The 144,179-nt window shown below is 40.5% G+C and overlaps 1 protein-coding gene and 1 non-coding gene across 2 annotated transcripts; both read left to right on the top strand.

Annotated features, from left to right (window-relative positions):
- Positions 1–39,264: 39,264 nt before the first annotated feature.
- mpped2a (metallophosphoesterase domain containing 2a) lies at positions 39,265–90,487 on the top strand. The gene is made up of 7 exons (XM_048969693.1): positions 39,265–39,556; positions 41,777–42,015; positions 49,462–49,643; positions 56,382–56,607; positions 85,548–85,663; positions 86,938–87,051; positions 89,190–90,487. The coding sequence occupies exons 2-7, from the start codon at positions 41,888–41,890 to the stop codon at positions 89,306–89,308; spliced, it is 885 nt and encodes a 294-aa protein (XP_048825650.1). The 5' UTR covers positions 39,265–39,556; positions 41,777–41,887; the 3' UTR covers positions 89,309–90,487.
- Positions 58,812–58,981, top strand: LOC125704330 (U1 spliceosomal RNA). The gene has a single exon (XR_007381096.1). It is a non-coding gene; the product is annotated as a U1 spliceosomal RNA (small nuclear RNA).
- Positions 90,488–144,179: the final 53,692 nt, after the last annotated feature.

Genomic DNA, 144,179 nt, shown 5'->3' on the forward strand with positions numbered 1-144,179 from the left:
CATGTCCCACTGGGAGGAGGCCCCGGGGAAGACCCAGGACACGCTGGAGAGACTATGTCTCTCGGCTGGCCTGGGAACGCCTCGGGGTCCCCCCAGAGGAGCTAGACGAAGTGGCCGGGGAGAGGGAAGTCTGGGTCTCCCTGCTGAGGCTGCTGCCCCCGCGACCCGACTCCGGATTAAGCGGGAGATAATGGATGGATGGATGGAGAATGCAGAGCAGGACATCTGAGACCATTCCTCTTAGCAGAATTTCTCCAGATCATCCAGCGTCCTCGGTCCACTCTTGTGCACTCTGCTTTTCAGCGAAGTTTTCAGTGGGTTTCAGGTCAGGGGAATTGGGACTTCGGCATCTTACTCAGCTGACTTCCTCTGCCGGCCCGTTGAGGTTGGGCTCCCCCTTTGAGTCTGGTTCTTCCCAAGGTTTCTTCCTTTTCCTTGCCACTGTCATCTCTAGCTTGCTCACTGGGGGCTTTGGGTGAGGATGCTGTAAAGCGTTTTCAGACAATGTAATGTTGTGAAAACATGCTATAAAAATTTTATTGAATTGAATACTTTAAGGTCACTTGTCATCCTACAATTCATGAGAAACTGTTGAATAAGTGAACGGTCATCTCTGATATTAGAATGTTGCTTCTGCCCTTTACCTGGCTGGTTTCCAGTGTCTCCTGCTTCACTTTGTTGTTGTGTACTGCTGTCTATGAAGCTGGAAGAAATCTACTGTTCAGAGTATATATATATATGATGTTACTTTGTTTCTGTGAAAACAAGAAATGAAGAACTATGATTGTATTTAAGAGCAAACTGATACTTGGACATTTTATTTAGCAATAAATAAAATCCTATTCAAGAACTGCAGGTTCTGAGAGACACTGGTTCTGCTCAGTCTTTTGTTTTGAAGAGTGTACTATTCCTCTCAGAGGCTACCTACGCGGGCAGTGATGTTTTAATTCAGGGTATTGAACTGACTGTAATCCGTGTGCCTCTACATCATGTGCACCTGGAAACTGGAGGGTTCTCAGGCCGGGTAAAGGTGGCAGTGTGTACCACATTACCTCTCTGTGGGATCTCCTTTATTTTGGGAAATGAAATATAGGAAAATATGGGAAATATAGCTGGTGATTTCCCTGCCCTAAGTTGTGTTTGTAGTTTATTCAATTTGTCACCTTTTTCATGTTCTGAAACGGCTTAAGGGAATTTTAAGCAAAAATAGAGCATTCAAATAAATAAATAAATAACATATTATATAGTTATGATTTTATATGAAAAAATATTATGATAAAATATTTTGTCATGCCATCTAGCCGTACCCCTAACAATCCCACTTAAAAAAAATCTAAACTATCTCTCATTTAGAACCAGATGACTGGCTGTAAAAGTCTCTCCAAGGCAGTAAAAAACGGCTTGATATTAACATGGCATTATTTGGTTCTTGAATTGTGTTTATAAACTTCAGTCATAGCATATAGATATTATGGACATTGTTATACTTCCTGCTATCTTTTGAGAATATCTTATTTGTTATTCTGTTCCACAGATGTTCACCACCATGCAGTGGCCAAGATATCAGATATAAGAAAAAATAACACAATAATAAGTGAAATAAGATATCTGACTGTTCTTCATGTCTTCTTTTCTTCACATGTTCCGCACCTTGTTTTAATAAACAAGATAGACTGTTGAATAAGATAGGACTTCTTTTTGGTACTTTATTTATTTCCTTTTCTTGTTATGAACCTCCAGGTCATGTTTAAAGTTTGATGGCTGAAGGCTAAATATGTAATGAGTTTGACAGCTTGGTTTTGAGATTCTGTATTTAATAGCTATTTCACAGATGAAAAATAATTTTGTAGGTTTCAAAACAGAATTAAAGAATTTTCTTGATTTATTACCCATTCGTCTGTGATAATATATAGCAGCAATATGATAATATATCATGGGCTGGCCCCCCATTCTGGGTTGTTCCCTGTCTCGTGCCCATTGCTTCCGGGATAGGCTCCGGACCCCCCGCAACCCAGTAGGATAAGCGGTTTGGAAAATGGATGGATGGATGATAATATATTCCTTTTAATTATCATGACATTAAATGGATGGACTCGAGAGCAGGCATGTGGCAAACAAAAAGGGGTTTTATTGGGGTTGAGTCAGAAATGGAAATAAACAGGAACTGCAAGGGGTCAAAACAGGAAGACAAGTATCGTGAATGGCACAAGTGAGAAAAGGACTGACTTCAATGACTGGCAGGGGCTGAAGAGACAAATAGATACTTAAATAGAAAGACTATCGAGGGCCAACAAGCAGTGGGCATGGCTCATCATAGCCACGTCAGGGAGGAGACAGGAGGGTCAGGCAGACATAATGGGTACCCCCCCCCCCCAAGCATGCTCAAAGGGAGCAATAAGGCATACAAGCCAGGGCAAAATGGAAGCAGAACATGGTAGCGGAACAGGGACCAGAGTGTGACTGGAGGATACAGGGCATGTAGGGGGAGCCTCCGGGACCCTGGGGAGCTGAGTGCCAACCCTAGGACCTGGACCCAGTGGGCCAGTGGGGGTGGAGCAAGAGGGTGTTGAGGGAACTTCAGGGCAGGAACTGGAGGGCACAAAGGGAATTACAGGGCAGGTGGAGGAGGTCACTGAGGGAACTACAGGGCCAGAGCAGGAGGTCATTACAGGTCCTCTCAGGTTTAGCAGGAGTGGCTGGCATGGATAGCATGCTTCCATCTCCCTGCCCTCACCAGGAGACAGAGATTCAGCCAGCCCTCCTGGGAACCCAGCCGACACTGCAAACCGCATTGGAACTTAGGATCTGGTTGATATAAACATCAGGCTGGTGGAAATGGGGAAGTTGGACATTGGCCTGGCAGTGATCTGCAGGGGATGAGGCGATCACTGGCGGGGAGCTAGGAGGCTGCAATGAAGCTACCGAGGTAACAACAGAAGACAAGGTGGCTACCAGCAGGACACCAGAAGATGAGGCAGGCACCAGAGGGACACCAGGAGAGGGGCATGATGCAGTCACGGTACCTGGAGGTAAGCAGGGTGAAGCTGGGACACTTGCCGTGACCACTGGAGTTCCCTACAGGATGGCAGGTGTGAGATAGCAGCCCGCACTGCTCAGAGTGGGGCCTTGGTTGGAGGTATGGTCTCATCTGGGATGAACATACATGGAACCAGGTCATTCGGGGTGAGCTTGGGCAGCACAGTTGCTGTGAGACTGGGCGCAGGTAGCCGGGGACTCAGGATGGCAGCCTGCAGCACAGCTAAAGCGGCCCTCGCTGGGCCAGGAGTCTGGAGTTGCTGAATACATACTGTAAAAAGACAAAGGACAAGGAAAATGGTTCTTAAGTCACGCTGTTCACCAGTTAAATTTTTTTTGTTTGAGTATTATTTAGCAATAAATAATAAAATGATGAGCGTGAGACAGATTAGTACAAAGGAGAGGTGGCTAACAGCAGTGTAGAGCTTAGTATTAAGAGACAGAAAAGGTAACAAGTTTCAGTGCCAGGTGACTACAGTATTCCATAATGCATTTCGTCTTTCTGAGGGAGCATGTCGTATAAATGTCCTGGATTACTGGGAGCTGTGTGCCAAAGCTCTTTTGAGCTATTTTTGACACCATCGTAGGGCTTTCTTGTCCTGTGGGAGTAGTTGCCATACCAGGATGTAATACAACTCCATGGTACACCTGTAGAAGCTGGTGAGGACCTTAGTGGACATCCAAGCTTTCTCAGGTGTCTGAAGAAGTGAAACAGGGTGGTGGCAGCATCTTTCTCAGCAGCAGGCACAGTGAAAATGGTCAAAACTGAGGGACACATGAATGCAGCCAAACACAGGAACATCCATGAAGAAAACCAGAGTGCACATAAACTTAGACTGAAGCGACATTTCACCTTTCAACATGACAAAGACCCAAAGCATACTGTCAAAACAGCATTACACTGGCATCGTGAGACGTTTTTGAATGTCCTTGGATGGCCCAACCAGAGCCTGGACTTATATCCCATCAAACAGCTGTGGAGAAACCTGAAGATGGCAGTTCACATACATGTGCCATCCAATCTGACAGTGCTGGAGAGGATCTGCCATGACGAAAGGGATGAAATCCAGATGTGCAAAGCTGGTACAGACGTATCCAAGAAGACTTGCAGCTGTCATTGCTGCCAAATGGGCTTCTATGAAGCATTAAATGAGGAGTCTTAATGCTTTGGTGACTAAGGGATTTCAGTTTTTGATTTTTAATACATTTTCAAAAAACTCTACAAACATTTGACTCTCATTTTGTGTTCCTGAGAGGAGACTGATGGGTAAAAATGACAATTACATCCATTCAGAACTGAATCCACAACACAATAAAATGTGCAAAAATGAAAGACGCACAAAATCTTTCTGTATCCACTGTTATTATGCGGAATTTCTGCTGCAGTCCATGTATGTGTTATATGCAGAGTAATGTTCTATACTGAAATCAAATTCCACCCGCCTCGGTCAGGTGAAAAATAAACAAACAAATGAAACAAAGCAGCAATTTTTTTACAATCCCTGGTGTAAGCAGGATAAACCGCGTTGAAGTGTCCGGTTATACGAAACAACATCTTGGAGTAATTGGTAGCATTACTCTGAGTTGTCGTTGGGTATTTTCATATAACCGTACACCTCGTACACCTACTGTGAACAGTGTGAACAGAAAAGCACAAGAAGCAACCCATCAAAAATGGAGTTTTTGTCTCTCTGCTGCTTCCATATGCTTCACGCTCAGATGTAATCCGATAAAAGGTCCATTGCATTAGTTATGTTTTTTCCCCTTTACTTGCCTTTTCTGAAATCACAAGTCAATGCAAGTGAATGTTCACTTCTAACAACATCCATTCTGGTCATTATTAGTATTACAAGTTTCCACTACATGGCAATCGGCTCATTCACTACTTATAAGAGCTTTTAAAGTATCTGCTTGGGAAGTCTTTGTAATAGATAAAAGTAAAATCATTCCACTCACCTGCAGCTGCAAGTTCAGCAGGTTTCACACCAGCATGCCCCCCCACTTCCCACCAAGTGGTTCAAAGGTTATCTGATCATTGGTATTAGTGATATTAGACAACAGTATAGAGGTGAATATTGGTAAAAAAAATGCCCATATCAATGGACCACTTATAATATGATTTTTAATGAAATGAGATTGCTATATTAACTATGCGTAACAGAAAGGAGTTTGTGGGGGGTGGAGGGTGGGGGGGGATACATACCCTAAAATAAAATTCTGCAGGTTTCCCTGTATGTCAGCACACATGTTTATATTGAAACTGTCTTACAAAATAGGTTTTGTTTATTCTCCATCCTATTCAGTGTAACAGAGGTCCAGAGCCTCTGGCCACAAGACCCATAGTTACAACTCAGGATGGGGCACCAACCCATCGCGGGGCACCAACCCATCGCGGGGCATCAACCCATCGCGGGGCACCAACCCATCGCGGGGCACCAACCCATCGCAGGGCACCAACCCATCGCAGGGCACCAACCCATCGCAGGGCACCAACCCATCGCACACTCACTCACCGTTAGGTAACTCCAACTAGCCTCAGTATATTTTTGAACTGTGTGTAGATAACTGGAGTACTTGGAAGAAACCCTATGACAACACATGGAAAACATGCAAATTCCACACATGGAGCCACAACAGAGACTCAACCTTATTCCCAGAAGTATGAGGCAGCTGTTCTAACCACTATGCCATATCTGCTTTTACTCATCCTTTTTATCCAAAATATTTTGATTTTAAAAGGAGGAGAATTATTTTTTTTGGGTGGTTTCTCCAAGCTTATTACTTCAGTTCTAATTACAGTCAATGCCACTTCGATATGAGGCCCTCAGGCAGAGTCCTGTCTTTGCCGTCTCACAATACAGGTTACAGAAGCCCACTGGCCACCACTGAAACAATGAGCCACATCATGATCTTTGAAATGAGTCTTTATTGACTCAACTCTGCTGGCTTATGAGTTGACTCATTACTGTTTCTCATGTCATTTGAAGGTTGTACCCTTCAGTGGTTTCTTGGAGGGAATATTAAAAAATAAAGCTGGCCTAGTTCTAATTTCTAAATCCTATAATTACATAGAGGCTGGATTAAACTTTGTTTAAATGAGTTTACAGGAAAAAACATGTGATTGTTATCTTAAGACTTCCTATATTGTGAAACCTGTGATATGGGGATAACATTCAAACATTCCACTCATGAAATAGAGGTGGGATTCATACCCCTATTGCTGAAAGACAACAGCACTAAGTACTGAGGCATTATGCTCCTATTATGCTGAAATATTTTGGCATTTCTCACTCTTTAAAATCTTATGAAATATTATTTTGAAATGACTGTGAAATGTGCATGGGTAACAACAGAAAGGCATAATAATCCAGGCATAATGAATCCAGAAAGGCATAATAATCCTGTTTTCCTGTAACATTGATTCATCTGAAACAATAGGTAACAGCCCCAGAAAGCTGTTGGTCTCATGAACAGACTTGGATGGGTGAGAACCCCCCTACACACAAACGAGAATTCTAGGACTCGGGGGAGAGGGACAATGGAAACGGATACTTGTCTACCTCTTTTATGTGCATAGATGTGGTGGCGCATGGATGGTGTGGTTAAAAAAATACACACCATCTTGAGCAGGTGCCTCTACTCCATCCTACATCCTATCAACCTTATGGAGCCCAATGTCTCTAGTCCACCAAAGCTGAACCTGAATACAGCGACATCTCACAGAACTGCGTGGCAGCACTAGACGACAGAAACAGGCAGTTACTTTGTAAGTGAGGCACTCCATAGGCCTATTGTCCCTGACACAGACATCTGTCAGGAGGCAGGGTATCGAAAGAATGATGGAGTGCACCTCCACCTCCCAAAGCCCCAGAATGAATCTGATGTGTCCGAATGCCCTAAACCCCCCTGCTTGTGGGGGTGGTTAGGGTGGAGTGTCCCCTTAATCCATGAAGAAAGATGTGCATTCTGGGATACCTCTTTACTCATTCATGAACTAGAATCATCACAAACATCCAAACAGTGGATGAGCCTAAGGTTTCTCTCTCTGCTGTTAGATAAACACCGTAAACTAACTATAGTGTGTAATAGTAATGTAATGTAATGTCACTGTAGCTTTTAGGTGTAAAGGATAATTTGCTGATGCTGTCATTGTTTTAATTCTAGCCTACTTATTAGTTTTCATTGTCACTGTTTCTTTTTTTGAGGTTCTCCCCATCAAAAAGAACAAGCAAGCTATCTATCCTGGTCTCAGGTTCTTCAGTTTTGCTAGAGAACATGATTACTGATCAGTGCAAGTACTTTCCTTAACCTCCTTAAGCATAGCCAAGAGAAAAATCATAAAGCGGCAGGGACATTTATGGTTATATTTTAAAAGCAGAAAACAAACTGATGCGTTGTAAAGCTATCAGAAATTTCAGGAATTTTTCTATATTAACTATCAGGAAAATAGGCTTAGAACCTACTACATATTTCAGTTATCCTTATAATTTTTCTGTACTTTTTAGATTCTATTTGTGAATCAATACTGTACAGCACTTTGGTCAGTGTGTGCTGTTTTAAATCTGCTTTATAAATAAACTTGTCTTGCATTGTCTAAAGCAATTATAGTGCCAATTCTTTTGTAGTATGATTTACACTAACACTTATTCTTCTATAAATTTTGTTCTGTTTTCTCATTCTATAACTTATATATAATACCCCCCACAAAGATTTGACCCCACCATACCCTTTGAAATATTATAACTCAACCATCAAATTTATCATCAGTATAACTGTTATTCTTTGCTGTTATTCTTTGTAATCTTTATCCGATAAAGATTTACAAACATTTTTGCGCAACAATATCTTTCTAGAATATGGCATAACTGTATTGTATCAAATTTGTTTTGACTATGTGTGCTTGAACCATAGTTAATGACAGTTATGATTAGTAATATTAGTCATTGTGATCTCTGCTTTAAAAAGTTTTGTAGACAAGCTAACCGGTTCACAAAAATAAACATAAATACATTTTTTGTAGGTGTCACCCACATGAGAGTTGCAGCCAATCAATAGCTAAGTCATGCATTGCAGGTTGTTTCCGGCTTGCTAAGTAAAACCGAAACATGGTGAGTGGTGGCAGCAATAACATCGGTGACAGACATGGTGAGTGGTGGCAGGAATAACATCGGTCTGTCACAACAGCAGTTTCCAATGACATGCACAAACATACGCTGAAACTTTATTTATCGTAGTGATAAGCAACAATTCTTTTTTTTTGCCATAATTTTTATTGTGATTGTGATGGCTGCACCAGGATCTCAACACATTCAGCTCATCGCGGCTCACCAAAATAACAGCTAAACAACATTTCAGTCATTTTAGGTGACAAATTGCACTGTAACAAATATGTCATATGTTTTTACTGCTTTCATGTTCTTAAATCTACTTGTGGTATGGTGCCGTAGTTCTGTAATTAACTCTTGAAGAAAATGTAAAAAAGTTTGGTTCAGAACAGCCCATCTCTCCTTGTGCATGTAAAACTTTCTGAGTGTAATCAAACCTTGTACCAAGAAACTTCTATTTCTGTCCAATGTTGCTGAAAAACATAATAAAATGTCAGAATCATTCAACACTAGTAAAACCGGTCTTACTGTATATTGGTAACGATATTCCTTCCTGAATGGTAATACTGTATGCATAGCGACACATACAAAGAGGGGCGGCATGGTGGTGCAGTGGTTAGCACTGTTGCCTCACACCTCTGGGACCTGAGTTCGAGTCTCCGCCTGGGTCACACGTGTGTGGAGTTTGCATGTTCTCCCCATGTTGTCGTGGGGTTTCCTCCGGGTACTCCGGTGTCCCCCCACAGTCCAAAAACATGGACTGCCATGTTTGCCCATAGGTGTGCATGTGTGAGTGAATGGTGTGTGAATGTGCCCTGCGATGGGCTGGACCCCCCCCCCACTAGACTATGGGAGACTATAGGGCTTTCTGTGCTGCTGCTCCACGCCTATGGAATGCCCTCCATGAGGGCACCACAACCCACTGACTGTTTTAAAAAGCATCTAAAGACATTTCTTTTTAACAAAACCTTTGGTTCCTCCACTTAGAGGTTTTAAAATTGTTTACTTTTAAGCTGTTTATTTTGTCTCTTTTATTTTAACTTGTAGCCCTTTGAGATCTTGGGATGTAAAGGGCATTATAAATAAAATGTATTATTATTATTAATATTATTATTATTACCCCCATCCTGGGTTGTTCCCTGCCTCGTGCCCATTGCTTCCGGGATAGGCTCCGGACCCCCCGCAACCCAGTAGGATAAGCGGTTTGGAAAATGGATGGATGGCTGGACACATACAGAGAAGCAACATGGCACATCGATGTGGCATAATCTCACAACTTCATGGAAACTGCCATCGAGAAACTGCTGCTGCTCTGAAACTGCAGCTCTGCAGTCAGTCCCTTCTTGGTGGCGGTAATACAGCGGAGCTGCACTGCGTGTGGGAGCATTTTGGTTTCCCGATAATTTATGACAGCGGTGGTAAAAGAGCTGTTGATAAAACTGCGACTATCTGTAGACATTGTTTTACGTGCCTTGTGTATGTTTGCAGCAACACATTGAATATGAGTGACCAAAATCACGAATGCCAGTGTGACAGTGGCCAAAAGAGGAGAACTGGTTATCGCAAAGAACAGCTCACACTTGCAGCCGATTTATCACGTACTTGTGTACTGCGTATATAGGAAATCTAATAATTATGTAGTTATGACTGCAGCTTAGTGTATTTTGACTTGCATGCCAAACAGACTGTTAGTGGATATGTCCGAGTCAGGAAAGGGTGGTGGGTATTTGTGAGAGTTTGAAGCACTGGGGGTCTGTGACTTTCAGCCCTCAGCCTCAGCCTGCTTTGTAGACGGTGTATTTTTCACCCTGCTGCCTTTTTATCCCCCCACCACTACCAGGCACACTAGGTTCTGTCTGTGATCTGCATGCAGTAGCAGAGCTGTGCCCCCTCAGCTGATAATTGTGTATGACAGGATTTAATTACCTTCCACAGGACCTTTTGCCTGTTTGATTGGATACCCTCATGCCCCCTCCACCACCCACATCCCTGATCAAACAAGACGCTACTAGACCAGCCAATCACCAGTCAGCCTGGATTAGTGACTTTGCTGAGCAGGAGCTGATTGATGGTGTCATAACTTTCAGTTATGCCAATGAACCAATGTTTCCCTCTGACAGGGAAAGAGCTGACAAGCATGCAGGATAAGAGAGGAGATGGACAAAGATACAAGGACAGGGAACAAGAAAACAAAGACTATGACTCCTGGTTTCTTACACTATTTCAATTAGGTTAAAAGCTTAATGTTTAATTACAAAGTATTATACATGTAACATATAAATAGTACACCTTTTTTGAAGCTGGGAATCTATTCATGTTAGAAGTTGGTACAATGTACTGTGTATAACAAGTCTGATGTATTCATTTCAGCGTGTGACCTGTCTAATGCAATAGAACTCAGTAATTGCAGTAAGTCAGAGACAATATGTAGCAGTTTATTGGGAGCTTAGTTAAATATATCATCACAGGCCTAAGGGCCTTTATGTGAACCACAGCCATTGTATAATGGCCACACAGTGGCTTTCTGTTTTTTTTAATACAAATCTCATTAAGATACACTCTTGAGTATAATTATGCTTTCAATGCTGCAATACACAGCAGGGTGTGGTATGATTGGTTAGGAGTTAGAAAGCAATAAGCCCAACTCAAGTTAAGCCTGTCTTACTCACTTTCTGTCTCTTCCTCTCATTAATTTCTCCTCTGTCATCTTGTCTCCATGTTTTCTTTAAAAAATAATCTGATATCTGTGTGTGTGTACATGAAAATTCTTTGTTCGCAAATACATTGTTTGTCCAAAAGTATGTGAATACCCCTATTAATTAGAGGAATTGCCTAATTAACCCACATCCATTGCTGACACAGGTGTGTAACTAGATTTGGTGCTGTCGGGAATGAATATAATAGTGTGTCACAACGTCAATGCCGTGATACCAGGGATGGCATCACATGGTGTTTACTCTATTTTATAGTGATGTATGACTGATTCTAAAAATAATAATTAAAAGCAAAAATGTATTGTTACATCTTACATGTTTATCGCTTTGAATAAAATAAGTCAAAGAACATAGTAGACGTCAAATTAACATTTATCTATAAATGATGTAATTATGAAATACAGTAATAAATAAAAAACACACACATAATAATATTAATAAATAATTAACTTCACCCACTTCACAATTTAAACCAGTACAATCTTCAAAGTTCAAGTTCAAAAGTTTTCTTGTTTTATGTACAAATTTCAGTGTACAGAGTACAATGAAATTCTTATTTGTATGCTTCTTCAAAAACAAGACAATTAGCAATTAATAGAGCAGTGCAACATTATGTTAGTTATTGTAAAGTGAACAACAGACAATAAGCAGTTAAAAAGTAACGTTCACTATGAGTGTCAATGAATGAGCGTAAGAGTGCAGGTGTGAAGTGTTTTTAAATAGTCTGTAGCATGTGTGTTGTGTGTTAGCAATGTGTTTTCACACATCCACTACAAAAACATTTACACACATACCTGCGCCACACACACACACACACACACACACACACACACACATGTAGGGTATACCTATCCTTATGGGGCCCGCTCATTCACTTCTATGGGAAAAATGCTAACTATGACAACCTTAACCCCAACCCTGCCATAATCATAACCATAAGTAACCAAGCAAAATACAAGAGTTTTTGCATTTTTAGTTTTTTCATAGCAGTCACTTATTTTTATAAAATAGAGTTTTCTCTTATGGGGACCGGTATCCTGGTCCACATAAGGGAAAACTATATTTTATAAAAATAGAAAAAAACAGATATTTATCACGTTATGGGGACATTGTGTCCCCATAAGGGTAGCTATACCAGCTCACACACACACACACACACACACACACACACACAGGCTTATAATTATATATCTGTGGGGACTCTCCATTAATTTCTATGGGGAAAACTCCAATGCCAACATAACGACCTTAACCCCTACCCAGCCCTAACACTAACTATAAGTAACCAAACAAAATATGAGACTTTTTATATTTAAAATTTTTTCAAATGCATTCACAGATCTTTGTGGGGACCTTTGGGGGGTTTTGCAGGAACGCATTAGTCGCGTTGTAACAGGACTAACTATATAGGTGTTCATAATACTAGCTGAGGTCATCGCCTTTATGCATTTATTACACCAATTCCTCACTACTGTTCATTTGTAGGCCCTCTTAGCAAATAGAGCAGGGGGAGCAGGGCCTGCAGGCAGTGGTGGCTTTGGGCATCGGCGACATGGGCAACCGCTCAACCAGGGGCAACCAGGGGTGGCATGTGGCGCTCTCAGAAGAAAAAAAAGTAATGTTTTATTTCCGCAGTCAGTTTTACTATCGCTCATTTGTGTGTCAACTCAGTGAAATCATATCACTGCATGTGCACCTGTAACTTCATACAATATCAATGCAATTAGTAAAACCAGTCACACTAAGAAATGTTACCAATGTTGCAAACATTTATATCTAAGTGAATATATAGATTTATGGGCAGAATTGGGTCTGGGTGTGAATTTGTTAATAACATAAATCCTGTCTGCACATCACCAAGGTGAAGTGGTTTAGTCTTGACCCTTGATTGACAGTGTTGGGGGAGGGATAATTCACTGATTCTCGAGTGTCAAATTAGTACGAAATGGATAAGAAAAGTCATCAGGTGGCCGGTTTAGGAAAAAAAGAAAAGAAGAGGTGGAGAAATGTGAGAGAAAAAGTACGCAGCTATGTTATCTCTTTAAAAGATTAATATAACATTGAAATGAAATAGGCTTTTGTGATTCCTCTTATGTTTGTTGTTAGCCTATGTTGCTTGCTATGGTCTTATACATAGGGAGACAATATTATGTTGTCCATCCAACTAGCGGCTAGCATTAGATATAATTTCACATACGTAGTTTTATAATGATAATTTGTGAATTCTACACCAAAATTATTACGGCCTAACTCATTATTGTTTTGGTGAAAAGTCACATCATATAGATTTTCTGCTATTGTACTGACTGTGTCCTTAACTCAGTAAGCAAAGGATGCCACGTTAGCAGTGGGAGAAGAAAAACCCGTATGCAGTTCAGGAGTAAGTAAACCCCTCATTGGGGTGCTTATTACAGGGAACATGGAGGATTGCACACGTAGACAGGAAACAATGACCAAACAGGGAGCACTGGACTGAGAGATGCTAATATGCACGACTAACTAACGACGGCATAAACGCTGGGCAGCTCTGGCTGGTTAGCAAGAGGGCAGGAACAAGAGGTAAAAGGAATAAGCTTCAGGCGCGGCTGATTGGAAGCCACCCAAGGGAAACGCAGGGAGCAGGCAAGCAGGGAGCAGGGAGCAGGGAGCAGGCAAGCAGGGAGCAGGCAAGCAGGCAAGCAGCAGGCTGGATGTGACAATGCTGTAGAATAAGTATACATGTCTATATTATGTTGATTTTTTTGTATTTTTTGTGTTGTATTGAATCTTGTGCATTCTTTGCACATGACCGCTCCCAACAGGGGTTATTTTATGTATAGAATTAGCTGGAAGCCATATGGTTAATCTCTGTCATATTCTGAAAGTTTGATACATTTGTGTTTGCTAAATGTCATGTATATTAAATTGTGCAACAAAGGTATGTTGAGTGTGAAATTCAGATATTGTATGTTAATACAAATTCAGGGGCACTTCTGAAATATTTTGGAGCACCTTCTGGCTCTTTCTCAGCTGGACAGGCCTCTTCAATGCAGATCTCATCAGAAATGTTCTCCGAGCCACAGGATGAGGATTTGTGTTTGGGTGTCTGTTTTAGTTTAATATATAGTATGTAGAATAAGTTTATTATTATATTTGTGGATTTGTGGGATATATAATGTGTGCTATTTATTTATATTTGATTTCCTAATTTATTTGTATAGTGGTACCTTGGAACACAAACTTAATTCGTTCCAGAAGGCTGGTCAAGTTGTGATTTGATCAAGGTTCAAGTCGCATTTTCCCATAAGAAATAATGTAAATGAATTTAATCCATTCCAGACCCACAAATGACTGCCTAATTAATCTTATCTGCCTACCTGACTAAGGATAAAAAGCATTGACAATTAATATAAAACTAATACACACATGAAAAATCACACATACAAAGCAATAAACATCAAATGAATGACAATCCCACACTCCGAAGAGAGAAAAGACACGTGCACCATCGTCAAGTCTCACTATAATTTCCTTTTTAAGTTCTACTGTTACTCTCAACACTTTTCCCTTTGGTTGGTTGGTTTACTGCTCACTTTCTTAGGGGGCATGATTACTGTATCACTGAAAATACTGTAGATAAAGCAGAAACAAATCATACCGAACACAGGAACACAGCTTTTGCATGTCGAACTCGGTCAAGACTGAGAGCAATTCATAGGCATGAGCATCCCAATAGGTCCCTTTGCCTTGGTAGATGCATCTCAGTCTGATAAGTTTAACAGATTTGTTTTGTTTTGTTGTTCTGAGTTTTCAGTCGAGTTGCAGCTAGATTTTTCTTGACTGAACCATTTGAGGTCCACATTGCTAGAGTTGAATGTGTCTCAATCTATACAAATTTCACCAGAAATGGTTGTTTCTAGATTTAAGTCGAGATGCTACTAAAAAAAATTCAACTGACCCGTTTGATGTCCAAGCTCGTCGAGTTAAGAGACGTTTGAGTTCCAAGGTCCCACTGTAGCTGTACTCTATTTTTTCTAGTATTGTGAATTTATTTTTGTTATATTTGCTCATGTGAATGTCTTAATAAAAATTATGATTAGTTCAGTTGTCACGATCGGTACGGCAGCGAGCAGCGATCGTGCGGGTAAGGAGCAGGCAGGCAAGCGGGATACGGGGAAAACGGGGGTTTATTTGGGGAAACCAGAGCAGGACGGGAAACAGGCATTGACTCTCACAAACATCAATGACGGACAAGGGAAACCGGGGAGACCAGGACTTAAATACACAGGACTAATCAAAGTAACTAGACAAAGCTGGAGACGATCCAGCTAAATACACGTGGGTAATCAGGGGGCGTGGCACACACGAGGAGCGGACGAGCCGGGCATGACATCAGTAATGTGCCTTTTTTTTTGGAGGGGATCGTATGGGGCCGTGTTCATCCAGGGCACCATACAAGATAGAACTGTTACTGCAATAGTTATAGCAGCAGGGATTTGAGGTGTTACCACCGTAAAGACGGAACCTTGGGCAGGGTTGACAGTTTGGAGAGAAATTGGTCGAGGGGCCTGGATTGGCTGGCATAGGGGACACTAAACTTGCTCGTGTGAACATTACAGGGACAGAAATACAAGGCTACAGAAGCGCAGAAATGAAAAAAGCTATACAAATAAACAAAGCAAGAAATCCACAGCATCATGCCTGTTTTGCCCCAAACAGGGTTGTCTGTCCTCTATGCTGCATGGAATTTTTCTCAATCTGTCGTACAAAAACAGTACAATGAAGTGTCTTTTAAATGCTAGGCCCATAAATATACTTACAAGCCAAGACCTGCATTTACCTTCAAGTAAAGATCATGAGGCTTTTTCTGCTGTGGTGCAGGCCTGTTCTCTTCCACTGATTGCCGCACTCCTATGGTAGCAAACTTGCAAAGACGGGACATCCATTCTCCATCATTCATTGCGCGACGTTTTTGGGAATGTATGGCATCTGCCATTACGAAAAAGTAGTATTACCAGGAACTGTGCCATTTTTACAAGAAAGCCAAGGCTATCTTTGTTCTACTTAATTCTTTAATTTGAGGAAGGCACACATAAAAAAAAATCGATTAACTATCATTTATTAGGCAAGGTCAGTTTATTTTTATCACACAATTTCATATACAAGGTCATTCAAAGTACTTCCCAGAAATATTTAAAAAAGAGCACGGATGAGTGATTAAAAAGTAACAAATTAAAGCATAAATAAAATTTAAATTCTATCCATCCATTTTCTGGAACTGCTTTTCCTATTCAGGGTCGCGGAAACGTACAGAGAAATTCCCAGAGGCTACGGGTACAAGGCAGGGACACTCACACACTATGAACACCGATGGGCAATTTGCCTCCAGTTAGCCTCAGCATGTTTTTGGACTATGGGGGGGAAACTGGAGCACCTGAAGGAAACCCCACAGAGACACAGGGAGAACATGCAAACTCCATACACATGGAAACCTGACAGAGAGTTGAACCTGGGTCCCAAATGTGTGAGCTGACTGCTAACTACTGGACCAACGTGCTGCCCAAAAATTAAATCTGATATGTAAAAATGAGGATAAAATGAATGAAGATAAATAAAGGAAAGGCATTGCTCAGTTGAAGAATTCTTTTTTCCTGTATCCAACTGTCACGATCTGCCGAGCCGGGACCAGGGAAGCAGGGACAGGACTCAAGCGATCAGGGAACACGAGGTTTAATGGAGGCCAGGCAGAATCACACAATGACGTTAATGACTGGACTGAAAGAGGACTGAAACGCGGACTAAATACAATGAACTAATGACAGCAACAGGAAACAGCTGGTGGACATGGGGAATCCACATGGGGTAGATGAGGGGGCGTGGCCACACGGGAGGATCGCAGCAGCGGGGCAGGACACCAACATTCTACTAGATTGGAGAATTTATTTGTTATGTACTCAGTTGTGCAAGTCCAGCACATGGTGACATGTACTGTAAGCCTGATCCACTCCTGAAACTGTCAAAAAAGAGAACAAAAGATCATTTACTAACGGTAAATATTAAATTAAACTATTAGAAACCTAAAGATGAATACTATAAACTAAGGGATCAACTGTCCCACCAAGCACTTATGTCAAAAAACATTTCAAAAGTTATACTTGTTTCAATTACTCATACTCTCCCCTCATCAGGACGGTCATGCCCACCGCACTTAACCTGATAAAATGTTTTTAAACATTTAATTTTACTGCAAGTAAACCACAACAGACAATCAACTGGAATAATTAGATGTAATTCAATTGTTTTACTCCACAACCGATTACCTACAACAGAGGCAACATAATGTGACTGACATCAAGCTAATTTAAAAATTTAAGGAAAACTGATTTGTTATAGTAATAAGTGTGTGGCAATGACCCATATTGTGTTTAAAAACAAATCCATATACTTTAGCTTTTTTCCCTCTTCACTCAAAACAATTCGATAAACAAGCATATATGCCTACTCAGTAGATATGGTGTAAATGTTAGTATTATTTACAGTAGTATTATTGGACTGAAAGTTTAAAACGCATTGCTGATAAAATAGTAATGCAATCAACTGCATAGTCCAAACAAGCTTATATGCTTCAATGTAGGCTGCAATGTATTATTCAAAACTAATTTCTGGTCACTAGTGATGGTGAGATGAAGCCTTGTGTTGAAAAGGGATTCATTACCCAAAGGTAAGCTTCCAATGAACGCTTGGGACACCTCTTGGTCTGAAAAAAAACAAGAACAAGAGCACAAGGTGTCAGCAGTTGCTGTGTTAGTCACCAACTAGAACAGGGGTCTCCAACTCCAGTCCTGGAGAGCTACTATCCAGTAGGTTTTCTATCATACCTGGCTTCTGATCAGCCACACCTGCTCTCAGGCAAATACCAGGAACAGGTGTGGCTCATCAGAAGCCAGGTAGGATAGGAAACCTACTGGATAGTAGCTCTCCAGGACCGGAGTTGGAGACCCCTGATCTAGAACATGTATGTATTGTGAATGTCATACACAGTAGTAAGTAAAATGATGATGAATGACCATTTTGACCTATGATAGTTAATTTGTCTGCTAATCAGGGCAGAGGGAAGTGAAAAGGTGCACAGAACAAGATGGAACCAATGCTTGTGAATGTGCTTGTGTTCACTGGGAGGAGAGGGGGCAGTTAGTATGAAGTTGGTGTTAGACAAATTTGGGGGCAAAGTTTATGGATTGTATTTTTTCTAGAAGTGGGGGGGGGGGCTAAGATGGTCCCTTCTTTTGCACGAAATTTTAACAGCTTTGGAAAAACCTTGTTCACAAGGAACAGATGATGCTGGTGTACAGAAGAATTTCTGGCCCAACAGATATAAGTGGAAGTACAGTACAGTAATTTGTGTATTTCCCAATACTGTAAAGGACCATCTGTTCAGGGAATGACTGATTTTTGTAGGTACTGTCAAACTATGGTGCATCTAAGTGGCACCATAGATTTCTACTTATGAAATGTAGACAAAAGCTCCTTTGTTAGTACATAAGTGTGCAGGCAATACAAAACAAAACAAAGATATACAATACAAACACAGCAGAGGAAGTTGCACATGATGATGATGGAAATACTGATGATGATGTTCATGGTGTTGTAAAGAAGGATGATGACCATGCCAACACTGATTCTGAGGCTCTTAAACATGGCAGCACACTCTGCTTTTAATCTTTTCATGGCCTCTGTAGCCCTTTGATAGCTTAAGAACCAAATGTCTTAAACCTTAGATCCTGGAACGTGGCCGGAGTTAAAATGTTCATTGTTTCAACATCTTATAAGATTCTCACCCAGCTAAAGACCTTTTGGTGTGCTTAAAGTTAGCATATCATCCTGCATGGTCAATCATTTTTAAAAGAGGTATGACCTTGAATCCAGACACTTTCTTCTCCTCTGACAGTTCAGTGGTTGCATCATTAAAACTTGACAACACTGTGATGCACTCCCTTGTATGGTTATAGTCATTTGCTGTTAGAAGTTGTATGTCTGTAATGATGCTAATGCAGCTCTTACCAGTTCTCTCAATGCATAAAGTCGCTGGAACACAGGGGGCCTGCTTTTCCAACCAGTGTCCACCTCTTGAATAAGCTTTAGAGTAGGGTGTCCCATTTGTTGCTGTACCTGCACAAACCTCTCCTAAGCACAATATGGAACAGTCAGTTATACTTAGAACAAAATAATGGCAGTAAGAACAACAAGGGTACTGTATGTGAAAAAGATAACAATTATAGAGTGGATACCTTTACTGTTGTACTTGATCGGACATACTGAACCGTGTTGTGCCAGGGGTCTGTTCCACTTCTTTCTTTACCACCAAATTTAAGCTATGTTGTATGCAAATTGCATGCATCAGTAGGAGATCCTGCACACATGCTACCATGTTTGCAGCAGCATCTGTGACTATGCAAGTCACCTTCTTCCTTATTCCCTATTTTTCCACAAGGGAGGTTTACACTGCTGTAGTGTTTTCAGCACTGTGGCTGCAGAAGAGTTTATGGACTCCCAACGGCATTGTCTTCAGTTTGTTGTCATCTATGAAATGACACTTCACTGCCAGGTATGCATCCATTTTAATGGAGGTCGACATGTTTGAAGTTAGGCTCACTGTAGTTACCCTTTGGAGCCTTTAACCTTCAGCTCCTTATATTCAAACTCCACATCACCTTTACGGACTTTAGAAGAGAAGACGAGTCTTTCACTATTTTAATTTTCTCATACACACCTCATACACACCTCATACACACCTACCTAGCAGGGAGAATATAGGTAGGGTGCAGTTTGTTAACAAAATCCCCGAACCCCTAATCCTCCACTATTTTAAATGGTTGTGAATCTTTCACAACTATGTTCAGTAGGACCTCATCCACATTTTGCTTTCTGCAATTAGGGATATCTTACACTTTGACGCTTACTCCATTGCAACACAGTGCTTTGAATACAATCAACACTCCACTCTCCTACACTGCAAAGTCACGCTTCTCCATTCGGACTTTTCAAAGTCTCAAAAGTGTTGTTACAATCCCCGAACTGAATGAATATGCATTCGTGAGCAAAGCTTCACACGTCATGGATGATGCCATCATCGCTAGACACAAGCACTGGCATGGGGCTTCACTGAACAGTAACATGCATACTCCACACACGCTTCAACGCCTTGGTACCAGACGTGCCACCTCTACTAGTCACTACCACTAAAAACCCACACATATACCCCATTAAGCATAGAATGGGTACCAAATAACAGTAACTACTAATAAGACAAGAATAACTAATAATAAAACTGAACATTCATAACAATACCTTGCACTGCGGTACTGCAGCAGTCGATCTAATTCTCTCTTCAAACACTTAAGTCAAAAATTTCTGTCTCAAAATTCATTATACACATCTGCGCCTAACACTCTGCCAGCCTCTTGATAAGCAGAGCAAGCAATGTGACAGAGTTTCTCTGCAGGAAACTGCAGGAAACATAACACATGACATGTGCCATTGTAGACCTTGTTCAGCTGCCCCTGACTCATTAGGCTCTCTGACAAGCTCCTAATGAAGAAAACTGAGACACTGGTCTATACACGGCATAAGCCATTATAATAATGAACACTTTTCTTCATTTCTACATTTGTGTGTTTATCTTATGTGTGTAATTACAGATGATCATTGATACTTTGAGGTTGACATGGACATATTCATATTTAAACCTTTACCCTCTTAATCCTCCCTTAACATTTATTTCCCTTAACTCTACTTCCTTTGATTCATTCTCTCATTTTCTCTTCGTTTGACACATTTCTATATCTATGTCACTCAGCTGTTTGGCATATTTGCCTTGATTTGTGAAATTCCATAAAGTCCTGACTATTAATGCTGATATTTCAGGCAATGGCACAATCACCATAGAAACCAGTTCAGGTGGTAGATATGCCACCAGACAGAAATGCTTTTTGTGGCACTTCATGTTAATGTTTAACAATTTTGGCCAGTGTAAAGGCTATCGTCAGCAGTATCATTATTTTATCCCCAATTTTGTAGGGGGACCTGTATTAATACCTAAAGAGCCACAATGTTACACCACTGTACTACCAACCCCAAGAGACTTTTTGATCAGTAAAATCATATTTCAAAAGATACGAGTAAATGAACAATCAAAATCAGATCAGAGGTCCTTACATAAAAGTGTCAGATCAAATCATTTTTTCTAGGAATGACTGTAAAGCTAAATAACAAATACATTCTATGGGCAAAAGTATTGGGACATCTACTGCAGGGGTCTCCAACTCCGGTCCTGGAGAGCTACTATCCAGTAGGTTTTCTATCATAGCTGGCCTCTGATGAGCCACATTAGTTCTCAGGTAAATACTAAGAACAGGTACCTCTCCAGGAATGGAGTTGGAGACCCCTGATCTACTGTATAGCGACTTTTAGAACATCCAAGTCTATAGGCATCAATATGGGTTTAGTCCCCCTTTTTCAGCGATAACAGCTGCCACTCTTCTGAGAAGACTTCCCACAAGATTTTAGTGTAGGAATTTTTGCCCATTTAGCCCAAAGGGCATTTGTGAGGTCAGCCACTGATGTTGAACATGAAGGCCTGGTTCACAATCTTCGTTCAAGTTCATCCCAAAAGTGTCTTATGGGGTTGAGGTAAAGGCACTGTGCAGGCCAGTTAAGTTCTTCAGTCAAGGGCATTCACCAAACTGTTGCCACAAAGCTGGAAGCATACCATTGTCCAAAATGTCTTGGCATGCTGAAGCATTAAGAGTTCCCTTCACTGGAACTAAGTGACCTAACCTAATCTCTGAAAAACAACCCCACACTATTATTCCTCTTCAAACGTTACCATTGGCACAATGAAGTCAGGCCGGCAATGTTCTCTTGGCAACCACCAAACCCAGACTCATCCATCAGATTGCCAGATAGAGAAATGTGATTCATCACTCCATAGAACAGTCTTCCTCTGCTCCAGAGTCCAAAGGCGGTGTGCTTTAACCCATTCCATCTAACGCTTGGCAATGTGTTTGGTAATGTGAGGCTTTCATGCAGCTGCTCAGCCATGGAAGCCCATTCCATGAAGCTTCCAGAGCACAGTTTTTGTGTGGAAGTTAATACCAGGGGAAGTTATTCAGCAAACAGAGCACTGGTGACTACACCCCTCAGTACTAGGCAGCCCTACTCTGTTACTTTTCATGGTCTGCCACTTCATGGCTGAGTTTCTGATGTTCCTAAACACTTCCACTTTGCAATAATACCACTTACAGTTGACTGTGGAATATCTAGCGGGGAAGAAATTTCATGAATTGACAAGTTGTAGAGGTGGCATCTTATGACAGTGACACACTTGATATCACTGAGCTCTAAAACCCATTCTTTCATAAATGTCTGTAAACCTGACTGCATGGCTAGGTGCTTGATTTTATACACCTGTGCTAGGTCTGAATGAAAAACCTGAATTCAATGATTACGAGGTGTGTCCCAATACTTTTGTCCATATAATGTTCTTGCAAATGATCTAGTCAGGTGTTTAAATTCAGCCCAAGTTTAATGACAACATGTGACAATGTAATTCTTAATACTAATCATCTTAACCTTTAAAAAGTATGGATCCCAAGTTGTAAACAATGAGTGACACATAGATGTTTAAAAGGGAGAAAAAACTTGAGTATTATTTTTATCTAGATTTGCAACATGTAATCTAGCCAAGTCAACCTCCTTTATAATGATGTGTGCTGTTGCATTGAGTGTGAGTCATGCACCCATGAGGTCACCAAAGCATGTACAGTAAGACTCCTGGCACATGGAGTATTGAACTGAGACCACGTAATGGATGACCTCATGACCTACATTGCGTGAGGCGACATGGAGCAGGTATAGTCAGTTGCTTGAACGATCATTTCCAACTCACACACCCTGACCTTTAGGCATAGTGGGGTCAGGCTGCATTCAGAGTGATTTACCTACCCATTCCTGGACTTTTGAGTACTTAGGCAGACTTTGCCTCAGATTCTAGCGAAGACGGAAGATTTGCATGCTGTGTAAATGGTACTAGTGAGTATTGAATTATGACCACACAGGAATTGTATCCTTTTGTTCATGTCTGATTGCAGCCTTGGAGCGAATGGTATATAGGTAATAGGAAATAGCAGGAACAAAAAAACACAAAGGGTTAATCATGCACTTCATGTGACAGTAATCAGTAAAAAAAAAATCAAACCCAGCCTGACCTTCCATCATCCCTTCCTCTTAACTCTGAAGCTTAAATAAAAAGTTCTAATAAATTACTGACAGTAGAAGGCATTTAAGGTAGTAATTTTCTTTTGTGATTATAACTAGATTTGCCGTTCTATGGGGAAAAGTCAAGTGCAAATTTGCCTTTTCCCGTTTTATAAAAGCACACAGAAACAAAATCAAAGTCTTCAAAGATTTTTTTTCTTGCAAATGGCAAAAGATGAGTCTTCTTGAAAGATATTATTACTCAGCCAATCAAAGAAATCTTCCACTTTTATATATTTTTACCAACTTGTTCCTCAGTTCCAAAACTTTTTTCCTGTGGACTGGGTGTGTGCAGCCTCAGTTTTGTGTCTGGCAGACATTATGCGCAATGGTGAGTGTCGACTGCGCATGTTCAAGGAAATTTACTACGCATTTCCAGTAGGAGGCAGCACTGACTTTCACAGTTTAGAGGTCTATGAAGAAGGAATAGAAGTAGAAGTAGTGTTGTTGTAGCAGATGTGGTGAGCAGCTATATGAGGAGGAGTGGAGGTACCCATACATCTATATATTCTAATCATCCAGACTTTATACTGCTCATTTTTTTTGCCAGTATTTCAAAATACTGCAGTATGCTGTATAACTTTAATACTGCTCAAGCAGAGTAACAACTTTAAAAATGTTAATAAGAGTCTTTCCATTTCACTGCTTGAATTTGCATTTGTTGAAATTGGGTGGACAGTAATGCAGTGCGTTTACTTGAGGACTATACATTAGCATGTTTTTTTGAGACTCTGTCCTTTACTTGGTTACCAATGTTTTGGGAAACTCATAATTTTACACCACTATATCTGAAAGAAAGAAATTGGATTTTTGACTCTACTACATTTCTATGATGTTCTCATTACTCATCACACACACACACACACACCCACACACACACACGCACACACACACACAAGCAGATCTGTACTCATATCTTTGTGGGGACTGTCCATGCACTTCTATGACCTCCCAACAATGACAAGCTTAAGCCCTACACAGCCCTAACCTTAACCATAAGTAACCAAACAAAATACATTCTTCTGGCGTTTTTAGTTTGACTGCAGTCGCAGAGTTTTATAAAATTGAATTTCCCCCACACACACACACTGTCGGAGCTATCTCAGGACACGACCATGCTGTTTTGTGGGGGTGGGGGGTGTTAAACGACAACGGCTGTTCATTTGCTGATTCAATTTTTATTCTACTGGTTCTACAAGCACGTCAGTGCATTCAGTAGGTTGTTTCAGAGTAATGAGGTTCAGGGCAGCAGATGAGGTAGATGTGGTACCCTCCCTGCTAGGTGTGTACCTGCCAGAGAGAAGAAGCGGAGGAGTTGTCCAAGGTTCGTCACAGTATGCATACAAGAGTCTGCACACAAGACCATTTGCAGACCATAATGGCGCACGGAAAAATTAAATATGAAATAGGCGAAACCCTCCAATGCCACAGGAGAAAGGCCTTATTTTGCGCCATGTGTGCTCACACAATGGAGGTGCAGAAGTAACACACTACTGTTTATTTGGCAAAAAACCCTAGAGGTCTTCCTGTACATGGCAAGGTCGCAGGGGAGCAAATAACAGTCAACTGTGGATCTTACAAAACCTTGACCCTGACAAACTCTACCATCACTTGCATCATCAGTTACCATGGCCTCTGTCACGTAATGTTCATCTTCTACTACCTTGGTCTTGGGCAGCACAGAAAACTGGCTTCATGTGAGGTTACGTCGTACATTTTGGAGTTTTCAATCAAAAACAATTTCCAACCACACAGGCCTTTTCACATTGTTTATTAAAGTATTTCCAAATACACTTAAATGAGCAAAAAATGAAATTAATGTAACTATTAACCTATATTGGGCATGGAACATTGATACAGTGACCAGTAAATTTGTTTCTTTTGCGCAAATATCCAGCAGTCACACTATTTAGCTGCATACAGGTTGGCAACAGAGAAAGCTTTAATAAAAGCAGATCCTACATATCTGCCATATTTCAATACTGATTACTTCTATGCAGGGTGACCAGTTAGATAATTGCCGTGTTCCAGTCAAGTCAGAAGTTGGAATTTCCAAGTTGAAAAAACCACAGTTCCAAGCTAAAGCTGTTCCATGAGCCATGGTACCAAACGTAAACGATCAATACGGCTGACTGCCGAAATCTAATTTTATAATTTAATACATTATTATTCAGTTTTTATTGTCAGAATTTTGGCTACTATCTCCTAGACTCATTTGGAACTAGATTGATCCCACTAATATTGTTGTTTTCGTAGTACTCAGAAGTGTCTGGTAGTCTATGCCAATTAGTTCTCTTGGGTAACTAATAAATGGTAGTTTTGGTCTGCCTTAAGGTGTGAGTTTTGGGTCAGAGCTTAAAGGTGTATCCGACAGGCGTTCAGATCACCCTGGACAACTCTATGATTTTTCCTTCAGACACCGCTCGTAACCTTGTGGCATGGACAGCCAACTATCCTTTTCCTCTCACACTGCTAAGCTTTCCGACTCTTGTCAATTTCACTTCTCTTCAACATCAGAAGGGTTCATCCTTTTCCTTCCACACAAGCCACTCAGGTACTTGTTCAATCTCTTGTCATGTGATGAGAAGATTTCTCCCAGCCCAATTACTACACTACACATTAAGGATTTCTCTTCCCTTTCACTGGCTCAATTCTCCAATCTATCAGCAGAAGACATCCTGCACGTCATCTCATCATGCAATCATACCACCTGCCCAATGGATCCAATCCCTTCCACAATGCTCCAGACAATCTCTCAAGACCTTCTCTCCTTCATCACTACTACCATTAATAGCTGCATAACATCTGTTCATGTACCAGCCACATTCAAAAAAGCCTGGGTTATTCCATCCTGAAGAAACCCACACTGAATCCCACAGACATCAGCATCTACCGTCCAGTATGACTTCTCTTTTTTATTTCAACAATCCTTGAATGCGCAAATTACAATCAGCTACCTAGAAGGACATTCATAACAAGTGACATGGAAGGGATCCACATCTACTCCACGTAGACTCTCCACTGGTGTCCCTCAGGGTTCAGTTCTTGGTCCTCTTCTGCTCTCCCTCTGTACTAGATCTTTTGATGAGGTCATATCCTCACATGGGTTCTTTTATCATTGCTATGCAGACGACACTCAACTTATCCTTTCCTTTCCTCCATCAGACACTCAAGTCTCCACTTGGATCTCTGCATGTCTGGTAGACATCTCATCATGGATGACAGCTCCTCAGCTGAAAGTCAAACACTGCAAAACTGATCTGCTATTTATCCCAGCTGACTCATCCCCACACCAGGCTCTTGTGATCACCCTGAACAACACTCTGATTTCTCCTTTGGACACCGCTTGTAACCTTGAGGTAACCATAGCTAATCACCTGTCCTTTTCTTCTCACATTGGGAATCTTTCCTGCTCATGTTAATTTCTCCTCTTCAACATGAGAAGCGTTCATCCATTTCCTTCGGCACATGCCCCTCAGGTACTTGTTCAATCTCTTGTCATCTCGAGACTGGACTACTGTCTCACTCTTAGCAGGTCTGCCTCTGAGTGCCATTCATCCTCTGCAACTGATCCAGAATATAGCTGCTTGACTCGTTTTCATATTTCCCAAGTTCCCCAACCTCACATCTCTCCACTGGCTTCCTGTAGCTGCCCGCATCAGATTCAAAACACTGATGCTTGCCTATAAAGCCAGAAATGGACCAGCATCTTACTAACTAAAAGAACTTATCTCACCCTACAATGCACCATGCTCTCTCTGATCCGCCAACACCGCTCGACTGGTCCCACCATCTCTCATGGTGTAAGGAAGTCATGCACCTAGACTCTTCTCTGTTTTGACACCTAAGTGGTCGAATGAACTTCCCCTAGATGTCTGAACAGCTGAGCCTTCCAACGACGACTAAAAACCTACCTCTTTTGGAATTACTTGGATCAGCACTTCAAGGATTATACTCTTATTATTTTTAAAAAAATGTATTACTTACCCACAGAGTTTTCTGGAGTGATAGTATTCTTTGCCGGGTTCTACTAACCAGTATAAGAATGTATTCACCACGAGACTTCTAAGCACTTACTGTACAGTATGTAAGTTGCTCTGGCTAAGGGTATCTGCCAAATGCCGTAAATGTAATTATTCTATAAATCACATATTCAGCTCTGTTTGTGCAGCGAAATTTCATTTCTTTAAGCTAGCTATTGACTACTAAAGCTACCCATATCACTAAATAATTAGCAAAATTTTCCTTATATTTTGACATCAATCTACATACATACTCCATTTTGTTTTACTTATAGTATGTATATTGTAATGTAAGACAGGACAAAATGAATTTATATGGCCTTCATTTGATTATTTTTCATTCGCAATGATTGCTCCTGTGGAGGATGCCATGTCGTCTACCTTCACAGCACTTGCTTTTCAGTTAAGTCAGGGTACACGAAATTGGCCCAAGTTTCCCAGTCAGGACTCTGACTTTGACAGCTGTTCCATCATCCTTTTTCAAGAAGGAGGTCAGACATTTTTGAGATCCAAGCAACACATGAGAGGTTGTGACTAGCAGAATTAAATCATAGATGAGCCACGTGATAAGTAGGGACTAATTAGGGCACTTTTAAGAGTCTTAGAGGGCTGGAAACTCCCGGGTGGTGAGGACAAAAGGCAAAAAAGGAGAATAATGTCTGCATTTTAAAATGTAAACGTGTGTGGATGTAGCTTGAGTGATGCAAGCACAGGATTTTGGCACATAGAGACTGCATTTATGGACCAGAAGGGTGAAAGGACTTACTTTGCTTTACTAAATTAGAAGCTCCAGTACTCTTCATTCATCTGCCCACCACTGATTGATAAATTTAAAACCTAAAAAGATATATCTGCATTGTACAAACAGGGACATCAGTAGAAAGAAACAACCTTTGTTTTTTGTGATTGGTGCCTTTGTTTTCTTCGGTTTTCTTTAATTACATTAATGAAAGGAGTTATTGCTCTCTCATTTTACATAAAAATGGGGTCGCCCATCTCCTAATCAAAGCGAAAAGTATTTGTATGAGTATGTAATTATTTCAAATTATTTTAGTTTACAGTCAGCTTGATCTGAGCATCTCACACCTCTGTCACCTGCTGTACAAGAAAGGATGCTGTGAAAGAAAGAGTGGATTCCACATCACATCTCTGAATGAAGACTGGGAGGCTCCCTGCCCACCCTGCACTATGCCTTTGATGCTCTCTGGAAGAGGTGATACTAACAACAAGAGAAAAGAAAAGATTATGTCCAAGACAGACAAGGTCAAGGGGAGTGGAAGCCAGCCAGGTCATGACAATGGAAGTTGAAAGGTTCCATATAGGTGATTCCACCTTACTTTCCAAATATTGTCCCTCTCTTATTACCTTAGAGCATTGCTTAGGGAAACCCTTCTCCTCCCCAGCTTTCAGGCCACCATCCCACCATGTCTAGGACCCACAGGAGAGTCAGCATGTGATCTATTCTGGCATGCATTACAAAGGTGCCCAGCTCCATGGCATATTAATACACAGGCTGGTCCCACAAAGTGCTCCCGTTAGTAGCCGCAAATAATGCCTCCATTTTTCTCATGGAAACAATCATTCCATCCCATGAATAGTGACTGAAACTAAAGCTGTTGCCTAGCTCAGAGAATGACTCAAAAGAGATCCCCAGTTTTTAATTAAATGCCTGTAAACGCCATTCCCTCTTCCTGTTCATGGGAAATAGAACTAGTGAATGCAAGTACAGATACTATAGTTCCTGGGCAGCTATGGGACTAGCTTAGTTCACAGCGGTTCACTGGAAACACCGGAAATAATAAATAGTGATAAATAGTTGGTGATTGCACTGCTGCTCCTCCAGAAATTCTCCAGAGACACGACAGACTGATTTCCAGTTTAATCGGAGCTTTGCAGTATTGGTAATAATATAATAACTGTCTATGCAACACAGAGTTTTGCTCATGCGTATCCTGGTATACTTTGGAAAATTGTGTAAAGTAGCTTTGGCAGTAACTCCATTACAACCAGGCCTCCTGCAAAATCATGAGTTTGTGAATAGCATGTACTATGACAATAATGCAGCTATTTAATTATAATCTTGTTGGGCTTATCTGGTGTTGCCGACTCTCTTTTTATTGGCAAAAGTGCCACTGTGTCTACTATTTTATATGTCTTCCCAGCACAATGATCTGCTTGCTGAACAGTAAAATGTAAATGAATGAATACCACAATAAATTGGACCCCTAGTGTTCTTCAGACACAGAGCTTCACAAGTGAGGCCCCAGTAAGAGCCAGCGGTGAGGCTGCTGTGATCACTAATGTTTAAGAAAGACTCTAAAGAGAAAAAAATCCCCCTCACTCCTCCCAGCCCCCACCCCAAGCTGATGTTGTCCATGCCTCCCCTTACCCACAGAGCAATAAAAAGCTCTTTGTTGTTCACTCCAGCATAAATCATTTACAGGCTTTACATAAATTTGGGTAATCTCTTTCAGGAGGTCGGACCACCAATCTCATTGGTGACCAGCCAGAGGATCTCTGTGGTTAAAAACAACTTCCAGATCCAAAATTAGAATGATAGGGGCTAAATGACTGCAGACATCTTTCATTTTTTGTTTTGACTAGTTTGCTGAAAGACTGTAAATGACTGATATTCCGTGGTGCTGTGCAAAATTCTGATGACAGAACACAAAACACAATCCAGAGATTTGCTTTGTTGTTATAACATTCAGTATAATGAAGAGGCCATCTACTGTATGCCTGTGGGAGAACAAAATGTATTTTCTATACCAGTGCAACATGACGCCATTTATATTTAAATAAGAAAAACTAGCAGAAAAAGAAAGAGAGACAAAATTGAACTAAGCTTTAACTCGCTGAAAGTCATTCGAATACAAAATTAATTGAATGTGAAGAGATTTTATTTTTTATTTGTGGTTATGTGTTGCTCATTCTTCGTTCAAAGTATTTTAATTTTAAAATAATTTTACAATGAAAAATGTGCAAATGCACATGTTTATGATAAAGATCCTTGTCTAGGTCTCTGGGGTGGGTGGTTGAGCTAGGAATGACACAAGGCTAGAGTGCACCCTAAATTCGGTTCACTGCAGGTCACAAACACACACATTCATACTCCATACTCCATAGCCTGCCTGTACGTCTTTGTGGTGCACCAAGAAACTCGTGTGATACACTTAAATTCCACACACCAAAGGGGTGTGAGGGAACAGTGCTAGCCGCTACATGCAAGCGTATATTTAATTTCCTAATTTATAGTGCAAAGAGGTGCTAGGTGTGACGCAACTGTCTTTGCTAGCATGAACCTGATGCAGTCATCACTTTCCCATCCAATGCCACGTATGTACTTATGCCCATCTGAGTGCCCATTGGCGTGTCGCTCTTAAAATGAGATAGAGTTGGCACATTATCTTGAGAGAGCCAAAAGCAACTGCACTATTGGCCAACCAAACAAAACTTGGAGCGTGCGGACATTGTTCGTTACACACAGATGTGTAGCAGTGCAAAAACATGCAAAACATTAAAAATAAAAAGATTACACTGTAAAAGATCATTAATATGTAGATCAAAATATTTTAAGAAAAAAGTCGTAATGGGTAGTCATAATATTCCTCAGAATTAGTTAATCGCATTGATGACAAATGAAGAGTAGCGATGTTATTTCATTATTCCTACATCCATTGAGGGTATAAAAAGCATGATTTTCATTGTGCCATCATCCCTTGATACATGATATTTTTTATTGTTTTTTATTGTCTTTAGAGAATTAGTTTGAAACATCAGAATTCCTTTCATTCGAGAATACTGTACTATAAAATAATGTACAGTGTACTTTATTGTTACTGAATTTAGTGTTGGTAATATCTTATTGTGCATAATTTACCAATTAAACTTTACCATATGTAGGTACATGAAATTCACATTATGCAATATATGAGGTCTGCAGATGGTTCACTGTAATCCACCATGGTAGCTATCTGCTACCATGTACCATGTATCTGTATTTTCCAGCGGATATGGGTGGAAAACTGTAATTATTATTATTAATTATAAAATTCAGTGAGCTTTGGTGGAATCTTGTTGTTGCCATAGAGATGGGTGTACATTATGGGGGGTTGTAACCGCCCCCCCGGCCCCCAATAATCAAAATCAACCAATAAAATCCACAGGACCCCCTTAAATGGGTGGAGAGCAGAACCCCCCAAATACTCAACCTAAAGTTATGCCCTTGGCCATAATTGATCTGGGACCATTTCCTTTGCAGAGAAGCATTCTTTTCTATTTCCTGGAAAACTTGCCAACAGCTATCTGCCAAGGTGCAAATGCACCTGGCTTTTACAGTGAATGAGAGATGATGCTCTGATTGGTTCATAGCATGCATGTTACGCCCCAAACACTAATTGCGAGAATAATAAGGCTGTACTCACACAAGCCGTATCGTGCCCATCTAGACCATTTGCCTTGCGCTGCAACAATTTTTCCTCTGTTAAAATAGTGTGTCACGCGCATTAGATCGTTAAAATAAGGCCTACAGACCCAAACTTTTCTGTTATGTAGTTGTAATCCTTACTATATGCAAATAACATTTACACATGTGTACTTCATAGGAAATATAACTGAAAATGATAAACAAAAATGCCTCTGAAGAATTAAGTCATGCAAGCACTGGGCTGATGACCTGTTATTCATCTGCTTTAATATATTATCCACTAGGAACTACTTTTATGAGAAATAGGCTTAAAGTTTAAAAGTTTAGTCCCAAGAAATCAAACCAACCACATAACTAGAAGAGGAAAGGTTAAGTATAGCTTTGCACAGGAACATCTTTACTACTAGGGTAGGGCTAGAATGGTACACCTATCCATCATGCGTCATTTGGTTACATCCTTTTTGATTTGGAACGCACAACGGAATGAATTAATACATTTCTTGGTACAGGCGGAATCTAAACTCACAAGTTGATGTTTATTATTATAAATGAGCAAAAATATTTTGAAGTATCCTTACTTACGTCAGAATTTACATCTTTACAATAAAAATGCTACTTTGTATCTGAAAATTTATGCGAAAGAAATTAAATCTGATAGTGATATTGAAATCTGAGTTTGAATGCAGATGGTGTGAAATTAGAACATAAGTATTCCAGAGGCAACTTTACCTTCCAGATTTAACATTGTCTGTGTGTTCAGCCTGTCTGTATCTCGTTCATCTTCCCATTAGGAGGGTATCAACACAGCACACGACAAATTGCTTGTCCCTTAGCACCTCCTCCACAGAAACACACACCATCACAGCAGGACAAAAAGCGATGAGGCCCACATTCATCCTATCTGTCAATTCTCTCTTTCTCTCCATATCTTTCCTTTCCTAGCTGCTTTCAGGCTGCACGCTGCTCTGAGAAATTGTATCATAGACTTATTCTATTGTTTTTTGTCCCCCTTTCTGAATTCCAAGCTCCCTGACCTATATAGTGCAAATGAATTTATAGGATCATTGTATATTGCCGTATCTGCCTGCACGCAGAGCTCACAAAGATTGCCACTCACTGTACATTTACTAATCTGCTGAAGTCAGGCTAAAAAAAAATAGAGATCAATGATTGGAGATCATGTGATATTATCTGCGGAAATGCTTTTATGCTATTCAAACAAACCAAATAATTAGATATTATGGATAAAAACAAGTGAACAATGCATTTTTTCTATTTGCATTTTATTGTTTCTGTATTTCCGAAGATCTTAAGAGAATTTAATTTTAAAACAATCAAACATGAATGTGTTATTCTTGTATCTGGCTCACATAATAAACTCAGAAATCCAGTCCATGTCTTGTGTTGTCACGAACAATAGCCTAACGTTAGCAACTTCTTTCCTCTTTTACATAGACATCAATTTCACTCCCATTAGGCACAGAAGATATAACTCATAGGGGATTTTATCATTTTATTTTTATTATGTTTAACAATCTCAGTACTGGGAGTAAAGTTCCCAGCACCTCCTTCGAAAGAGCCCAGTCCAGGACTGCCCTAGGCTGAAAAGACTGAAAATTACCAGTCAAGAAGCAGTCGCATACCAGTTCATTTTTATGCCACCACCGTCTTTGTGTGCTTATAAAGCCAAGGAACTCAATAAATTACCCTGCTTTATATTTTACCCATATCGAAAAGAATAGAAAATTATGTTTTAAAAAAGCCAATGTGTTTGGTTTTACAGAGACTGAGGTGTAGAGCATTTTTTCCTGTGCTCCAGAGGAGAGTTCAGTGTTTTGTGGTTGTGTTTATCAGCTCCATTTTAGGACAATCAATGCAATGTTTTAGTTTTCCCAGAACAATCTAATCTCTGGAGCTTTCCCAGTGGATGGTCTTTTAAAGGTTCTAATTGTGAAATGTACTTTGTATGTGACAGAAACTTAAACAGTTCCACATGTTGTGCCTCAATATCATATAGCAGATAACGCAATGTCAAGAATTTTGTACTGTAATAAATGCGTATTTTCACAGTCACTTTTGTCACTATATATTGCAATGGAATTTGGGGTATCTTGATTAAAATATTTTATCTGATTAATAATTTCCACATCCAGAAGGAAGAGCTGCATGGTCAAAGTCATGTCATTGCTATAGAATTCAATAAATGGACTGGTTTCATCCAATTGCTGCATTACGCCATTCTTATACAATTTCAATATTTAAAGAAAATATAAAACCCTAAAACTAATTAGATTGAATCAACAGACTTTTAATGTGTCTGCAGGATTGCAGTGGCAAATATAAAAGTCTGGGCACCCTGGTCAAAATTTCTATTTCTGTGAGTACTTAAAAAGGTAGAAGATGAACAAATCTCCGAACGGCCTAAAGTTAAAAATAAAACATTATTTTCAATATTTTAAGCAAGATTAGTGTATTATTGTTTTGTACAATTCTAGAGTGAAAAAATGAAAGGAGTTTGGGCACCCCAAGAAATTTCAGCTCTTAGATCGCCTGTATAAAGGTCTCAAACCTAAATTCTCTCATTAGGACTATGGCTTGTTCACAGCCATCGTTAGGAAAGGTCAGGTGATGCAAATATCAAAGCTTTATAAATACTCTGACTCCTCAATCCTTATCCCAAAAACCTGCAGCCATGGGCTATTCTGGCAGCTGGCTAGCATTCTGAAAATTAAAATGATTGATGCTCACAAAGCAGGAGAGGGCTATAAGAAGATAGCAAAGTGTCTTCAGGTAAGCATTTCCTCGGTTTGCAACATAATACAATTAAGAAATGGTAGGTAACAGGAACAGGGAAGGTCAACTTGAGGTGTAGAAGACCAAGAAAAGATTTTGAGAGAACTGCTTGTCGGATTGCTAGAAAAGCAAATCAAAACCCCTCATTTGACTGCAAAAGATCTTCAGGAGGATTTGGCAGACTCTGCTGCGGTGCTGCACTGTTCTACTGTGCAGTGACACCTGCACAAATATGACCTTCATAGAACAGCCATCACAAGAGAACCTTTCTTGTATCCTCACCACAAAATTCAGTGTCAGAGGTCTGAGTAGGAACATCTAAAAAAGCCGATGCATTTTTGAGGCAAGTCCTGTGAACTGATGTCGTTAAAACAGAGCTTTTTGGCTACAATGGGCCAAAGTGTGTTGGGGAAGAAAAGGTGAAAAATTTCATGGAAGAGAACCTCCGCACTGTTAAGCACTGTTACAAAGAATGTTTCAGGGTGCAAACATCACACTGGCTGTTAAAAAATAGAAAAGGTGAAGATGAAAAGAAGATGGCATCTACAACAGGAAAATGATCCCAAACACACCTCCACAAGAGGCTCCTCACAGTACCCCGACCTAAACATCATTGAAAAATCTGTGGGTAAACCTCAAAAAGCTTTAATACTTGCCAAAGGGAGTGTTACTAAGTATTGATCGTACGGTTTCCCAAACTGTTACTTTATACTTTTTCTTTTTTATTTTGAAACTGTAAAAGATGAAAATAAAATAAAAAATCTTCCTTAAAATATTTCAGAAATTATCATCTTTAATTTAGGGCAGTTTGGAAATCAGATTGTCTGCTTACTTGTTTTGTAACATCAATTTCTGAGTAGGGGTATCCAAACTTTTGCATGCCAGTATATGTCTAACATACTGTATACACACTTGATATGTGAAAATGTTACAGAAAAAGTATTATTAAACTTACCTATCTACAAGGACCGCACAACTAATAATTTCAGAATAGTCGATAAAAATGCTAATTGTCCCGTTTTGAACCAATACCCTACTGACCTGTATTTTCAGACCCAACTTTGTAGTTGTCCACTGCAAAAATGGCCGATCCCCCAAAATGCAGCTGTCTCCATTATTTTAGTATTTATGTCTTTAGATCTGGCAAGTTCATTTGCAAAGTGGTAGGTCACACAAATTCACAGAAAGGAACCTAATACCCCCACATCAATATCCAACCTGAATGACAGTAAATCCCACCAGCAATGTTCCACCTTCTAATGTAAGGTTTTCCCAGAAGAGCAGAGGCTATTACAGCAACAATGAGCCAATGAAATTCACATTCATACTATCTTTGGTTTCAGAATGGGATGTTAGACAAACTAGCATCCATATGGCTTTGGACCTCTGGTCCAGTACTATAGCCTGGAAGCTTCCCACTGCTTCCTCAAAGTGATCTTTCCACTGCTTGACAATATCCCCAGATTTGGCCAAAAGTTCTCTACCTCAGAAAAGTACAGCCTGAACAAAGTCCCACCTCCCTTTCCCGAGGCATCAGTTTGGCAAAACATCTCTTTCCAAACTCATCCCATTTACGAGCTTTTGCCTCTGAAACAGCTGTCACTTCAGCCTTTCTGACCTGTCAGTAACATTCTGCTGTCTCAGGACAACCCCAGGTAATCATTGCTCTGAAGGCCAATTTCTCCAGTTTGACAGCTTCCTTCACCACAGGTGTCCACCAGCAGGTCCAAGGGTTACTGCTATGATAGACATTGACTGCCTTCTGGACACAGCCATTACTATGATTGAGGACTGGAACATGGTCTATTAGTACTCCATGTCCCCAATCTCACTCAGCATGTGAAGTTTTTCCAGGGGTGCGAGTCATATTCACCACCCGGAGAAACTTCAGGTGACATTCCCAGCAAACCATGGGTCATCTTGGTCCATCTGGCCTCATCCCAATACACAGAAATCAACTTGCCACCAAGTCCAATAATAGTTCATCACTCAGATTTAGATCTGTAGGCCATTCTTCCCAATTAAACCCCCCCAAGTACTTCCATCATTCTCCATGTGATCATTGAAGTTTCTCAGTAGGACCAAAGAGTTCGCAGACAGCACCTGTCAAGCACTCGAGCTTACCTTGTGCATGGAGGGAAGGCTAACTACTGTATATCAAGCAATATCTCCTACACTAGTTCAGACTCCTTCCCCATCAGAGAAGTAACACCCCCAGTGTCCATCGCCCAGAGCTGACTTGTCTGGGTCCTTCCTGCTGAAATGGTACTGCAATTGAAAACCCTTTATTTGCCATTTGCACAAGTACAAAGTACTTGTATACTTGTTTTTTTCTGTACTTTAACCTTTCATTAGGGTCTTTGTTGGATCATAGTTTGTCTGGTCTCTACCCACAAACCTGTTCACCGACTGAGGTCCTACCAATGAGCTCAAGCTCCAGAAAGCATAGCCATGTCGGTCATTTAAGCATACTAAGGTCACAATCCTCAGATGGGAATGTACTATAATTATTCTATAATGTGTTTTCAGAAATTGAAAAAAGGCGTTTCTTCTTTTGAATGAGGTATTTCAAATTTAATAAGATAAACCTTGCTCATTTGGAATTATTGGGTGGGTACTTGGGAGCGTGTCATTTTTTTTAATGCACAGCTATAAAACTACAGTGTAGCCAACAATTTTTTTGTATGCTGTGAAAAAATGGTCAAAATGGAAAAGAAATCGATATCGAGGAACAAACTTTAAAAACTGTCTAAAATGTTACAATTATGTGTGTGTTACATAAAGAAACAAGAAAAATATTCAGAACATATTCTGGAATTTTCAAATGATGTCATTTATTACCTTGAAACAATTATTTGTACACTTATCCATACATAGAATTGAACAAATATGTGACAATGAAAGGAGTTCCGTGCCATAATGGAGATCATTTAATACAACACATAACAGCAGGGGCTCCCAATGCCCTTAGGTTCTACAAGTAGCCTTGACGGTCATTCTCCACACAGGCATTTGTAGGGTTAGTTGTTTCCCAACATGACTAAAACCGCCGAAATACCTAATGCACTGAGGGGCAGTCATAAAATTCCACTGTATGTAGATTATTTTTGCATTCTGCACAGCCTTTACATTCCATATTTAATAAATGTGAACAGAATGAAAACATAATAAAAACATAGAAAAAGTATTCCCCATTTGACACCTGGACCCTTCATTTTAATATTTTTATGTAACAAAAGACCAAATTACAGTCAAACATTTAAATACAGCTTCTCTGAATGAAATTTAAACTGAACTCCATAATAACACCCAGCAGCTAGTAGATGGAAATGTATTTCAGGAGATAAGAGAAAGCTAGGCTGTATAGCAAGACAGCGTGATGATGCTCCTTGGCAAGTGAAACATCTCAGTAAAAGTAAAGTATCTATATTGCCGGTTTATGGAATAGGTTTTAATTTTAAATGCATAGCAGGCTGCTATGAGATAGATGAGCAAGATGAGCAATACATTTATACAAATTAGATTAGCTCGACATTAGTATATACACATACATACATAAATTTGTATGTATGAATGCACAGGCCACGTTTATGATCGAATATACCATGAAATATGTTTAGATTTCACAGTGCACTGAAGGAGGAGGTCATATCCGAACAGCCTCATTTCTCTCCCTTTTTGATCCTTTCAAATTAAATAATTTAGCATTTCTATTTCTCAAGGTAGGCCCCCCTGACATTAACAGTTACATCATCACACAGATTGGGGCAACAAAGCAGACTGGCTGACAGCGCAGCTCACACTGCAGCAGTATGTATGGCTACCACCTCCACAAGCTGACGCAAGACATGTCAAATGTGAGACCTACCCGCATCATGTCCTTTCCCCATGCTTATGAGAGCAAGAGCCACTGTGCGACTCCAATGGCTAGCTTCTGCCCTCCCTTTAGCCTCTCCATAGACTAAGTCTGACAGGAAGGGCTATTGCAAGGGCACCAGGGAATGTCTGTGTTTTGAATACCAAGACCCAGATTTACTTAACTATGCAACAGCAGCCAGGACCTGGTGAGGGCAACTTACTGAAGACCTTCCACCCCAGCAGCCCAAATTCTTTCTTTGCCTGCACACCCACTTTGCTTCAGCTTTGAAAATAGGAAAATAGGTAAATCAGCTATCTAGATATTAAAATATTTGAAATGGTACACCAATTTTCACTCCAAAACATCCTTTTTTAGAAAAGAGAATCTGTTGACTAAAACCTCAAAAATAATAATTAAGTAGCACACTTCTGTTACGATAGATAAATACATAAGTTAATAAAAATTTAAAATGTTTTTCTTTGACTGATTCTATGAAAGGCTGAATACTGAAACGGAAGGTTATCCCATCATAATGAAGTAGCAGCAAAGCATTGTATCTCACCGGTTAATCTATCGCTGATGCACTGGTGAGGAATAAAGACTCTCAAATAACATTCCAATGCAGGCTAAATATTTAGTCCATTTGAAAAGAATACACACCCAATTTGCACAGTATGTCTCATTTATTTCTTTAATACTTTTACTGCCTTTTATTTTAATACACAATTTGTTTTTCCTCATTTTTGTGATTGCATTGACTTGGAAAGTGCTTCATCTCGCTGTAACACTATAGCAATTAAAACTGCTTAATCTTTAATATTGAGATTAACATTATCATTTTTGGGGGATACCACAACATACTAAGGTTCCTATACGACTCTTGCTGGAAATAAATATGTGTACAAAAAGTATTCTGGAAACAGCCTCTTCGTAGGTAGCAGCCAGCCACAGAGTAAACAGCGCGTGTTTGCCCTGCCCCCGTTTGAGCTGTGCTCCCTGACCCCAGTGGCAGTCCCTTCTCACTACACTGCACTCTCAGGCTTTCTTTCTCCTCCCAGATCGAGGCTGCTCTGTCTCTCTCTCTCACAGACACACACATACACACACACACCCCCCCGGCTAGCTCTCTGTTTTTGCCCGTCTCATTTCCACTAAGAGCCAGCCGGGGGTCCCTCAGGGTCGAAGGTTCTGCCCCGCTCACTCTGGCTCCAACCTTTCCGCCTCCCGCGCCAGCTTTCATCCTTCATGGATCGACGTCTTTAACTGCACAGAGGGCGACCCCGGCACGCATCCCGGCCGACGGAAAGGTAATCACTCTCCTGATTAGCGAGACAATCGTGGGGGGAGAATAAGACACAAAGCGCTAGGTTAGAGGTGCCTTGTCATTTACGAGGGGGAACGACTCAGGGCTTACTACACTTTCATCGCATATGCCGATATTTTTGCGCCTAGTTGGTACCAGACTGCACAGTTGGATGCATTCATAACTCAGTTTTGCTCCAAAAACAATAATATTGTGTAAGGCGGCGCGGTGATCTTGTAGTCTGCCGTGTCAGAGGTTCAATTTAGTCCCTTTTCCTCCTTCTCCGGAGAAGTGACTCGGGCGAGCCGCCGCGTTAGTCGCCAGTATGCTTTTATTAACTTATCCTTCCTCCGTTTCTCTGAACGCCAGATTAAAACACGGTACGCTACGTAGGTCATTGTGCAAGGCTAAAATGCCACGGATAACAAGTCGAAGCGGGAAAGCTTTTTTCGTATCTGGTTGCTCGAACAGAAAGCTAAGCGGCTAGCGCGTTAGCCGCGACTGTAGTTCTGCCGTATTTACCTCCGTCACGCCAGCACCGGCCGAGCGTTTAGCTTCGCTGCCGTTTCATTTCCCCGAATGGAGTCGTGCGAAATGCCGCGGTCAAAGTTCACCACGGTCAGTCTGAATCCAGGCGCTGGCGAAAGGAAAGATCCCGTAACCGCTTTCACCATTCGGTAGACAGTCTCAGCGTTACCTCGGAGGCCTATGTTGTTTTAAGTGCGGTAGGAGGACTTTTGAAGAAACGATTCTACGTTATAATGTAGCCCGGGTAGCATGGGCGCTGCTGCCCTACATAACGATCCTTTGTAACCGGTGTGTGATGAGATCCCATAACCCCGCTTTTCCGCCGGCACGCAAACGGCACCGCGTACCTCACATTTTCGAAATAATTCATCTGCTCGTGTATTTTTTAGCCTCGCCATGGCCCCTTAGAAACTGGCTCGAAATAAAATAAGGCTGGGTGTGTAGCAGTGATTGTTAGTGGAGTTTTACATGAATGGTGGTGGGCAGGAGATCCCGTATAAAAGACCAGGGGGATCCATTGGTCGCCTACTGTAATCAATCAAATCGACGTGCGAGCAGAGCCGAGCAGAGCGCCGCCGAAGCCCGGGAGAGGCACCCTCCGAGACGGCATGAGGAAGCGAGCCTTGCCGGTAACCCGAAATTCGAGCAGGGTCAGTTTCGGAAGCCCATACGGCGTTTGCTCCTGGCTTTTGCATTTATTTCGCAGTTTTCGTATTAGTTTTTTTTTAGTATGATGTCTTTTTTAAACAATGGGGACATTGTAGCCGTGTTATTCTGAAGTAAATCCAGCAGTTTGTATGTCGTTTATTATGACCAATAGTTACATTATTTTTGTTTTCGGCTTGTATTAAATGCAGTCATTTTTTTTGTCTGAAGAAGTAATAAAAGTTGCATTTAATTTGTGCACGTGAAAGTGTGTAGGTAAAATAAAGGATGAAACTAGTAATCTATTTTAACATGAGTAGACATTTTTATGAGTGAAATAATGTTAGCGTTAAATAACGGCGACTAGTATTAGTTTTAGTTTTTACTGATTTATAGTTTTTCCCTATAGGAATGCATATTTTGTAATGTTTTGTGCCCTTACTGTTGATAATATCTACAGTTTTAAATGCTAAATAATTTGCTTGTGTTATTGTCCTGTGGTCAGGTAGCACCCCAGGTCGTTGGGTTGCCAAACTTTTCAGCCCACGATAACCAAAATAAGTGCCAGACCCCCATTTTCCAGGGAGAGGGGGTTCGCGCTGTAGATTTCCCCCCCCGGAAAATGTTGACGATTGTTTTAACATTTTTAGCTACATGCTCTGGAAATCATCTCGCGACCCCCAAGGACCATTAGGAGTACTCAGATGCTGAAGCTGTTTTTTTTTTTTTTTTTTAATAAATAAATAAAAAATAAAAATACACACACATGACAATGAGGCAAATATATACATATTCATTGCAGTAATTGAATGAACAATAATTTAATACAATATTTTTTATTTAAATTCCTCGTGTTTCACAGATTTATTTGTAATTTAAATCATTTGTGATCTGATTTTATGAATTTATAACATTGCATGTTTATGTGTTGCAAGTTATACTATACTTTAAGGTCCTTTTAAATGGTTGAATTATTTGGAAATGTTAAGCATTCTTGAGCTTTACATTCTCTTCTCTATCTCTCTTATGGTTGTCATTGTTATGGATACAGACTGTGGCCAAGTGTGGTGCAGTTCTGTTCTGAGCTGAGGTCCTGAAGGATGCACACAGTCCGGCTTGGCCCTGGATCCTTGTGAACTGCTCATGTCCAAAAGGTGGAAGAATGGCTCATGGAATCCCCCCCCAGGGCAAAGTGACCATCTCGGTTGACGAGTACAGTTCTAATCCCACACAAGCCTTCACGCACTACAACATCAACCAGAGCCGCTTCCAGCCCCCTCACGTCCACATGTGAGTATATTATTCAGCTGGTGTGGTGCTGACCTATGTCGTTTTCCTTGAGTCTGTAGAGGATTTTTTTTCCATCGAGAAACTTGTTTTGAAATTTGGGTTGGTGGTCTTCTTATTTCTTTTCTTGTAAGCCGTCTGACCATTTCTTATCTTGTAACTTATGAGCTAAATGCTGAACTTGTCCGCAGTTGCAGTTAATTACGAGTAGTTTTAACTTAAAATACAAGGTCTGGCTAGTTTATCCAAATGTGGTTTCTACAAGACATAATCATAGAAAGGTATTTGTAGTCTACAATCATATGGAAAATTGTGATGCATTTAACATACTGCAGTTCTTGAGTGTTTCTTTTTTTTTTCTTGAAAATAAGTTGTAGCTTTTGGATCAGCAAGTCTTTTGAACCTTCAGAGTCAGAAGGGACTAACCTAACCTCCTTGCCCCATGGACCTTTTTGCCCACCATGTACAGCCTTTCTTATAGAATAAGTGCTCTGTTCTGGGAAAGTAAGCGCTGTTTAGATTTGTGAGATAATCATCTACTCCATCTGGGGTTTGTGCTCTGTCAGCAGTAGGATTCTTTACGTATATAGTTGGCTTGGAGCACATGGAGCACCCATTTGAAACTTAATATGTCTTGATGTTTTCTTTGGTGCCCTGTACGGAGTGCTTTGAAAAGGTAGTATAGTTTTTCCAGCAGACCACATAATTTTTTGTTGTGGCACAACACATGGCTTCGTGTCCTGAAAGTGAAGTGGGACTCGTAGATTGTCACTCGTAGATTGAGCCCGGGACCTCAAACATGGTGCTCTGCTCAACTAATACTGCCAACCTTCTGGCTTTTGCCATTCCCCCCCCCCCCCTTCATTTGTGGAGTAAATAAAAAGAAATTGAACATGTTCTACAGTTCCCTACCTACTGGTGCGGTGAGGTGAGTAGAGCATGCAAGAAATTGTAAAGCAGCAGTCAGAATTGCTCTGGTCAGGTGCTCTTATTCTCAGTGGATGCTACTTTAGGGTTCCTCGTTTGTCTCGACTCAGTCATACCTGTAATATAACTTTATTAATGCATGGATTTCACCGTAAGTTTTCACCCTGTTTTGCATCTCGTCCGAGTTCAAAATGAACATTTCCATTTTGCATTTTTTTTTTGTTTATTTGCATCTTCTAGCAAGATGTGAGTTTGCAAACCGTGTCTGCCTTGATTGTAACCAGCTGATAATAGTTTAGATTGCTCCAGTTAATGGACTTCTGTAATGCTTCCTAAGCATTTTATAGACCCACTTAAGGTTGGCTCCGTTCATGGGGAAATTCATGTTTTGGACTTTTGTTTTAAAGTTTATTTTGTGGTTTTGTTGTTTGTCCAGGCTGTTGGGCTCGCAGAATTAAACCTTTTTATTTTTTGTTAGTCTGGGGAGAAGGTGCCTTTTTTTTTTTTTTTTTTTTTTTAATTTTTTTTTTTAGATTTTCGGAATCAGAAATTTATTACTGTCTTGAAGGAAATTTACTTAGTAAAAATTTTGGCTGTTTATTTTTTCTCTTTGCCCTGAGTAAGCAAAAATTCTTTATCATATTCACTACCAACTGTATATAAATCATTTTGTAAAATGATTGCTGACAGCATCGTCTGGTCTTTAAAGAGGCACAATTATGAATTTCTCATAAATGAGTGAACTTGTATCAACTATTTAGTATCATGTAGTCAAGCTCCCTTCTCCGTAGTTGTAATTGTGTCTCATGTTTACATCCCAGACTTGTTTAGGTTGCTAATATAGATGTCCTGTTATATTTAATCAGGAAAGCAAAACTGTAGTTCCGTACCTGAAGCAGCCTAGAGAGACATTGACGTCACTCTTAGCAGTATGTGAGCAGGCTTTTTTTTTTTGTTTGTTGGGCTGCTGTGGACGCAACTCAAGCCAGTGAAATAAGAGAAACCCTGATTAAGTTCCTCTGCTCCTGCCATTGCAGGGGTTAAGTGACAGTTGACATGGCACAGGTCTGTGCTGTACAGCTGAAGTCCTCTGAGCTGAACCTGGCTTGGCTCTAGAGGCCTTTTCTCTGCTGCAAGGGAGCACTTGGCCAGTGATGCCATATCCAATCATGTCTATAAACACAGCCACCATTTTTTCCCGTTGTAACAGCAGACCACCTTTGGACTGCCTTAGCTGCTTGCCACCATTTGTATTTCCAAGCAGGTTATTAGCAGACCGAATTAAAATTGCACAGTATGCAAATTAGAAGCATTTATTTAGTTCTGCAGGTTTATATGTGACAACACCTCTGGCTTTTAGTGGCACACCACAGTTAATGACAGGAGCAGCTTGTTCCTTTGTGTGATCTTCCTCCAGTGAAAGGGGATTAGTAATGACTGTGTGTGTATGTACGAAATATAGTATATAAAATAAAGAATTTTAAACTGCTTAATTGTGCTACCAGTGACAATTGTGCCTATTCTTCATTTTTTGCCCGGGCCTGGTAATAAAATCGTGGGTGGGTGCACAAAAGGGAAACCTTGTACAGGAATGATAAGCCCACTTCCAAAAGCAGATCGAGGTGGAGGCACCTTTCACATGTCTTTTATATATCTACAAATACAACACTCTGAAATATTAATGGTCACAGCACCGGGCCACTAGACTGTTTTCCTCAAATGAAATCCCAGCCGGTGGAGGCTTGACCTGAGCCAAGTAAGGTTTTTTTTTTTTTTTTTTTTTTTTGGGGGGGGGGGGGGGTGGTTTGACGCTGCATGTCCTGGGCAGCCAAAATGACAAATATTGACCTCCGTGAATTATATCATTAGACAGCAGCTAGTAGCTTTAATGCAGCAATACATTTCCTTTTCCATCTGCCTTGGTTATTTTCAGAGGAAAAAAGCCTGCTCTTGATTGACGAAAATTAGGAAGTGACATTTCAGTGAAAATGTCAGAGTAAGCCATGATTCATGCTTTTGACCCTGTGCTGCTTACAGAAGTGCTGTGACTGTTACTCCTTGGAAGAGGAGTAAAAAAAAAAGGGGCTTTGGTGACTTGAGTAGATTAGTGATTTGACAGTCGCCCTTTGACCTGAGAGGTCAACGGCTCAATTCTGGCTTTCTTTGGCTACTGAATAGAAATCATTAGTACATAATGAGTGCTCAGTTCAAACAGGAGGAGGGGATTGGTTTGATTATTTCTGCCCTTGGTTGATGGGCAGGAGGACTCCTACACTCTTGCCTGACTGTTGTTTCGCTGACCTGTTCACACAAAGCTCCCTGTAGGTTCGACAAGAGCAGATCTCCACTTACCCAACTTGTCAGCTCAGCACAGCAGAGGACATTGTCTTCAATAAGGGAATCAGTCCTTTTGTTCTGCAAAAATTACAAGGAATTAGTTTTGGTAATGGCATGAGTATACAGTTTAAACGTGCATTCAAGACAAAAAAAAACAGATACACAAAACGATAAAATACAAAAAGTGACTAGAGAATTAAGAACTAGAAAAGGGACTGTCGCAAACAGTAGCATTGTATGTGTGTACTCACATTGGGCAGCTGTAGAGTACCTGATCACGTCTGACCCCTAAAGACTTGTTTGTCTGACTACTGTGCCCTGTCACAGTACACTCAATTGTGCCCAGGCCCACTTGAAGAGGTGGACCTGGGCACAGTTCATTTGGACTGGGCCATAATTCGCATTTAGTGTGATCACCAACCATTCCTGAGCATGAAACACAGAGGTGACATCAATGATGCAACTGGCATGCGTACATATACACTATATGTGAAATGGATCCGGAAGGAATCGATTGGGTGGGCTATACAGATCAGGTAGCGACAAACATATCACAGACATTGCTGCAAAGGGATCACTTTGGTCTCTGGCAGAGATGCAGGACTATCTTGTACGTGGAGCATGATTAAATGAAAATTGTTGCATTACAGCGTGTGTTGTTAGAGCATTGTGCTATCTGATGAGCTGCAGAGTGCTGTTGATGGTATACTAAACTATGCTTGAGTCTAAACATGCCTGCCATATACTAAATTGAGCTCCCAATCACTCGGTAAGAAAATACGAGGCAAATGGTGTCCCATATTAGTTCAAAAAGGGGAGCAGCATTTGATTTTTCAGTAAAGTATATACACAGGTTTAGCTACAATCAAGAAGAACTGTATTTACAATTCTTGGTTCTTGCACTTAGAGTAGGTTATACCAATTCCTTGCCCACAAATCAACAAGGATTATTGGCAAACAAATGCCTGATGGCTGAGCTCACATTTTGAATGGTTAAATGTGATTAATCGCTCTCCTTTTCACATTGCGTGCATTTATACATTGTTGAGAGCAAAGCTTGGGGTCCAAGTACATGGTAAAGCCATTTATCTGGTGACCAGGAACATTTTGTCTGACTTTGCACACACTTCCAATTTATCCAAATAAAGTGACATGGTTAAATTTTCCCGCAATAATTCTCATACAATAATTTTCTAGGGTACATTTTGCTGATGAGCTACTGCACTTGTATTGATAAAATTTGCTGAACAAGGAGGTTAGCTACAAAAAATACAAAAATACAACATAATTTTCTGAACACTTTACAATATTATCTTGTGCCCAGCAATTTTAAAATCACTGACCTGTGCCATGTTCCTGGGACATTTGCAAAAAGATCCATGGAATTTGTTTAGATGGCTGCAGGCTCCATTTTTGCTCTTGGCTGCCCTCTCACTTGCAGTACCAGTTTTCCTAATTTGAGGTGGTTTTGTAGTGTACATTTTGAGATTTAGATTATTATTCGTATGTTTTTGTGAAGCGGTAAAAAGGTTAAATGGTGTAAATAGAGTGATTCTGTTCACAAGGATAAGCCTCTCATCTCTTCTTTCTCTCTGTTGTCACGGTTGGTTATAGCCGTCTTTATTTTGCTGTGACATCACTATTGTTCACTTGGGTAGCTGTTTTTGCATGCAAGTAGTGTTTCACGCTAAGACTGTATCACGTTGTACTTCGCAAAGTGCTTTTCTCTCTGACTGAGGATACTGCAAATACAAATGTGATTCTGCGTTGTCTTGGACATGAGCAGAATATATCAGTCGCATTGGAACAAATTTTGTGGTGTGATATCACGTGTTGTAGCAGGACTGCCTGTACTTTCTAAATAGATATAGGCTGTAGCTGACCTGGTTTTAACTTGTCCGCAGCCAGTTTTCTCAATTCAAAGAGAATCAATAAATGTAATTAAAATGTTCTCCTTTCATACAATTTTATGAGGCTCAACCATGTTCACGTCAGCATCGCAAGATTTTTTTTACTGAGAGTAATTTGAAGATACTCATCCCATGTCATCTATGTGTTTATATTTTGATCTTTTCAGTGAATGTTTACCTTTGCGGATTTGTGGATGCAATATGGCAATTAATGCACTGACCAGGAGTGTATTGTAGCGCTGGAAGATAATTATTGTTGTCGTTCTAGCTCAGTATTATTTTCCTCTAACAATATAATAAATACTCCGATGAAAGTTAATAAAATGACATCACTTTCTCTGTGACTGCTTGTCAGCACCGGCAATGGAGCACCAGCGCAGACAAAACTAATAAATGCGAAAGGGGGATTTATTGAACAAATTAGAGAACACATTAAAAATAACAGGGGAACTCACTGAAAGAACAAGTCCAAAGCAACCCTTCCAATAAGGGTAATCCAGCAAAGGAATCTAGAGAACACATTTAACCATTCAAAACGTGAATCCAACAATCTCTTGTAGCTCATCAGATAGAGCAATGGTATAATAATGATGATAATACATTTTATTTGTAGGTGCCTTTCAAGGCATACAAGTACGCCTCACGAAGATAGTAAAATCGAATAACACACAATGGCAAACAATCATAAATACTGTCGAACAACCAAGAGCTCCGGATTTTAAATCCCAAGAAGCATGGAAGTTGGACCTCTTCCCTATACCATAATCCTTCTTGAATAAGTGTCAAATATAAATGTTACATGTACATCATGTGCACAAAAAAATCCTCCAGGTATGTAAGCATTAACTGCAACTTTTCCACCATATTTTTTTGTTACGTTATTAACCATAACAGTTCATGTATTCAGTGTATGGTGACTGACTGTCTTTACACATCTTAATTTTTTTTTTATTTAACATGATATAACATGCATGGGCATATGTGTTAATTATTTTCAATATTTCTGAAAGTTGCCGTCTCAAAACTCCCCTTCGCAATGCTTTGGAAAAAAGTGTTTACTAAATAGATGTATGCCGGGATAGGCTCCGGACCCCCCGCGACCCAGTAGGATAAGCGGTTTGGAAAATGGATGGATGGATGGATGGATGGATAAATAGATGTAAATAGTAATACCTGATTGAATCGAAATTTTGGCTGGATATCTGATGCCTGTTGAAGGGAAAGGGATTGAACTTCCTTGAATGACGGCAGGAGCCATCATGAGCTGTGATGCTGAAGTGCTGGTTTTTATTAATTTGATGCACAGTTCCAGCCTGGAGTGCATGAGTTTTTGAGAGTCTTTGGATGGTCCTAGATCTGGATGGGTCTTGGGGCAGACTCGGTTTGAATTATGTAGTTAGGAACCCTTTGAACCTTAAGCCCTAATTGATAACTGCTGATGGAGATAGAATAGGAGGAGTTTACTTCTGTTCACTTTGTCCAGTTTGGGCTGCAGTTTTATCACCACCATTTATTTCTCCTCTCACAAGTGCACACAGCACTCATGTATGCCACTACCCTCCTCTTGTGTGGCATCAGGCCCCGAGTTTTAAATTCATTCACATGCAGGGACAACACCTAACACTTGCCTTCACATTTAACGTTAATGTAGATGTCTATTAATTGCATACGTAATGCAACTTACTTGGCAAAAAAAAAAACACTGGTAATTTTTTATTTTGCTATTCATTTAAGTGAAATACATGCAAAGATTTCTGGATCAAATTTTAACAATATCCATGAATGGGAGTTACTTTTGGAATAGCACTTACAAAATGTCAAAAAGTTTATGAAAGATTTGTAAAATGCAGATTTATCACAATGGTGGGTATTTTTAGCATGGAAGTAGTCTTTTGTGTAGTTCCCCAGGAAGATATTTTTTAAGAACTCTAACAGAGTAGTATGCTGTTTTAATAATAGAAGCTGCAGCAGTGTGCTGTCAGTTTCAGAGCATTTTAAGGTGCTGAGTGAAATCTGCTTTTGCCTGTTTTATTTTTTATTTTTTAAAGATTTCCATCTTTAGCGGGTCATGTGTGGCTGATTTTATGAGATCTTTTTTTTTGGCATAAGCAGATAAGTCATGAACAGTACCAGGGATGAAGACCAAGGTACACTTGCCAATGTTGCAGCCTGTCTGACCCACCTGCTTCCAGTCCAGCTGTTCGTGGGTTCTTGGCCTGTTTTGTCATGACCTCCTCCAACCTAATCCCTTTTGTGCTCCCTCTCTTGGCAACAGGGTGGACCCTATCCCCTACGACACTCCCAAGCCGGCTGGCCACACGCGCTTTGTTTGCGTCTCTGACACACACTCCCGCACAGATGGCATCCAGATGCCATACGGGGATGTGTTGCTCCACACTGGCGACTTCACTGAGCTGGGCCTGCCTTCTGAGGTCAAGAAGTTTAACGACTGGTTAGGTAAAGACTTTATTATTGTCTATTCCTCAACCTGACCCCAATTAACCCCCATTCTGTGTAAGTGCCATACAGTGTGGCCTAATTCAATTAGAAGGGTTTAGTTCCTTTGGGGGTGGCATAGTGGTGTAGTGGTTACCACTGTCGCCTCACACCTTTTGGGACTAGGGTTCAAGTCTCTGCAAGTGTTCCATGTGTGTGGAATTTACATGTTTTGCCCATGCTGTCGTGGGGTTTCCCCCCACGGGTCCAAAAATATGGTAAGGTTATTTGTAGTTATCAAAGTGTGTGTGTGTGTGTGTGTGTCTGTGTGTCAATGGTATATAAATTGGCCTGCAATGGATGGGTGCCCCATCCTGGTTTTTTCCTGCTTTGCACCAATAGCCTCTGGTATAGGCTCCGGACCTCCCATGAATAGGGCAAGAGATTACAGAGGATGAATGGATGGATGGATAGATGGATAGTTGCTTTTGAAGGCTGATGTTACTTTGAGATCAGAGCGGCATCAACAGAGGTTTACCTTCTCTGGCCACATACAGGGTGAAACGGTGGCTTTTTGCTCACAACAGGAGTTTCTCCTAGTGCTTGGATCCCTTTATTTTCCCATATTATATTTGAAGAGAATGATTTGTATTTATTTCTCTACAATTTAGCAGTCTTATGCTATTTAAAATGTCATTCTTTACTGATGGCTTTATCTGGACTAGTGCTGGTCAGCTTTGTGATTAGAGTGATATGGTGCATTGTCTTTTCTCCTTGTTGTCCCCTTACTGTGCAATCAGTTTTAAAACATTTCACATCTAAAACATTTCAAATTATTCAAAATAAATAAATTGTTCTTAATAGGTGCAGTTATCGTAAGGGGTTTATTCCTACTAGCCTTGCAATTTGTGTTTTTTCCTTGAATTGGGTATTGCTGATTTTTTTTATTTTTTTTTTTTACCTAATTGATGAATGTGTAGTTATTCCTTAACATGGCTGGACAAGTACTTCTGTACTCTTGGGTAAAATGTGACGTATCGGGTAAAGTCAGTGCTAATGTGGGAGGTAGCAGTATGTCCTTGCTACACACAGGAGAAAGCGGAGTTTGGTTTGAAACCAGCAGCATTTGTTTCGTCAGTGGTTGTAACAATGAGCCATGTTTTCATTAAAGCTCCTCCTCCAACCCATTATGGTTCACTGTTTGCAGGATTATTGGAAAAGCTGCCTACATAGTGACATGGGGGATGTTCATGGATCTTCGAGGAGGGCTTATGCAGCTGGAGCATTCCCACTCCAGACTCCAGACTCTAGGCATGATGGCACCAGGGCCCTCTGTGCAGGGATTAAGATCCCCTTCTCCTGGCAGGACAGTAAAGAGAGCCTGAGTTTTGATGCCACCGTCTCGTCACACACTAATCATGTCCTGAATCACACTAAGGAGAAATATAGCTCAGTGGAGCTCCTGTTTAAGGTGGTGCTGAGCAGATTAAGAAGTCAGCTGGCATCTTGTCTTGTTGTTTGATTGTTTGTTCCACTGTTTTAGGCTGGGTTTATGAGAGGAATTAAAATACATGAGGAAAAAATATTACCTCCAACAACAGCCTCCGTCAGAGTAGAGCATGGCTTAGAGATGCTACTTCACGATAGGATCAGTTTGCATAGACTTCTTGCACAACAGCCTTTCCTGTTTCACAGCCAAACCAAAAAGAAGTGGCAGAGGGGTGAAGCAGAAACTTCCAGAAGCCTGGCCTTGATCGCTGCACGTGGACCCGGAAGTTTAACCATGTTGGCTAAGGGCTGTTGTGAACATGAGGCTTAGAGATTTCACAAGTTACTTTCCCAGCCCTGTTGTGTTTGCTTCTAGTGCTAAATATTGATGGGGAAAAAATGACCTTGCAGGTGCACTTTAGCTCAGCTTAGCTCTGTCATATTTCCGCTTCAGGAGATTCCCTAACATATAGAGCTCCTTATATTTCAGGACCGCTACTTTGGTCCCTATGCTAGTCTTAAGACCTAAAACATCATGACCACCCCACATATGAAGTGAATAGCTTTGACTTTCTCATAAGAATCACGTCTCACAGTCTGGGATATAATAGATGGTAAGCTAACATTCAGTATTCTTGGCTAACATGTTGAATACAGAAGAATTGAACAGTAAAGATATGAATAACTTCTGAATGACTGATATGGGGCAGGTCGTTATGATCAGATGATTGGAGGAGAGCATCTCAGAAACGACAAGGCTTGTGAGGTGTTCATGGTTAATCATGGTGGGAACCTACTGAGAGAGGTTCTAGGAGGGAAATTGGCACAAATGCTAGATAAATTTGGTGGTGATCATGAGTAATGTCATGGCAGTTCATGCATCAGATTTGTCGGTTCAATACTTCCCTCAGATGCTCGCCGCATATTTGACAAGGCTGTAGTACTTGACTCCAGGGCTAGGACTTGTCACATTTTTGTGTGACCCGGACTCAGACTTGAGACATGCATGACTCATACTTGCAATTGGACTTGATAGTTTTTTGTGATGGTTTCTGACACTGTGATTTGTAATCTTGAAAAGACATCTGACGTCTGCATTACGCATTAACAGTTCATTTTAAAATGTGGAAATCTACTAAATGTATCTACCAATGCTTGTTAGGGGTGGTGGGAGAAATCAATTCAGCTGCAAATTAACTCTTTGAAGTGATACATACAGCTTCTCATTGTGGCAAAAAAATCGACATCCTTCTACGTAATGCATGATACTGTGCGCAGGTAGATTTGGTGCTATCAGAAACGACAGCATTGTGTTCCCCGGAAACCACCTTCACTTGCTCCGCACATCTAATCTGTACTCGTCCCACACTCACCAACTTCTGCAATTTCTAGATGTACTGGATAGATCACCTGGAAATGTGAAAGTTAATAAATATGTTTATACCTGAATTTTCTGGGTCTTTCTCGTAATATATAGGTCTGAAAGTATACTTATTCATTCATTGCACATTCCATTAAAATGGCTATTTCCAGAATTTGCAGTCTTTCCACACCATGTGGTTACTTGTATTTCTTTGTGTATGTTTTAAGGTCCATATTTGAAAATGTCATTTATATTATTTGTAATTATATGTCTTTAAATATTTGTATTTTAATTTCTCTTTTGCACTATGAACAAAACTTTCTGTCACATAACAGCAAGAACTGTAGCAGATACACTATTTTTTTTGGTGCACATGATGTAACTCATTTATTTTTAGTTGACCCTTTTAACCAAAAAGGCTTACACTAGAGAGAATTTGTGTGTTTCCTGGGATTTGAACCCTTGACCTATGTTGTTAGCATAATTCTCTTTCTGCTGAGGTTCAGGAGAGCTGTTGATGCAATACTAAATTGTGCTTTAGTTTAATGTGCATATGAAATACTCAGTTGACCTCACCATTGCACAGCCAGGAAATACCAGACAAATAACATTGCAGATTGGTTGAAAACAGACACAGCATTTTTTGTTATTAAATTTGGGGTGATCATGCAATATATGGTTCGGGTACAAACTAATCCTCATGTTTATCAAGATACATGACATGTTCCTTTTGCACAATAAAAAAAAATTGAACAAAAAATGTACATTATTTTCAGTATATACGCAGGATTAGCTACAGTCAACAAGAAGATATTTACAAATTTTAATATTTAAATTTTGGTTCTTACCAAATACCAATGCCATATACCAATTCCTTGCCCACAAAACAAGGAATATTAGTGAAGAAGCTGTTTTATCTTGCCTGATTTGCTGTACTAATATTTTGAATAGTTAAATGTGGTTAAACAGTCTACCCACGGGCACACACACAGTTGCATGAAGTTTGGTTTCTGAGTGCACATTAAAGGCATTTATCCATTGACTCTGGAGCACTTTGTGTGATAAATTTTGCTGAATGAAAATATTACAATGCAAAGGACATATTATCACTACCTTATGTATACCTTGTAAGTCTGCCTTACACACTCCGTTCCAATTTTATTGCCCTGTGTTGGTCTGATCCAGTTTACATTTTTAGGTTTTAATTAGTTGAAGTTTGCTGACCATACGGTGCCTTTGCAAAATCTGTCAAATGTTTTTTTTTTTTTTTTTTTTTTTTTTGAGTTATCTCAAGTAAAACATCCGTGGTGAAGGACCAGTACTAAATTTTAATTCCCCAAAGTCTGGGGAATACAATTTTCCATAGTGGCATTTTTATTTTAGTGGGCAGAAACAAGGGTATCTGACACTAAAAGAGCTTCTATGCTATCTTTTTTTTATTAAATGGAATATAGAACATTTAAGCTCTACCCCTTTTGATGATGTGTTCAACAGAAACCAAGTAATTTTAGGAACTTTCAGTGCTTCTGTGCTTAGCACTGCAATGGTATCGTAAGAATTCATCGTATCGAAATCCTTCTGAATCACCCCTGTTTTATTTGTGACTGTTTGTTTGGGGTTCTGTGTGATAAAACGCTGCAATCTGAACTGGTTTTAAATAAATATCCCTTGCAGAATGTGTTGCTCCCCCACTCCATGCTCCAGTAAGTACATGGGGATTTTAATTGAACTCCCCTGAGCCATGCAGATGGCATAAGCAGTCATTTATTTTACCGCAGTGTTTAACCCACAGTTAAACTAGCCTCATTAGTGATGCAGTATGGGCACATAGGGCCGACTCCCTTGCCTTTATTTTTATTTTTTCTCCTTCAACAATTGCTTGTGGAGAAAATAAGAGGATATCAGCAACCCTTTAAAATGTTTTGATGTCTATAAAATGCTATGAAAGTTTCCTCCAGAGTCTGGGAAATGGAGTCAGCCAACAGTAATTACATTCCCCAGAATTCATTGCTGCACCCAGACCGTATGGTGTAAGCCAATTGGAGCTGCTGATTCGGTTTTGTGCAGTGGAGGAGCCTCATGTAAATGGATATGTGATGCAGTTAGGAAAGGCTGCAGGATTTTCAAATTGAGAGAGAGCTGCTTCTCATTGCATTAGTGGTGGGCAATGATGCCACGCCGGATTCCACACACAATTTGATGGAGACTAGGCAAACTTTGTGGCCGCCAAGCACAAAAGGAAGCTCCTGGCCTAAGGGCATGAGACAGCAGGTGGGGTCCTGAAGGGTCAGCCAAAGCTACATGTCTCCTGTTTCCCTTGAGCTGTATTACGAGGCCATGTTGAATGTATCGTATTTCTGGCAGAGTTACAGATCACCTGCACTCCTGTAATTAATGTGTATGGTTTAGAGTGATCATTTTACTAGGGAAAAGATGCAGGGATCATTATAAGTTAACTCTGTTCGTCATTAATTTTTTTTGGCATTATTTCAGTTATGGAAATAATGTTTTTTTATCTCATCCCATGTCCCAAGAGCACCCTAAAGAATAACTGAAATTCAGCAGACATTTATTTAAACTTAGTCTTGTTGTGTTGTGTCCAATTGAAATGTTCTTGTCCTCAAAGTGAAATTTCTCAGGCATCTCCCTGCTTTATAAAGAGCCACCTTCTGGTCATGTGAGGTGACCAGGACACTGGACCTTTCAGTGAAAGAAAAGGTCAAACAAGAAATTGAAAAAATGTTCAAACTGACTCTAATAGATGTCCTTTGATATTTAGGTCAGCTTCACCTCTTTATATCCTTTCTATATAACATGCTGTCCACCTTCTTTCTTGTGATGGTACAGAAGGCTGCTTGATTGTAATTTTAATCCTCTGTTGCGTATGGTTCTGTATGTCCCAAATTATAAAATGGTATTATTTTCTTGTTTACTGCTTGCACTATGAGTGCAGTGTTTGCACTTTGTCCTATTTTGCACAATATGTTTGTCTACAGTTTATGTACCTTCCTGTTATATGTACCAGAATTTTGCACCGAGATCAATGAAGTTCATCTTAGAAAATCTGGGCAGCTGGGGTGTGGGTATAATAGAGCTGTTCATCCGTATGGTTTGAGAGGGGGGTGATTTTTCTGGCCACCAGACTCTGACCCTCGGCTCAGTGTGCCAAGAGCACTATGCGTCTGTTTATCCATCAATCTGTGCCACTCACCTGATGTCTGTGGGAAGTTGAAGGAGCAGGCAGTATGGGGTAATGTAATGGAAATCTGTGTCCCCAGGGGGACAGGAATGAAATGCTGAACGGCTGGTGAATTATCCAGCTTGGCCCCCTGCGTCATGACAGCCATGCTGCTGTCAGGAGTCTCCGCACTGAGGTGCCATGTGTCGAGGAGGGAGGCAAGACTGTATGTGCCAGTTCACGGTGTGCCATATTTAGGGCTCATTTTTGTCATTCCGGGTAATGTCTTAATGAACTCAGGCTATCAGAAGTGGCTAAGCATATGTCGGTGCTCATCTTCATAAAACCGCATTAATTCAGCATACTCATAATATAAATTGAACCCCTTTTAATGGCTCAGAGTACTATGTTTGAATGGTTGCCGAGCTGAATCCTAGATTGATTGAGTGCTGCGCATTCTTTGTTTTGAGGCAAAACATTTGGCCAGAGTGCGCTTTCTCTTTCAGTCCAGCACCCAGGTCTGTACTGCCTCGTTTCTGATTCTGCTGCAGGCCCAACACAGCAGTGTCGCTGAAAAGGAGACTGCCATTCCCTTAATCCCTTTCAGCCCCCCCTCTCTCCCATCCCAGTCTTCTACACACCCTACTTTCATTGTCCACATTTTTTAAAAATGCCGAAGTGCAATACTCGCCATTGTTGCTGAACCTTTCTTTTTTGTTCCTCTCTGCAGGCAGCCTACCATATGAATTCAAGGTGGTTATCGCGGGGAACCACGAGCTGACATTCGACAAGGACTTCATGGCTGAGCTGGTCAAGCAGGATTACTACCGCTTTCCCTCAGTTTCCAAATTGAAACCAGAGGACTTTGACAATGTCCAGTCACTCCTTACGAACTGTATATATCTTCAGGACTCTGATGTGACGGTGAAGGGATTCCGCATATACGGGACGCCCTGGTAAGGACGTGTCATTGTCAGTGTCATTTGTGTGCCCAAAAGCACACAGCTGCTTTAAATTCAGTTGTTTGCATGAAAACCTGCATAAATCTGCATTTAATGTTTTACCACGTTCTGTTTTCAAGTACAATTCCACAGTTTTTAGTTATTGTCACAGTTGTTGAATTACATTGAGAACATTAAGCAGCTGCGTTGCTATGTAACACATGGTTGGCAGCAGTATAAATGCTGTCTTCTTCAGATGCTCACGTTCTTGGTTATTACACGCCCGTCACATTCGCATGGAACTGGGCTGAGTAGCAGGTGTATTTGAATGAAGTTCTTCTCTGGGAGTGCTGTCTTTGTGAATGCGGTGAGGTGCAGGTGTTGGGAATGTCATCTGGGTGAAAGCGGTGAGGTGCAGGTGTTGTGTCACATGGGGGGGGGGGGTCTTTGGTTGCACTGAGGAGGGACAAAGGAGCTTTTGCTTTTTTCACTGGTGGTGCAGGTTGCAGTCCTTTGCTCACTGCCATAGCCTCTCTGCTCCTTTCCCAGGCCATCATGAGTCAATCTGACAGCAACAGAGAAACAGGAAACATGGGAAATCTGAGAGGCCCTTTGCCCCAGAAAGAAGGATGCCCCCTGTGAGCCGTTATTCTGATAGTTGTTAAATGTATGTTGTGACACTAGGGTGGGCCTTTTTGAATGGGAGGGATTGCCCTACCTCTGGTCAGCCCCTCTCCTTACCAGATGGTCCAGTTCAGGTGCTGCCTGGGTGGTCAGGTGTTGGAGGATAGCATCCTGTAGACAGGTTTGCCTCAGAAACGTATCACAGGGAGCATGCTGTAAAGAGTGAAGGTTTTTTTTTTAAGTTTTTTTTTTTTTTTTGGTGATTAAATCAAGCACTCTACTACCAGCTGAAATAACATTAGATATATTTTGTTCTCAAAAAAAAGAAGCCTAAATGCATGACGGTGATATTAGCTGTTGGGCTCCGCTTGAGTAAAAGATACTGCATGTATGCGTCTGCTTGAATGGCATATGGTCAGACATTCATGTAGAAGCAGAGAACACCCCTCTCTCCAGTTAACTGGCATTGCAGTGCGTGTCATTTCTCCCATCTGAGAGTGGTGTGGTGTCATAAAGTGGTTTCTACAATTTTCCATGTCCAAGCACCTGTACATCCCATCATGTTTCATATGATGCTCCCTAATAAATGGGAGAACGAGGCGTTTCTGATGCTGGACCGGCCTGGAATCATGCATGGCTTCCCAGGGTGCTACGCCTCTCCTTCCTCAGGGCTTGGATGATGCTGTCACTCAAAAGAACTTGTTTTGAACTTTAATCATCATTGCTTATTTCATCACTGTAGTTATTTCAGGGTGGAAGTTCCCGGTCAGAGTCTTGAAGCTCTCTTAAACCTTCACCCGTCTGTGCATTCCTTCTTTTCAGCTGCTTTAGGCTGTGTTGACTCCCACTTTAGTACATACAGGAATTATTTGCAGAAGTAATCTTATTTCTCTCTTTTTGTTGACTTTGCAGTTTTGGATACTTGTGGCAAAAAGGGCTGTCATCTAGGTTTTGCTGTTCCTGTCAGAATACATGCAGCCTGTGCATCAGTGAAATGCAGACAGGATCGTAGGCACAGGACCACTGTGGGGGTGGGCAGTTTCCGGGCTCACAGACGGGAGACAGACGTTCAGCCTGGCAGATGCCTAGGGTCAATGCACACGTGCATCATTTGATTAGTGGGGTCAGATGGTCACATGCCTACAGTGCCTGGCCAGAGTACACCATATGGTATGCAGACAAGTTTCAGTTCAGCCTGTCCCACTTGAGTTGGGGTGGGGGTGTTCTCACCTGGGGGTAGCAAGCTGTTTTGTCAATGCACCTTAGCTGTCACACATCCTTGTCTGAATGTGTGGCTTGCCAGTAAAATATTAAAGTCAAGCATGACAGACAGACTGTTTCAGTAGAAGTTTAAAAGCAGCCCCAACCAAGCCTGTTAGGCCATGTCCTTCTCGGGTATGTTTTATGGCAGAGTGCATGCATTGCTGAGTATGGGCCCTGGAGGGTTCCAGCTCTGGAAGCCTCGCCGTGAATGAGGGTAAAATCATTTCGATTTTTGGGTTTCTTCCTGAATGTAAATATCGGAACTAGATGTCTCCACATGCCGCTGGTCTGTGAGAGCGTAACGTTAGAGAGCTGGCATTTCCCCTTCCCTCACCTGTGCCTGGTGGGGAAGATACTATGATCACAAAGGTGGTTCTTCCAGGGAAAGGCTCAGCCGTTGCACTGCGGTTGTGCTCGCCCCTGCAAATTCCCCAAATTTTCAAATCTTGACTGCATGATTTCTGGTTGTGGGGCACTGTGTGGCTCAGTGGGCTAAGCCTCTGTGCCTGTGATCAGAAGGTCGCCAGTTTGAGCCTCGGCAGAATAGTCACGTCTTTGTTGTGTCTTTGAGCAGGACCTGTAACCCTCCTCCCTTACCCCCAAATGCTCCAGGGACACCAGACAAATGGTCTGACCTCACATCACTCTCACCTGGGGGGGTAGGGCAGTACGCCATTGTGTCTGAATTCAACGTGGACCTCACCACAAAGGAATTCCCAACCATGCAGGCTACAAGTGTGGATTCTGTTTCTCTGAAACTTGGAAGCTCTCCGAGAGGCTAATTATAGCTCACTTAAACCATCTAACTCCTTTCATTTATTTAGATATTTGTTGGCAAGGAGTTACCCTTGCAGCAGTTTTCTTCCCTCATGTTTCCTTCAGGGCAGTGAGATGGGTCGACCCATTCATTCTAATGATTAATCCATTTTTCAGTGCCAACCACCTCACTCCCTGGAGGAACCCCCGTGATAATTCAGATTTTATCGTAAATTTTTATTTATTTTTATTTCTTTTCGATGATCAGTTAGTATCACCCGTCACAATGTTTGAAAATACAGGTGCACAGGTACAACATGGTATTTTATGAAATCAGCCTAATTTCATGCAAAAAAACAAGCTTAATTTCATGCAAAAAGCACTTCAAGGAATGCTCTGTGGATTTTGCAGAAGGAAGGGGGGCAGGCTCGGGAAAAGTCCCGTTCTCTCTTTCAGGAAGTGGCCATAATTAAGACACATCCTGGTTCCTTTTTGGGGGCAGGGAACTGGCCCAGCCTTGACCTTAGTATTGCCCACAGGGATAGGCTGCACACAGCAGACCACTGTTCCCCCTTGGCCCAGTAGAAAGCACAAACCAACCCAGCTCACATACACTCAGGGCTGCTGCCAGGCAACTCATCCACCAAGGTTATGATATCCTGTTTTCTTTTGTCTCAACGCTGGTCTTTTACTCAAACTTTTGTATTCTGTGAATGTTATATCAGGCTTTACCAGGCATTAGTGTTGTTGAAGGTATCGAAAGTACTGAAAGTATCCATTCTCTCATGTATAAAATCTTTCATGGAATCCATTTTACTGCCTGCACTTCCAATTTGCTCTGCCTGAAGTTCATAGGCTGCCAATGCTCATGGCTAGACCTGAGTGCAGTGTTACACACTTGGTGTTAAAATGACTAATCCAGAAGTATCAGAGCTTTTACCACTGTACTTAATTGATAGAGTGCAACCAGGGTGACGTCTGGAAATACTTTGGCGTTGTGCCAAATTAAAATGGTAAACTGCAGAACATATGCAAGTTGTGCCTCTGCACAATACGGACAAAGCAAGCAAACACAGTTGAAGTAGAGACATGACATGCATGTTTTTCGGTGGTTAAAGCATTTTTTTGTAGTAAAAAAAAAGGTAAATATTTCTGCATTATGACAATTGTCTACAGTTATTTTTACCTGTGGGCTGTGTTCAACTCCATATGATCTTGTGAGGTCATGGCAATTAATGTTGATACAAGCCATGTAAAAGTAATGAATATCTGTTCTGGATTATATTGTAGTAATCATATAAAGTAACATCTAATTTTTAATAATGTTTACTGCTTATGAATATCTCTGAGTGAAATTAGTGTGATTACAATGGCTACTGTTGTACTTGTGCTTTGACTGACAAGACATTGCAAAAGTGTTTTTAGATATAGTGACATGACTAGGTTGTAAAGTTTTTACTGCAAACAAAATTGCGCCTAAAATAATTTGCATTATAGGTTGTGATCAAATTTCAAGACCAATCACCCCAAAATCATGGCAGTGCTACACAAGTGATGGCAAAGTGATTCCCCATTTCATCATGTCAGCATAATTATTTTTCTAGTCTTTCCCAAATTTTGCAGGCACCTCAAATGGGTGAAGGACTGGATGTGTTAAAATTTTGAGACAAATTGCATCAAAATTGAATCACCGCTACATACTAACAGCAAAGTGAAGGATGAGATGATCAGAATCTATTTATCATTATTTACTCTACTTACCCTATTTGATATTTGATGCATCTCATTTACCACTTCACCTAAAAATTTCAAATGATTTCAATCCAAAATTGTAACTGCAATGACTGAGGGCAGTAAAACTGCCATTGCTATCAAAGGGCAGCCCATAGACAAAATGGAGTCTGCAGCTGCCATCTTATATACATGGATCTACCATCTAACTTATTCCATGGCGAATAATTGTAAAACTGAGTAGAGATTATTTTCAGAATATTCTGCAATAAAGTTTATACAGTGCTACCTTGGTTTGCGAGCATAATTTGTTCCGGAAACATGTTTGTAATCCAAAGCACTCGTATATCAAAGCGAATTTTCCCATAAGAAATAATGAAAACTCGGATGTTTCCACCACTCAAAAATGTTCATATAAAAGTAATTAATACAAAATATTAAGTAAAAGTACATCAAACAAATTAACCTGCACTTTACCTTTGAAAAGAATCATGGATGGTGTGAGGGAGATGAGAGAGAGGAGAGGAGGAGGGTTATTTTGTAGGACGATTTTCACTATAACTAGCGGAATCACTGCTATCTGGTTCACTGGAATCTTTCTTTTTGTACGACCTTAACAAGGAGCCTATCCAATGACAGATACTTTTGCCTCCTTTTCGATCGCGCAGGAATTTGGAATTTGCATTGTTGTTAAACATAGCCATCACTCACACTGCTACAGCCTTATTCAGGTGGTGCTTTTCTACTAAATTTTAACTACATGAGTGAGGCATGCCAACAGACCGAGCATGAGAAATGATTCCCCACAATCCTGCAGCAAGAGAGCGAGAAGAACCATCGGCTCTATTGTGATCACGTGATGCTTGGCAGACAAAGCGTATATGTAATACTCGTATTGCAAGACCCTGCTCGTTTATCAAGTTTAAAGTTTTATTTATTTTTTGCTCATCTTGCAAAACACTCACAAACCAAGTTACTCGCAATCCAAGGATTTACTGAATTGAATTTCGGTCACTAGCCTCCCTATTTGGCAAATCCTATCTGCAGTGTGGTAGCCGGTTGGTAATATGTATTGTGGGGAATTTCAGGAAATTTATTGTGGAAGAATTTATTCATGCTGCTTTTTTGTAGATGTGGGGAGAGTCTGTAAGCTATGCTTGTAATAATATTATGTTTTAGGATGCAGTGTTGCCATTTGGCGAAGTTTATCACACAGAGTGCTACAGGATGGCTGGGTAAATGCACTCAGACCCCAGCTTCGCTTTCAACTCTCTCCCTGTCCATCACTCTCTCTCTGTGTCTGTGTTTGAAAAGGAGACTGATTAACCACATTTAAAATGTGACTATAGCCATCAGGCAAGAAAAGTGACTTATTTGGTAATATTCCTTGTTTTGTGGTCAAGGAAGTGGCATACTCTATGTGATAGAGCTAAGAGTTAAAAATACTTTGATTTAAAAATTCTGTTCTGGTTAACTGTAGATAATCCTTTATTCTGCACATGAGAAAGCTCATTTTAAGTTTTTTTTTTTTTTTTTTTTTTTTTGCATCGTCCAGTATTGCCCCCCAGATTGAAAATTAAAATGCTAAAGTGCAGCTTAGTACTGTATCAGCAGTTTTTCTTTAGCATGACAGATGCCCCATATTGAGAAGCAAAATGCTTAGGGATGATATAGTAGTGTCAACAATTCTACAGCTCAAAAGAGAGTACATCATGCCAACAACCAAGAGGGTCCCACAAGGCACGCATAAATTGTACCTCTTCCCTATATTGAAAGCGTCAGTTAAATATTAATGAATTACATGTGTTTCGTCCACACACAAGAAAATTTGATGGCAAAGCAAAACCTTTCTTTTAACACTACTAGGAGCTAGATATTTCTCCATGGTTTCTCTAAGTACAGTGCCCCGATCCGAACTCACAAAAAACATGGTAACGATTAACAGTCAGCAAAGAGGATTTTAAAAACATGATCCGGTCGCTTGACAAGCGGTGTATAATACCGTCAAGGACCTATTTTTCACACATCCCCATCCCGGAGCTGTACAAGGCGGAACACGGTGGTACAATATTATTAAGCTACAACGGATTTGTGGTCTAGCCGGACAACGGAGCCCTACGTAAGCCTGATTGTCCACTTTATTTTTTTAAATCCTAATATCGCAATATATATCGCAGAAAGAATAAATATTGCAGTGTGATTTTCCCCAATATCGTGCAGCCCTAGTATCTTTGACTTATGTCACAGAAAATTTAGCAAAAGAGAAATAAAAATAATATAAATATTTAAACATATAAAGTAAATAAGATTGGAGGGGAAAGTGTTCAAGTTGTAATATAAGTGGAATGTGCAATAAATGAGCAAGAATACTTCTAAAACCTACATATCACAACAAGGACTCAGAGCATTCAGGTAAAACATGTTTTAACTTTATTTCCAGACGATCCATCCAGTTCTAGAAATTGTATGGGTTGGTGAGTGAGGGACGAGTTCCGCTTAGAGAACAAATCGAGAACCCAAAAAAAATATGCACATTTTAGGGATTTTGTGTGCTGGATTTAGTGTTCTGTTAATTTTTGTGCATGGTTTAATGCATTGTAACCATGGGGAAATAAATTTTTTTTAATGACCATGGCCCCTCCAGGGCTCCAAATACACCATTTTCCTTTCTTACAGTTCTTTTTGTTGTCTCACTGTAAATGTAGGTTATGCTGATAATAAGGAATACATAGAACAGAAATATTTTAATGTATAGTGAATATAAATAATAAAGGTGCCATTTTAAGACATGAACATTAACATATAAAGAGAAATACCAGTAACCATCTATTTCAATGGGGAAGATTGTACAAATTGGCATATATAGTAAGTGGTAGGTGCGATAAATCAATTTCTGTGGTTTCAGTGTTACAACAAGGACTCGACATTCGGGAAGAACACATTAATTAGCTTTCACATTTCCAGGTGATCCATTCAGTACTAATAGAAATTCTACAAGTTGATGGGTGACACAAGTGACAGTTTTCCATGCGATACAATGCTGTAGTTTCGACAGCCCACTTTTCTATTTAAAATAGGCTGTTGTGATACATTCATTAGTATCTGTCCTGTTGGTGGTTGGATCAAAAGTAATATGGACAAGCATGACAGATGGCACAGGGTGCTGAGGTTTGCAGCACCTCTGGCCTGGGAGAGTGAATCTGCAGGAGCAGTACTACTGCAGAACCAGCCGCACCTTCTCATCAGGTGCTTTGCAAGTTGGCTGCAATTTGAGAATTCCTGTCTTCATTGGGCACTGGCCCTCCCCCCACGCAGATCCACTAGCGTAGCATGCCTGCTCTGGCACAGATGCACATCCTATAATGTTTACTGTACTGACTTGGTCAATTTTTCTGATGATGCTGCATGAATATTTCTGTCCATCCAATAAACCAGCACAATGACACCAGTCTCCTGGATCATTTGTACCCCCCCCCCCCCCCCCCAACAGTAATGTGGAAGTCTCAGCCATTGCTTGTATGGTCGTCAAGCTCATTTAACACACAATCTTTTGCGTACCAATCCCCACCCCCCCCTCCCCCTTATTCCCTGCCAGCAAATTGAAGGATGTATGGCGCCAGGTTCTTGGAAACTTAAATCTACAGGCTGCTTTGCTGATTCTTGTCGCTTTTGTTAAACCTGCTTTAGCTTTGCACATGGGTGATGTTCATCAATCTCAGTCACAGAGAGCAGGGGCTGACCCTGCCAGGAGGCAGTAGTGGTTCTGTTCTTTCAACAGTTCCCATATTCCAGCTATTGATACAGGATTTTACAAACTTGTATTTATACAGACTTCAAGGAACGTCCAGGTATCTGCAAAGTATTCTTCTCAGCCTGGACGAATGCTTCTCACAGCCTGCCTCTCTCTGTGTTCTACTGTGTGTGTGTGTGTGTGTGTGTGTGTGTGTGTGTGTGTGTGTGTGTGTGTGTGTGTGTGTGTGTGTGTGTGTGTGTTACAGCAGTATTTACAGCCCGCCCTGACTTCCACATACTCTCTGTCTGCCACACCCCACCAGGTCACATATCTGTTTTAAATGGTGGATTTTGTGCATTTTGTTCATTTGCTCCTTTGAAACACAGAGTGCTGGCTCTGTGCATGTTTGTCACCTTGCTGCACCTCCTTATCAGGGCATGTTGCCATGGGAACTTGAGCTAACTAGACAGAGAGAAATCTAGCCTTGTCAGATCCTGTCTGCAGAACTTGCCAGTCTAGCAGCTCCCCAGCCCATGGCCCCCTACATGGAGCCAGGGCTGCTGTGAAGCAGACTGGGGTACACTACAGCTGTAAGTGGTGTGGCAGTGTTGATATTAAGATCACAAATCACACAAGCTTAGAACTGAGAATGGTACAGTGGGTAGCGCTGCTGCTGCACACTGCCGCTTGGTTTGTGTTTTCCCTATGTGTGCGTGGGTTTACACAGGACCCTCCATACAAAAATATGCAACTTCAGTGAATTGGTGTGCCTGAGTTAACGTTACGTGGGTGTGCACCCTACAATTTGTGCCAATTTCATGTCTTGCCATGCATGATGTTGAGCCGTGCATGGTGGTGGCACTTTTACCCCTCCTGTATTTCCTTTAGCTGCTGATTAGTGTCCCAACACCAACACTTGGCAGGGGGACTGGGCCTGGGCAAGTTATTCGCAGATGTTACCTGCTCTGTGCCCTGATTGCGGGCTGATCTTTGACCAGGAGAAGCAGTGGCCTGTCAGCATTAATTTGTGCCCTCTGTCCTTTATGCTCCCTAGACCCTGCCGTTGTAATCAGGGCGTGCTGCTCACAGCCTCAGCACACGGCCTCTCGCCGAGGAGCGTGAGGGCAGGTCACTGTCATTAGCAGCCTGGCCAGGGGGCCTTATCTCACCCATGTACGGTTCACCAAGGAAGTGTTATTGGATCTGTTTTTTTTTTCTCTGCCGCTGTGCTGCTGCAGAGAATGCTGATGGATGGGGCCTCCATCTTGCCTCCACCCAATGGCCCTGCAGTGGCTTTCTGCTCCCCACACTGGAAAACTGCAGATTTGGAATGTTAGTCTGCTGCTACGGTTTTTATTGTAATTTTTAAGTTTATTATTCTTGAACTGATACCTTAAAAATAGGAGAAAAAAAACAAGCCCCCTGTGAAATCCAGCCTGCATGTTGCGTCTTCTCAGTTTGTTTATATCCATGGACAGAGATTCTCCTTGTTCCCTATTAGGGCGAGCGCACGTTTGTTTATTCTCTCAGCACCATGCTGTGTTCATCCCTGCCAGCAACTACCGCTGTGAGGCTGCCCTCTCCACGCCCTGGTCATAGGCAGAGTGTCCGCGGCACTGCCACACAGCCAAGATCACCCGGCTGATTAGACAAACCTAAACTGCTTTAATGAGCATTAAGCCACTACATAAATTTAATGACCTGTGAAACAAACAATGCCGCGCCTATCAGAAGCGAATATTAAGTGGTTTTTTTATGCAGGTCTAGACTGCCCCTGTCAGCACTGAGCTGCCACTTTGCCCACCATTCTCCACTGTCCAGGGGGAGTTCAGGTGACGAGATGCTGGAAGTGATCAGGCCCCCCCCCATGCAGATGTGTGCACACACAGTTGTGTGATGGAGACGAGTCCTGACTCTTCACCAAGCTCTCATTTAATCAAATACCTCACACAGCAGGCGGCGGAGGCAGGACATGAGGTGGCCAGAGCTTGCCAGCTGTCCAAGAAAACTGCAGGGAGACTGGGAGTGGGGGAGAAACAAACAAAATAATGCCTTGGTTCCAGGCCAGAATCACTTAAAACTCTGTGGGACTCGTGCATGTTCCATGAGTAGTGTGTCTGCCTCCCTGCAGCTTGCAGACAGCCAGAGCTTCAGATCCAAAGCCCTTAATTCCCCTTTGTCTCACTATCCTGTTGCCCATCGTATGTTTAATCCACCCAGCCCCCCTGTACCACTCTGTCCCTGGGCCTGGGTTACCTTCTGCCTTGTCTTCAAGCTGCTCATCAAGTTATGAGCAGATAAATATTTTAATATTCAAGTGACCTTTCAGTCAGTAGGCAATGGGGACAGGCACAGTCGTACATTAGCGATGCCAACTGTTTTTTAAATAGCTGGCAGGTTCATAGAAAGAGCAGGAAAGGCCATATTTCTCCCTTGTGCCATTATTCTTAGTGGAGTTCAGCCAAAAGGTTACACGCGTTCAGGGCCTGCATCACTAAAACCACTACCAACATCAACAAGGATGTGCGCATCTTGATGTGGCAATAAGTGCTACCATTTTACCAAGCTTTCAATGTTTTTTTTTTTTTTTTTAACTGCACCCCTACCCGACTATAAATTAATATAAATGAATCATCATAAAATGGATCTGAGCCGCCCCGGGATTCTGAACAGAGGAGTTCCAGACAAGTCCAACAAGCTTTTAGTAAGAAGCAAGAGTCTTGCATGTATTAAATTGTCTCAGAATGGTAATGGTAATGAATTAAGAGTTTCTAGTGGTAGGTCTGATTTATTTTTTTCCAGGGTTTTTTTGGGCTTTGCTTCCTGGTAAGCTGTAAATGTGTGAATTGTAAAGCCCCCCTTCCCAAAACACAAAGGCCTCTGCTGTCCCTGGGTGTATGCAGTGACTCCATGCTGATAACTCAGTGTTGGGCCTGAGTACCCAACTCTCTTCCTCCTCACCATTTTTGGGGCCGGGGCTTTTCAACGATATTAAAGCACAGGCGTGGAGGAACCGGAGGGATGCCTCTGCATTGTGGGAGATTTTCTCTGACAGTACACCCCCCCCCCCGACCCCCAATCACTGTACACTCTTAGCCCCCATTTTTCTAGCCCTCACGTGTTCCACCCTTTGTGCAGATAGATAGATGAGCCGCCACCTTGTGAGCCTTGATGAAGTGGGCTGCCTTAAGCTGGGCCTTGTAGTGGCAGCCAGATGAAATGGGGGTGACTAGGGGTGCCGATAATAAAGCGAGGACAGCCGCAGACAATAGCTGCTCCTGAGACTCATGGACAAAAGTGCGTGGCGAATACTAGGGGGTGGGTGACTTTTATGCCAGTGAAAGATTACACCCCTGTGTATATCCTGAGCCGCACTGAATAGAGGGCACTCTGCTCTATTTATTCAAGCATCAATCATGCTTGGGCTGCCGCCACCCCCCCACCCTGCTTTTGAGCCATGGTAACATGCAGCAGTTCTTTTCTGTGAAAGCATTGTCTTATTTTTATCAGTTACTTCCCCTCCCAGAGACAGATAAGAGGGCCTTGCTGAGGGGTTTCAAAATATCTTAATAGATTAGCAAAAGCCTAATACGGGTGACACGAGGAAGTTTGTTTTTGGCCTGCAACAGGAGTGGAGATAAGTGGTGCTCAAACATCTCGATTATGTTGATGCAGTCATTTCCTCTATTCTGCAAACCACCAGGTGAAGCTTTACTGCAGCAATCTTGTGTTTTTTTAATGAGGTCTCTAATGAGCTGGGCACATGGGATCCCGCTGTAAAGCTTGAAAGGCTTCAGCCGGTCTCCGAGGCTTCATGTTAGTCTGGTTTCATGTCATTTTGGTTTCATCTGACTTGGACGGGCACCACATGAGAATGTCAGTGAGGTCATGAATAGGTATCTGAACTGATTTTAGAGGAACTGTGGATTTTTTTAAATTTTAACTCCAAGTAAAGCATGGAACGCTCCCTACTTTCAGGTCACCACCACAGCAGACATGTTGCCTTGCAACTCAGTGGAGGCCCTGTGCTTCAGTAGGACACTGCCGATCATTGTCATTGGTGAAAATCCTGCATTTTTATTTTTTCCTCCACCTTCTTTCATGTTGTGGGGCCCTGGAGAGAATTCCTTTTGCACCACCCCCATAATATTAACCCTTCTTGCAGACATAATACAAAACTACTTTACTAAAACAATTTCATGAGACAGCATTAGCACCACAAATAGAAACCCTCACACAGCTGTCAGTGAACAGCTTAATGTTTTAAATGGACTTATATGGATTGTTCCAGCGGGCACTATATTCACTGTAAATTCTGTTCCGCTATAGCCTGACTAATGCTTTCCTGAAAGATCTCACTCTTCATTGAAATTGCGTAGTATTACACTTGCACAACAGGAAAAATAGGGTTAGGGAAATGCGACTGCAAAAAATTTGTATCTTGCGCTGAACAAAATTAAACTGTAAAGACCGTGATACCCATGTCCAGTAATGCAATTATGTGCATTTTAAATAAGAAATAATAATAATGCATTAATAAGTTATATAATTAAAATCTATTGGCTAAATACAGTGCCAGGAGGTTCCCAGCATTATGCACAATGGCAATGAAACAAAATTAAACTGTAAAAACGGTAGACAATAGTAAATATTATAATGTCAAACTAGTTGTGTTTTTTTATATGTTATATGAACATGTTTCAAGGAAATCAGAGGCCGGCCAAATCTTTCCTACCAGGCTTCAAAATAAAATTTAAAAAATACCGTCCTAACACAAAATTAGTAAAAATTCACAATCACCAAAAAGTGGACACAAGTGACAACAACAATATGTGAATTGTGTGTAGGGATGGGAATTGCAAACCGTTGCCTCTTAAGAACATGTACGTCTAGTGTTGCCATAAATTAGTCCCCGTGGCAGAGAGGAAGATGCAGAGTTATTTGTCAGTATTTTTTCGAATTTCTTTTAAGACAGTTTAAGGAAAGGTGCATTATAATTTACAATGCAGTGATGGAGCAACAGACTTGCTGGTCACAGTTGTGTAGCTGCTGGTTTTACCGCACTGAAATCGCTGACCTGTAGGCAATATTCTGTTTGGGATGTCAGATAATAAAGCAGTTGTATTGATGCTGAAAATCTGTGAGAGTGTACTTGTTTCCTCATTGAAAATTGGGCCAAAAATCGATGAGGGAATTGATAAAGAACCAGATCGATAAGCAGAATCAATACTGGCATTGGTATCAATAACATCCCTAATTGTCTGTGTATTTTTATATCTTCAGTGCTCATTTTTATTTTTGTAAAGAACCATTTCAAGAATATAATTCTGATTAACCATTAGCAGCAAATAATATCAAATACATTAACAGAAAGATTTACAATTTCATTTCCAAAGTGCCTGTTGTTGGGTTTTATGCTCATCTACCTCTTTACAGTGTCTCAACAGAATAAAAATGGTGCATCAGTTGGTAAATGGGGTGCATTTGCGGTGATCATTTTTGCCACAGCGCAGTCTAGCAAAAAATCCATATTAATGCACACTGTGATGGCATAACAGGATATGTCATGGTCCAAATGCAAGTGGTCTGTTGATTTGGCCATTTCTTGTAGAGAATCTGCAGTATGTTTGAAAAAATTGAAATATTATGAACTTTACGTGATTTTCCTTTAATTTATTCTCGGAATTGTGAAATTTTGGAGGTTGGTATATTGTATACCGGAACCTTAAAATTCTGCTCCTTGGCTTTTACTATACTGTTACGAATTTATAAATACAATATATAGACAAAAGTGTTGGGACACACCTCTGAATCATTGAATTCATGTATTTCATTCAGGCCCATTGCTAAAATCAAACAACTAGCCATGCAGTCAATTTCACAAATATTTGTAATAGAATGGGTCGTTCTGATCAGCCCAGTGAATTCAAGTGTGGTATTGTGATAGGATGCCACCATTGCAGTAAGTCAGTATGTGAAACTTCTTCCCTGCTAGATATTCCACAGTCAACTGTAAGTGGTATTATTGCAAAGTGGAAGCATTTAGAAACAACAGAACCATGGCCACAAAGTGGCAGACCACATAAAGTAACTCTGTTGACTCAGTAACTGCAGAGTTCCAAACTTCCTCTGGCATTAACCCCAGCACAAAACTGTGCACCAGGAGCTTCATGGAATGTGTGTCCGGTGCCAAGCAGTAGCATGCAAGCCTCACATCAACAAGCGCAATGCCAGCTGTTGGATGGAGTGGTATAAAGCACGCTCCCTCAACTCTGGAGTAGTGGAAATGTGTTCTGTGGAATGATGAATCATGCTTGTCTGTTCATGCTTCTTTGATGGTTGAGTCTGGGTTTGGCAGATATCAGGAGAATGTTACCTGCCTGACTGCATTGTGCCAACTGTAAAGTTTGGTGGAGGAGGGATAATGCCCTAATGCATAAAACAAGGTCCAAAAAGACATGGTTGGGCGAGTTTGGTGTGGAAGAACTTAACTGGCCTGCACAGAACTCTGACCTAAACCTCATCAAACACATTTGGGATGAACTAGAACGGAGATGGCAAGTTAGGCTTTCATCCAGCATCAATCCCTGACCTCACAAATGCTCTTCTGGATGAATGAGAAAAATTCCCACATACTCCAAAATCTTGTAAGAAAGCCTTCCCATGAGTGGCGGTTGTTATAGCAACAAAGGGAGGACCAGCTTCATTTTTATTCCTATGGATGTAGAATGGGATTTCTTAAAAATTCCTGTAGGTCTAATGGCCAGGTGTCCCAATACTTTCATCCATATAGTGTATGTAACAAAGTTACCTACTTACTGTCTGTTAATATATTATCAAATGATTGTAAATATTTTACTAAAAGCTAAGGAGCTGACCGTACACTTAAGTGCTACCTAAATGTAGTAATTGTATTTCAATGCCTTCTTGGAGTTAGCACTGGAGTGCTGCTAATGCAGATGCTTTTTTAAATGTGCGTTAATAACTCAAAACCATTTGACAAATCTATTTCAAAATTTGCACATGTATTTTCTGGGTGACAAACTAAAATTATGTAAATTTTGAGGTATTGCCCTAAATCTGAAATGACGTCGCTTAGTGGTCAAAAAGGCATGGATGAAAGCAGACATTTGACCTTGTGGATGAGATAAGTCAAAAAGTATTTGATAAATCTTATTACTACCTCACAAAAGAAATTATCTGGGTGAAGACCTAAACCTGACTTAATTTTCAGACAAATTGTGGCATCAAAGGAAGGAAACTGCAGCTGTAGGCGACGCTTGGTCTTGTGAACGTGGTAACTCTAAAAATATTGTTCCCTATTACTTTCAAACTTTGCAAGCATGTTTTGGGAATGACATACTTGAAGGTGTCAAATTTCAAAACTGACTGCCCCAAGACTGAAGCAGAACTGCATACCGATATATTTATAAAAAAATGTAGTTTCAGACATTTCATCCTTTTTGCACGATAAAAGTATTTGACGGTTGTTTTCCAAACTTTGCATGCAAATTGTATTGGTAATAATCTGGATCTCAAAATTAAGCCAACGGTGCTTGGTGAAAAGAATGCAATGATTAGTAGTGTCACTTCTTCAAGTTGGGGCAATCCATCTCACAATTTAAACACATTTAATCTGCTACCCATACAATGTCTGTGCAAAGTATCAGGTTGGACCCCCTTTTGTCTTCAGAACTGCCTTAATTCTTTATGGCATAGATTGAGCAACATGCTTGAAACATTCCTCATATACTTTGGTCCATATTGACATGATAGCATCATGCAGTTGCTGCAGATTTGTTGGCTAAACGTTCATGATGTGAATCTCCCGAACCACATCCCATGGGTGCTGTACTGAATTAAGATTTGATAACTGTGGAGGCCATTTGAGTACAGTGAACTCATTGTCCTGTTCAAGAAACCAGTTTGAGATGATACAAGCTGTGTGACATGCCATGTTATCCTGCTGGAATGATTAAAAGCTGGGTACAGTGTGGCCATAAAGGGATGGACATGGTCAGGAACAAGACTCAGGTATGTTGTGGCATTTAAAAGATGCTCAGTTGGTACTAAAATGTTCAAAGTGTACCAAGAAATTATTCCCCACGTGTTACACCACCAGCAGCCTGAATTGTTGATTCAAGGCAAGATGGATCCATTCTTTCATGTTGTTTAGAGCAAATTCTGACTTTTCCATATGAATGTTGCAGCAGAAATCAAGATTCATCTGACTGAGGCAACATGTTTCCAGTCTTTCATTGTCCAGTCTTGGTGAGCCTGTGCCCACTGTAGTTTCCTATTCATAGCTGACAGGAGACCCAATATGGCCTTCTAATGCTGTAGCCCATCAACTGCAAGGTCATATTGTGCGTTCACAGTTGCTCTTCTGTGTACCTTTGTTCTAACAAGTGATTGTTTGAGTTACTGTTGCCTTTGTATCAGCTTGAACCAGTCTGGCCATGCTGCTTTGTCCTCTGCCATCAATAAGGTATTTTTGTCCAGAGAATCACAACTCTCTGCATTTTTTATTTTTTGGCACATTGTCTGTAAACCATAGCGATGGTAGTGCGTGAAAATCCCAGTAGATCAGTTTCTGAAATACTCATACCAGCCCATATGGCACAAGCAGCCATGCCACGTGCAAAGTCACTTAAATCACCGTTCTTCCACATTGTGGTGTTTGATGCGAACATTAACTGCAGCTTCTGACCTGCATCTTCATGATTTTCTACATTGCACTGCTGATGTTTCATTGTTTGATAACATTTGTTTCAACGAGCAGTTGAAAAAGTGTCGTTTGTTCCGTGCTCGTAATCCAAAGCTCTCATATATCAAAGCGAATTTTCCAATTAGAAATAATGGAAACTCAGATGATTCATTCCACAACCCAAAAATATTAATATGAAAATGATAAATACAGAATATAAAGTACAAATACATAAAACAAATTAACCTGCATTTTACCTTTAAAAGAATCGTGGATGGTGTGAGAGAGAGGAGAAGAGGTGGATTATTTTTGTAGGACGACTTTCATTATAACTAACAGAATCACTGCTATCTGTTGGCTCACTGGAATCTTTTTCTTTTTGTACGACATTAACAAAGAACCTATCCAATGACAGCTGCTTTTGCCTCCTTTCTGATTTTGGCGGAAATGTGGACATTGCATTATCGTTAAACAGATTCATCGCTTGCACTGCTATGGCCTATGGTGCTTTTCTACTAAATTTTGACTATACGAGTGAGGCATGCCGACTGACACCGAGCGAAACGATTACCCACAAACCTGCAGCTAGAGAGAGAAGAGAACCATCAGCGCAGTTGCGATCATGTGACGCTCGGGAAACAAAGCGTATACATAATACTTGTATTACAAGACCTTACTTGTTTATCAAGTTAAAATTTATTAAAAATTTTTGCTCGTCTTGCAAAACACTCCAAACCAAGGTACTCGCAATCCGAGGTTTGACTGTACCTGAAAAGGACCACGATTAACCACATTTAACCATTCAGAGCACACACACACATATATATATACATACATATATTTTTTTCTTTTCTTTTCTTTTCTTAAAATCACTAGCCTCCCCGTTTGGCAAATTGGCTACCACACTGCTATGGAGAGAGTCAGTGAATTTTGTAGTAGGGAACTTGGTGAAATTTATTATGGGAGAATTTAATGGTGTCACCTTCTTTTGGAGAGAGTAAGGTAGGCCTGTAATAATATTTTCTTTGAGGTATTTTTGTTCAGCAAAAATTGTTGCTGGATAAATGGCATTACCATGCACATGGACCCCAGTCTTCGTTCTCACTGTGTGTATGTATATGTCAGAAAAGGAAATTGATTAACCATGTTAAATTCAAAGTGAAAGAGCCAGGAGTTTGGCACTTTGATTGTAAATACTGTTCTTGTTGCTTGTAGATTAGTCCTTGTATATACTGTAAATAAGAATTTTTTTTGTTCAGTTTTTTGGCATCCATACTGCATATTGTGTGATTGCCTTGTATTGAAAAACAAAATGCAATAGGATGATTTCGTATAGCATCAACAGTTCTGTACATCAACAGATGGAGCATTGTGCTAACAACCAAGACTGTGGGGGTTCTAATCCCTATATAAACGCATCAGTTAAAAATAAATAACTTATATTTACATCATGTGCAAAATAAAAAGTGTTGCTTTGCCACCACATTATCTTTTAACACTTCTAGCAGCTAGAAATTTCTCCATAGTTTCTCCAAGTGTAAGCATTGTAATGTAAGCATTTAATGTAAGCATTAACTGCAGCTTTCTCACTTTAAACTTGCATTATGTTGCAAGTCATAATAGTTCAATGTGTTCATTTATGGTCACTATCCATTTTACAGATTTTAATGCCTTTAATTAGTTAGCATCATATTCAATGGGTCCCGTATAATTTTGTCATTAGGATTTTGCATTTCAAAATGCCGTGGTATGCTGTGTTACCATAATGTCTCCCCACAGCTTTAGAACTGTTCATAATAAGTTTACTTATTTTACTATAGCGCTTATATTTGTGTTTGTTGCAATGCCTCTGTCCTCTCCTGGGGCCTGCACTATGGAGCTGGGTTACTGGCTTATCGGGGTAACTTGTCGGATTTAAGGTAGTCCGGGGAAAATGTAAGTGAGCGAATATGAAGTCCATTTTACACTGTGGTACCTTAAATTCGACAAGTTACCCCAATAAACCAGTAACCCCACTTCGTAGTGCAGACCACTCTGGTCTGGTGGAATATCAAAATCTACCTACTGTGTCCACGGTGAGATGTAGTTTGAAAACACGCCTTTGAATAACCATACTTTTTTTTGTCTGCAAATTGGTGATGGTTAAAATTTAGTAGTACAATTTTACCCCTCCCCCCACATGCCTTTTTTGAGGTTCCAAGTGGTGTGTTGAGAAAGGACATAGGAGAAAGAAATAGTTGATTTCTAATATTTATAATTTATAAACTCACCTTTGTTTCTACATTCATTCTGATGTGTTATGTGCTCCAAAGTAGTGACTAGCAGGCATCCCGATACCAGAAATCTAGTCTGTAGCAATACCAGTGAATTTTTATAATTTTCAACACCAAATTTAATACCCTGGTGAAAATGAATAAACAAATCCCATGTACTTTAAGATTTTCTCCTTTATTAAAAACATTTGAACAGTACAAAAAACTGTATGTCATATTTTCTGTGATTCTGATATAGTTTGTTGTGTACCTATTTGCTGACTTGACTCCTGTCTTTCCTGGTTGACATCCTCCTCTGGCTCATACTGTGAAAGAAAGCTTATTATATTTCAGTTATCAGGTATAGTTCAATGACTAAGGAAACAGCAGAGGCTGCACTAATACACACACCTCTGTATACTCAGAGCGCAAGCCATAGTTTAAATGGTGACAGACTATTAGTCTGACAATATTTATTTTAAACGCGAATGTTATGTTTTGATGACAAATGGCACAAGCTGAATGGTTATGGCGGAAGCTTATTACTACAAGCTATGGTTACATTAGGTTATCATAAACATGGTAGCCTTAGTGTTTTGCGAACCTCTCATGGAACTTAGTTAGTTACATAATTGTCTCAGACACAAATAATAGTAATATATTTCAGCATAAGGATGAGAAGAACACTTTGGATACATTTTAATTTAATTAAAACTCACCTTGAATTCTTTGAATAGGTTTGGATTGCTGTCTTTGAGGTGCTTTACTGAATTGGAAGTGTTTCCTCCTTTTGCCTGAAATGTACGATAGCACCGTTTGCATACTGGCTTTTGTGAATTAGTCCCTCGTGATCGAACGCACAAAGGCACTATACGAAGTACTTCCAAACCTGACTCTTTTTGTTTTCAACAAGTGGAGGCTGAGCTGGTGCTGCAGCTGCATGTGTTGCTGATATTTCATGCTGGTAGGCGTTGTTCTTCTTTCACCATTTAACCATAAACTTGTAAACCTTAACCAACGTTTGTAAACCTATATGCTGCACGTGTCAGGTCTGAGGGAACTGCATTCTCAGTGCGTACGGTATTATAGAAAAACAAGCATTGTCACGTTTTCAGAATTTTGGCATCGAATTGGTACCAAAGTATTGGTTCTAGTGACAGTCGTTGTTAGTCCAGTGTTTCTGGCAATCATTCGGCTTTTACGCCCTCCGCAGGTGCAGCACCTAAGCCTTTCTGTGGTAGGGAAAACCCTTTGCTTATATCAAGAAGGAGACCAAATAACAAGCAAGTAGTACATAGATGTATTTCATTTAAAAAAAACTCTTGTTACTTCACACATTTCTTTGTTTTTTTTAACTGGCAAAATGTAGTAAAAATTGCAGTTTATCAGAAAAACATTGACCTTGCAAAAAAAAAGAAAGTGGAAAAAACTTATGGTGTTTTTCCTCTGCCACCAAGAACCAAGCCATACCGTGAACTGGCAGTTTTCCATTGCAAAGTATGTGAACCGTACCCTATTGTGAGCAAACCAAGCTGGCTACATCACCACCATCTGATTAGTCGAAATGCATGGAGATACTGGTGTTCTGCCCATGGATTATCTGAAAGAAATAGCATGTATTCTATATATTATTCATTATTAGTAGTATCACACATCGCGATGTATTGATGCATTCCCGAATACTTGGAACTTGAATATTTCTAACCTCCTACTTGCAAAACCACTATGGAACAGCTGAATGGAATGGATTCATAGTGCAAATTTAGGTAAGCGAATGCTAATTCTGGTAGCGTTTGATACTTGTATAACATAGCTATCCTCACAGACATGCTGTGGAAATTAGCACACAGTAAAAATAATTATTGTACATAGTCATGATGTACACAGTGTGAACAGTAAATAAATGTCTCTTTGGTTTTACATGATTGTCGCTCTCAAAACTCAGCTATGCTTTTACCGAGCTGACCTTTCTGCAATGGAAAACCGAATTGAGCTGGAACTGTGCTGTAATTAGTCTCTCTTTGTGGTAAGGCTCGAGTGCAGGTCGATTCCTGTATGCCGGGAGAAAAGCACCATTAGACTTGTGCGAGAAGTACCATGAAAAATAATTCTTTCTAAATTTTCCAAGAAGCTATACCTGAGCCATGTAGCTGTAATAGTAAGAAAAACCTATAGCCTATAAGAAAACATCCTGTATTATCTTATTTTTTTCTACCCACAATTTAGAAAAGGCATTCTGGAAATGTATGTGTAATTCATATTCCAAATGGTGATGCGAAAATATTTTCAGAAAATTGTTGAAGCTAAATGACCGAAAAAAACGACAATCAAGCATTAAGATACACAGAGACGGAGACCATTCAAATCAGCATGGTAACTTAAGAATGCTTACACTGCATTAGTTTCGTACGCTAGAATGAGATTCACAGATGTCTTCTGACAGATACATGTTTAATAAGCATTCATTTTAAACATTTAAATAGAACGTATCTAAAAATGCAACCCACCGCCTTCCAGGATGGGGGTTGGGGGTCAAGATTTGCACAGAAAGAGAAAGACTGTAAGTGCATGTGAATAACAGTAGACGGATTGTACAGTGTTACCATGGTGGACATGCTGCCAAAAAGTCTTTTGGATGTTTCAGGTGTTCCCTGATATGCTACATCAAACTTAAAAAAAATGCTCAAATGTGTCGGTAAGGCTGACAAAAATGATCACTGCAAAAGGTCTTTGTGGATGGAGATTAAAAAAAAACTGCTATATCAAAGCTGATAAATTCACTAAACTATGTTGTGTATGACAGGCCCTTGTTAAAATTTAAGAGCAGTTATGTTGTTCTGTGCATGTACCTGGTAGACTTTTTCATTTAGATGAATGACTGGTTGGGCTCTCTCACCTTTTACCCCCTGGAACAAAAGACTGGAGTAACCTTACCAGGTTTCTTATCTATTCATATGGCTTCCTGCCCATTCCTTATGAGGGTCTGTAGTAGGGCTGTCCACTAACAGCTATTTTTCTATGGATTACTCAAAAGACTATTTTATCGTTTGGTTGATTAATCAAACGATTAATCTTCCTCCAAAAAAATCAAACTCGTAGTTTATTTTTATTTTGTCAACAACATAGTGTATGTCGAGACAGGGCTTTAAATAATGGATGCCGGTCTTTTTGGAATTATACAGACCTTTTTTTCACCTACAATACAATATTTGTAATTTTAAAAAAATATTAATGAGATGCGTGTTATGATGCCCTTATGCTTAAAAAAATGTTTTTGCTATATTATCAAAGCTGAAGTAGCATACTGGCTCAACAGCTGCAACATTTTTTAAATGAGGTGATATTGTGGTTAAACAAGTTGAAAGACATTGGCAAGTGGCAGCACGTTTTGCAGTCTGATACTTTTTTTGGTAAATATACTTTTCATTTTTATTTCAATTCACAAATTATTTTCTTTTATTTAGTGTCCCCATTTAAAATCTCACGTCAACCAGCTGAACATAGTTGACAACCCTGGGTGCCAACAAGCCCAGTGAACACACTGGCACCGGCAATCCATGTAGATTAAGCCCAGATTTTAGCCTAAACATTGTCACAAACTATTGTCCAATGGAAAATGAAACAGGCAGACAAGTTTATGGCTTTAATAATCAGTGCTACAAGGACAAAAAAAAAATCAATAAACACGAACAGACAGCACTTACGTTGGTTTTGCTTACTCTGACGGTCCATCATTCTGAATAGCGCCAGTGTGTTTTATTTTCAGGTGCTCAGGCATAGCGCTAGTGTAATACAGTGTGACAATTTGAACTACTGTACCTGCATAGTGATATTAAAGGATTCATTTGTTATAATGAAGCGTTTTAGAAATCATAAAGGTGATTTTTTTTTTAAAGAAATCTTTAAAAAATGATGCGTCGATTTTAAAATATTGATGTCGACACGCATTTTCAGCGTCAATGTCATCGACTATGTGAACTATTCTGTACCTATTCATTCAGCTTCTTGGGGATTACTCACACTGTGTAATCCGTACTGTGCTGGAGTATGTTTGACTCCCAAAGTCTAGCTCCTCTGACTAGTGTGATCACTGCATACTGTGCTCGGGCACTGTATGCTTAACCGTGCCTTGAACCGCTTTAAGAGGTGGACCGGGACGCGGTTCAGCTGGACTTGAGCACAGTATGCATCTAATGTGATTACTAACTGTGTGCAAGCACGGAACACAGACATGAAGCCAACTGTACGACTGGCACATGCATGTGCAAATGTGCACTATTCGTGAATTGGACCTGAAAGGAATGGATTGGGTAGACTGTACAGATCAGGTAGCGACAAATATTTAACAAACATTACTATGGTAGTCCCATGTTTTACAAAATATTTTCTTATACATGCAGTACAATTAATTGAACATCACTATTTTGCATACTCAATAAATGCGAATGTCATCACACCCAAAACGACTTCAAATAAGCCACAAAATAATGCCAAACTCCATTGTGCTGTGTGATAGCATTTTTCTTCCTATATTTTCTTCAGCAAAAAAAGTTGCACAGTGACAACAAACGCATGCTCAGTCCTAGAATACTAGGTGCACTGAGAGTGCAGACCAGCGGGTGAGTGGGGAGGGGAAACAATCATGCGGGGGCATGGAACAAGGCAACTGGGCCAAGTGTAAGTTTACTTACAACCTGAACTACAGTGTGAAAATCTCAGAAACTGTGATAGTTTTCTCAGTTTGCCATTATATATTTTTATTCTGTAGCAATGTGCACACAGCAATTATCACGTTGATAAGCATATGCACTTGTAATCCAAAGGCTGTCAGTATCGTTTTATGTTAGGCTATTTATTTACTGCTTGCATTCTTGACTTTCACCTTCAGCTACTTTGCATAGAGGTGCAAATTAAAACTACACTAAACTTTTATCAAACCCAATGGCTGATGAATGTTTTCTTTTTGTTTCTTTCATCTTTCCAAAGTGTCACGCCCAGCTCGTGCAATCCTCGTGTGTGCCACGCCCCCTCATCATCCACGTGTGCATCCCCGATTGTGCCCAGCTGTTCCCTGTTGTTTCGACTTTGTCTCTTGTATATCAGTCCACGTCTTGCCCTGTCTGATGTCGGTCATTGATGTAATGTGCATCGCTGTTCCCCAGTCTCCCCGATTACACCCTCGTTTACCCCGTATTCCGCCTACCCACCTCGTCCTTCCCCGCTGCCTGCCTGCCTGTCCTCCGCGGATCCTGACGCAAAGTCTATCCTGTCTTTGCTTTCCTCTTCTGGACTTCTGCTTTACTCTCAGCTTATTTGAAACCCATTTGTTATTGGAATCTCTGGTCTTTAAATGATACATTTCTGTACTGTGGGGGAGCTGGAATGTCAGTGTCACCATGTAAGACTTTCCCATCACAGAAAGAATGCTCAAGTGCTAATTGTTTCACTGTGTGACCCTGGCACTCCCATGCCCTTAAATCCAGCCTACCGCCTTTCTAACGCTTTTTACCTGGCCTGTTCATGACCTCCTAATAATGCCTAATGTCTCTTCCCCTGAAAAGTTGACCCATAAACTTGTGTCCTCCACTCTGCAGTGAAGAGGAGGAAATGTACTTTTCATATTCTCCTCAGTTTCCTTTGTTTCTTTTCATTCCTTTCTTTTGGAACTGGGACAACTACACTACTTGTATCCTACATCACTACCTCTCTGATTTTCCTTTCATGCTGAAGCTACAGAGCTGCATATATATGTATTTTTCTTTTGAAATATTGGTCTGCTTTGCTCCCAACTAATAGTAATACTTTCTTTAGTCTTCGGGGGATCAGGTCATCTGAGATAGACTCACAGTTAGCTGGGCTAGGCAGGTAACCCAAAACCACCTCGCTGGCTCCATCGGCCTTGGGCCCAGGAGTAGCTGAGTAAATGGTGCTAGCAGTGTGTAACCGTGTAAGTTCCTTTCATTGAAGCTGTGGTGTGGGGGGGGTGCTCCAGAGCCACTTTAATAGCCTGTCCTACCCCAGCTATTAAGCCTTCTCTAGTTTCTCTGGGCCTTCCTGCCAGATTCATATTTCAATGTTCTCAGATGAATCTGGTATCTTCGTTCCCAGAGACCCCCCCACCCACCCACCCACCCCCAACCCAAAATGTCCCTACTGTGGTGGCTACAGTTCCCTATCTGGATCCAAATCAGCAACTCCCTGCACTCACCGCCCAGCTGTAGGTTGTGTGGCCTGGCGATGTGTAGGCCTGTTCCATTGTGGATGCGCATCCAGTGGGCCCTCTAGCATGGCATAGAGTATGTATGTGCTGAATGAGGATTTCTGGGTAATCAATGTGTGTGTGCAGCTCTCTGATGGCACTCTGCAGGCCCCTACTTCAATCATAGTCACTATCTTGTGTCTAATTTGTCCTGTGTAGCACTGTGTCCATGGTCGCCTATCTCTCATTGTTTTATAAAGATGGTCAACTATCTAATATCTGCTACATGGTTTCTAAAATTTTTCAGCTAAAATAACAGTGCCAGAGACTTGCAACCCTCTAGATAGATTTTTTGCTGACCAAAGGGGGGATGGGGGTTAATGTTGCTCACTTGTCCAACATCAGGCCCACGGGGCAGCGCCGCAGCTTGTATGTTTCCCTGGGCAAGAGGCCTAACCCGTCTCCACACATGGAGGTCAGGTGGTGGGGTTGCAGTTAAATGAATCCACCCAGGACCCCATCAGTCACTCAGCTGCAGTTAATAGAACGGGGTCAGCCCCAAGCTGGTGCCACCGTCGCTCCCTCCACTTCCCTTGTTGCATTTGCTGTGGCCTTGGCCGATCGGTGGTTTGTCAGGCCCGTCTAGCCGCTTGCCACCTATTACCAGCGGGTCCCAAGCTGTTAATAAAGGCACCACGGCCAGCCATATATACTGCACTCTGTCAGGTGCCTCCCTCCCAATGGGGAAATAAATATCCCATTAACATGCTTCTCCTCATTGGCCTTGACAGCTTGATCAATTAACCGTCCTTTTCAGATGACCTCCACGCTGCAGTGACAAGGAGGTGAGGCCACAATGAATCGCCTGGTCATGTAATGTGCTGCACTCTGCAGCAGAGGCTTCCACTCTGCCTGTCTTTGCCTCACCCTTTGTTTTACATTGTCTGTGCATTTTTCGACAGCGGAGGGAAATAACAGAATTGTTTGGGTTGTTTATGTGTGCAGCGGACAGAGAGGTGCACCTGTGGGTAGCAGGAGTTCATGAGAGGCCAGTGGCCCATTTCACTTGAGATGCATCTTATTTGTGAGAGAACCAGTCAAAACTGGAGGGAAGGTCCTGCAAATCTGTTTGTTTTCGCATGTAAGCAATTTGGAACTGTTTACATTCTCTTCTTTTTGGCTTTCAAAGTGCAGTTAAAAATTACTTCGCTAAAGCACTCAAACAATGAGGAACACAGTGGAGAATTTATATATAGCAGTTTGTTAATGTAGGGAACTCAGGAGTGTCAGTAACAATACATAGGATAAATGTGAGATAAATGAGAGATGTCCCACTAATATTGAAATCTTGTAGCATCTGAGATTGTAAATCACAATGATTCTCTGTAAGCACTAAACTAAAGTTCAGGGGCTGCTTGCAGACTGGCTTAGTGTTGGGAGGCATCCTCACTCTGTCATTTTTTTAAAGTAATGTAAATAAATACTGGTCAAGAGGGAGCCTGCAAGGTTTTTGTATGCCACCGTCTCATCAGACGGGCTCGGCACTTAATTGGAAACAGAGCTGCAGGGACTAGTGCCCTCTTATACAAACACAGACATGGGGATAGAAGCCAGACAGCTGCTGGTGGGTTTACTGAATTTTGGTCAATGTGTTTTGAGGGAAAAAAGTCGACAAGTTCAGAATACCACCAGAAACCATTGCAAACTAACTCTGAGTGGGCAGAAGGCCTAAATAAAGGATTAGCTTCTGTTAAAAGATGTGACATCCCATAATGCCTTGCTTAATAAGTAAGGTTGTTCTCCATAGAATGGCACCTGTCTGTCGCATCAAAGTCCACAGGTTTCTCCTGCGCCATGATTTCTGCTCCTTCCCATTCGAAGGCCTTGCTAGTGCAGAAAATGTCAGCTGTAACAAATATGCAGGGGCTTAAACTGAATAATGGCCTCCTATATTTCTACGGCTAAATGGCTCCTGCTGAACATAGAACCGTGTGGGGGCTGTAGCATTAACCATGTTTCATGACACAGTGATAAGAATTGTTGAAATCGTCTGGGAGACCTAGTTACCTCGACCCATTTCTTCAGTCTTATTCATTCATTCATTCATTTACAGCTTAACGCTGTCATCTTTATTTATTTATTGATACTTTATTGATCCCTCTGTGGGGAAATTGTCTTTACGCCTCCCTCAGCTTGCTCCATGTAGAGTAAGCTGTCCGCGAAGGGCTGCCACCCGCAATGGCGCCCAGGGAGCTGGGGGTTATGGGCCTTGCTCAAGGACCCACAGACATGCTGTGGCTGGGTTTGAACCTGTGACCTGCTGCTTACAGGCACACAGGCTTAGCCCACTGCACAACCACCCTAGATCATGCAGCTTTTGCGTTCCTGGCGAGCAAGTCCCTCCTTTGAATGGGGTCTGTCATTCCTGCCACCTGGGCCAGATGGTGAGGCCTGCCTTAGAGCCTAATCTTGCTTGGGGAGTATGAGAGTCATTTCACTGCAATATAATTGGGCTACAGAAGAAACAATATTTTCTTTGTGAGCTTGAGTCTCCATTCATATGGAGGTTAACAAATGTCCTTGCATTTACCTGTGGTGATTACAACAATGGTGCTTCTGTAAAAGAGGGAGAACTGTTTATGATGAATTCCAACAGAATTTCTTAAGTCCTGGAAAAAAAATGTATGTTAAAATGCTAAAAGGTGGAAACTCTGTTACATCTATTATTGTATAACGAGTGATTTGCTGTTCCTGGCGTCTTTGTTTTACTTATTTTATCAGTTAAGAACATGATCATTAAATGATGACCAATATTTTAATTTAATAATGTTTTCTTCTACTGGAAGATAAATTAAATGAGACAGTAAACTATATTTACATGGACATATTTCTGGAATATTTGCTTATTTCCAGTTGATGTATTCTATAAAACATCCGTAAAAGTAGTTATTTCTGCCACAGAGTAGAGGAAACCATTTTATTAACACAGTGCACTTTTCATTCTGCTGAGATTGAAGCAAAGCCAATCAAAGATGGAAGCACAAGGTGGAGTAAGGTTTCAGTTCTTCTGCCAACTACTGTTACAGGAGCTGTCAGTCAAATGCATCCACCGTATTTTTTTTCTCTTCAGTCTGACCAACACAGTATTGACTTTTGATCTAAGTAGTGCTTTGTAGGATTTTGTGTCAGTTGTGGTTCAGCCCCAAGTATGAAGTGAAAATAGCTGGTCATGGGGTTGGTTCTGTATGGACCCTTCAGTTGTATTTCAGTGGTATGTGCTTCCTGTTAGTGAAACTAAGTGTCTGTCTGAATTTTCCTTCTGTCCATGTAGTCAAGTTTTTTTTTTTTAATATTTCCACCCATCCTGAGTGTTTGCTTTGGCATGTGTGTTTTATCCATGTTATGTGCCCTGATTAATGTGTTTATTAGTCGGCTAGTTAAATAAGGTCTCCCATCAAACTAGTGTTTGGAAGTTAGCATTCTTGGCATCTCTCCCCCCTTAGCTAGTACATGGGGCCAGTCCCACTTCTAGTCACACCTGCTTTTGCTTTTGCCTGCTGGGTTGCAGCCACTTATTATGTCATCTTTGGCATTACATGGTTTTGGAAGAGTTGTCATTGAAATCTTAATACGACAAGACTGTTGTGTGTGTGCCATCAGGTTTCATTTTCTACATGCATTTTCCCTTAGGACGCCCTGGTTCAATGGATGGGGCTTCAACTTGCCCCGGGGCCAGTCTCTGTTGGACAAATGGAACCAAGTACCAGAAGGCCTCGACATTCTCATGACCCATGGGCCTCCTCTCGGTGAGTCCAGTTAATCCTGGTCCGTCATTAAATTGGGGGTTAATTTATGTTTTTTAGAAAATATTTCTGACCATATTAGAATTTGCATAATTTCCCTCCTTAAATTTATTCCTTACTATTGTTATATTTTGTGTATTTTTTTACCCCCGAGTGAGAAATACATATGGTTTTGGGGACAGTTAATCACTACAATCACTTGACGAATCTTTACCGTTAAAGTAATTAAAATAAATTAACTGTGCCACTCAGTGAAATTTGCCATTGTGAACGTGATAACTCAAAAATCCTTTGATGGAGAGTATTACCTTTTCACAATAAAATTAAATGGATGAAGATCTACACCTGATTTAATTTTGAGACAAATCGTGCCAAAATTGAAGCAGTGGAACTAGGTAGCTATCAAAGGACGGAAAGGACAGCTGTGGAAGACACTTGACCTTGTGCATACAGCAATTCTATAAGTGTTTCAAACTTCCTAGGAACATTGCATAGGGTAATGATCTGGAACAATTCACACCCAGATTGAAGCAATGTCATTTAATGAGGGCAAATGGAAGAGCAGCTGCAGATAACAATGGATCTTGTGAACATGATAAATCAAAAAGTATTTCATGGATATTTTTATAATTTCAAGTTATATGGATGAAAATCTATATGCATTTTCATTTGCACAAAAATTGAAGATGTGCAACATACACTCTATGGACAGAAGTATTGGGCCATTACACCCACAGGAACTTTTATGGTATCCCATTTTAAACCCTTAGGCTTCAGTATGGAGTTGGTTCCCCCTTTGTAGCCATAGCTGCTGCCACTCTTCTTGGTAGGGTTTACATGGGTTTTTGGATTGTGTCAGCCACAGATGCAGATCTGGCAAACCTGATTACATTGAGACACGTGACACAAAGTTGGGCTTTTAATAAAAACATTTTTGGAGAGATGGTGAGAGTGCATCAGTGACCTAGAGATTTTAGAGGTTGGAGAGTTTGGGAGGAGTAGTGATTAGATGGGGGGAGGGGGTGTTTGGGGTGTCTTGGGAATATCATCATTGCCATTCTGACAGTATGTATTTTTTGCTTTTTCTTACATGGTTCCAATTTCTTGGCAGTGATGGATAGTGCATCTATTCTTTTTTTATGAACTTACTTTACTAAACCAGTGTAGGTTAGTGCATGTACAACAATTTGTCACAGGTGAGCGCTGAAAAGGCTGTGCTGAGATAATACATCTGGTTACAGGGTAGCTCTGACTTACTCGGGCCATCTCATCTGCAGGGTTCCGGGACTGGGTTCCCAAGGAGCTTCAACGAGTGGGCTGTGTGGAGCTGCTGAACACTGTGCAGAGAAGGGTTCGCCCCAAGCTTCACGTCTTCGGAGGTATCCACGAAGGTGGGTTGTGGTCACTGCTGTATGCTGCTACTCTCAGCTTTTTTGCCTTGTGTTATTGACCTATGTGAAGTGTTTTGTATTCCTAAATATATGCTTCTCTGTTGATTGAAGATTATCTGATGTAGAGAATTTGTGTAGGTATGGATCACATTTGAAAAATCTCACACATTTGTCTGTACTGGAAGCATCTCATCCCCCTTTTCTACTCAAAAACCTGAAACTGGCCCAAAAATCCAGTAAGGTTTTCATGCGGGGATATCCTTAGGATGTGTACAGGGAGTTCTTCTCATCTTTGTGAACTAATTCGTTCCAAATTAACTTGTAAAGTGAGAGGAATTTTGCCATAGAAATGTTATAAAAATGATGACTTTGGTTCAGCCACAAATTTGTTTCATGAATTATTGCCACATTAACAAAGGAAACGCAAAATGTATTATCAGAATTAATATTTATTCAAAAATATACGTACATATAAACAAAAATTCCTTGAAGAAAGACAAAAACACTTTGCTATGATAATAACATTCACATTCAATTTTGTTCACTTGGAGTGCTTTTATTCTTCAGGTATCCCATTCTGAGCTGGTAGAGATCACTCACAAATGGTACATAAAATGAACCCAGGTGTATTAACAGGATCAGGTTAGGTCTGACCATATGCCATAAGGTGCAATACTGTGTATGCTCAGACATGCAAGGTGAAAATCGAGCATGCACAATCAGATATTTCACAAAGCAAATATTCACTTTGACACAGCTTTAATTCAAGGGGTTCAACAAAAATATTGTATGACCCATTTAGGAATTCCCTCAATTTTTTATCAGTCCTTCCATTATCAGGGTCTCAAAAGTATTTGCATAATCATCATTTTTAGTACTAGGTGTAAAATCCTTTGAAAGTCTGGCACCCCTGGACATGTTAGGTTTCTTCAGTGGTGATGCTTTGCCAGACCGTTACTGCAGCGGTCCTTATTTATTGCTTGCTTTTTGGGCTGTCTGACTTCAGTTTTGTCTTCAGCAAGTGCATGTTCCATTAGGTTGATGTCAGGTGACTTTGGTGGTTTACTTTTGCAGAATATTTTGGGTTGGTGTTCGTCTATACCCTTCAAAATTCTTACTGTTCTATCGGCAGTCATATCACCACTAGTGACCCAGTTCCTTTGGAAACCATACAAGCTCAATGCTGTTGCCTGCACCATGTTTCACAGGTGATGCTTCGGATCATGAACCATTCCCTTCCTTCTCCGTGCTCTTCTCTTCCCATAATTCTGGTACAGGTTGATCTTAGTTTCATCTGTCCAGAATTGAATAAACTTTAGAATTTAGATGTTTTTTTTGGCAAAATCTAATCTGGCCTTCCTGTGTTTGAGACTTTCCACGGGTTTGCTCCTTGTGGTAAAACCTCTGTATTTATTTTAATGAAATCTTCTCTTAATTGTAGAATGATATACTTACCTCCTGGAGAGTATTCTTGACTTGGCTAGATATGTTTTTTTTTTCTTCAAAAATGCAAAGAATTCTGCAACCATCCACCACAGTTGCATTCCTTCGTTGTCCAGGCCTTTTGTTGAGATCACCAGTGTGTTCTTTTTAAGATATGTACCAATTACTATTGCTGTCTCTCTAATTGTTTTCTCAGCCTAACATTGGCCTACTTTACTTGCATTGACAGCTCTTTGGACCTCATATAGAAAGTTCACTGCAACAGATTCCAAATGCAAATCCCACACTTGGAATAGACTCCAGAGCTTTTACCTGCCTAATTGTTAATGAAATAGCAAGGGAACAGCCCACACCTGGCCATGAAACAGCTTTGTCAATGAATTGGCCAATTCCTTTTGAGCCCTGAAAATGGGGGAACTACGTACAAAAATGGCTGCAATTCCTAAATCATTCACTCAGTTTGGATGTAACTACCCTCGGGTTCAAACAAACAATCTTCACATTAAGCACCACATTCATTAACTTCAACTCTGATATTTTTGGTAAAAAGCTAAGCTCGGTCATTCATGTAACCGTATATATTAAAAACATAAACTCCCAGCCCTAGATGTGTGAGGTGAAAGTACAGCCCCACAGGTTTGCGTTGAAGTTAAACCTGCATGTGTAACTGCAGCATTTCTGTCTGTCTTTTGCAGGTTATGGCATTATGACAGATGGGTATACAACATACATAAATGCCTCCACCTGCACCGTCAGCTTCCAGCCCACCAACCCTCCTATAGTCTTTGACCTCCCCAATCCCCCAGCATCCTGAAACCACAGGGCAGTTGGAAATGACTTTTTTTTCTAAAAATAAGTCAAATGAATTCTACTAAATACATGTTTAGATTTGCTTTCCAAAATATTGTTCTTTTGTAATTTCCTGGTTCAAAAACCTTATGAATGCCAGATTTGAAGATCAGAAGTTAGTATTGAAATTGGATTGGATCTGTAAAATAACAAAGCTTTGTGAATTTGTACAATTTTCCTGCATATTTTGCTTGCATTTGCTGGATATGTTGATATTAAATGCCATTGTAAGTTTTTATGTACCTTTTTAGGACAATTAAGCTTTGTTTTGGCAGAAATACTGCCTTAAACTTTAGCTTTACAGTACTTTGGGAGAATGTTGTTGCTTGTAGCAGAGAAGTAGTTCCTTATTTATTTTCTGTTACCAATTAGCAAATAAAACATTCGATTAAAGGATCACTAAAGTTTATGGATGAAATCCTTAAAAAGACTATTTAAAGCTAATGTGCTGTTCTGTAGATAATTTGAGAAATGCTACCTATATATTATGCTAAATTTCTTTGTAAATGTATAGCAACTTACCACCAAAAGAGTTCTATGTTAATTCTATGTTATATGCTTAATGTGGGTTTATGTATCTATGTAGGTATGTGTGTGTATGTATGTATGCATACAGGTTTAAGAACCACACGTACAGTCACCCGTTTCTCTATCATGCAGTATGGATTCCATTGTGATCCAGTTTTCCTTATGCACGCAAGAAATTAATCATTTGAGCATAAGGAATTTGCAAGATATTTTTATACATCTGCCTAAACACAGTTTACTTGTCCTTTAAATCTTAAATATTATTGTATTTGCGTTTATATTGTCCTTTTTTTCTCATTTTTGCACTGTGTGTAAATGCAATCTTGCTAGCACAAAAAAAATGTTGCCAATAGTTGTGTGAACTTCGCAAATGTAAATGCGCCATTCTCTGATTGCAGACTTAGTTTCCTTCTTTATGGGAGTTTAGCGCTGCTTCTACCTTTGTGTTTATTGTGATATATTTAGCTGCCTTTATATGCAAATAGAATTGCAAGATTTTTACTTATTAAATACATGTCTGTTTTTAAGAAAACGTTTCATCTTGCATTGATATTGTTGTGCAGATAGTGACAGCATTTAATTCATACATTTTATATAAAATTCAACATTGAAATCATATTTGTTTTGTGTGCAGTTGTGATTTTAAAACCTAGTCTGGCCCTTCAATAACATCTTTAATTTCACAGGTGCTCTTAATTACACTTTGTTTTCTTCTACAAACACCTTTTCACACCAGTAACATTTACATGGCTTTTGCACCTGACATGGACCCTCCAGTTATTTACATTTAAAACCTGAGTGTTTGACAAGCTATATTTCTCACTATTTTCAGAGAACCTGGAGTACTTGTGGATTTGATTATTTCAAATGTTAATGTTCTTTAAAGCTTTTTCCAGATATTTGACCTGGATCAGCTAATTCAGCATATGAATGTCTGATTTACTCCTGTTTCTCATTTCAACTTTCTGTTGTATGAATCATTGCATATACTGGGAAGATGGGTTTTGAAAGTGATCCCAGCTGAATAGTTAAACTGACTAGTCAGTTTGGGATTTGTATAATGCTTAGTGAGGTATCTCAAGTTATTTTGGTTAAAAGACAAAAACAGACACACTAGTAGAAAAAGTGATTGTTTGCAGTTTTTATTCCTGTTTGTAGGCCAATTTTATTGTAAAACCAGATATTAAGTCTTGTTCATTAAAACATTCCTGTGAGCACTCTTGCTCAGGAGCATTTAATATTTAACACAGTTAAATTATCACTCACTTGCTGTCAGAAATTTTTCATTTCTGGGACTGGCTGTGAACCAAAATGCTTCATCCACAAATGTGTATCATGTCCATGCTTCATGTTTAATTTTGTATTTCAATCCTCAAAGATATACAGGGTTAGTATAGAGTATCACTCTTGACTATGAAGTCAAATCCCAGCTCTTTCTAGCTGAAAGCTGAAGCAAAGGCCAAAAAATTCTGTTCCCAACCCTATCTCTCAGTACTCCACACATCAAAGGTACCAAACCAATTAACTTTTCCCAAATGAGAGTACAAAATGTGCCCCCAGACCTGGGACTGCGTCAGCTTTCATTATCATAATCCACTCTAATCATATTAGCATAATCCTCTATAAAACTCATGTGAAAGGTGCAGCATTCATGTGCTAGAGTGATGTTCATGCATTGCTCATGTATGTGTTGCTATTAAATATTCCACAGTGGAGGTCATACATGTGACATTACTGCTTTTTTCACCTGTGAATGTATTCCAACATGTTCTCATGCACTTTTAACAAACACATCTCAAACATCACCTGCAAATGTATTCAGTTCCATTCAATTTCACAACATGACATTGTCTTAAAGTTCTTTAGATTATGCCTGCCCAGAGTCCCCAGTGAGCAAGGCAATGGAAAGAGTGGCAAGGAAAAACTCCCAGGAAGGAAGAAACCTTGGGAGGAACCAGACTCAAAGGGGGAGCCCTTCCTCCAGGGGCCGGCAGAGGAACTCAAATTAACAAGTTGGCACAGTCCTGTTGTACACTGTCGAAATTTTAAGATTTCAGTCTCAATGTAGGGGTAGGTAGGTGATGGCAGGGAGGTGCTGGTGCTGCTTCTCAGGGAGTGTGAAGTTAGAGTGACAGCACTTGACAGCACAGTCCATCCAAAGCCAATGGCACCCATCCCCACCAAGCTCTGCATCTCACACTGTAGGCCTTATTTCTCAGATGGTTTTGTCCAAAGCGACATATACATGAGGAGCAGAAGGCAGAATCCAGCCGCATCCCTGTAATTAGGGTCAAAGGCCCATTGGTGACATCGTCCCACAGGGTTTGTACCAGCAGCCTTCAAATCACTCACTGCTAATCTGCAGAGCCACACACCATGGTCAGGAGCATTGCAGACACGCTCTAGGGCTTTGGTAATGTGGTTTGTATTGCCACTGCTGCCTTACAGCTGTCATTCATAGACCAATGGTTCAGGGTTCATTTTGCCCTCTACTGTATGTCATGCTGGTCTCTTCACCCTCATGTCTTCCCTCTGCTGTGGGGTGATGGGGGTTGTAAGAGTAGCAAATGGGTGGAACCATCCTAAGATTTCCTCTTGGGCCTTTAGGAACTATTGTGCTTGCAATCACAACCCCACACAAAGAAACAAGCAGCGCAACACATAGTGCCCCCCCTCCTGTCCCTGCTCCAGTTTTTCACATTTCTCACACTCATAAGTGAACAGGAATCTTGAGTATGACTAGGTTTTCAAACATAACCTCAAAAATGCTATTTAATTTTTATGTCAGCATTGAAACAGTTGCTAGTTACCAGTAGAACTGGACATAATGACAGTAAATTTACTTCTTGTGTATAATTGGGATGTGTCATCCATGTACAAAAAGCGCACAGAGTTTTCAACCACAGTCATTCATCACCCTACATTGTTAGAGGCCCCTGACATCACTGGGAAACACATTTGTGATAAAATTCTCAGTTTTTAAAATCCTGCTGTTTCCAGTGTCTTGTTCTAATGCTCTGCACGTGTGCATGTTGGGGGGGGGGGCTGTCTGTATCACACCAAGCTTTTATTGCTGGGCCAGATTGCAAAGTCTATTAATTATCCACCACTGACACCAGCAGGAATTAATGGGTGTACTTGACAAGGTTGGCTATTACCCTATGTTGTCATGACAGCTGCTATTGATATTGGAAATTTGTCAACTGAGCTTGCATTGGGTCTTGATGGATGCTGCAAGTGTCATGGTGAAGGCTGTCACCCCCTCAACCCCAACGGGCTTTCAGGCAGCTGGGGAATGTGGGGCCACCCGTAAATTACTTAAATGCACGCCGGTATGCAGCTCAGCAAACTCTTTCATACACCCCCCTCAAGAACAAGGTGTTAACATGCGGGGGGCAGTCTGTGTGTCAAAACTGCCACGGGGAATGTTTATGGTGCTGTTATTACACCCTCCAGTTTTTACTGCTGTCATCTGGAGTTCATCTGGCTCACACTGTGATGCCCATAAGAAATATTTTAACTCAAGTGGTAGATGGCTAAAATTGTGACCTTTACATTACGTACAAGTGAGCCTTACCCTGACATGTACACAATGGATGCAACTCTTTTTAACATTTTGAATATGGAATGTGCTATTCATATTGTGGAATGCAGGTTTAACAAGGTGATTGTGAAATATCTATCATTCATGACTACTTATTCAGTACAGGGTTAGAGTTAGCCTACAGCCTATGCCAGGAATCATGGGGCATGAGGCAGGGTCAACCCTGGATGGGATGCCAGTCCATCACAAGACATGTACCCACATACATAATCACTATGTATATATAATACTATAGATGCCCTCTATAAAAACCATAATTCAAATAATTGCAACTAGAGTATCAGAAGAATGCTCATGTAAACACACATACAGTTGGGTTTAAAAATATAAGCATATCAAAATATCAAAAATAAGAGTGGATGGCTTACACATAGTATGCAGATTGAAAGAAAGGGAAGGTTCACTTGCTAAAAATATCAGCATCACATGACCAGATCCAATTTATGTTCTGTGAAAATGCTGGTTAGATTAGAACATCTGGAAGAAAGTCCATACTGGCGTTGTGACTTGATATTACATTTAATAGTGCCATTCTCCAGACTTTATTTTAAAACTCAAAACATTTTGCTACTGCTTTGTTATAATAAGTTTATTTATTGATGTTAAAGTTTTAAAAGGATTTTTATTTTATAGAACAATCTCTGCTTTCATTTCTTTGAAATTTCTATTTTATTTTATTTTTTTTTGTCAGAATTTGTCTCTGGTTTAACATGGTTAATAATCTCTGAATTTAGCTGAATTTTATCTCATGAATGACAGCCCTTAAAATTCTTTGATCTAAAACATATTTGAAATCACAATTTGGAAGATCGACAAATAATATCACGCACATTTAATGTTATTTCATCTGTTTACCTCTGTGCATTTGGGTTTACAGCAGTAGAGATGAGTTGGCTGTATTCCATGTCATTGAAAATGATCAAAGAAGGCTGTGAGGCTGATCTATACCCAATATGAGTCATTACTGTGCTTTTAGATGAGTTCAGTACCAGGGTATCATGGTCTCAAACATGATTAATCTGCATAAATTGCCTTCTTTATATTGTGTGAAATATAAATAAGTCACTGCAAAATGTCAGGAAAACAGTTTGAAGCTACAACTCTGGTACCTACTTAATGTCCGTCTGTCCATCCATCCATTTTCTGAAACCGCTTGTGCGGAGGGTCTGGAACCTGTCCTAGTGGCTTTGGGTGCAAAGCAGGGAACGACCCACGAGGGGGCGCTAACCCATTGCAGGGCACATGGTAGGAATAACCCGGGATGGGGTGCCAACCCATTACAGGGCACTTGGCAGGGAACTACCCAGTAGGGGGCGCTAACCAATTACAGGGCATGCTGACACACAATTCACTTACACATGCACATCTATGGGAAATCTGTTAACTCCAAGTAACTTCAGTATGTTTTTGGACTGTGGCGGGGGAGGAAGAAACCCCACAATGACAGGGGGAGAACATGCAAACTCCACACATGTAGATCCTGGGTGAAGAATTGAACTCCGGGGGTGTGAGACAACAGTACTACAGGACTATCCACTGCACCACCCCTTTCATGCAGAAAGTCAATGGAGAAAGAATGTTTCACAGTTTTCACAAATATGTGCAGTGGGTACAGTACATACATCTGATTATAGATGTATGCCACAACCATGGCATGACCGTGTGAGAAGCTAGGCAGTGAGTCCAGGCCAATTTGAGTCTGCACTATAATCATTAGGATATTTTGCAATGAAAACAGGTAAGTTTTGTGGGACAGTTGCACAGTTATAGCTTTAATATGTCTAGGGGAGACAGTAACTGTTTTTACCACCGCAGACGTCCCATGAAATGATGAACAAAACTGATTTTTTTTATTCCCATCACTACAGAGACAGCATAGTATCCCAAACCAGACTGCGTGCAATCATTTGGGATAATGTTAGTGTTACATCGCAAGACATATTGTTGCAATGGTTTTGCTATTTGTCTGTTTTCCTGTTTTCTGCTCTTTTCTTTCGTTCTGCTCAGGTGTTCCTAATTACTACTGTCATACAGATTTGATCACTCTAAGATGGAAGAATAAAAGGCTGGTTTGGGGAGCATCTCGCTCTCTTCTCTCGGTCTAGTTCATTTGGTGCCGGGAGCCATTCTAGAGCTGCATTTGGTTCCTGTGAATAAATATTCTCCATTCTGCTGCCATTCATTTTATTTGAGCAATTGGATACATTTTTGAATAGGCATTTTGCCTTAAGTCATTTGTGTATTTTCCCCACTATAACTAAAACTGCCTTTTGGGATCGTTACAACTCTTGTCAGTATCCCTTTTTCTTCGTTATGAACCCTGAACCAGTTCGTTCAATTCCTACCCATGCATTCAAGTGATCTTCCTTCAACCATACTCCCCATTCCTCGGTCTGATTTTTCCAGGTGGTAATGGAAGGTATGTCATCAGAACCCTTATGAACGGTAATGCAAGCAGCCTGAGGATTATCAAGGATTCATCCATAATTCTAAACATTACTTCCTCTTCTATTTGGCCAGGGAACACACCCTTTGTGATGTAGATGAGATCCTGTGTCTAAGTACACATGACCAGTAGGGTAACACCTGAGTGCTCTGTCTGTTGGTTGTCGGTTTTGTTGCATTCTCTTTCTTAATTTTATAATTTGCTCTACTGGAAAGGACCACTGCAGTGTTCAGTGTTTTTTGTTTATTTAGTAGTTTGTTTTTTAAAATTGTATTTTAATTTTGACTACATTCAATTACCGTGTATTCAAAATGTGTTTTTTTATAATGTGTGGAATCTTCCCTGCGAATTGTAAATAAAAATTGGTTATTCTTTTGTGAATGTCATACCCTGTATTTCTTCATGAGTATTTCTTTTTAATGCAAAAGTTGTTTTGGCAGCACTGTGTAATTAGTGCCTGCTGTGGGCAACATTTTCGCTGTGTGTCTGTGACTTTGACAGGAATATTCACTTTTTCAAAACTCTTCACACAATTTGCATTAACAACATGCAGGACTGGCCCAGCAGTTAATCTCAAAATTCATTAAAACTATCAAAACACTTCACACATGTCTCAAAATAAGCAAACATTCTCACACAACAAGCATAGTTTGTCACACATAGCACAATGACTGAAAAACAATAGGGGGCAGTAAAAGCTGTCATTTTGGTTTTATATTATGTCTGATTTATAAATCCATATAAATCAATGTTCTTTCAGAGAATAAAACCTTTTTCACTCTACAGAATGCACTAAAGTACATGTTACAGGAATGAATAAAAAATTTTGAAATGTGCTTCAATGGCCTTCATCTTTATCTTTTCATATATATTATGGTCATTTAAAAAAATGTTTGTATACTATATGCACACATATGGGTCATTTTCCATTGTGGAGTGGGGAATTTAGGTGCATACATTTTTAAAAATCAGTTTCATTAATCCCAAAAATCAATTACCTTAATATGTCTATTGACATGTCATATTATCCTGACAGGTTGCACAAATGAAGATTAAATCAACGGTAGGGCTCTGCCATGTCATACCATCCATGATAACACTGGTATAAATATTTAGATTAGATTAGATTAGATTAGATTAGATTAGATTAGATTAGATTAGATGGGGCGGCATGGTGGTGCAGTGGTTAGCACTGTTGCCTCACACCTCTGGGACCCGGGTTCGAGTGTCCGCCTGGGTCGCATGTGTGCGGAGTTTGCATGTTCTTCCCATGTCGTCGTGGGGTTTCCTCCGGGTACTCCGGTTTCCCCCCACATTCCATAAACGTAGGTGTGCGTGTGAGAGTGACTGGTGTGTGAGTGTGCCCTGCAATGGGCTGGCCCCCCATCCTGGGTTGTTCCCTGCCTCGTGCCCATTGCTTCCGGGATAGGCTCTGGACCCCCCGCGACCCAGTAGGATAAGCGGTTTGGAAAATGGATGGATGGATGAATAATATACAGATAAGTTCGGAAGGTATACAAATATTCTATATTGCTATACAGAAGAACAAATATATAGATGTACTATGGACAAGTAAACAGATGTGCCACATATATCCAGATGTACAGCTGTGTAGTAAACAGATCTATAAAGTGTAGAGGGTTAATTGTGAGTGTGGATGGGAAGGTTCAGCGGGAGACTGAGTTCAGTAGAGTCACAGCTGTAGGGAGACATCTCTTGTGGACATCCTCAATGGCAGGAAGTGGAGTTCCTATAATGTGTTGGCCGGTTTTCACCACCCACTGCAGTGCCTTGCGGTCAGCAATAGAGCAATTCCCATACCAGACTGTAACACAGTTGGTCAAGATGCTCTCTACCGCACAGCGGTAGAAGTTACCCAGTATGTCATCAGACAGGTGGTTCTTCTTCAGTGTCCTCAAAAAGAAGAGGCGCTGATGTACCTTCTTGACCATACTGGAGAAGTTGGTTGACCAGGACAGGTTCTCTGAGATGTGGGTCCCCAGGAATTTGAAGCTGGAAACCCGTTCAACAGCATTGATGTGGATGGGGTCATGGGTGTCTCCCTTCTCCTCCCTGAAGTCCACAATGAGCTCCTTGGTTTTGCTGATATTCAGGAGCAGGTCATTGCCAGTGTACCATACAGCTAGGTCCTTTACTTCTTCCCTGTAGTCAGACTCATCATTGTCACTGATGAGACCGATGACCGTGGTGTCATCTGCAGACTTGATGATGGAGTTGGGTCTATATATAGACCTGCAGTCATAGATGAAAATGGAGTAGAGGAACGGGCTCAGCCCACAGCCCTGTGGAGTGCCAGTGTTGAGTGTGATGGTGGTAGAGCAGTTATGGCCTGACCAGTTAGATAGAGTTGCTGATTCCAAGATCCACAAGTTTAGTGACCAACTTGTTGGGAATGACTGTATTAAAAGCTGAGTTGAAGTCAGCAAACAGCATTCTTGCATGAGTATTCTTGTTATCCGGGTGTGAGTGTACACAGTGAAGCACTGTGGATACAACATCATCTGTACTCCTTTTGCTCCGGTAGGCAAATTGGTGAGGATCCAGTGTGGGGGGGCAAGCATTTCTTGAGGTGTGCCAGGACCAGTCACTCAAAGCACTTCATAACTATGGGCACTGGCACTATGCAGAAACACATCACTGAATGATTACCGCCCTCTGGCACTCATGCCCATAGTGTATGAAGTGCTTTGAGCGACTGGTCCTGGTACACCTCAAGAAACGCTTGCCCCCCACACTGGATCCTCACCAATTAAACAAGGATAAACCAGGTTAAAAGATGCCGGTGGTTTGGCAGTACTTTTAGCAGTTTTTAGTCTGATACGTTTATTTACATAATAAGTGCCATATTGCAATATCAATGATATAGTGACAGGATGTATTTAGGGCTGCCACTAATTAATATTTTTCAATAGAATCTATTGATTATTTTACCAATGTTTCAAATTGTCTACATGATTTCATTGTCCAGAAAAATCAAACTGACCATCTCATTTGAGTTTATTTTATTTTGAAAACACCACACTGTATGTCACTGTAGGGCCTTAGATAATGGACATTGGATTTTTGGCACTATATGAACGTTTATTTATGCCCACAATTTGATAAGATTAAAATATTAATGAAATATATATTGTGGTATGTCTTTGCCCAAATGTTAGTAATCTCTATAAATTCAGCGCATGCATATTCTTATTAAATTCAGTTAGCAGAGAACGCCACAAGCTACCATTTTGATAAATCATGGAAGTGATAAGCTCTGAAGTGGCGGTGAAGAAAAGAACAGCTCAGCAGCTATAACATCTTTTAAAGGAGCAGATATGGTGGATAAACAAGGTTAAAAGATGCTACTGGTTTGGCAGTATTTTTTGCAGTTTCTAGTCTGACATGTTTATTAAATATAAATATAGGCTGAATTTATACAGATTACTAACTGCTGGGCATCACAAAACACCTGTCAATATTTTAAGCGTACAAGATCTGCTTATCAAATTATGGGTGTTAGTAAGCGTCCATATCATACCGAAAAGCTGGCATCCAGACAAATGTTTACGCCCATCATCAGAAGCCCTGGTGATTATTGTGAATGCGCCATTTAATCACTTAGAATAGTTGTGGGAGCTGGATTATACTGCCATGCACATTAAATCATTCACTGAACTTTAGACAAGATGCTGACTGGCATTATGGAAGTGAATCATTTTCCTAGTTCCACAGCTCAGCATCAGCGACATCTTTTAAAAGAGGAAGTATTGTGGATAAACAGGGTAAAAAGGCGTTGGTGATGTGGTGGTAATTTTTGCAGATTAAAGTCTGACACATTTTTGGTAAATAGTTTTCATTTTTATTTCAGTTCACAAATTATTTCATTGCAGTTTTAATTTACAATAATAACCCTGGTCCCAACAAGCCCAACTTTCACAAATATGCACAGCGGCACCGCAAATCAACGCAGTCCAGACGAGTTTATAGATTTAACGATAAGTGTATCTAGCAGCTATAAGGGCAAAGGATATTAAAAAGCTCTCAGTAAGAATGACAATTTAATAAGCATGAATAAATAGCATTTAAGGTGGGTTTGCCTTTTCTGGTAGTCCATCATCCAGTACAATTCCCATCCAGTACAATTGCACAGTGTACAAACCACCTTTTTGTTTTGTGATAATTTGAATTGCTCACATAATTACATAGTAATATTGAAGGAACTCAAAAGGAATAAAAAAAGAGGAAGGAAGAACAGAGTTACTGTACCAAGAAAAACTGGATGATGCTCAACCATTCAAGGAGGTAGCATATGATTATTAGCCAATTGTAGTGAAGGAGGAAGTTGAAGCTGTGCTGAAGTCAGAGTTACCATACCTACCGACTGGAAAAGATCAATATTTGTGCCCATTCCAAAGAAAGGTGCTCTACCAGAATGTGGTAATTACCAAACAATAGCACTGATAACTCACACAAGTAAAACCCTGCTGAAGATAATTCAAAGGTGATTGGAGCAGTACATCAAAAGAGAAGTACCAGAGGTGCAAGCAAGATTCAGAAAAAGATGTGGAACGAGAGATGTCATTGCTGATGTGCGAAATCAGTCTTAGCTGAATGCAGAGAATACTGAAAGGACGTCTATCTGTGCTTCATCGACTATGCAGAAGCATTCCACTGTGTGGATCACAACAAATTATGGATAACTGGGAATTCCAAAACATCTGATCATCCTCATGCAGAACCTATACATGAACCAAGAGGCAGTTGTTCGAACAGAACAAGGGAATACTGAATGGTTTAGAGTTGGGAAGGGTGTGCTTCAAGGTTGGTATTTTTTATATATTTATTCAATTTGTTTGCTGAGCAAAACATCTGAGAAGCTGGACTATAGGAAGAAAAACATGGGGTCAGGGTTGAGGGAAGACAACAACCTGAGATATGCAGATGATACAACCTTGCTTGCTGAAAACGAAGAGGACTTGAAACATCTACTGATGAAGATTAAAGAACATAGTCTGCAATATGGATTACATCTGAATACAAGATAAAAATCCTCACAACTGGATAAGAACGCAACATCATGATAGACTGAGAACAGATTGAAGTTGTGAATGATTGAATGATTTCATTCTACTTTGATCACAAAAAAATTTTATCCAATCTATAGTCACATTTTTAAAACTTTAAACGCAGTTGGTGTGAGTGTGCCCTGCGATGGGCTGGCCCCCCATCCTGGGTTGTTCCCTGCCTCGTGCCCATTGATTCCGGGATAGGCTCCGGACCCCCCGCGACCCAGTAGGATAAGCGGTTTGGAAAATGGATGGATGGATGATAAACACAGTTGTCAGGATCGTTCCCTGTCCTGCCCCTTCTGTATGTATGTTCCCTGTTTGGCCAGCAGGTGTTGCTGGTCATCCATTGTACTTAACTCATAGGGCCATATTTTCCACAGGCGGAAAGCGCGACGCAAAGTGGTTTTGCTAGTTGAAAGCAGGCCGTAAAATAGCAAATGAGTTTGCGGCCATTTCCTGCTGATAGGAATGGTGTTTTTTAAATGAGGCATGGCATTTACATTGTCGGCGTGTTGCTATTTTAAGATAACGAAATAACATCTGACCAAAAAAAAAAATCACGTCTAAAGTCAGTGGTGGCACATTATTAAATGGTATGTAAGCGCATGAATATTTTTTATTTTATTTCATTTGTAGCCATTTTATTATAGAGTACAACTCTTCCTTTCACTTAATTGCACTGATTAATGAAACACCAAGAAAAAACTTTTAGGGCTGCCGCACTTAGGCTACGTTCACACTGCCAGCCACATCGTTCAATTCAGATTTTTCGCTCAGATCGGATTTGTCTATCTTGACGGTTCACATTCATAACTACAAGTGACCTGTATCTGACTGTAATGTGAACGCATCGGTCTTCCGAAACATCATGCATGCGCACATTGACACGTTTTTACATGGGTCAACTACGTCACCAACAATAAAAAACATTATATCTATGGGACAACTCATGGCATTAAAAATGGAGGCGTTAGTAGCTCACGCATGTATCGCACTTTGCTTTGGAGGACGACAAACAGTGAATCAGCTGTACATGAACGAAAGGAGAAAAAAAGCCAGGCAGCTAGCTTTTTCTGTTTTCGCAGTTATTGCTGGAACTGCTGCACCAAGGGATCTGTGGGTACGAGAAAGGTGCCAGCAATGGTGGGACCGTGATGTAGATGAATATACATATGAGCAATTTGTAGAGGACTTCAGAATGTTGAGGGTTATATTTGAGTACCTCTGTCAGCGCCTTAAGATGAGGATAACACGAAAAGATTCACAGTGCAGGAAAGCCATTTCTGTTATAGCGCATGCAAAAAGCCACATGAATTCTGATCTGAGCGTTCACATTCAGGTCGCATGGCTGCAAATCGGATACGTATGAGATTTAGTACCACATATGAAAGTGACACAAATCTGATTTGAAAAGATCTAATTTGCGTGTCCACACAGCCCTGAAAAGATCAGATCTGTGTCACATTGAGGCAAAAAATCAGATTTGAGTCACTTCAGCATGGCAGGGTGATGGTAGCCTTAGTCAACGTAGTCGATGATGTCGGCATAGTTTTTATTACATTATTGTAATAAAATTACCTTCATGATTTTTAAAAACACTTTAAAACAAATGTTTTCCTTTAATATCACTACGTATTTATGGAAGTAGTTCAAATTATCACAAAACAAAAAAGTGATTTTACACTGTGCTAAGTGTGATAGCACAAATGCTATGCACGAACATCTGAAGAGAAAACACACAGGCACTGTTCTGGATGATGAACCGCTAGAGTAGGCAAAACCACCGTAAGAGCTGTCTATTCATATTTCTTAAATTATCATTAGAATGAAGAGCTTTTTAATATCTCTTGTCCTTGTAGCTGCTAAATACAATCATTATTAAAATCATAAAAATGTCTGCCTGCCACATTAAAATCTCAATTGAATAAGTGTTTATGAAAATGTTTAGGCTAACATCTGGGCTTTCCCTACATTGACTGACGGTGTCAATGTGTGCGTTTTGGACTTATTGGGACCAGTGTCATCACCGTAACCTAAAACAACACTAAATAAATAATTAAAAAATAATTTGTAAACTGAAAAAAAATATATAAAAAAAAAATGTGTCAGACTTTAATCTGCATACCGTCACACACACATCTTTTTACCTTGTTTAACCACAGTATATACTGCGCTGTGGCTGGTGATCTATCCCTTCCATCATCGGAGTTTCAGTGCTTATCTCTTGTGTTGCACGTTGGATACTCTGCTGACCATATTTATTAAGCATGAGGATCATTCGCTATTGGGTACAACAATATGCATCTCATTAGTATTTTTTTGCCAGTGTACTTATTACTGTAGCAGGTTCTTAGGCGATTAGGATTATCAGGGCTGATGAGCTTTTATTTTGAACGTTTGTTTTTCTTCTGATGAGAGTGAAGGGTGGGCTGCATTTGTCTTTGCGGCAAATATTTAGTTTTTTTCCCTTTCTGGAATAAGAAAGAGTTCCCACTCCTTCAGGGGCAAAGAAAAGTTCTCCTATCTTTTCTCCTCTCACCACATTGGTGACCCCAACATCTCTTTGTACGTTTTCAAGGACATTTCTCTCAGCATGACAGCTAATGCTCTGGGTTTAAAGCTGCCATAGTTCTGGCACGAAAATGCCACTGTATCGTTCATGCAGGCTAAAGCTCAGTTTGTCATGAGGGGCATCATGCAAGATGACACTAAATACTACTATGACTATGTTATCACTGCCCTGGACAATGCCACAGCATTGCGGGTGGTGAGCTTCCACCAAGATCCCCCGGTCTACGATGCTTTTCAGTTATTGCTTCTAGCAACTTTTGAACTGTTGGAGTCAGAGTAGACATGTTGGTTTGTCGCCTTGCCCTGCTTAGGAGATCAGAAACCTTTGAAGCTTATGGACTACATCCTGTCTCTGTGAGGGAGGCATCAGCCCTGTTTTATTTTTTGGGAGTTATTTATACTGGCCCTGCTGATTTTACTTTGTCTGAGCCTGGTGTTGTTGCCGTGGCACAGCGTGATTCTTAGTCCAGTTCCTGTTTTTATCATGCACGTTTCGATGTTTGCGTTAAGAAATGCATCCCGCCCTGCTCCTTCAAGCTGCTGGGAAACATCAGGACCAGCACCCTGTAGCTGCGTTGGGAGCCAGGAGGCCAAGCAGTTCACTGTTCATTGAGGACTCTGTTTCTGGATGGTGTTTTCTCTGTGACACGGATGCTTGGGTGAGCGTCCTCCCTGTGTCACAGCTGGATAAGCAGACAGGAGATTGTGGTTTCCCCTTAGAGGCTGCTAACGGCAGGAGGTGGACCTTTGACTTTATAGGCAGCGTTTCTGGTGGGGTTTATGTTGTCATCTGTCTCCACACCATTGTTGGGGGCTGACTTCTTGTGTGGGGGATGTTGCCAAAGAGGAGTTTGCCACATTGGAGCATTTTGGGATAGTTCAGCGTTCTGACAGTCCGTGGTCTTCTCCTCTCTATATGGAGCCCGAGCCTGGTGGTGGATGGTGCTTCTGTGGGGACTACGGGCACTTAATGATGTCACTACCCCCAACTGTTACCCTATTCCACACATTCAGGATTTCTCCACCTGTTTGCCAGGAAATGTCATCTTTTCGAAAGTGGACCTGGTCAGGGGCTACCATCAGGTTCCAGTGTACCTCCAGGACATCCCTAAGACCACTGTTGTCACATCTTTTGGTCTGTTTAAGTTCCTCAGGATGCCTCTTGGGCTGAAGTATGCAGCTCAAACTTTTCAGCATTTGATGGATAGCATTGTGCAGGACATTTCTGTTTGTTTAACTGGATGGTATCTTACACTACTTACCAGTACCACTTTGGATGAGCATTTGGGGTATCTCCAGGCATTGTTTGTGCATCTCAGTGCTCACAGGTTGATTGTGAATGTTATTAAATGTCAGTTTGGTGCCCCTTCTGCTGATATTCTTGGTCACCACATTACCGCAGAGGGGGCAGTACCTCTCAGTGAGAAAGTTACTGCTGTTCAGGATTTGTAGGAGTTTCTGGAGATGGTTAACTTTTACCGATGTTTCATCCCCACAGCTGCTCATATCATGCTTTCACTGTACTCTGCGCTTAAGGGTTTTTCATCCAAAGCAGTGATCGAGTGGACTGCAGATAAGTGTCAAGCATTCTGCAATTTTAAAGAGACCTTGATGGATGCTACGTTGCTTGTCCAACCCTTGCTGGATGCTCCCATTGCCATCTCTATGGACACCTCGGATGTTGCTTTAGGCACTGTACATGAGCAGCTCTTTAATGTGGTATGGCAGCTGCTGGCCTTTTTCAGTTACCAGTTCCGAGGATATAGAACAACACACAGGAGCAGAGTGAGAGAAAAATGTCTGGACAAGGTAGAGGAACAGTTGGACCAGGACAAAAGAGAAGGAGAAGTAGGGGGAGACGAGTAAGAATATATGGGGATGTTCAAAAGAGGGTAAGAGCTGTTACTGATGAAATAAGAGTCACCATCATAGACCATAAGGTGATAAACTATGGTCTGTCACTGAGATAGGCTGGTTAAAGAGTCCAACTTAACCTCAGATGGTCAACTCTGGCTTCCATTATCCATATTTTTCAACAAACCAACAGTTAAGTCTCTTGGAAAGTTTAGATTCAGAAAATACAAATCCAGTCTAACCAACCAGTTGAGTATAAAGAGTCACATTCAAAGAGTACTCAACTGGGTGCCTGAAACAAAATCTTGGCCTGGATTTGTGCTTTCTGATCCTGAACTTTCCATCTCTGGCAAGTAATGCATTTCCCGAGGCCTTCATCTGTTATTGTTGCTGTGTCCTACAGTAACTCTAGATCACCAGCCCCACTACTCATACATATGTTGCATGTCATTGTAAGCATGGTCATTGCCCAAAGTTCAATGAAACTGAAATAAAATCAGGCCAGAATTGTAGAGGGTAACCGGATATTCTACAATGTGGAAGGCATCAACCTGACTATGATTGCCTGGACTCGTACCATACACAGAATTCACATGAAACAGTGAACAGGTCAAGGAACTGCAGCGCTAATACCTCTAGGTATGGTGTCTATTCAATACATCTGTTATACTGAGTTTTACAAAAGTTTTGAGAATAACACAAATATTAATTTTCATAAAGTCTGCTGCCTCAGTTTTTATAATTGGCAATTTGCATTTACTCCAGAATGTTATGAAGAGTCATCAGATGAATTGAAATTAATTGCACAGTCCCTCTTTGCCATGAAAATGAACTTAATTCCAAAAACCCAATTTCCACTGCATTTCAGCCCTGCCACAAAAGGACCTGCTGACATCATATCAGTGATTCTCTCATTAACACTGAAGAGAGTGTTGAGGACAAGGCTGGATATGTCACTCTGTCATGCTGATTAAGTTAAAATAGCAGACTGGATGCTTTAAAAGCAGGGTGGTGCTTGAAATACTCATTCTTCTTTTGTTAATCATAGCTTCCTGCAAGGGAACACGTGTAGTCATCATTGCTTTGCACAAAAAGGGCTTCACAGGCAAGAATATTGCTACTATTAAAATTGCAGCTAAATCAACCAATTACCAGATCATCAAGAACTTCAATGAGAGAAGTTCAATTGCTGTGAAGAAGGCATCAGGGCACTCAAGAAGGTCCAGCAGGTGCCAGGACCGTCTCCTAAATTGATTCAGCTGTGGGATCGGGGCACCACCAGTGCAGGGCTTGGTCAGGAATGGCAACAGGCAGGAGTGAGTGCATCTGCACGTCTCTCCAAGAAAAACATCAGGGACAGACTGATATTCTGCAAAAGGTACAAGGATGTAGGTACAAAAGGTACAGGACTGCTGAGAACTGGGATAAGGTCATTATCTCTGATTAACCCCCTTTACAATTGTTTGGGGCATCCAGAAAAAAGAAAAAAATATGAGCCCTACCATCAGTCCTGTGTCATGCCAACAGTACAGCATCCTGAGACCATTCATATGTGGGGTTGCTTCTCAGCCAAGGGAGTGGGATCACTCACAATTTTGCCAAAGACCACAGCCATGAATAATGAATGGCACCAAAACATCCTCCGAGAGAAACTTCTCCCAACCACCCAAGAGCAATTTGGTGAAGAACAAGGCCTTTTCCAGCATGATGGAGCACCGTGCCATAAGGCAACAGTGATAACTAAGTGGCTCAGGGAACAAAACATTGACATTTTGGGTTCATGGCCAGGAAACTCCCCAGTCCTTAATCCCATTGAGAACTTATGGTCAATCCTCAAGAGCTGGGTGGACAAACAAAAACCCATAAATTCTGACAAACTTCAAGCATTGATTATGCAAGAATGGGTTGCCATCAGTTAGAATTTATACCATAGAAACATCTGACAAAAGATCTACAAATACTGAAACAGCAAACTTTGTGAAAACCAATACTGGTGTCATTCTCAAAACGTTTTGCCACTCTTTGTGTAAACATGGGTTACAGTACATATAATAGAACATACTGGAAAGCATTTACACATACTGCATTTGATTACTTTCAGAGAGTCATGGGGCTCTATTTTAACGATCTATCACAAAACGGAACTAACAGTTATGGGTGTGTCCAAATCCATTTTGCAATTTTGATGGCAGAAAAAACAAACTTTGTACCAGCGCAAGGCATGAAAAGGTTGTCCTAACTCTGTTAATTATTCAGAGGCATGTTTGTCTTGGGTGTAACAAACAATGAATCGACTGGAAAGGCACATCACCTTTCCTTTAAAAGGCAGCGGTGCATTATCTAAAGCCGATCGCTATTACAATGGCGTTTTTGTCTGGAATGCTAGATCACTTTTCACCCGAGGAAACGGACGTGCTTGTGCACAAGCAAATCATCTACGGAAGCAGCGAGAGGCATCTGGCTACAGAAGCGACTCGAGAACATCTGCCAGCACCCACACCACTCTCAAGCCCCAGAACGTCATTCCGTAAGATGCCATTTCACAGAATTCTGGAAGGGTTGTTGACAGGAACATTTTGTCCGTGTTCGCATGTTTCTTAAATGCGACACTTATATACTGTTTAACAATGCGCCACTGACTTTAGATGTGGCTTTGTTGGTCAAAAGCACAGTGACATTGCGCAGCCTTAAAACAGCAATGCACCAACAATGCATCGCCACGCCTCTTTTAAAAAACACTACTGCTATGAGCAGAAAGTGGGCGCAAAATCATTTACAATTTTGAAGACGTGTGTGCATGGCGTGAAAATGAGCAATGTCCTGGTATGAAGCTAGCAAACCACTTTGCATTGCACTTTGCGCAGGTCGAAAATAGAGCCCAGGGAGTTTGAGGCTAATCGGACCCCAGATTAAATTATTTATGTTGATGAGGTTTAACCTGGCAAAATCACACTGATGAGGAAAGTATTATTGGGAAAAGGGCAAACACTGATGTGCCTGGTCAGAGAGGAACAAATATATATATAGTCCTGCAGAAATGTCAAACTGGTCCCTACAACACTGAATGCCTTTTGTTTTTAGATGACTTCCACCAACAACTGGTACCAAAAGCAGAAAGGGAAAAAGAGGGAGGAAACATAAGGATTTTTTTTATTCACAATGTATTTATAATGCAACAGAGCATTTACAGTGCAAGGGGATGGAAAAATGAAAAAGATGGAATGTAATTAATTTAAAATGTGACTAAAGTGAACAAATTAAAAGCAGTTAAATAAAAGTAGAAGATCTAGAAATTTTTAAATGAACTATGAACAACAGAAAAAAAACAATTGCAGGCTGTGTGGAGGTAGCCAACGACTAAGAATTTGAACTGGCTGTGTGAAGGCAGACAGCAACAAGAACATTCTGCTGAGATAGACATGCATATACTGCCAAATAGATAATGTACAAAGACAGAACACATGCTGTAAACAGACTTAAAAAATACACAGTACAAAAATAAATGAAATATTATAAAAAAAAGAAAAAGTGATGCTAAAAATAAATATGCTTCCTCGATGACCCTTTACTCAGGGAACTAGTTTAATAGACCAATAAATGCCATGTTCAAATATAACATGAGACCCAATAACACCAATGATGAAAAATCTCAGTGACAAATGTATTTGTATTCTTTGGAAGAGGGAAAGTTGAAGACCTGGACTTGATCAAATTTAGGGATTAATCACACCAAAACTGAAGCAGCAGCACATAGTGACTGCAAAGAGAAGGGCAGCTTCAGACACTTCATCTTTTTCAAATTTTGTGTATGTTGTATGCAAGGCTGTATGTTTGATTTCAACCCCACCGCCCTAAAGAATGATAATGGGTTGAAGATGCAATATCAAGTTATTTGGGAAACGCAAAAATTGGGACGCCTGGCTATAGGAACTACAGGAACTTTTATAACATATGCCATTCTAAATCCATAGGCAGCAATTTGGAATTGGTCCTCTCCATGTAGCTATAACAGCTGCCACTCTTTGGGGAAGCCCTTCCACAACATTTTGTGATCTGTGTGTCTCTGCAGAAGAGCACTTTTGAGGTCAGGCACTGATGTTGGACGTGAAGGCCTGGCTCCCAATCTACAGTATGTTGTAGTTCATCTGAAAGGTGTTTGGTGGGATTTAGGTCAAGGCTTTATGCGGGCCAGTCAAGTTCATCTACACCAGACTCACCTAACCATGTTTTCATAGACCTTGTGTTGTGCACTGAGGCACAGTCATGCTGGAACAGAAAAAGCTCATCCCCAAACTGTTCCAAAGCTGAAAGCATACAATTGTCCAAAACGTCTTGGTATGCTGAAGCATTAAGAATTCCCTTCACTGTAACTAGGGGACCTAGCCTAACCCCTGAAAAACTACCCCATACCATTTTCCCTCCTCCACCAAATTTACATTTGCGCAAAGCAGTCAGGCAGGTAAGGATCACCTGGCATTCCCCAAACCCAGACTCATCCATCAGATTTCCAGACAGAGAAGCATAATTCATCACTCCAGAGAACACGTTTCCACTGCTCCAGAGTCCAGTGGCAGTGTGATGTACAGCACTCCAGCTGACGCTTAGCATTGCGCTTCATGATGTAAGGCTTGCATGCAGCTACTCAACCATGGAACCCATTCCACGAAGCTCCCGTAGGAGCCGGTCTAACATGCTCAGATTCAGCCATCGCTGCTAATGTTGCTAATGATCAGATTTTTACTACTACTACTATTGGGCAAGTAGGGCACAATTGGTGTGTCATACTGAGCACAGTCATCTAGCGGTCTGAAGGTTAAACACGACACAAAGCATACCACTGTCTACCGCGAATATATGTAAACTGTTAATTAAAAAACTTCAATGTTGTGTTTTTGAAAATCGATACTGTATCGCAAAATTAAATATCGCAATACTCAAGTGTATCAATTTTTTCTTACACTCCTACCCACAATATTGGTAGGAGTGTGTCCCTACCATCCATCTCACCAAAACTGAAGCAATGACACTTCGTGACCACAAAGGGAGGCTTGCAGACACCATCTGGTGAACATGGCAATATGAAGTCTGAAGGTGTCAAAAACCTTTAGGTTGTATCTAATTTCTATTGCATAGCATTGATAGAGAACATGTACAGAGCTTTGTAGTATGTGTACAATGAAAATTAAAATACTCTTTATAATACATCCCATGCAGGACACAGCATCATTCTCTTAACACAAACATGTCATATAAACTAGGGCTGTAATGGTACTCATATTCATTGTTTTGTTTCAGTTCACACAATGAAAGGCACAGTTACCTTCAGTTAAATGAGCAGAAATTCAAAAATAAGTATTCAACACAAAAAAATTACAATATTTGTGGTTGTGACTTATAGCTAATGCTCTTCACAGTCAGGCATAATAGGCAGTTTTGGAACATTTTTGAAAGAGAGTAATTGATAAGACCAAGAATAACTGCTGGTTTTGTTATAGTGAAGTTGGATATGTTGTTGGAAACACATCCTACACAATCATTTGAGACGATAATCATCTGAAAATGTATATGAAAGAATGTCTGTCAAGGTGCCTTTGCCAGGACCTTCCAACTAGGCTGAAAAATTACTTAACATGGAATTTAGTTCATTATGGTCATGATGACATATTTTCAACGTATATTTACTATGTAAAAAATGTGTGTCTTAGGTTTTGTTATTCAGACATATCAACAGACATTGCCTTTGGGATATAACTGTTCCTAATTGCATTTGCAGTTTTAATAATAAATCATTTCAAAACAGATTATGTTTTCCCTGTTGTAGAGAAATTGCACCGAACCATGAACCTAAAGCTGAAGTTTGTACTGATTTGTAAATCGTGTGTGCTTATACCCCTAATGTACGCATCTAGGAATTTTATCCATAGATTCATTCCACCCGTCAGTGTCATCAGTCTCAATGTCTACCATTCTACTCATTTGCCATCTGCCAAAACCAAAGGTGGAGAACAGCAAGGCTACCACACAAACAATGTGTCAGCACTAATTACAGCTCTGTTCTTGATCTCTGAGACATAAAGCACATACCTTTGGTTAATCTTCAGCCTTGATTATGTCAGTAGGGAAAACAGGTTTTCTCAAACATCAATATGTGGTAACAAAGCAATGGCACGGTTAAATCACAGAATATCTCAATGTATTTACAAGCTGTTACAGTGGCTGGTACTTTCATAGGTTCCATTTCTGACCTTGAATGTGTATGTGTGTGTGTGTGTCTTTGCAGTTGTAAAAAGATTGCATGTATAAATCAATCAATCCATATCTTCAAACCACTTATCCTAAGCAGGGTTGCAGCACACAGCACATTTCAGGGTATTCCCTTGGTGGAATGCCAGTCTGGGTTTAATCCAGCTACTCTTTCCTCCGACAGTCCAAAGACACGAAACTATACTGTATGTCCTGTTACAGACTGGTAACTCCAATATGTCGAATTCTAGCTTCCCGGAATAGTCTCCAGGCTCACTGACTTTGTATTGAATAAATTATGGTAAATGGATAGATAACCTGGGCTGTGAGTTTCTAGTTCCCTATTAGATGATTCTTAAAATACTTCTGGACACAAATATCCAATGACACCTCAGTGATTTTGATTCCAATTTTAAATAGTTTTAAAAACAAAACTCAGCATTCTGCAGTTCAACGGGAAGGCATGCCATCTTCCAGGTAGCTGAAGAGCTTCACGACAGCAAAACTGAGCTGTAATGAACACATTTAGGCCTTCCCTGCTGATGCACATGTGGTATTGCAGTCAACCCAGCACTGATGACAACCTGTCATATATTCTTTGATAAAAATTAGGAGCATATGGGAGGAAGGTAGTGCCACATGTGATGAAGACTAGGGTAGGAGAATGTGTTCTACTTGTCATTGGAAGGGAGGGATCTGGTGCATAACGATTTTATATTTCAAGTTCCCTTGTGCTACACATAAGGGGAGAACGCTCCCCCAGGTGTGAAATCTATTTCAAGCCCTGAATATGTTGTCTGTGTGGACTTTCGTAGCATGAAGATTTAGGGAATTGTTACTACAGTAAAACTGCATTTCACACTATCATGGCAAAACTTTGAAATTAGTCCACAGTTCGCATGCGTGGCAAACCATGGGGGGGGGGGGGGGGGGTATCCGTATGGGTCACAGGTCAACAACGGTCCCTTACACCACTACTAAATTTGTTTCGTATGTTATCCGATGCCAGTTTTTGTATGTCATCTTCCCATACATTGATCATACAGAGCACCATGTAGAAGGCAGTGATATGATAACATCGTCGTGTTTTTTGGTTGACAGACTTTGTTCACACATCCTTCATTCATTCATTCATCATTCATTGATTTGCTATTTTGCTGTCGTTATCAGTCAAAAATGCCAGTTATGGTTCAGCGGTGCAACAAAGCAAAAGTTGTGCCCATAATTCACACAAGACATCATGGGAACTAGGAATAAGGTGAGTACTTGTGTGTTGGTGTGTCTGTGTGGTTCTGCAATTACACCCCCAAAATGAACATGGGGGGTTTACAGTTTCTCAAAAATTAGTTCATGCAGCACAAAACCAGAACTCCTACATGATTCTCAAAAACACACACATTTCCCTAGTCATAAGCACAGGTCACCTCTTTCCAAATGTGTCAATATTCGAACTTTTTATAAAAAACCTTACAGAAAAGTGACCCAATAAATCAATCATCCATCCATCCATTTTCCAAACCGCTTATCCTACAGGGTTGCGGGGGGTCCGGAGCCTATCCCGGAAGCAGTGGGCACGAGGCAGGGAACAAGCCAGGATGGGGGGCCAGCCCATCAAAGGGCACACTAACACAGCATTCACTCACACATGCACACCTATGGGCAATTTAGCAACTCCAATCAACCTCAGCATGTTTTTGGACTGTGGGGGGAAACCGGAGTACCCGGAGAAAACCCCTCGACGACATGGGAAGAACATGTAAACTCCACACACGTGACCTAGGCGGAGACTGAAACCCGGGTCCCAGAGGTGTGAGGTAACAGTGCTAACCACTGCACCACCATGCCACCGCCGTAAGTCATTTATTGCACTACATATTCATTCAGAAAACACATACTCTTTGCAAGTAACTCAAACCATCAAAATGTAAAGTCAAAGATAGTTTTCCAGGTGAAAAGGGTCAAAATTATTAACACATCAATCAGAATTGCAGGATCAATAAATACAGTCTAGAGGCATGTGTTCTTTCTTTTAAATATTGGATCCTAACAATGTCCAAAGCTGGAAGACAGAGAAGATGAGAAAGAGGAAGATTAAGAGTAAGACAACAAAGACAAAAAGTCTCAGATGAAATCCATACCAGCCTAGTTCACCATGTGCTGGTGAATAGGAGGACTATAAGAAAAACTGGAAAATTAGTGCAACCAAATTTAATCCATAACAGCTGCATCTATTGTTCATACTTGAAGAAGGGAAAGTTTATAGACTGAATTCTCACTTTTTTTTCAGTTTAATTTTACCGTGGTAATGGATGACTGTCTGTCAGTAATGGTAAAATTTACATTTTCAAAATTGAGAGGAGACCATGTGCTGAAGGCTCACCAAATATGGTAACATATACTGTCTGAGCCTGATCATTTTCATCCTTACCGTTTAAAACACTCATAGAGAGGTTTTTTTATGAATTTAATTCTCTTTTTGCTTTATAAATTTTGCAAATATGAAATTTTCCAATATCATGCACCGCTAGTGTGAATGACTGCAACTGTATTTTTTTAACACCATGAATGTGAGTGGCAAAACAGCAGGCTAGCAGCGAGCTAAACAGAACTTGTCCCATGCTAAAGTCCCCCAAAAGGAAACAAACAATAACAAAACATTTGCTTAGGAGGAAGTGCTTCCAAACGGACCAATTACAGTTGTTGTGATCTGCATCGCTGCTCAGTCTCAGTCTCATTCCTGCAGTCAGACAGTATTCAAATCAATCTCCATAAACATTTATAAATATATTAAAAATGTTTTAAATGGTGCAAAGGTGACATTAAAACAATATCTAAACATGTTTGACACAAACCCTCTACCAGTACAGTATGCTTGAAATATAAGTAAGGGGCAGCTCCTTGCTTATCGACCAATTCGCTTAATGACCGGTTCTCGGTCGTTAAGTGAGGAATTTCTGTATATTATTTGATTATTCTCCACTTTCGATGATGGAAAATTCTGACGGACAGTTCAAAAACATAGGCAAAACTTAAAATGGAACACTTAACTATGTGACCGATAGAAAAAGCGAAGACAGTTATGTTAAACCAATGGAAGAAATGTTGCCAATTACCAAGTGACTCTTACACAGCGATTACATTTTTAAAGAAAATTTGGCTTGAACAAAAATGTGATGAGGCTTCCAGTGCCGACATTCTAGAGGCTACTGTCTCCCTTGGCGAAGAAAAGAAACTTAAGAAAATTACTATTATTTCTGAAGTCAGAGAGCAGCCAAATATGTGCAGACAGAAAAAGGCAGGACTACATCTTACTCTCTTCAAACCAAAGGAAGACAATAACAAGCTGAAAATGACAGACAGAACAGGGTCATTACAAAACACAAACTAAGAGGGAGGAGGTTAACATACTCTCCAGGTTTGCTCCAGGTGCACTATAGGATATGGAGGATGCTGTGGACGTGGTCAATAGGATTGGGAAGAAAGATGGAATTCAAACAAGGGCTGTCATAATTCTGTTTACAAAGTGCTAGCAAAGAAACCAAAACTGGATTCTGATTAAAAAAAAAAACTCAGAAGTTTGTAAAAAAAAGCATTATTAATTTCTCAAGCAAGAGGTCTAAAAATAACAGGTTGGCAAGGAAAGCACTTTAAGCAGTTATTAAGTAAGCTGGGGCAGAGGGAAAGGTGGCCTTTTCCCAGGGTCCTTTCGGGTATACAGACAGAAATCAGATTTTAGGTTATAATTGCTAAGCAAGCTAAAGATTTAAATGTAGAGAAATTGTGATTTATTTACCAGGGGTTTAGTGTAGCATTTTATAAGTGTTGTTTATAAATAGCACAAGGAGATAACGTATCAGATTTATTTTTATCTGTTTTTGTTTGGTTGTTAGAGTTATATTCTAATCTTTTGTATGTTTATATTGAATAGGCAAATATCATTTGTTTCCTTAAACACAAGGAGACTTAAGGACAATCTGAAACTGAAATCCTTTGTTTTGTTTTGTAAGGGGCAAAATGCACATGTAATTTTTTAACAACAGACTCATGCTAGTGTAGGGGATATAGTATTTTGGAAACGGCAATAAAGAGACAATATATTAGTCTGTTATGGTACTAGCTGATAAACAGGGGTTGCTATGAAATAAGAGTCCCAGTGTTAATGTCAGGGGAAATTTACACATTTTGTTCAGCACTTTACTTATCAGCGTTCTATGAGAAGAAAGCTAATGCATTCTTTAAACACATAGCACAAAACATCCCACAGGTTAATGTAGTCTTCAAAGATAAATGTGATAAATTATGGATAGAGGAAATTAATTCTTCCATTAAAGGGATGGCATCTGGATAATCTCCTGGTCAGGATAGGCAGACTATTATTTTTTCGAAGTTTTTTTTGGAATGATATAGGAGAATTAATATTCACAGCTTTGTAAAAATGTGCTCTATTGCCTACAATGAAACAAGGGTTAATTATACTCACATCTACACCAGGCAAAGATAAAAGGCTTACTGATAATTTCAGACCTATAACACTACTGAATGTTTAAAAGATACTTACAGTGACCATTGCAAACATGGAATAAGTGTAATATGTGAAATGCATAGTTATTTAAGGTTAGATTAATTCATAATGTTATCATACTTATTGGATTATGAGAATTTAATGAAAGATTTCCTTGAGGATTTTTGTAAGGCTTTTCATATGGTAGAACAAATTTTTGAATACATTAGAGCATTATGGTTTTGGAACAAAATTTATTAGTATGAACAGGATGTTATATGCTCAATATTACTGCTATATGGCACTTTGAAGAGATTTGAAATTAAAAGAAGAATTTCACCAAGGGGATCCAACTAGTCATTATCTGTTTGTATTAGTAGTAGAGCTATTCTATATATATATTAAAATCAGTAAGGAACAAATGGTTTAAATGGTTTAGATTTTCATCTTTCTGCAAGTCGGTTTGCAAAAATCACTACATTATTCCTTGAAAATGCTGATCAGATTCCTATCACCTTAAAATTGGTGTCGAATTTTAATGAAGCTTCAGGGTTATATTTGAATTTAAAGAAGTGCAAGTTTGTCAATCGATAACCATTCAGAAAGATTTTGCATAATATTCCAATTAACAGGAAGTTAAATTCTTAGATACAACAATTGCAAATAACATTAAGGCAAGAGAACAAATGTGGGGAGTATTTATTTAAAAAAAAAAGTTGTAAAAGAAGTTTTAAATAGTTGGTTGCAAATTGACATTTCAATGTTTGGACAAATTTTATGACAAATCAGACCTACTGTCAAGGTTTGTGTATCCTTGTCAAGGATTGGAACCTGACAATATTGTTATGTTACTGTATGTTAATATTAATTGGCCAACATTTTATAAAATTAAGTATAGTGACGGGGTAGGATGCGGATATCTTGGGTATTTCCCTTCCACTATGGATTCTGACCAAGATTGTGCATGGATTGTACCATTGCAATTGTGTGATTTGGAAGGGGAAGGGTGTTCACAATTGTTGGGTAAAACCAAGTGGGGAGGGGGGGGGGGGGAGAATCTTCACATATTACAATAAAACTGATATTTTAGTCCTTGTTGGTATTATGAATAAATCCGAATAAAATTGTGGTTTGGATGGTATATTTTAGAACTGTGTATGTGGGATGTATTGTATTGAGGAAGATAATTGTTAGATTAATTGTCCCAAGGGGAGGGGTTGGAATCTATATAAACCCCGCAGAAGGTGCTAAAGGGGGACGTTGTTATGGATCCAGAGGCTGCCGGGATATAGCCTGTTTTGGGTGATTATTTTTTTTTGTTGTTGTTAATACTTTGTATTGGTGCCCTCTTGTGCGAGAGGATAATACATTTTTGCACCTTTTGGAACTACATGGCCTTCTCTGGTTCCTGAAGCCTCCGGCCTCTCAGCCATTCCTAACAATCCTGCATCCTCATTATTTGCGTCTAATGAAACACTGCAGACAATTAAAAATAGTATATTTTTATTTGGATGAGCAAACACCATTACAAAAGGAGATATGTTAAGGCTGCTTGATTATGGAAAAAATCATATTTTATTATAATATTGAAATCACGTATATTTAACACGATTACTCATTGACTCTGGAAACACATTGGATTTATTGCACATGAAGAACAGTAAACATGACATTTTCCTTAATACCTTCTTTTGAACTGTCTCTTAAAATAACAAAGTATAATTTTCAAATACTAAAAAAGTAAATTAGTAAACACAAGAAAATAAAATCAGCAATGTAGTGCAGTTGCCAAACAAATAAAATACTAAATTAAAAATAAAATACAAAATATATAAATCAAATATGAAAAATATACAAATAGATTACAAAATAAATAAATGCAATATAAATAAAATACAATTAATACATAAAAAATTGAAAGGTAATACCACCAATTAAGACTATTAATACTAAGAAGAAGAAATGTTATTTAAACCAAAATAAGTTTGCTCACATTTTAGTGCACTGTCACAACATACTGAAAGATCCTATTCATGTATTAAAAATTTTGGCAAACTAAACTAAATAAGTTCCAGTCAGTAACTCATTCCAAGAAACACTGAAGACTGGCCCATTATAGCCCAGTGCAAACAGAAAACATGTTCAGCTTCAGACTGAATCAAAAATATTCAGGCCAACACAGCAAATGCTGCGGTTAAGGCTGCTCAAATAATCTCTAGATTTTTAGTCGGAAAGACAAGCCTGTTTATATGATCAGGTTTGAGAGAATTGCGCAAACCGGACACAATATTTTTCCCTGTGCTAAAGACTCTCTCTGAAGAGGAACTTGTGGCTGAAATGCACAGATATTTTCTTGTCAGGTTGGAAAGCCGTGGATAGAGTTTCTGGTATTTCCTCCACCACTTTAGAGGGTCTTCTTCAACATCCAGTATTTCCAACTGGATTGAAGCTCAAGTGTTATGGCCCGGTCTTGTTGCTGAGGACGTCCTGCAGCTTTGTCTGCGGTGACCTTAAAGACGTTGCCCAGGCTCCTCCTCTTCTTTGGAGCAGCGGAATTGGCACGATTGAGATCGCGGAAGCAGGAACAGGGAGGCAAGGAATCAGAAAGGATGGATTTATTAGTAATCAATTGTAATGCAGGACAGTGAAACACGTAACGTCAATGACTGCACTGGGGAACCTTGAACGCAGACTGAAATACACAAGACTAATGGCAGGAAATGTAGAACAGCTGGTAAATGTAGGGATTCCACACAGGATTAACGAGGGGGCGTGGCACACAGGAGGATCGGACGATCAGGTGTGACAGAACCCCCCCTCCAAGGTGTGCACACCGGGGAACCTAAGGGGAGCGAAGAGAAGAGACTGTGGAAACAGGAGCTGGAAAACAAGAGTAAAACGTCAGCGGGGCACCAGGAAGAGGACAGACACACAAAACAGACACAATGGAAGCAACCAGGACAACAACTGACAGATGACGGGGAACACAGACAGGCACAGGGGCACCCAGAATGGAGACATTGGGGGAACACCAGTGGGAGAAGGGGCCAGGAGTGAACAATGGAGAAACGGAGGGACGAGGAGCAGACACAGGGGGCACAGGACCAGGCAGCAGGAAGGCAGCAGGCGGGGAGAAATAGGGAGCCCGAGGGAACCCCAGCGGGTGAGAGGTAGACGCCGCAAGGGCAGCAGGCAACCGCGAGGTCGGGTGCCAGAGGGACCCTGTGGCACTTAGTTGGATTCTCTTTCATACTTGTATATTGCTTCTTCCCATGTCATCTTTTGTAAGCAACCATAAGCATATCAGTGGAGATGTTCTGGTAGGGATCGTAATATACTTTACAGGATGTGATGATATCATCATGCAGGGGCTTCAGTCTGAATTGGGGGTTGTGGCTGGGAGTGCCCTTCAGTCAGTCATTAATGACATCAGCTTCTGAATTGCTCATCTGCAGAAAGGAAGACATGGCTTTGAATCTGTGGCATGGCATGACAGAATTTGGGATGGGATGGTGGTGCAGCTTATCAGTCCTTCACAAATGTACAACATCCAACAACCTCACCAACCCAATGGTGTGGCCAAGATACCTCATCATGTCCTCTGGGTCAATGTCCTGCCATGTCTGCCTGGATCCCTGACTGTGCCTATGCCTTGCATACTTGTTACTATTGAGGTTCAGGGTTTCCAACACAGCCTTGCTGAAGAACAACTGGAAGATATCATGTGAACTCTATTCTCTATTCTTCAGCTGAAGTGCAGGAACCCTCCAAGGGCAAAACATGAATGGTTGAGGCCCTTGGTCATCGGTGTCCGCTGTGTGCCATGCACCACCGGCTTCTGGGTCTGAAGAAATTTCTTGTCTTGGCACTAGTAGACTGGGCCTGATCTGCAGCTGTGGCAGCCTATGGAGGTCCTGGATTGACAGGGCTAACACAATTAAATAGAAAAACATGTATGAGCTGAGCAACAAAAATGTTTACATTTACTGTGGCAATGCACGACTCTGCCCAAATAAAACCTGAGCATGGCAGTGCTTGATTCTACACAAAGTTCCACAAAAGCAATATGCAGTTCAATACAGAGCACTAGAATGTACTATAATCAGGGATGCACATAACTGGTGCGTGAATACGCATCTGGCACATAAAGCGATAGTCTGGCATTTTCTTGTAGGTATTTGCATTGTTGACAAGAAATTATCACGCATTTGCACCTTTATAAAGCTAATGCATACTTCATTTATGGTAGAAAGGTTAAAAGGCAACGTGTTTTGTCATGGCAGTACAAATACGCATAAAATACATTATATATACACCTGCGTATACATTATACTGGGAATGCATTCCTGCACACCAGTTATGGGCATCCCTGAATATTATACAGCGGTTCCCAAGACAAATGTTCATAATGAAGTCGTGGAATACAGAATTTTACTAAATATATGAAAAAAAAAAGTAAAGGAAAAATTAATAAAATGCAAGAACTGGAAACAAAAGAACGTACATGTCAAGCATTGCATCCTTTTGAAGAAAAACATCCCCTTCGATCGAACCAATGGAGTCAGCAATGGATGGTTCCCATTCTTCCCTGGTATCACTTTCCAAAATAATCCTCTGTGTCTCCTCAACACAGAACATCTTCCAAGCCATTTTATGCTCAAGGAAGCGATCATATCAAAAACACACCAAGAAAACACACCACACACATCAGTATTATACCAAAAATCTGTAGAATGCCAACAGACTTTTTTCTGCAGTATTTCAGCAAGCTGTTTGTCAGCATTTTTATGGCAAAATAATTTTTTGCTTGATTCTGTGATAGTTTTGATATTTTGATGGTGAAAGTGAGTTTGAACTGCATACCTTTTATTCATTTATAGTTGTTTTTTTTTTTTGCAAAAACCCTGTGACACAAAAAAGTATGAAACTTCCTATGTTTATTGTTTAAAGTTCTTGAAGTGTAGAGTCTGAGTTTTTGTTGATTGAAACATTAATGTTTTTTTTGAGTGTTGCCTTTTTGCCTCATTCCAAACGTAGATGCTGGTATTTACACCACTAGGGGACAAAGAGAGTTTGAAGTCATTTGACCTTGGGAGGTAGGACATCTTAAAATCAAAGATAAAAAGACAGACTGTCACGATCTAAGCCGGACGGAACGGTGATCGTGCGGGCAGGCGAGCCAGGAAAAGGCAAACCGGTGGAATACGGGGTAAACTACGGGTTTTAATGGGATCAGGAAACAGCAGACGGGAAAGCACATCACCAGACGACAACTAACTACAATGATGGACAAGGGGAACAGGTCAGACCAGGACTTAAATACACAAAGATTAATCAAAGGAAGCGGACACAGCAGGAGACGATCAGGGTAGTACACGTGGGTAATCAGGGGGCGTGGCACACACGAGGAGCGGACGAGCCGGGCATGACACAGACCACCTTGCTTAACAGACATTCAACCATTTGGCAGTTTGGATATAATGTAGATTTTGGTGGATTTTGCTCTACGCCAAGCAAAGCACAAGCGCGGCAGGCTTGCGCATGCACCATGGTCAAAGTTGAACTTTGTTGAACTTTGACCACTGCTTGTGTGACACGTTGTCATGTGACCCATAGAAACAGAAGAGTCGAACCTGATACAGATATCAAAATGGATGAGAAACTTATGTTGTCCGTATCTGAGTTCCCAGACCTATGAAACCTACTTAAGTTTTGTAAGGATGAGGTAAATATGTGCAGTTTACATATTTTATACATATTTTATTTTTATAGGAGACATATTTTCTCCACTTAAACAGAGCACGAGTGTAAATGGAGCTGGAAGAATCTCAGGGACATATATATTCAGGAGAGAAAGAAAGTGAGAGAAAAGAAAAGTGGTGCAAGGAAAGGACAGAAAACATCGTGGAATTATCTTGCCATCATGAACTTCCTGGCGCCTCATGTCAAGGAGAGGCCCCCTGCTCCAACCCCATCCCCATCCCTAGAGAATAGACCCTCTAGTCCTCAGGCTACCTCAGCTCCCTTGCCAGCATCATCACCTGGTACCTCCTTTGATGCTGAAACAGTCAGTCTTTAACTGATTGAAGTATTTCCCAGCACCCTGACTATCTCTTCACCTCTGGCCACTGAGTCTACATTACCTGAGCCTTCATCTCTGCCACCTGTTGTGTTCTAGGAGCCTGGCCCATCCATCTCAGTATGCTGAACCCCAAGGGCTTCCCCAGCAGCCCCCCACTGCGGAGGGGTCAAGACAGGCAAAAGAAGGCAGAGACACAACTTTGAGAATAAGATCATGAAAGTCCTCGACCAGTCTACAGCTGAGGAGGAGCTAGTCTTTTCAAGTCTCCCCCCACATCTAAGAAACCTGCCACCAAAAAGGATGAGTGAAGTGAAAATAGAGATCATGGCAACTTTACACAGGGCAGAATTTTCAAAGTGATAGATTTGTTTTTGAGTGCTTTGCTTTTTTTCCCCTTCTGTTATCCAAGCGAATCAGTTCATTCTTTAATGAACTCAGTTCATGTTCATTCTTAAAAGAATTTTGATTATTAAGCTAGTGAATGTAATGTTTATTATTATTATTATTATTATTATTATTATTATTTGTTTGCCCAGCGGGACAGAAAAAAAAGTAGTTCTATAAAAATATGATGCTGCAAGTGATATTCAAAAAAGCAGAGATTACTCCGTATCAGAGTCAGTCAGAAGAAAATAATTCTCTGAGACTGTATATTGGGGCTATGGGATGTAAATTCTAATATGTAACTGGAACACCTCCCACATGTAAACAGGATGACGTGCTACAGCGATGGCTTGTTGTTTGAAGCTAAAATGCTAAATGTTTCATTTTCAACTTTATAGGCAGAAAAATGATAGTGATAAGCATTCAGAATCAGACTCTAAAACTGTTTGTTTGTCCAGTGGATCATGAACTAAGAAATGCTTTTCTATTTCAATTTCTTTCAGATGTTATGAAGTAATTCATAAAAATATATATATAACAATATAAAACCATGCATTACTGTCTATCAGATAACAGTGACCGCAAGTCAGGGCAACAACAAAATGACAGGAGTTTCGAAAACTTAATTTTTGCACTGAACCCCACAGCAATTGCAGTGCACTGAGCGCAAGCCATGAGCAGCATTAATGCCGGCATTTTAAGCCGAGCCCCGAGTATTTTAGCCCTGATGCCAATCTTCAAAAAAAAAAGTCAAGCCCCAAGTAAACTTGACTTAGCCCCTGATCTTTTAAATAGCTAGAAACCGCCCTCAAGCAAACTGCTGTTCTTTGAAGGGATGTGCAAACCTCACAGCGAGCGCAGAAACGTACTGCATTCAATCTGAAAGCCCCTCTACACTAGTTTCTTGGAGTAGAAGATATGGGGGTAAAGGTGCCCCGAGTCTTTTTGCCACTGTGACAGCTCACGTCTTCACCGCAGAAGCACCCATCTCAGTCACATATGGGATATCTGGGTCCAGCTGTGGGAGAACTGATGCAGAATGGAATAGTTCCTGGAGATGGTGAAACACTGAATTGTTGATGACTAAATTGATATTTATTTCTGCCAAAGCATAGTGTTAGTGAGTAGCCATTTTATTTTTTACAGTTGTTAAGAGTTCTCTAAATATTATTCAATATCACTTTGAACCATAGTTAGTTTTGATTTAGGGCTATGGAGTTGAATTGTTATGCTTGAGACATACCTGATTCAATTTTATTTTATGAATTTATCAAAGTGAGCCAAGGGTCCTTAGGATATAGGTGATCCTTTTTTATCACTGATTAAATGTTTTTGTAGACATCTGACAGGGCTGACTCTAGGACACAACATTTAAGGGGCACCATTCTCGTTAAGTATACATTTTTTTTAAAAGATGAGAATAAGAGTAAAATTTTACACCAATGTTATCCATAGGTATTGTTAGTTTTAGATTTCAAAGGCTTTTACCACAATTTTAAATTGTTTGAAGGGTATTTTCTAGCACAGGGCAAGTTTAGAAGTTCAAAATAAAGCAAACCAATAATTACGTAAATGTGGGTGATATACATGCTTCCCAGTCCTATGTTCCCAGGTCCAGTCATAACTTCCTGTTGCTTAAGCCCTCCCTAATTTCCAGTCCTCCAATTTTGATCCCTCTTGGTCCAATGAATTTCCATACCCTGTACATTTAAAGTCAAATAAACCCCTTATGCTTCATTACAACACCTGCCCTCAAGTCCTTCATTCCTCAAGGCATGAAAATAGTGTTAGAACTTTGGAGTCACACTATTTTTTTCAAAGTGACTGGCCTCCACAATGAATATTGATGAGGTTGGTGTCAGCAGTAACGGTCCTAGCCCATGAGGTGCCCTAGGCGAGGATGAGCGGGAAATTGGCTGGCATGTCGGCGTCCCCTAAGAAGTTGGTGCCCTAGGCAGCCGCCTCTGTCTCCTGTAAGATCGACTGGCCCTGGGTGTCAGCACAAAAATATAGTAAATGGCTGAAACTCCGCAGTCAGTGTATAGAGAATTTGGAATTTTCACGTTTTCTTAACCCAAAACTAACTGTCGGATTATCGAGACATTAACATATGAATAGCGCTATTTGCAAATGGGTGGGCAATCAGTGCTGCTTCGTGACTTAGACATTCGAATCAGAGACCCTTGTTCTTCTTATTCTCCTTACTGGGCTCTAAACATATATTTAGTTACAACTGATTTAAATCTGAAAAGCAGACCTTTGAAAATTCTGCCCTGTGTAAAGTTGCCATGATCTCTATTTTCACTTCACTCATCCTTTCTGGTGGCATTCAAGGTTTCTGGAGGGTGTTTCTATGACAAATACTTGCAGAGATTTTTAAACTGTTTGGTGAGATTTCTGTTTGATCCTGTGGGCAAAATCACTCATTCCAGAGGTTTAATCACACCTGCTAAGACATTAATAAATGACTGAAAAATGGCCAAACTACCATATGGCATCCCAAGAACTGACACTCTGCAGGGGTCCAGCTTCATAGAGATGCGAGCATTACACAGCTGTTCCAGTGCAGTCGGGATGAGTGGTAAGGGTTACCCCGCTTGACCATGATGGCATTTAGGGCCCAGTAGTCAATACATAGCCAAAACCCGGAAATCCTTTTTCTTTACAAAGAAGAATCCAGACATCACGGGGGAAGTGGAGGGTCAGATGATACCATTGGGAACAGGCTTTAGTGATGTACATGAACATAGCCTCCATGTCTGGCCAGGACAGGGAGAATAGATGGTTATTGGGGAGTGAGATGTCCTCTTGCAGATCAATGGCACAATTGGAATGTTTGTGAGGTGGAAGTCTAAAAACTCAAGACTTGCTGAACACATCACAGTAGACTTCATATTCAGTCAGGATGGAGGATTGGTAATCTGGGAGAGGGCTTTCAACAGACAACACTCAACAGGGAAGAGTTACACAATAAGCAAAGCAAGCAGGGGACTATGAGGTCAACTCCCCAGTCAGCCAATCTATGCGAGAATTATGACGTCTAAGCCATGGGTGCTCTGGGATAAGCAGATCTTCTGCTAAAGATAGAACCAATATCTGGATGGTTTCCTGATGAAGGAACTCTATCTTTAAAGTTAGAGGAACACTGCGGTGAGTGACGTTACCTGTTACCAACGGGTTACCATCCGAACCATGAACCACAAGTGGGGTTGGTAGCATCTCCAAAGGGATGGTGAGCTGTCTGGCAAACTTATTATCGTTGAAGTTACCTCCAGTCCAACAATGCCTCAGTGTCAACCCTTTTCCCTCTACAAGACAAGATCAAAGGAACCACCACTCCTACCTTAATTGAGGTTTTCTTGTCTTGGGTTGGATGCGTCAGACAGGATCGGAAGACATAATTCGATTCTCTGCAGTAGAGGTTCAAGTGTTGCTCAGTGGGGGTGAGAGGCATGCGAGCCATCGGCTCTGGCTCTGGTACTGGTTTGGTTTCAACCACCAGGGAACTCAGGCGAGTGGAATCATGATCATGCTCGGCAGTGATGATTGTCCAACGCAATAGACATTCTTACCTGAACCTGAATAATGCAGGCCACCTCTCTTTGAAGACACCGACAGTTGGACTGAGGGCTAATTCCTCCATTCTTCAACTTGAAAAGGTTCTGGACATTTTTTCTGTGATTATCTTTGCGTTATTCTTTTTTTCATTTCACTGACTAATTCAAGTCTCTCCTTCTCCAATGTGTCCGATTTTCCCCAACATGATGTGGGAGGGAGATAATTAACTTTCGTTGGCTTTTTCACATTTTTAGCTGGGGTTGCGTTGACCAGCAGCTTTCTCCTTAATGTGTATACTTCTATTTCAGGATAAGGATACTTCTGTGATCTCAGCTTGGCATGGTAATTCTGCATGTGGTACTTAATACGTTGCTGCCAACCATATAGCCCTGCAAATGACCCAGGCTCCTTAAGGCAGGGGAACTTTTCACCAAGAGCTTCAGCCACTGACGGTTTTTGCTGACTTGAAGGGTAGGTTCTGTAGGAGAATATGACTTTGGAAAGGTCATGCATTATTGCCGATGCAACACTTGCATCTGGAAAGAGTGTTCTAGAGGCATGATATAACTGGTTTGCCTCTGCAAGGATAAGTTCAACGTCACAGGGAAACTGTGGGACTTGAAATGGCACAGAGTGGCATGACTTTGGAAGAATAATGGTGTTTTTTGAACTGTACAATGTGCTTTCATCCATATGTCCACTTCACCATTACTTTAGAAGAAGGGCACGGGTCCAGTGAACTCAGTGTACATGACAATCCTGATTCATTTAGTAGATGCAAGTCGAGGGTGATCATTGGCTCTTTTCTTATCATTTTCACAGCGGCTTTCTCATGCAGATCAGCAGTTGATGTGACACTGAAAAACTGGTTCCCAAAAGCTCTGTATTATATAATAGCCCAAATTCCCTGTGTAACTGGAACATTTCAATAATTGTTGACATAAGCTCTTCCACTGTATTTCCTGGAATTCCTGATGGAAGCATCAACTTTTGTATATTTTGTTCTTCTCTGATGAACTGGACTGCCATTGTTGTTTGTATTATGCTATCCTCAGCTGTAAGGAGACAGAAAGAAGAGATTGAGGAAGTTAGTTAAAAGTTGATACATTTACTTGCACAAGTTAACTTTCTTCTAAAGAAATCAACTGGGTTCTGTAAGAGTTGCTTCGTTTAATGAAAGCATCTGCATAAATAACAAGCCTATTTCCTTGTCGTTATCAATTGAGGAGAGAGAAGATGAAAGAAGGAGGAGGAGAGCACAGAGGAGTAAGGGCAGGATTTTACAAGGTTTTAACATGTTATCCCTGATAACTTCAGATCAATGTTAACAAAAGAATGATAAAGGAATTCAACTGAAGTGTACCTACTCCAATGTGCAAATGAAGTGTTTAAGGGACACCATTCCCCGATCTGCTGTACTGTATGCAGCCAGGGGATATGCATCTTTCAGCTCTTAAGTATGCATGACACTATGTAATCTACTTGGTTATTTTTAAAATAATAATGGACTACTGAATACAGTTTGAATAAATACTCAAATGAGAGCTGCAACAATTCTGTGATTATTAAACTAACTGCCAACAATTTGGTTAACTGGTTAATCATTTTGAGTCATTTTTTAATAAACAAAAAGTTGAAATTTTAGTGGTTTTGACATAAATTTTTTTTGGACATTTTACAGACCAAGGAGCTACTTGATAATAGACAAAATGATTCAATGCATTAACCAAAATTGATATTGTAAATCCATATTGAATTTCTCCAGGGCACACACACAAGATCAAAACAGTCACTAAAATAATCAATCACAATATTTGTTCAGGAAATGTAGTCTTTGAAGACATCCTGTCACTTAGCTTGGAAACTTAAGCAAAAGCTCCAGAGTAGCAAAGGGAGACACTCTGTAATCAGAGCTCCCACACAGTGCTGCATGAATTTACATCTGTAATCAGATATTTTCTGCAGTTACTCTGTGCCCACTCAGCTGAGGTATGTAATTGTTTAATTTTTATATTGTTTCTGACTAAAAGTTTAGGAATTTGCAGCCACATGTTAGAATTGGTTTAGTGTTATATCTGGCTAAATTGATGTTTCTTGTATTAATTGTGAATAAACTTTGTTTTGATTATTTCTTGGCTGATTGCTAACCTCAGATTGGGTTTCCCTGGTCAGAGTTAAACTGCCATTTGGCTCAGGGATATTAGCTTCACTACATCTAACACTCTCTTGCAGCTTCTGACTCAACCTCATTTCTCCGGGACCCAATGCAAGTTCCCAAGTTGAGTTATTGAGTGAATACCGGCTCAGCCTCTGAGGCGCGCACACGCTGAGTTACGGCAAAGACCGGCTCAGCCTCTGAGGTGCTCACACGCTTAGAAGACCAGGAGTAATCTGAATGACAGAAATATCATTACTAAAACATCATGAAAAGTTTTTAACTAAATTGGAGACAGATATAATTTGGTTTTACCTAAACGCATAAGTAACTTTGCAGGAGCACTCGGAAGGACTTACACACATTCCAAGCCTTTTGCTGTCCAATTGGATTCCGTCATTGGGCCAGTGGACAGTTCCCTACAAATGTATTACTTTACAGTGCACAGCACTCAGAAATCACGCCATTTGGAAATGCAATGAACAGGAGACATTGCTTTTCAGTGAGTGTCGTGAAGAGAACGTAACACAATGAAAAGCAAAGCTATCATGTCACTGATTTGCATCTTGTTCAGCTACCATCCAGAAAACAAGTAGAAGGGTTTACATCACAAGCCACTTAACAATGAAACTGTGTCATATGACACCAAAATGCAATGGCCAGCTTTGCTCTGCTATATTGGCTCATTTTCATTTTCGAGAAGCGCATGCCGAAATCGTGCCACCGGGGAATGTAATCATTGTCCAGTCACAGCTCTCTAGCAAGTGGGGGGCATGGTCACAGAAAACTGACTTTATTTAGGCAGTACTTTGTACTGAATTTGAAAAATGGGCATAGGATTAAAGGGCAGGGCAACGTGAGATATTAATACCAAAATCGCATGTTAAGTACATGCAATTCTTATATTGCTAGTTGGTTAGTTTAAGATTAGGGGCCAGTTGCACAAAACACCTTCAGTTAAGATTTTCCTTAAAGTCCGAGTTAAGGTTTCCTTATGTAAATAAAAAATAAAGTCAATTGCACAAAACAAGTCTTCTCCTTAAGGTTTCCTTAAAATGTTCAGTTAAATATGTACGTTTTTCTCCTTCTCGTGGTCTTATACTTAAGGAATCCCTTAAAGTTCCCTGATCGGTTGAACAAAAGAAAATCCTTAATGTGTTTACATTTCAAGGTGGGACGAAATCCGCTCCATATTTAAGAAGCATCTCCATTTTTTATTTTATTTATTTATCCTTTATTTAACCAGTGTATTCACATTCAGACAAATTTGCTTTTCCAAGCAAGCCCTGACCAAGAAAAGGCAGTATAAGTTTGAAACAAAACATTAAATGCAAACAAGTACAAAAGCAGAATAAATAAAACATTAGGTATGTGAAAAAAAACATTCACAGTGGTAACTTTCCAACAGTTTTTAAAATCAGCAAGTGATACAAGTGAATTTTGAAGTAAGTTCCATCCATTACCATCCCCTTGTCTGTGGTTCGGGTCGCGGGGGTAGCAACTTCAGGAGGGATACCCAGACCTTCCTCTCCCCAGCCACCTCTAACAGCTCTCTGGGGGGGATGCCGAACCGTTCCCAGCCCAGTTGAGAGATATAATCCCTCCAGAGCATCCTGGGTCAGCCCCAGGGCTTCCTCCCTGTAGAACATGCATGGAAAACCTCTCCAAGTAGCCTTCCAGGAGGCATCCGCGCCAGGTGTCCAAACCACCTCAACTGGCTCCTCCCAAATGTCCGATCTCCTCACCCTATCTGTAAGGCTGAGCCCAGATACCCTTCGGTGGAAACTCATTTCTGCTACTTGTATCCATGATCTCATTTTTTCAGTCACTATCTAGAGCTCATAACCATAGGTGAGGGTAGGAAAATAAATCAGCTGGAAAATCAAAAGCTTCACCCTCCAGCTCAGCTCTCTCTTTACCATGACTGAAAGGTACAGCGTCCATTATCACATTTAATTATCCTCAAAACTCGTTCGCATAAAAACCACGGACATGTACTGTATGTTCTCTCGAACAGAAAACCCATCATCACTACGCTCTCACGTCTCATGGCATCTGTTTCTCATTCATTCATGGGCTTAAGTCCACATTTTGGCAAAATTATTAGGTTCACCTGTCCAAGTAGGGGATGCTGCAGCTAAATTTGCCAAGCATTGGTGGGAAGGGGCAGGTTGGGGGCACAATTGCCTGGTACTGTTTAAATTTTATTTTGGTCTGAATGACAGGAGTTCACTAGTTAAATTACCATAATATAGTTGTTAGATTTACCTTTATGTGAATGAAATTTCACAGAACAGTTCAGAGGGATAGTGAGGGGAGATGTATATTTTCAAAGGGGATGGTTTTTAACTATTTATTCCCATTGGAGAGTGGCATCCATATGAACCCCCTTTTGCCTACATAGTAGCCAGAATTCTTCATTGTATGACTTCAACAAGTTGCTGGAAATGCTCTATGACATGTTTGCAGTTGTAGCCTTCCTGTTAGCCAAAATGAGTTTGACCATTTTACCACTTTCATGAACAAGTATTTTACCCTCATTTTCTCTCTTATTGAAACTTACTGTATCTTATACAAGATGTACGGTACAAGATATCTATTGTCACTGTACAAGTAAAATGAGATGACATTTGGATCATCCTGTAGAAGCCTCAACAAAAACTGTACAAACTAAAGAAAATTTTAAAATATAAAATAAACAGCATATAGCAATTATAATACACAGTATAAAAGTACCGGAGGAATATCCATCTATATTCCAACCCCCTTATCAGTCTGGGTCATGGGGGGTCCAGAGCCTATCCTGGAAGCTATGAACACAAGGTGGGGAACAACCCAGGATGGGGGACCAGCCCATCACAGAGCACACGCACACACCATTCACACCTATGGGAAATTTACAATAACTCCAATTAGCCTCAGCATATCTTTGTACCATGGGGGGAAACACCCACAATGACACAGGAAGAACATGCAAACTCCATACAAATGTAACCCAGGCGGAGACTCCAACCCTGGTCCCAGGGGTGTGAGGCAACAGTGCTAACCACTGCACCCCCATGCCGCCCCTAGGAGGAGTATTATGCATAAATTACTGCGCATGAGATAACTGGAGGAAGGCAGCAGTTGAGAGTGCAGGATAATGATCATGATCAGTAATATTGCATGGTATAATGGATTACATGGAACACAATTGCGGTACTGAGATGAGTGACATAGTGGCACTGTTATACAGTCAACATGATTGAATGATGGCTTGGAGCCAAAATGGTTAAAGTGTATATTCCTGTGTGTGTAAATCCTGATGTATGTGGTGTGGATAAGTCTGGGTTCAGTTCAGTGTAGTGCTATTGTGACTGGGGGAAGTGGGCCCAGTGTGTTTGACAGTGTGATAGCTTGGGGGTAGAAACCCTTCTGCAGTCTTGCTGTGGAAGCATCCAGGGCACTGTAGCACTGGCCAGATGCCAAATTTTGTGGATGAACTCTAAAGAGTTAATACAGGGTAGGAAGCTGTCAGCCAGTGATTTGTTCTGATGACGTGTCGAAGGGCGTTTCTGTTCTCAGAGGTGCTCCCTGGATACCATGCTGTGTTACAGAATATAACTATGGACTCTATGGCTGACCATCAGCTGTTGTGTTTTTTTAGGTTTCTTAGGAAATTAAGCCTCTGAAGTCCTTTTCTGGCCATTCGTCTTGTATTTTTTAACTAAGATAGGTCCCCTGCTGATATGAACATCAAGGAATCTGAAGTTCCAGACTCCACTTGCTGCTGATGTCGATGAGATGGTTGTCCTTGTGGTTCAATCTCCTTGTTATGGTCGGTTTCCATCCAGTGGGTGTTGCTGGCCATCCTGTCCTCCCTGTCACTTGCCTTTCAACGTTAGTGTGTCTATCCCTAGTGTGTTTTGACTGCAGGCTGAACTGCTGCTTAGCTCAGCTGGTTGAGTGTATGCCTCCCACTGTTAACCCAATGGTCATGGGTTGAAGGCTGGCCAGCTGCCAACCTTATCTGTTATTTTGTATTTATCATTTTTTCTGTTTCCCGAGTGTTTATTACTTCCTATTTGTTTCTGTCATCAGTTTGCCCGTCTTGTGTTCTCTTCTGGTTTTTGTTTTGTACCTTTTTGTTTCGCATTGCATTGCATTGTCCAGGGTTTCCCCATTTGCCTTTTGACGCTGCGATGCCGCGTATCTTTCTCATGTATTTCAGTTCGTAACTCGCTAAAATCTTACTGCAGAAACATTAAAAACATACTGACTAAATCCGTAATCTGTCTTCTCAAGTCAGTTGTCAGAAGTATTAAAGTTTTTAAAATTAGGTTAAATCGACAAACTAAAGAATGTCACCTTTCTTTGTTTTACCTGCATTGGGGCGTGTAGTGCCGACCTCACCTGAAGATCGCGATTTGCATTCTAAATAGCCACATTTCCATGTATTCAAAGGGCATCCACATGGTAATTTTATGAACAACGCAATGGTGAAACGCGATCCAGGCACACCCCCATCAGCACCATAAAAGGAGGGGGGGGACAGGTGTGGCCAGGTGTGAATGGCTCATGCATAGACATGAAAGTTGCTACATATTCAATAAAAGGAACCCAGAAATAGTGACCCGAGTTAGGTTTTTCTTATTTATTTATCCAACTGAATGTTGCAACTACACCATTTAGTCATCTTCATGTAGCCAAGACTTTGGTGATCAGATATCTGGGATCAAAACAAACTGCCATCATTGCTTACTATGTACTTTTATAATGTTTCTGCAAGTGTTCCAAACTGCATTTCGCAATATCTATGCTTTGATGTCAAATTACAAACTTCACATAAATCTGACACATTTACAAAGTACACTAAGATCAACATGAGTTTAAGGCCAAAAGAAATATATGAAATAATTTATTTTCCATGAATTAAGTTTCTGATATTGAATGAAATGTGTGACCATGTCCCAGTGAGTGAAAGTGTGTTACCTAGATCTCAGAGGGTTAAATGTGTTTGTTATGCAGCTGCTGTTGCTTATGTAGACTGTGATGGTTCCCATATGTGATGGGAGTCTGAGCTGTTAGTGCTCCTCTATTCGCAGTTTGTAGTAGCTCATTGACTCTCACACCTTTCCTCAGATTAGACCTTGCTGTTTTATAAGCTCCTGTGTCACCCATACAGAAAGCATTGTCACGTATCTTCATCATGTTTTGAACATCTGTTCAAACAAAATGTCCTTTTTAGGAATGTGCATATACTCTTAATAGTAGTGATGTTGTCCATACAGAAGTTTATGTAGGCTAGCACAGAAAAGGCATAGGTGTTTAAGTCTACGTGGTTGTCCAGAGTGGCTTCTTCCATGAACAGGTCCCAGTTTGTGTTATAGCATTCTTGTAGTTCAGCTATGGCTCCTTCAGGCCAGACTCTGACCATCTGTACTGTGGGCTTGGTCCTGGTGATGAGGGGTTTGTATGCTGCAATCAGGAACACCCTGATGTAATTCGACCAATCGAGGTGGGTGGGAGAGAAGTTTTGTAAGTGTTTGCTACACGGTAGTGTAAGGACATAAAACTTATAGGTCCTGCAGGCCCCAACTCTGATCAGCCTGCATCAGTCTATTTCAGAGCTCCAAGAAAAGGATCCACTGGCCCAGGCAAGATTGGACTCCACGCATCAAACCATCCCTTTTAAGGAAGGCAAAGGCCTGCCGGCTCCTGAGAGACTGGATAGAAATAACTGGAGCAATACAGGAAAAGCAAGACCTTTCACCCCCAGAGTGACCGGAGTTCCATAGTCAATTCACAGCAACAACAGCTGTCAGTCTCCATACACTGACACCTTTTCCACTATAAACAGGATAACTCACCACACATAGATGTTAGTCTCAGCCGCTGAGGTTGACACATGTTATGATATGGGCTGCCCCCGGCTGAGCCTCTGAGGTGAACGTACGTGTGGTTCGGGTAAACATCAGCTTAATCTCCGAGGCACCCACATATGCTCAGTAATTGGCAGACACTGAGCCTTTGGGGAATTATATAGGTCGAGGGACCCGAATAATCAGAGGCTGACATTGTCTTAAATGGTGGCGATTTCCGTGCATCTAAGACAAACCCTGTGGAACAAGCCCACGGATCGCCCTGTCGGCCGAGGCGAATCTGGTGGACTCCTTCGTCAGGGGTAAACTAGAGTCGGTAATCTAAAGGAGAGTCTCGAAGTAATCCGAACAACATAAACGTCATGACTACAATATACTGAAATAAGGTCATTAATAAAATGGAGTCAGATATGTGTCTAAAAGAATATCTTGTATATTAAAAAGGGTAAGTAATTCCCAGGAGCGCTTGGAAGGACCAACATGCATTCACAGCCTTCGGCTGCGCCATTGGATTCCGCCATTGGGCCAGTGGGCGGCTCCCTACAGTAGTAAATGTAGTCCAACATGCTTTTTCCTCTGGTTGTAAAATCAACAAGCTGGTTAAATTTGGGGAGCACAGAGTTAAGGTTGGCGCTATAATAAACACGCCATCCAGGTGAGAGTTCTGCAGTCCATTTGTGGTATCATGCAGTTTAGCCAGTGCTAACTTAGCATTAGCTTGCAGTGGGATGTACAGAGAAACTACTGTAAACTGCAATACAAAATGGGGGTTGTTTGTCAAATAGTAATTGACTCTCGTGACCATGTTTGCCCAATTTATATTTTAAGTTGCAGCCATAATTTTCTCTTTGTAGGAGCAAGCTTTTGGCAGATGTATCTAATAAAGTTGCGGCAGACTGTATACTGAGCAGTTTTTCTTTGAATATTAACACTGAGCTTTTAAAGGTACCTGTATAGTTCTTAGCCAATCATAAAGATATTTATTTTGATTGTGTTTAGTTTGTTTTAGAAACTACCATCCTGCTTCTTTCTATTTCCTATCATCTAGTTCACAGTTCCTCAACCCAGTCTTTGTGGACCCCCACAGAGTCCATATTTTTGCTCCATCCCAGCTCTCAACACACCAGAACCAAACGATCAAAAACACCAAATAGCTATTAGATGTGTTGGGACTGCCTAGGGCTTCCCAAGAACTGGATTAAGAAATAGTGATATAAGCAATTGACCGGAAATAACTAAGTAGTTGTTTTCTAAATGTTCCTACACTGTATGTCTTCCAGAGGAATATGTGCGCGTGTGTGTGTATGTATAATATAAGAACCCACTATGAAATTATGACATACATTTTTAAACTACAAAAGTACATTTTCCTTGGGTATCAGAGGAATTAAACTGATTGTGCTGAAAATTTCTTTTTTCTGTTGGTCATCAGATATGTGACTCCTCAGGAAGTTCTTGAAAGGATGTTTTAAGATTAAAACCCTGACAAAGAAAGGACTACTTCATTCTTCAGAGAAATGTTCTGCCCACTGGTTTGGACCTTTTCTTGAGAAGAATTCATACAGCAGCAGGATAATGACCCCAAACATACCTCAAAGCTTTGTCAAAACTAAGAAGAGCAAGAAGTACTGACTGTTATTGACTTTCCTCCAGTCAGCCCCATCAAATATTTGTGGGGTCACTTGAAGACCGAGAAAGTCAAGGATTCCGTAACATTACAAGATGATCCTTAGAACATTCTCAGATCATATTGAACATAACATGGATCATGAGGTTTTGCATAAACTTGTGGAATTTATTCCAATTCAAGTGCACACTGTCATTAAAGCAAAAGGGGGACTTAACAAATGCTAGGAAACTCTGAAATTCTTACATATTTTCAATATTCAAAGTTTCACTCAAATTATTCTGTGGATAGTATAAATTGTAATTAACAAATGTTTTAAATTCAATAAAATTGTATTTGTATAGCACATTTTCACAAAATGGCATTGCCTTAAAGCACTTTACATTACCCAGCCTAACACTTCCAGAGAGTAAGCCAGAGGCAACAGTGGCAAGGAAAAACTCCCTAGTAGGAAGAAACCTTGGGAGGAACTAGACTCAAAAGGAGAGCTCATCCTTTTCTGGAAGCCAGAGGAAGTCAAATTAATAAAGTCCCGATTTATACGCTGCACTTTGTTAAATCCACATATAAATGCAGAATCACTGGCAGAAGGGCGGGCAGAAGAGACATCAGACAGGAGGGCAGGGTGGAAGGACGTCATAGATTGTAGGGTATGTAGCGTATTTCACGTTTTTTTTGTGTCCAGGCAGCATAGCCCAAAGCGCATTAGCCAAAGTAGAGCAAACTAGAGGCAATACCTCAGGTCTGGCTATGGCAGCATAAGTAGGAGGGAGAGGCAGGTAGGAATGAAGGCATGGGGAGTCCCTGAACATCAGCACTCTAACTCCACACAGGGGTGTCAAGCTAGAGTGACAGCACTTGACAGTACAGTTCATCCAAAGCCAATGGCACCCATCTCCACCACTATAGGCCTAGCTGTGGGAGAGTTGATATCTAGAGCTAGAACGAGAGTGCCTGTAAGATATACTAAACGAGTGTGATTGGAAGACAGCTGCAGAGCTCTGTAAGAGAATGCTCTGCAGCCTGATGTGGTTCTTTATACTCTGGATATAAATTAGAAAAGAATGCAAAACAAATGCAAAAGCACTTTCACTAGTTGTCTCAGACTTTTGGACCCAACAGTATATTATCAAACAAAATATGCTGCAACAGACTATAAACCTTTAAATGCGTTCAGTTAAATAACATCCAAATTTAATAAACAACCTAATATATTTATTAAAGCAAAGATTGTGTGTTATATGTTTCTTGTGTTTTTGTTTGTGCAGAAATGGCAGGTAAATAAAATCCTTACCATGTAGTTGAGGCTGGTGGAAATCTTTGTTTATACGTTGTATTAGAGAAAAAAAGAGAAAATGGTAGACAAAATAAAACAACATGATATAAACAGTATACAACACAGTATAAATACAGAAAGAGTATGACATAAAGAACATGCAATTTAAATGTTAATAAAATAAGGACTAAAGGACAGAAAGCACATGATGCAGAACAGATGTCTTACATACAATGCATGACATAAATTGCACACTGAATATGAAATTAAGTACATGTGAAATATTTTGTAAGAGGAGGGTTGGTACATTAAAAAGGCTCTCCATAAAATTTTATGGATGATTATGAGAAACCTCTAAATATAAATTATAAATATGCATATAAGAGAAAGAATTAGATGAACCCTACTGTCATATTTAATCAGTGTGCCAAGTGCTTAAATAATTAAGGACAAATCCACTGTCCATGTGCCAAGGCATCTTGTCCCATGGGCCATAAATAAGGAGGCATCTTCACTTAACGACAAGTATTCAGAGAACCTCAGAGAAAAATAAATTTAGCCTTGTTAAGTTCTAACGGGGAAAGAAATCTGGTATTGATCAAGAGTTTACATTTTAGCAGGGATGGAGTCTTACAATTCATTAGTGAATATTAGTGCCAGATTTGGTGTAATTAGTGGCAGGATAATTCCTCTTACTGGTTAACACTATTGAGTAGCTCTTTTCTTTAATATTAAGGTATTAAGATGCATTAAGATAAAAAATCAATACGAAAGATATACTTAAACCCCCAGACCCTGCTCCAGCCCCCAACACACTCATAGAATCTCATATACTTCTCAGCAGAGAAGAACCAAAAGACAAAAACACAAAACATCACTTGTAGCGTCTCAGAAGCCAGGGCCCTAAAGAAAATTGATTTCAGCCCCTCTGTAATTTATGTAGCTTTCTACTCTTTCCTTCTTCCTGCTAGGCGTTCAGGTGTGGTCTTTCTGCAAGTGAGTCTCCCTTGGCAACTGAGGTGGCCAGGGAATCAGAATCTGTCTGTCTGTAAATGGGGAGTGGCATAGGCTAGTTATAAAACACCGTAAAGATCCCTTTATGGCTTTGATCAACAATGCCTGGCACACCCAGCCAAGGAAGTGGAAATATGCGGTTAAGTGTGTCAGCTGCAGCTTGCACAGACCTTTTATTGGCCACCTGAAAGAGCTGCAATGCACCTCATGGGACCCAGCACCCAGATGGCACTGGAGAGACTGCGGCAGCAGCAGTTAGGCCTCCTCATCACACCACCTGAAACCTCTGCCAGATGTTCTGAGCAACATTATTGGCTTGAAAGACAAACCAAACCAGTATGACACATTGCTACAATGAAAACACTGATACACTTTGGTTTTCTCATAAATCCTAAAGATAAAGAGCTATTTTGTTTAGAGTTTAGTGTTCTTAAAGGGCAATATCTCCCACTGTGAATATCTGACATTCATTAATGTAGGCTGTGCAAAAAAATAAAATAACAAGCATTTTTTTCCCAGAATGTCCGGCAAACTCAAGAAGTACTGAAAAATGATGTAACTTAAGGTTAGAGGAAGAGAGCTTCACTACCTTGAATGGTTGAAGTGGCTCAGCTGGCTAAGCCTGAGTGGAAGGTTGTCGGTTGAGGCCCAGTCTTGGCAGAATAGTTACATGTCAGTGGACCTTTATGCAAGGTCAAGCGCTGCTCTGAGTTTGCTGCACACTAGCTGACCCTGTGCGGTGGCCCACAAGCTTGCTGTCACCTGTGTGTGTGTGTGTGTGTGTGTGTGTGTGTGTGTGTGTGTGTTAAGAGCAAGATGGGGTATGTGAAAAAAAAGCTTTCCTATGTAGCTATTAGGGCTGTGCAATATATCGGTAAAGTATTGCGATTACGAACATTCATATCATCATTAATGTATCGTGATACAGCCTAAACACCTGTTTTCTTGCATAATTTATAGTTATTATGCACTATTTTTACACGAATTCCATAAGGATATGAGTCTGTAGTTGGTGTAATTTGTCATTTTACTTCTGACATGTTTTCTTATATAACTATTAGTAAAACTATTTGTTCATAATCTGAAAAACTCAAAACCACCTATTATATTTTGCTGCTTTCCGCATATAATTATTAGTGTATTGTGATAAATATCAACAACTGTGAAAGTATATGAAAATATTGTTATATAATTTTAGGGGATATTACCCAGCCCTAGTGAAACCGTTTCCCTGCAACGAACAGCTAGGCTGTAGAAAAGAAAGCATTTCAACAAAACTTACTGTTGATGGATTCTAGGGACTGAGAAAAAGTTCATTTTCACATTATTTATTTATTAAAATTAGATTTCAGTTTGCAGTCCGTTCACTTTGTCCCCCTTTTCATGTTCTGAATCAGATTAAGGGAAATTCTAAGGATATTTTAAGCAAAAATTAAGCATTGAAATAAAGAAATAATTGCTTGAATTATTTGGTGATAATTATTGATATTGTTTGCTATGAAAAAAAATCCATGCATCTATTTTCTGTAATCCTGTTCAGGGTCATGGAGGGTCTGGGAAAATCCAAGAACAACAGAGGATGGGACACCAACCCATCACAGGGCACACTCACCCACAGATAACTTTATAACTCCAATTAACCACAGCCTGTCTACAGCCTGAAGGGGAGTGCCTGGAGTACCTAGATGAAACACACATGAAACTCCAGCAGAGACTTGAACCCAGGTCCTAGAGGTGTAAGGCAACAGTGCTGACCACTGCACTACCATGCCACCCATGAAAAAAAGTTATCATTATAAATTATTTTACTACATCAGCCAGCCCTAGTGCCTGTTCTTGTTCCAATGGCAAATAAATGATCATTTAGTTTCAAAGGCCACAGCCAGCCACTGCCCTAATTATTCATTTACATTACATGTCAGCTGGTTTTCTCCAAAACTCTATGGTGGTATGGTTACTTTGCCAGCCACATGTCACTGTTGGGCTATCAAAATGTAACAACACTCTGCCTGTTGGGCTATCAGAAATGATCCTCTAGGTGAAATTAAATTCCATTCTTTATTCTCCTTTTCTTTTCTTTTGACTTGTTATTTGGAGCAAAATATTTGACCACCAAATAAAATAGTTGTTTATCACGATGATGGTTTGTCCACTAGAAGTACACGCTTAAAACCTCATTCAAAGTTGTTCAAAGAATTAATACATATCCACGTTCCCTACACTGTACTCTACACCATAGTCTCACACACACCTCCTCAGAAATGTAGCTACATGTTATGGCAGTGCAGACTGCAACAAATATGACTGGTCTGTTTCTGGCTCCTGATTTTGGTGGGACACAGACACACCAATGCACAATGCTGTAAAATGTTAATTTAAAAAAGTGTAAATGTTCACAACAGTGTAGGTCCCTTGCGTAGGCTGCAGCATGCACTTTGCAGTGCAGGCTCTGCACAGAGTCTAAGCACAACTATTGGAGGGTTGCACATGATGTCACATGGTACCATTCACACCAAGCAAATTACATCTAGTAATTTCCATTTTCTCTTTATATTGTTTGCTTTTATTTTTATTAATTTTGCTTTTAGATAGCATTATTTTGCGTCACCATATGTAGTGTACTATATCTGATGATAATAAAGCCCTATTTGACTTAACTTGTTTGCATTAACATGCTCAGAGTACTCTATTACCATAACTAACTCCACCGGGATGTTGGCGTGAGGCAACTGCGCAATATATTGCAACTGTCCTATAAACTGGAACTTCAATCAGAAAAGTACTAATTGGGTCCTCTGCCACATCATCTTTCCATGTAAAATAATGTACCATAAAAGCTGGGATCAATACCGCTTTGTGTACACTTGTGGGAGTTTTACTTACACAAAGACTGAATGAAAAATGATTGGTTCAGAGAGATAACCAGTCTGACTGTAGAGTACGTCAGTCCAAGCAATGGACCCTTTTCTGTAGAGTCAACTACAACCGACATCATTTACCGGTAGGTGTGCAGCTGGAAAACATTGTGCAATCACATGGTTGCAATGCTTTATCAAACTGCACATTATAGGCAAATCCAGATGGACTGTGTACCATGCCCTCTGTCTTGCACTAGAAAACTGCAACAATTGCATAGGCCACTGGTATGGATTATTTACCCAAGGGAATTCGCCATAAACCTGTGAACCAGCTTCTGGTTGTGGCTCCAAAATCTTCTGGTGACACAGGGAAGAAAAGAATAAAATCCACATTGTACAAAGCCTATGTGGGCAGGTCTACATTTTTTCTAACTTACCCATTAAATTTTCCAACTTTCTTCTTGTTTTCTGTCGCTTGTATTAATGGCAATGTTATTACAGGACAAACATCTGATGCTACATTGCTGTCCTCTGGAGCTGCACTCTATCAGATAGCACCAAAATCTCTGATGGCAGACATTTTGACTGGTTTATCAGACATTTCACTGGTGCCATCTCAGTTTGGACAGGTCCCTCATGGCTGTGTTTTGTCATATCAATCTCCTCAGGCACATAGTCTCCCCAGGCATCTACTTCTCTTAACCTACCTATAAAAGACACATGGTTGAAGAGTGATTTCAGTTTTGTGTCCACTCTTCCACAGTCACCTCATCCGGACTCTATAAAGGTATCCCAAGATGTGAGCTATGCAGTTGAGCAAGATACCAGAGGGCAGTCAAAGTCTTTACTCTGGAGAGCTGTCAGAAAGTCCAGAGTAACAGCAAGTCATTGCACCTCTGAGAGGATGGCTGTTTCTCTTGCAGGGAGAAAGATTACTGGGACAAAGACAAACACTGCAATGAAAATGGGTTTACAGATGGAGACTGTGATGCTGCAGCAGTATGTTGAGGTGGCAAGGGTGAACATATCTCCATGAGGGTTTGTGGTGTGGCCAGATGCCCCACACCTGGGCGCAATTCCAAATGGACATAGTGTTTGACCCAAAAGAAGATCTACTTTTTGGGCTTGTGGAGATTAAGTGCAATACAAAGGATAACATTTACCAGGTTGACCACATTACCATGGTAGATGGTAAAGCAAGACTGAAAACTTCCCATAAAGACTACTGGCAGTTACTGGGGCAGTTAGTAATTATAGGTCTGATTTTGTCTTATACACCAAGTCAGAGCTGTCAGTTGAGAGAATATGGGGTAATAAGAATTTTATTCATAAAATGAATGAGAGACTGGATCTGTACTATTATCTGCCCTACTCAGATGTATACCTTAGCCTGAGATTTCACTAGTGAAATTAATTTAGCTTTGAGCATTAATGTTGGACAGTATAATTATTTGCCTTAGACAGGCCATGTATCAGTGTTAATACATTTAATGAAATGGAATAAACATTTTTTTTGAAGAACACATACTTTAATTGAAATGTTTCTTCGAGCACAACCTCACATTACATAAAGATTTTTTCACCACAAGCAAAACAACTTTCTCAACGTACTGTTTCAAGTAAGACCTTAAATGTTAATATTAATAAATAATAAGTCAATTAATTCTGGAGGTAAAGGGGTCCCGTGTAGTTGGCTAAAACACAGCAGTTGGTCCATTTCTGATTTACAGTTCCAGCAAGGCTGAGGGACACTGCAGAATCCCAGATGTGATTCTGTTTCACTCTGCGAATCACCCTCTCCACTCAGATCCTCAGTTGTGCAATAGCTTGTGTGTGAAGCACATCCTTTTTGAAGAACTGACTGGTGTGTTTAAAGGGTGGAATAAGGAGATTTGGTCTAACATCTTCAAGAAGTAAGCCCTTGTCTGCTATGACACTGTCATCCGGCTCCAACAGGTCCACGATACCGAACAACAAAATTAGTTCCTAATCTGAAATTGAAACAGTATAAAGCCTTGACACAAATGGGACAGCACCATGTGGAGCAATGCTGATCAACAATTTGAAAGTGGGACTGTCTTTATATGTTGAAAATGTTTCTGACTGAGGTGTCGAAGATAACACGCAGGGCTGGGCAGTAATCCCGGTATTTCAGAGGCATTGCTCCATATACAGTACCTTCTCCCTTGAAGCCCATACTGGAATGGAGCCTAGTACAAGGTAGAGATAATTCGCCCTGGTGATTGCAACCCTGCTGACAGGTTCTATGCTGACATTAAAGAGGTCATCAATCAGTGCCAGCTGCCTCTGACGGCTATGTTTTGGCTCCTCTGTATTCAAACCCATTCTCTGTGCTTTTGGCCAGTAAATATGACTGGCTGCTGATGGTTGAATGGAGTCCCAGAAAACTCTAAAAACCTTTTACGTATGGGAACTGCATGTAAGAATGGAAATCTTCATCTGTTGCACAGAATCAGTTTATTGTCAGGGTAGGTTGTGTCAGCCTCTGAGCTTGAGCTTCAAGCTCACAAATTCTTCTCTGGGATGACAACTGAAGTCTTTGAATTTATGCTCCGAGTTCTCTAATTTTGGCAGCAACCATGCCAATTGAACCTGAAAACAAAGGTTACATTCTTGCTTGCAAAAAGACTTATATTAAAGCTGTGTAAATGACCTAATGCTAACAGAATCAGCTAAGGCATGATCACACCTCATGATTACAATCTATTACTGAAAAAATGTTTCTATAATCAAAGTACAAAACTTTAAGAAATACAGACACTCCTCACTTAACGACCGAGTTCCGTTCCCACAATTAGGTTATTAAGCAAATTTGTCAATAAGCAAGGAGTCGCTCTTTACCAATATTTCAAGCATACAGTACTGGTGGTGGGTTTGTCTTAACGATCTTTAGATATAATTTTAATGTCACTTTGGCACCATTAATAACATCTTTAGTATTTTTATAACAGTGAGTGGAAGGGAAAAAGGTTCAAGAGGGATGGCAAATCTTTGCACCAACTGGATATCTATGAAGCTACCTGCAGCCCCTCGATAAACTGGTGCCATTTCATTCAACCGCTCCTGCCACATTACTAGATGGATTTTCAGTACCACCTGCTTTTTCATGATATTTAGTACAGAAGAAACTCCTACCTTGAACTCTCATTCAGCTGTTGCGGTGGTTGCACTAGGTAGGCAT

Source organism: Brienomyrus brachyistius, chromosome 11 (genome assembly GCF_023856365.1).
Source record: "Brienomyrus brachyistius isolate T26 chromosome 11, BBRACH_0.4, whole genome shotgun sequence".
Classification (NCBI taxonomy): domain Eukaryota; kingdom Metazoa; phylum Chordata; class Actinopteri; order Osteoglossiformes; family Mormyridae; genus Brienomyrus; species Brienomyrus brachyistius.

What these genes read in the sequence shown, in the direction of transcription:
- mpped2a (XM_048969693.1), top strand. Translation starts at nt 41,888, where the DNA reads ATGGCTCATGGAATCCCCCCCCAGGGCAAAGTGACCATCTCGGTTGAC. An exon ending in CAGCCCCCTCACGTCCACAT is followed by an intron (nt 42,016 to 49,461) that starts GTGAGTATATTA and finishes TCTTGGCAACAG; the next exon opens with GGTGGACCCTATCCCCTACG. An exon ending in CTTCGGAGGTATCCACGAAG is followed by an intron (nt 87,052 to 89,189) that starts GTGGGTTGTGGT and finishes TGTCTTTTGCAG; the next exon opens with GTTATGGCATTATGACAGAT.